The 143,622-nt window shown below is 40.9% G+C and overlaps 11 protein-coding genes and 1 long non-coding RNA gene across 13 annotated transcripts; 2 read left to right on the top strand and 10 right to left on the bottom strand.

Annotated features, from left to right (window-relative positions):
* Positions 1-40,393: 40,393 nt before the first annotated feature.
* On the bottom strand, positions 40,394-41,716 carry LOC6578906. The gene is made up of 3 exons (XM_002004769.4): positions 41,152-41,716; positions 40,949-41,098; positions 40,394-40,884 (listed from the first exon to the last, which is right to left on the bottom strand). The coding sequence occupies exons 1-3, from the start codon at positions 41,209-41,211 to the stop codon at positions 40,543-40,545; spliced, it is 552 nt and encodes a 183-aa protein (XP_002004805.3). The 5' UTR covers positions 41,212-41,716; the 3' UTR covers positions 40,394-40,542.
* Positions 41,717-41,864: 148 nt separating this feature from the next.
* LOC6578905 lies at positions 41,865-42,763 on the bottom strand. The gene is made up of 3 exons (XM_002004768.4): positions 42,601-42,763; positions 42,378-42,530; positions 41,865-42,325 (listed from the first exon to the last, which is right to left on the bottom strand). Exons 1-3 carry the CDS (start codon positions 42,667-42,669, stop codon positions 41,981-41,983), a joined length of 567 nt encoding a protein of 188 aa, XP_002004804.2. The 5' UTR covers positions 42,670-42,763; the 3' UTR covers positions 41,865-41,980.
* Positions 42,764-43,022: 259 nt separating this feature from the next.
* On the bottom strand, positions 43,023-44,017 carry LOC26527688. Its single transcript, XM_015163361.3, has 3 exons — positions 43,807-44,017; positions 43,591-43,743; positions 43,023-43,531 (listed from the first exon to the last, which is right to left on the bottom strand). Exons 1-3 carry the CDS (start codon positions 43,873-43,875, stop codon positions 43,184-43,186), a joined length of 570 nt encoding a protein of 189 aa, XP_015018847.2. The 5' UTR covers positions 43,876-44,017; the 3' UTR covers positions 43,023-43,183.
* A 395-nt stretch (positions 44,018-44,412) lies between these two features.
* LOC6578904 lies at positions 44,413-45,409 on the bottom strand. The gene is made up of 3 exons (XM_002004767.4): positions 45,113-45,409; positions 44,891-45,043; positions 44,413-44,831 (listed from the first exon to the last, which is right to left on the bottom strand). The coding sequence occupies exons 1-3, from the start codon at positions 45,191-45,193 to the stop codon at positions 44,499-44,501; spliced, it is 567 nt and encodes a 188-aa protein (XP_002004803.2). The 5' UTR covers positions 45,194-45,409; the 3' UTR covers positions 44,413-44,498.
* A 494-nt stretch (positions 45,410-45,903) lies between these two features.
* Positions 45,904-46,778, bottom strand: LOC6578903. The gene is made up of 3 exons (XM_002004766.4): positions 46,626-46,778; positions 46,405-46,557; positions 45,904-46,349 (listed from the first exon to the last, which is right to left on the bottom strand). The coding sequence occupies exons 1-3, from the start codon at positions 46,698-46,700 to the stop codon at positions 46,008-46,010; spliced, it is 570 nt and encodes a 189-aa protein (XP_002004802.2). The 5' UTR covers positions 46,701-46,778; the 3' UTR covers positions 45,904-46,007.
* A 3,976-nt stretch (positions 46,779-50,754) lies between these two features.
* Positions 50,755-61,558, top strand: LOC6578902 (mucin-19). 2 transcript variants are annotated; one of them, XM_032730600.2, is made up of 10 exons: positions 50,755-51,031; positions 52,206-52,464; positions 53,075-55,904; positions 56,655-56,772; positions 56,836-58,015; positions 58,092-59,142; positions 59,211-59,439; positions 59,500-59,780; positions 59,845-61,175; positions 61,260-61,558. In XM_032730600.2, exons 1-10 carry the CDS (start codon positions 50,981-50,983, stop codon positions 61,331-61,333), a joined length of 7,404 nt encoding a protein of 2,467 aa, XP_032586491.1. In that variant the 5' UTR covers positions 50,755-50,980; the 3' UTR covers positions 61,334-61,558. The 2 variants fall into 2 exon arrangements, with proteins under 2 accessions (XP_032586491.1, XP_032586492.1); XM_032730601.2 differs by lacking the exon at positions 50,755-51,031 and adding an exon at positions 51,769-51,972.
* Positions 61,559-63,597: 2,039 nt separating this feature from the next.
* Positions 63,598-64,288, bottom strand: LOC6578901 (gamma-secretase subunit pen-2). The gene is made up of 3 exons (XM_032730606.2): positions 64,065-64,288; positions 63,893-63,997; positions 63,598-63,832 (listed from the first exon to the last, which is right to left on the bottom strand). The coding sequence occupies exons 1-3, from the start codon at positions 64,123-64,125 to the stop codon at positions 63,693-63,695; spliced, it is 306 nt and encodes a 101-aa protein (XP_032586497.1). The 5' UTR covers positions 64,126-64,288; the 3' UTR covers positions 63,598-63,692.
* A 576-nt stretch (positions 64,289-64,864) lies between these two features.
* Positions 64,865-66,597, top strand: LOC6578900 (otefin). The gene has a single exon (XM_002004763.4). The coding sequence runs from the start codon at positions 65,093-65,095 to the stop codon at positions 66,383-66,385; it is 1,293 nt and encodes a 430-aa protein (XP_002004799.1). The 5' UTR covers positions 64,865-65,092; the 3' UTR covers positions 66,386-66,597.
* Positions 66,598-89,210: 22,613 nt separating this feature from the next.
* LOC122757734 lies at positions 89,211-116,753 on the bottom strand. Its single transcript, XR_006357861.1, has 3 exons — positions 116,700-116,753; positions 97,046-97,364; positions 89,211-89,756 (listed from the first exon to the last, which is right to left on the bottom strand). It is a non-coding gene; the product is annotated as an uncharacterized LOC122757734 (long non-coding RNA).
* A 4,668-nt stretch (positions 116,754-121,421) lies between these two features.
* Positions 121,422-125,611, bottom strand: LOC6578898 (extracellular serine/threonine protein kinase four-jointed). Its single transcript, XM_002004761.4, has one exon. The coding sequence runs from the start codon at positions 123,961-123,963 to the stop codon at positions 122,047-122,049; it is 1,917 nt and encodes a 638-aa protein (XP_002004797.1). The 5' UTR covers positions 123,964-125,611; the 3' UTR covers positions 121,422-122,046.
* A 2,817-nt stretch (positions 125,612-128,428) lies between these two features.
* Positions 128,429-129,094, bottom strand: LOC116804182. The gene is made up of 3 exons (XM_032730758.1): positions 129,026-129,094; positions 128,656-128,961; positions 128,429-128,596 (listed from the first exon to the last, which is right to left on the bottom strand). The coding sequence occupies exons 1-3, from the start codon at positions 129,092-129,094 to the stop codon at positions 128,429-128,431; spliced, it is 543 nt and encodes a 180-aa protein (XP_032586649.1).
* Positions 129,095-132,375: 3,281 nt separating this feature from the next.
* Positions 132,376-133,082, bottom strand: LOC122757720. The gene is made up of 3 exons (XM_044010864.1): positions 133,004-133,082; positions 132,634-132,939; positions 132,376-132,571 (listed from the first exon to the last, which is right to left on the bottom strand). The coding sequence occupies exons 1-3, from the start codon at positions 133,070-133,072 to the stop codon at positions 132,395-132,397; spliced, it is 552 nt and encodes a 183-aa protein (XP_043866799.1). The 5' UTR covers positions 133,073-133,082; the 3' UTR covers positions 132,376-132,394.
* Positions 133,083-143,622: the final 10,540 nt, after the last annotated feature.

Below are 143,622 nucleotides of genomic sequence, written 5' to 3'. Positions count from 1 at the left end.
ATTTATAGAGACCCACTGTGCGTGTGTTCAAATATATATATATATATATATATATTTATGTACATATATATTTGGGGTCTTTTGTTTTGTGTGGCTTGTGTTTAATTAGCTGCCAAAACACAGGCAGCAGCAACACACACACACACACACACACAGACATACACAGCTATAGCGGCAGTTCGTCTTCTAAGCGAGATAAATTAAAATCACATGAAAATTTGTTTTGTCTTCTTCCGCTGTCTCGTTTCGCTCTCCTCTCTCTCCCTGCTCAGCTCGCGCCTTCTGTTAAATTCCGCGCATTTTCCACTGTACCACATTTGCATACCGCATTTGACATGCTGACACTCTGCAGCCGCCCCTGCTCCTCTGTTCCTGGTGGTGGGCGTGGCTGGTTTTATTTTTCTTTTCCCTCGCCCAACAGCCGAAAATTGTTTGCTTTGCTTTCATTTCAGCAAAGCGAACAAACAAATGAAACAAGAAAGCCAGCTGGGCTGAAAAAGAAGAGAAGAACTTTGCTAACAACTAACTGGGTGGTTGGTCAGGGGCTGGCTGGCTGGCTGGCTAGGCTGGTTGTTTGTGGTGGTTGTTGAAGTGGTTGCCTGGCAGTCATCAACTGTGGCAACCACATGCGACGCACAGCTAAAGTTTTGACTGTCACCTCGCAAGCCAAACATTTATCACTGCCAACAAATTTGGCTTGGCTTTTATGTTTGTTGATTGAAGCTGCGTGTGGTTGGGGAAAGAGCAGGAGGAATCACATGCACACACACGCACACATAGAGTGAAAGTCATAGATAAAAGATAACGATATGTATGCTTGGCTAAGCTGACCTTTCGTTGACATTCGAGTCTTTTGTTTTCGCAACTCAAACGAGTTGCTTAAGATATCAAAGTTTTATTCATAAGCTTTGGCCAAACTAAAAAGTTTCGGCAGATATTGCTTAAAGCAGCCAATGTTAGCCAACTGTTGTTAGTTTTAGTAACTTGAGCTACACAGCTGGATGGACTTGAAGAGACTTGGAGTAAGTTTTGTTATGTATCTAATGTTAAATATATGCACTATCGATAGAATAATAAAAGTTAACAGAACAGAACAGAACAGAACAGAGGAGTTAAATATGTATAAAAAAAAATAGCTGCATAATGAATAATGTTAGCAATGTAAAAGAGTAAAATTTTATGCAGTCTAACATTTCCATAACATTAACATGTTATTTCAAGAAACTTACTGTAACAACTGTCCAAGCATTTCGTCCAACTGTTAAGCAGCTGTTACACATCTAGACATATACAACAGCTACATCATATAGATTCAAGCTCAAGCTCTGAAGACAATTTCAATCTCTTAAAAAAAGCCTTAAAAGTTTCAACCTTTATTTCTTAATTGCGCATACGCAACGTATGCAAGAAAAAAAGTCGAATTACTTAAGAAACTTAATTAAAAAGCTTTTAGTGCTGCCATTTGTTATGCTGCACAAAGTGTGGCAGCACTTTCAAAGCAAAATTATCAAAAGTTTTTCACCGGAACTTCTTGTTAAATAAGTTTTGAGCATTACAGTGTTAGAAAATGCACAAATGCGTGTTAAGAAATAAGCAGCTTAGCAATTTGGCATGCAAAAGTATTAAACAGAGGCAGCAGCAGCAGCAGAATAAGAAATGAAAATTGAGTGCTGTATAATGCACAGCAACTGTGTGTATAAGTGTTGTAAAATGCACAAAAAATAGTATGCGGTTAAACATATAAAAGCGTGTCTGCAATTGTGCTGCCCTTGGCTGCTATAATAGTGCTGCATATAATCTAAAGCAGTGTTGTAAAACTGCTGTGGAAAATTAACTGCTATTATATTGCTGCACATTAATTAAAACAGTGTTGTAAAAGAGCTTCAAATTAACATTCAATTATCAAGTAGAGGTAAAAATCTGCTCGTTTTTAGCTGTTTATGCTTATTATACCCTATATTTGTTAACTTTTGCCAGCAGGGCATACAAAGTTTTTAACGCAGGCAACGAATTTGCTTGCGCCCCAGTAAAAGTTTTCCCTTGAGTTCACTTAACTACTTCCTTCTGCCTGACAACACAAAACTGAAGCACACTTCAATTCAATTTCAAGCTCGCTTCTCTTGCTGCTGCTGCTGTTGCTGCTGTCGCTGCTGCTGCTGCTGTTGTGGCGCCAAATGCTTGCAGCTCCCTAAGCCTTTCGTTTCCTTTAGCCCGAAAAATCGTGGGGAACTACTTCAAAATGAAATAGTTGAAGAAAATTGCCAGCTAAAAATTGCCAAGTTTCATTCCCGCTGCATTTTCAGTGCTTTGCACAGTTGCCGTTTGCTTTTTTCCATCTTTTTCCTCTCTTTGCTTGCTGTGGTGTGGGTTGCTGCTGGCAACAGCAACGGCAGCAACAGCAACAGCAGCAGCAGCAGCAGCCGCCACTAAGTTTTTGCCACTTCAAAAATGTGTAGCTAAAGTTGCTGCTGGTTTGGGGACTCGAGAAGTTATACAAAATGTTGGCAGCAACATTGTTGACTGTCTGCATTTGTCGCTGCTGCAGCAACAGCAACTGCCAAATGTTTGGCTACGCCCACGCGCCGCCTGACATGCGACTGCAGCAGCAGCAGCAGCAGCAGCAGGAGGAGCAACAACAGCAACATCTTCTTGGCTGCTGCTGCTGCTTAATTTGATTTTCACAACTTGGCGACGGCAGCAACTGTTGTTGTTGTTGTTGCTGCTGCTGCTGCTGCTGCTGATTTGCATATATTTAAACGTGGCTGAAGCTCCAGCCAAAAAGTTTTACTGTGGGCGTCAACTGATTGGAAGACGCAGGGCTCAAGTAAAAGGCAAATGTTGCTGCTGCAGACGCAGACAAACAGACAGAGAGAGAGGCAGGGAGACTGTCAGGCAATAGCAGTAAACCTTCATTAGAGTGTATCTGCAGTGCTAGCTTTAGTTTGCCATATACATATACATACATACATATCTCTGCCAGCAGCTCGCAACAGTTTCGCAGTCACAAAGTATTTGCTTATGCAGCCTTGCCTATTGATGTTTTGCTTTTGTTCTTATTGCTGTTGTTGTTGCTGTGTGTGTGCTCTCAGGCGTGTTTTAGTAGATACGCAGACACCCACAAACACACACACACACACACATGCAAGCATCGACTCACACTCGAGCACCTCGAAGCATTAGGCTAAAGTCTTTGCATAAAACTTTGACTCTCATCAGCCACCCACACAAGCACCTGAAATAATCCCCAAATCCCTTTGACACATGTCTGCGCTGCCTTGCTCTATCTCAGTCTTTCTCTCTCTCTCTCTCTCTCTCTCTATCCATCTCTCTCTGTGTGTGTGTGTCTCCGTCTGCCTTAGCTCATTTAATTATTCAGCATAGTTTTGTGCTTTTAATTAACGAAATGCAGTGCAGCAATGCGTAAAAGTTTTCGACAGCCTGAGCCCAAAAAACGAACACGAGATGAAAAACATTTTCGAAAACCGTTAAGCAAGATTTAATGATAAATTATTTTCTGAATGAAAGCCAGAGACTAGAAATGTGGTTTAGTTTATTCTAATAGCATGAATATATGAGATTTGAGATTTATGTGTATATAATTGCTTTATATGAAATTGATGTTGTAGCTTCTTTAAATGTCATCTATGTTACATATATCAACTTATAGAAACATTTAAAATTGTATGTATATCAAGTTTAGAATGTTATGTGCATAACATATAATTTAACATTAAATATTTATGCTTGGCATTTATGTTAATCGTTAGAATATATTAAATTTTCTTATATGTATTCATTTTGTTTACTTTTCCCTGGGAATATTTGCCTTATAGGCTTTAGATTCCAGCCTCTGCGTTTACTTTACATTTTAGCATTAACTTAACAGCTGTTGTTGTGGTCTTTTTTTTATGTTAGTTATACTCTGTTCACTTTTAACAGACATAAATAAGCTAGAACACTTTATTTAATTTACTGTTGCGCTCCTTTAAGCTCTCTGGTTTGATACATGTTACTCTAAATGTTAACATAGCTTTCACGGGAATTGTTTATGCTAAACGTACTTTTACATTCTTCATTGCTGTTATGCTAATGTCACTTATTTCTCATATACTTAACTCTGACAGCATTTAACATGCTGTTAATATTACAATTGTTGTTCTTAACAGTCTAACTTAACAGTACTTAACATTCTGTTGATATGACAGCTCTCTTACATTCACTTTTAGCATTATCATGTGCTGTTATCCTTTCAGTTACTTAACATTTGCAATCACAATTTGAGCAAGCCTGAAGCCCTAAGCCAGACGCACTTCAAATTTGGCTACTAATTTGACAAATTATTTCAGCTTGATGTTTTGTGTTGCTGTTGTCTGGTGTCTGTTGTCTCATTTTGAAGCTGGCTTACATGACAGTCAGTCTGCATTATAAGAGAGCTCTAATTATGTTTGTGTGTGTGTGTGTGTGTGCACGTATTAGCCTCCCTTTCTCTGTGTGTGTCTGTGTTCAAAAATACTTTTCGTTAATTTGAGCTTGACATGCAATGTCATTTAGCTAGTGGTTGCTGTTGTTGTTGTTGTTGTTGTTGTTGTTGTTGTTGTTGCTGCTGTGGCTGTTGTACATAAATTATATAGAAACCTCAAAGGGAATTTGGAAAATATTTCACGCACAGGTTAATTAGTTTCGTATACCACAATGTGATTACTGGGGGAACTTTGGACATGTCAGCTAATTTGAACTTTAACTTGTGCTATTTGTAGCATAAGAAAATTGAAGAGGCGTTTTCTTCTTTAATAATTTATTGGTAATAAAATTTTGTTACAGTTTTTATAGTTATACTATATAATTTCTTGAATATATATTGAGCAAAGAATTGTGTCCAATTGTCAGTTGGTATTCAGGCTTATATATACATGATTTCATGAGCTCTATCTTTAAGTATATACTTTTTAAAATTCCCCTTCCTCAATAGATTTCTGACTTGAGCTCTAACTTTGAGACTTGCCAAGCTTAAGACAATTAGTTAATTAACCATTTTTATCTTAGATACCAAAAAATGTTCTAATATTTCTAAGCAAATGACTTAATATATTTCTACAGTTGATTGCAAGTTAAGCTCCTGCCTGAAGCCCCCTCGATATCTAAAGGTCTATATGGCATTAGGTTCGACTTTTTGTATAGATAGCTCTACTGTTATCAAATTTCAATTTCAGCCTTATCAGCTGGCAAGTCTCTAGAGAATTAGTTGTTAGATAACTAATTGCCTGCTTTATCTATATAATATATTTGTGATTCCCTTAGTTATTATCTGTCGGAATTAAGGATTTTACCTTAGCACTGTGTCTGCAAACATATATAGGATACATTATTGACTGCTTTAAGTATAGATAGCGCCGGTTTGTTGGGTTTTAAGTCCAGTTAAACAACTATCGAATGTTTGTGGAATTTTCATCTATCGGAATTTTAATGAATTTATGTCTATAAGGAATCTCCATATATATATGTAATATACAGTACAGTATATATACAGTATATACATACAGTACAGTACAGTATATATACAGACGCTATAAGCGGAGTCGTTATAACCGCATTCTACTATATTTATCTTAAGCTTCTGCTTCAAGTCTCTGCTCAGCTGTATTCCCTCAATTCAATAGATCGGCCGATTCTTATTTTCCACATCCACTTGAGGTTTGCCATTTGACGATTCTCTATAGAATAATCTAACCATTGTTTGTTTGCTTTGCTTTACAGTCTGATAATGTCTGGCCATTGGTTTGGTTTGTTTGCCTTTTTCATTTCGCTACGTTCGATATGATTAAAGTGCGTGGCACGCGTGTGGCTTTGCCGTACAAGATTGCCGGCCTTTCGACATTGTCTGCCCGGCTCTGCTCTGCTCGTCTCTGCTCTGCTTGCACATGCCGGGCACGATTGCAACATCACGCCTACCTCCACCAACTGCTCTGTGGCCTTTTTGCTACAATGGCGAGGGATGGTGCGAGGTGCGATTGTTATTGTTGTTGTTGCTATCGTCGTTGTCGTTGTCGTCGTCAGTGGCACTCGTCACGTTTCATTTGTGTCGCCACGCGTGCGTTTATTTAACCACTTTAACCTGGAACATGCACACAATGTGAAATTGTGGGGTTGTGCTAGAGCTGGCAAAGGGAGTCACAGCGTCTGGCCCTCGCCCATGCCCAATGCCCATTATATTACACTTAAACTTCATTATGTACCCCAGAGCAAAGCAGCACCCTCTTGTGTATGTGTATGTGTGTGTGTGTGTGTGTGTGTGTGGCGGACTCTGTTGATTCATAAAAATTTAATTTCTCTGGCAGTCTGTCGACCGCAGTACACGAGTACACACACACACACACACACACCCACACACCGTTTCCTGCTATGATTTGGCAAAACTCTCTTTTAGCCCCTCATGTCGAATGACTTTATTAAAATTGACATTTAATTTATGCGCTGTGCATAATTTAAGCACAAATTTCCTACACGAAAAATAAAAAACTTTATATATGTATATATGTGCATATATATATATTTAAGCCAAAAGAAATGGAGAGCAAATGTGGCAGTCGGCAGGAGGACAACGTCGTTGACAACGTCGCTGCAGAAATCCTGACAAAGTCGCGATGTAAAAACAAAAGCGTTTGGAATATGCCAGCTAAGGTTCCATTTTCCTGCGGCACAAACAATAAACACAGCTAAAGCAACAGCAGCAAAAGCAACAACAACAACAACAGCAATCAACTTCTGGAGTAAAGTGCGGGGTTACGCTTTGTTTGCTGCTGTCGCTGCGACACTGCGACAAAATCAACGTCAGTGGCCAAAGAGGGTGAGCCTGGTGGGTGTTTTGGGTGTATCTACACACACACAAACACATACATGCACACATATATCCATATCTATGTATGCGTGCCACCGCCACAGGAAGCGCCACACAAGCTGGCAGGATATTTTATATAAGGCACAGACAGCCAGAGCCGCAGCAGCAGCAGTAGCTGAAGCAGACGACAGGCTCGCTGGATGGGAGAGGGAGGGTAGGGGGGGATTGGTGGCTCGCTCGCTGCCATTGTAAATTCCAGCTGCCATGGCACGTTACGTTTCGCATACACATGCTGCACGTTCCTTCTCTCGTACCGGATGTGCCATGTATGTAGGAGCTGTGAACGCGAGCATAAAACAAAAGCAAAACAACAAAAAAACGCAAGCGAAATGAGAAAGAAGACAAAAAAGACTTGGCCCTGGGTCGAGCAAGCCAGTGCTGCCATGCTGTGAGCGCTGAGCAGTGGTTTGAGTTTTGGGTTTGGGTTTGTGTTTGGGTTTTTAGCAGTTAGTCTGGCGGATAGGCGGGCAGGAGGCGGACAGCCAGTCGAGCATTCAGCAGAACGCAGCAGGATGTGTGCCCTGTGCTGTGGTTGAACTGCCCTATCCTGTCCCGTCCTCGGCTGTCCTGTGCTGTCCTGTGCTGTCCTGGTGCTATCCGCACACGCAAAAAAATGTGCACAGTGCGACGAGAGCTTGAAACTCTGATAACAAATTGCATTTTTTTTTTTTTTTTTGTTGAGTTAGAGTTAATTAAGGTAAATTGTGAGGTGAGAAAAAAGTAGGTAGGAAATGTGAAAACAGATAGCAAAATACTTTCAAATAAATCTACATAATTTATGTTGTTTTAAAAGAATAATAATAAAAAAAATGTCAATAAAAATAGCTAAAAAATAAATAAATAAAAATATAATAAATTAAAAAAAAAAATAAATAAATAAAAATATAATAAATTAAAAAAAAAAATAAATAAAAAAATAAACAAAATAAATGTTAATATGTACAATATTATATATAAATATAAATATAGAATATTAAAAAAAATATTTCAAAATTATTACAAATAATAAATGATATAAAATATAAATAATAATATATATGTATATAATATAATGTATAATAAAATGTATGCATACATAGTAATATACTGTATATAAAAATTATCTTACAACAATATTTTTTATGATCTCATCTAAACAAAATATACGAAAATGCTTCTAAATACACCTTATATTTGTATACAAATATTGTTTTTATTTACATATAATGGCACCACTGTGCCGCTCCCTACGTTCCGCGTGTGTGTTTCTTTCCTTCCAGCTGCCTTCCGGCTTCCTGTGCTAAGCGCTTGCCACCTACACAGTAGCAAACGCACACAAACACACACACACACACAGGAGTAGCAGAAGAGCATACATGTCGTATACGTAATGCCTGATAAAATGCGCGAATAAAACCAGCTTCAGTTTGTACGTTTATTTGTTTGTTTGCATATTTGCTTATTTGCAGCCGTCTGCGTGTGTATGTGTGCGTGTGTGTATGTGTGTGTGTGTGTGTGTGTGCGTGTGTGTGTCTGGCTTTGGCTGACAAGTCAAGCGGCAAATCAGCTTTAATATGACGTTGTTAGCGAACTCCTGCTCCAGCTTCTACTCCTGCTACTGCTCCTGCTACTCCTGCTGTTGCTGTTTCTGCTTCAGCTGCTTCTTTATGTTGATCTCTCTTTAATTATGCGCATATTGCAAATTAACAATCACATTTTTAATTCAATTTGACTGACCAGGATGACAGACAGTGGGGCAAATTGTGTGTATTTAAAATTAAATGTTTGCTTTCCATTTGATGTGCTCCTGCTTTTGTCAGTTTGTCCTTTTTGCAGGCTCTTCTTCTTTTTATTCCAACTCAATTAGGTTGCCAGTTTACTGATGTTGTTGTCATGGTTGTTGCTCTTGATGTTGTTGTTGTTATTGTTTATCTATTATATACACACATTTTCCACCCTCGCTCGCTCTCTGACCTTTTTGTCCAGCTTTTGTTGTAATTTTAATTAGTGCGCCTTTTATGTTTGTTTTTTTTTTTTCGTTTTATTTTTTCCTGCTGCTGCTAATGACGACGACGACCCATTTCAATTTCTTTTAACAAAAAATACCTAATAATCATAATGATGATGATGATGATGATGATGGTGATGATGTTGCCAGTGCTGTTGCTGTTAATGATGTGGGCGTTCAAGCCTGCCCCGCCCACATTTTGCCGCCGTCCAGTTAATTATAGCGTCGTAGCTCAGTTAAAATTAATACAACATTTTCCCACTCCATTTTTTCCCATTCGCAGTTGAATTCTTCCATCGAGTTCCTTCAACTGTAACTGCCGCCGCAATTGGCAGCTTGTAGCTGCTCTTATTATTATTAAATTCTGTAATTTTGCATTGAGAATGAAGCGGCGGGTTGGATGGGTTTGGTGGGAAGGTATGTAACAGGCAGAGGCAGGAAATGATGAGATTAGCCGAGAGAATATTTTATAGATAAGAATAACTTGGAGAATATTATAGAGCTGAGATTATCTGGATGAATATTTTATGGGAAAGCAGTTAGGATATATCAAGCTGCAGCTTGTAGAGGAAAGTAGGGCACTTCCCTGTCGAACTCAACTCATTACAAAACCAAGCTGAAATGGTCTGTAGAGTATCTGGCATTCGTTCACAAGCCTCCACTGCATTCTTAATGAAAAGATGTACGAAAATATCTGAGATATTCTAGATCTTTAAATTATATTGAGCTGAACAGCTTTGAGCAACATCTTGTTGGGTGTTCCAGGTCATCTACCAGTGATTTATATAGGGTTCGTATATGAGATTATCAATTAATTAAACCAAAAATAAATAATTATCTACAGCTGCTCTATATAATAAACCTATATAACCTATATGAGCTATTCTATATATATTCTATGTCTTTAAAATTCACATCCATCTAAAACACTCTTAGGCAAAACTTTAACTAAAATTTGCTACCTTTAACATTTCATACTCTAGGATATCCGTCAGTCATGCACTCCACTTTATGGAATTCTCCCCTTTAAGCTCGTTTAACTGTCGTCCCATGGAATCGCTGCCGCTGCTGCTGCTGCTGCTGCTGTGCCACGCCCCATACAAACAACAACAGCAACTGCAGCCGCAGCAGCAACAGCAGCTCCCTCACGCGATTTTAATGACACGGCACTTAAAATTTAATCGAGTAAACTGCATTGGCAGCAGCCAGTGTAAACCCCCACAGCGCCCCCACAGCTGATACCCTCGCTTTCGCTTTGTTTTATCGGCTGCTCGTTGTGTTTGCATTGATTATTGTTTTCATGCATATTTCATTTATGCTGCTGTTGCGGGCTTGCCGCTTGCTGGTTGCTGTTGCTGGTTGCTGTACGTTAATTGCAAGCAATACAAACACGTTGACCATCACTTCACATATGCATATAGTTTATGATACCCTGTAAATCTTGTTGCAGTTTTAAGTGTCCGCTGTAGCTGGCAGCAGTTTTAACATTTCTTGTGATTAATATACTAATTGAGTGCATAATTTTTTATTAATGATTTATGTACTAGCTGCAGATACCCTAGCATGTTTTGGGCTAGGCTTAGAGGGTTTGCTTACGTAAATGTAGATATTACAGTTGCTGGAATCTGAATCTTGCATTGCTCTATTATTAACAGTTCTGCCTTAACAATTCTTCAGTTAGCTTAAGGATTATGAGTAACTCTGAGTCTATTTGTTTTGAGAGTATATATTTATATGTAGATTTATATTGTGCAGCTTTTAGAGTTTACATATATTGCTTAACAATGACTTGCTAGCGCTCTGTTATTAACATATCTTTACTATGTTAATGAACTCTACGCGTGAACTTCAATTGGTGCATTTTACTCTCATGTGTGACGCTTAACATTGACTTAACAGCACTCCAGTATTAACATTATGTTAATTAACATTACAGTTAATAGCTAAAGTTGAGTCTATGACTTTGACTCTTTCACTTCTCTCTTTGCTCTTCTCTCACGCCCACAACTTTACAGGGTATAGCCAACGTCTAGCATTCTCTCTTCAGCAATTTTTTTCTTATTAGCTTTTGTTGTGGGCTGGCTGGCTGGCTCTTTCAGGACATGCGGCCAGACAGAGGCGGCAACTTTGGCACGCAATGCAAAGCCGCAGGAGGCGGTCAGCGAAATGGATAAACACACACACGCACGCACACACACAAAAATGCATAAATTATGCATGCACACATATACACATTTATATATATATAGATATGTCTGTATCTGGCCTGTCTACGTGCGTGCAAAGGGGCGTGTCTGACTGCCCACAATTTGAGGTGAGGCAAAATTGAGCAGGCTTAAATGTTATTGCTATTGTTGTTGTTGTTGTAGCAAAGTTGAATGCATTTGGGCGCCCATTGTTTGACAACAACAGCAAAAGCAACAACAACTGCCATGAAAAAGTGAAAAAAAAAACTATTCATTATTCAGTTGATTTTTTTTTTCTTCTTTTTCCCCGATTGCATTTCATGCACCGCCAAGCATAAAACAGCTAGCAAAATGTGCAAAAGCAACAAAAACAGCAGCAGCAGCAACAACAAAATACAACAACAAAATACAACAACGAAAATTAATAAATGAAAGCAAAATTTTAATGACATTCATAAATTTCAATTGCTCGCCCGCTATTTGAGCTCTCCCCCTATCGCAACCCCTCTCGCACCCGGCCCCACACTTTAATTGTTTATTGAAATGCTTGACATTAATTAACAGCATATAAATAAAATTGCAGCTAGCCATTGGCTAGCATTCAAGCCTCGTCAAAGTATAATAACAATATTTAAAAAAAATAATAAAATTAATAAATAGCTAGCGAGAAAAGATTATAATGTGTTCATAAATTATGCGCATTGCATTAAAGGTGAAAAATGTGGGAGTGCATGCGACTGCAGCATACTCGCTCAAGTTGCAAAGAGAACTAAATTTGTAGAAGAAGAATTAGGAATAGTATTGCTGAATATGCCATGGTCTCAAAGTTCGATCTTAAACTTAATATGATATGGTTTTTGATAAGGATCTACACTAAGAATCTAAATAGGGATATATAATAATAGAGTATCCTCTTAGTATACTACAATATATATAAACAAAACCAATATACTCTTTTCACTTTATAAAGGAGCATAGCAGTGAAGCTGATAGTTCATTCCATAGAGTGTATAGCTTCCCTATAGCCATAGGTTATAAAACTGTGTAAGATTTAACTATTGATTGATATATTACGAGTCCCAAAAGTCCGATAAAGATCAATCTGTAGACATGATCGCCTGTAAAATTCTTCTTTTATAAAGTCTTTCCCGATTTGTCACGCCTCTAATAAGCATAGCCATTAAAGCAAGTCTAGACAAGTATTTACTACTAATTAGTGTTATTGTTGAAAAATGAATTATATACGCTAGGCGTATCAAAAAGTCTCTAATCAGCTTATAAGACAAAGACATGCAACAAATCAAACACACAGTCAATCAGAGACTGCATAAAAGCTAATACACCCTATTTTTCAACCTCATGAACGAGCAGACGTATCACAATGCTCATAAATAATGAGCAATGCAAAAAGAATGAAGAAGAAGCAGTAAGAAAAAAACATATGACAGGCACTTTGGTTAAACAAAATGCCAGAAAATTATTGGCACTTCATCATGCCAGCTCTCTATATATATGAAAATATAAGTACATATATAATATATATATATGTATATATATATATATAGCTATTTGTGTGTATTCATCATAATTGCAATCATTATGATTATAATGAGCTACTTTCGATCAGCCGCAAAATGTGTCGAATATACCTATGCATATATGCATATTCATACATACAAATGTGTATATACATACATATATATTTGGCAAGCACAATTTGTACGCTCAGATTTACGCCAATCTCTGGCATCCGTAAATAATCTGGCAATGAACCAACTGGCAGAAGCCAAACCTCACACACATTACTCAATCTATATATACCTAGTATACATATATATATATATATATATACATATCATCAATTTATACAAATATATCAACTTAGTTAGCCTAGACAGCAGGGCACTGCTGGCAGCAATTGGGCAGGTGGCAAAAACTATTTGAAATTAGCGCAAATTAAGTGTCTAAGGTTCGAATGGGCTACACTTGTTGAGAGCGCGATCGATGTGTTAGCGATATAATTTATTGTTGGTCTTGTCGAGTGTAAATCAAAGCTAAACGAATTTTGCTGGGTTTACGCAACAGCTCGACAGTTAATCAGTAGAACTATTATCTACTGTGAGATAATATATCAAGTAGGTTTCAGCAAAAGTCAATGAATTCGGCACTGCCTATCGATTCTATATTAACAGCTGTCAAGTTAACAAAATTATCGATAAACATGTATCGATTATGTCACTAATTTCGTGTAACAAATTTGTCTATGGATACCCCCCTTTATCTTCTTTATTATATTTATACTATATATAGTAATGTATCGATATTTATCGATAGCAAATGTGCTTTAATACAAAACATATTTAAAGCTTTGTTTTTATTGAGCAAAGTCAATTGGTCATAATTCATTTTGTGTCTATTGTTGGCTACATTTAATCGATATTTATCGCCTTGCTTTTTTTATTTTTGTATTTACATATAGTATTTGTTTTTCCACAAGAAATGTTTTATAATGGTTTTATGATGTGTTTACACATGCTCCACGCGATTTAACGTTGCGCGAATGCAGCAAAATTTATTTGCGTCCAATTAAAATCGCCACAGCTTTACGATTTTCATTCCTCCATAAATATATATTTCTATATATATACATATGCATATCTATAAATCTTTTTTGTAGTATTTTCTTTTTTGTGCTTGTGGCTTTTTTCGCTTGAGCGATTTTTCTTTATGCAAATGGAAAACTGCGAAAAACTCTTTTGATCTTTTTCTCATTTTCCCGCTCGCATTTTTTGCTGTTGATTGAAAACTTTTTACTCGAGCAGCATTTGTTTATACGAAATGTGTTTTGCGATTTTCATTTTCATTTTCGTTTTCATGTGGTGTGCGTTTCTGTTTTTGTTTCGGGGTTTTTCATTGCCTTAGACTAATTTAAACAAATAGATTGCAAAATAAATGTTGAACGGAAGAGCTCGTAAATTTATCGACCTGTCACAATTTTAAGGCGCACAAAAATTCGATTTATTACTTGGAAACAAATAAAAAGAGAAAATAAATTTATTTATTTTTGGAAATATTTTTAATTGTTTCTCTTAATATCAGCCAAATTTTAATAGCTATAGAATTGTTTTAATTGCTTTGAGTTGGCTGAATTTTTTTTTTTTTATGGGAGCACATAAATTGCTGAAATATGTTAAACAATTTGGTATAAATAGTGCTCAAAAAAAATTTATTTTGAGTTTCTTTTAAGTTTTCGCAATTGCACTTTTTACCTTCAAGTAAACTAGCTTAAGACTTAATTACTTATAAATCTTTTTTGGCAGTGTAGTGTTTTAAATGTTATACAAGCAAATAACTAAGGAGCTCCAGCTAAAGTCTTTTATGAAGTGCATAGGAATATGCGCTAAGTGTTTTATGGGGAGCACACACACGCACACAAACAGACACCCACACGCACGTTAACTCACTTAGACTTTCGCATACACGCTCATTGCTCTTACAATTAAATTAACTCGCGCTTAGTCAAACTGTCTGCTTTACTTTGTGTATCAGCTCGTCTATATGTATAAATATTCATATGCATATGCAAAGCTAATTTGCTTAATCGAGCTAATCAAATGTTGTCGCTGTGTATCAGCAGCAAGTGCGTGTGTGTGTGTGTGTGTGAGTATATATATATGTGTGTGTATGGGCGTTAGGGACAGCAGCCTTTACCTAAAGGTGCGAGCTGTCTGTCCACTCAGAGTTGTTGTTTCTGTTGTTGTTGTTGCTGTTGCTGTTGTTGTTGTTGTTGTTGCTTTAGCTTATTGAGCTACCCATTGAGCTGTGCCGTCGCTGCTGTGGGAGCCCAAGCAGCTGTCCAGCTCGCTAGCTCTGTTGCAGGCAGTTAACCCAGGCAGCCCCTAAAGCATAGCAGTTAAAGAGTTGCAAATAGACACACACACACACACACACACACACACGTATATACACACATTTACATATATATATATGTATATTTTGTATATACTTGTATTTAGTCAGCTTTAGACGGCGGCACTTGGGTTGCCGTTGCCGTTGTCGTTTTGTTGTTGCCCTCGTCGTCGCGTTAGTCGTAAAATGCAAATTGCATGCAATCAACGCGTTTTTTTTTTCGTTTCGTTTAATTATTATGAGAATTTTTTCGCTTGGCACGGAACGTGCCAAGTGCCCAGGCCATGCACAGCAACAACAACAACAACAGCTTGAGCCAGGGCATGTTGTTGTTGTTCTTGTTGTAGGCTGTCCCCTCGATGCGGCTTGCCCTGCGTGTGAGTGTGTGTGTGTGTGAGTGTTGGCCTTTGTGTCTGCGTTTGTTGTCCGCTGTCTGTACCCGCCCCTGCCGCTGTCGCTGCCCCTACCTCTGCCTCTACCTCCACCTCTGCCGCTGCCTCTGCCCCTGCTTTAGCCCCACCAATCCAAGCCGATTCGCAGCGCCTCGCCCTAGGCTGCCATTTTCAATTAAATTACCCAGCATTTTGGCGTAAATTGCCAGCCACACACACACACACGCACACTCGAGTCTGTCTGTGTGTGCGTGTGTGTGGGCGCACACTTTCAGTGGGCAGTGTGTGAAATAAATTCCATACCTAATTAATTTGCATTATTTATGATGTACAAATGCAAACAAGCAGAGCAACAACAACGAGTTGAGGGCGAGAAAGAGACAGAGACAGAGAGCGCGAGATAGGTAGAGGGAGAGGAAGACAACGAGATATTATAGCCACAATCAAAACGGAGGGAGGCCAGCCTATGGTTGTAGTAGGCTTAGCATTAAGTAGCACTTGCCCGAGTACAATTTGTTGGCTTTTTGGGTGGCCCAACAGCAAAATTAGCATACAAAGCACAACAACAACAGCAATAGCAGCAACAACAGCAACAGCAACAACAATTGCAACAACCATCAGGTCAGGTTTGCCACGTGCTTAGCATATATATTTCAAACAAAAACAATTTGTTTTTTATTTGTATTTTCGTTTTAAATTTATTTTCGCAATTAATTGAAATTTAGCAGCCATTCATTTGGTCAGTCATTCATTCATTCACTCATTCATTCACTTATTCATTCAGCTGACAGTGGCCACCGCAGGCATTTATTTGCTGACGTCTATTTTTGTCGAGCCAAAGACATTGAACTCAATGTGGGCGGCTGTTTAAAATGCATATCAAAATATAAATATTAAAAAAATAATATGCATATATATATATTTTCTTATATACATAATAATAACAATAATTATCAGCATCAATTTTGTGCTGAGCAACACATTTTATTTTATTTATTTTATTATTATTATGTTTTTTTTTTTTTTTTTTTTAGCGTTTTACTAGTGCTAAGCATTTTATTTTTAAACCCCTTAATAATTAAAAATTCAATAAAGCTGAAATAAGTCTAAGGCCCGAACTTAAATGATTTTGTAATTTTTTATTTCATATAAGAATGTGTGAATAATGTAGAAGTAATCAGAAATAATTGGAGATTATCGAGTTTTTTTTTTTTTTTTTTTTTTTTAGACTGCTTAAGCTCTGGGAGTTTATAAATATATTTGTTCTTTCCTCTATATAGTATTTATTTTATTTATTTATTTATTTTGTTTTATTTATTTTTATTTTTTTTTTTTTTATATATTTATTCTAATGATTTTGTCTATGGATTAGCTCGAAGTATATTTAATCTAAGTGTGATTTATCAAAATTTCCTCTAAATACACCTTTGAAGCATTTCTTCTAAGTATTCCCTCTTAAAATTGTTTCGGAGTGTTTTTTCAATAAAATTTACATTTTATCAATACTAAGATGGGATCCCTAATACATTACATTTTATCCACTCTACTAAACCAATCTGATGTTCTGCAAAATCGTAATCATAAAACATCTATCTCACATTCAGCTCTGTATTCAGCTCCACCCAGCTGCCATCTCTCTCTCTCTCTCTACTTCTCCCTCCCTATTTGAACTCTCTATATATCTATATATATTATACAAACAGCACAGGAGCAATCCTGATTATATTCTAACAAATCCTGTTGACCCATATAATACATCATATCATATAAGTCCAACTTTCTCTCTCGCTCTCTCTCTCTCTCTCTCTCTCTCTCACTCTCTTCGATAGCAATTGGGAATTGTTGAGGTAATCGGAGCTAATATGCACAAATTGTGCAAATTAAAAGCTAGCCGCCCCCCGAAAATTTAATTACAACAACAAAATGGGTCCCGGGGCAAAAATGTTTTGTCTGAGCGACGACAAAACGTTGGAAAATTGAAATTAGCAATTTACTTGGCACATTAAATGCGAGGCCATAATTGAATTATTGGTTGTGAGTGGGGGAGCGCACACAGCAGCACACGTATATAATGTCTGTGTGTGTGTGTGTGTGTGTGTGGGAGAACAAAAGGACTTAATGGAATTGTGTGCTCCATTTGGCAATGTGGGGGACAGCGGAAGGTAGATATGAACGAAGTGGCCCGAAGGTGTCTGCAGTTGTTGGCCAAATGGTTGAGCTGCAGCAAGCGCTGGCAATTGCATAATCCAATTTAACTGAGACTGCTCTGTCAGCTAGAGTGAGATGGACGAGCAGAAAGAGAGGGAGAGAGAAAGAGGGAGGATGATAGCTATAGCTGGCAAGGGAATCTGCGTTTATACACAATTTGCAAGCCACAACAGACATTTGGACAATGACTATGTGTGCGTGGGTGGGCATGGGCATGGGCGTGGCTGCGGCTAAAGGATTTACGAGCAATTCACAGCAGCCGGGCCCAGCTGCAGCCAACAATGAAAATTGCAAAATGCAAATGTTGCTGCTGCTGCTGCTGTTGCTGTTGCTACTGCTGCTGCTGCTGCTGCTGCTGCTGCTGCTGCTGCTGCTGCTGCTGCTGCTGGCAGTAAACCTGCTTATGTATGCATATCCATCGGGTCAAGTCAAATAAACGTAATATTAAAATTGTAGCCACAAGGACTGGAAGCAAAGTTTTGATGTGCCAAAGGACTCCCAGAGCCAGCATCAAATGCAAAATGTTCTAGATGCGCATGAATATAAAAGCGATGTGAGTGGGTATATGTGTGTGTGTGTGTGTGTGGTTGGGTGTGTGTTCATGATTTTCCATTACTTTGTTTGCATTTCAGCTGCAACAGCAAATGCTACGTTTTTCGGCAATTTCCATTTGAAATATTGTTTGGGTAATTGCAGCTAAACAATTCACAAACGAAACAAGCACAAGCAAATACAAACACAAACATACATACAGTACATACGTACATACATACACATATATGCATGTACATATACATCTCAGCTAAATTACAGTTAAATTTTCCGCAACTATATATAGCCCCCATGCATTTTCTTCTACAGTTAAGCCATAAAAAAGGCTAAAAAACTTGCTAAATTTATTTTTGGCGCAATAAAAATGTTATTTACTTAACAATTATTATAAAACTTGTTTAGATAACAAGCTAGAAATACATTTTTATACAGCTAGAAATGTTTGCAGCTAGATAACTTTATGAATTCTGTTTATAGAATACTTTTTTTTATACCCTGAACCCATTGAACATGCTTTTAGACTTGTTTAGTGAGTGAAAAGAGAGCGCTTTGCTGGCTGTTTCCACGTAAATAATTTTCTTGCTATTGTATTTTGTTGCATTGGGATTTGAAACGTATGCTCATTTGAGCGTTATCTTCTAAGGTTTTTAGGAATAACGTCTTAAAAAGGTCTTTTAATTGTGATATCAGAAAAGTTTTCATTAAGCTTGAGGAAGACTTGTAATGGGGATTAGATATACATATACTTGTTGGGTATGTTTGTGTATAAGGTTTAAAGAGTTTTCCGATATACCTACTATATCAAAATTAGAAATTTTAAATATTATTATTTTGCAATATTGTTGAGTCTAAGCTAGAGAATGGCCAAGTTTAATTACTGCTGAGCGCTTGCTGATGTCAAATATGATTTTTAGGTCACTCTAGACTTGCTCTTAAGAGATTTACCTAGAAGATTTAACTACTCTTCGAGTATTATGCAGTCTTTGCCATTCATTTTCAACATTCTGACTTGAATTTGTTTTCAAATTTAATAATCCAATTTGCAGCTAGATTTTTAGCTATGAGCTGGAGCTGGAGACTTGGCCAGTTCTAGCCTGCTGTGAAATACCCTTTAAAAAACAAAAGTATGGATTATATAAAGGCTATGCAGGGAAAAAAATGAAAAGTTAGCTGGATTTTAAAAGACTATTAAAAACATAAATATAAAGTATTTGCTGCTATAATAAGGGTATAAAAAATGAATTTTAATTGCTCTATAACACCCTTTCAAGAACACTCGTATAGGGCATATACTTAGCCACCTTTTATTAGCTCAACTCACATGCATTATGCAAAAAAGAAAATAGAAAAAAAAAACGGTTCATTGTTAACAGCAATTTAAACAGTTTGAACAAGCTGCCAAGCACACGTCAAAGCCTAATGCACAGCTGTCCACCTACACCAGTCTTACACACCTGTGCAGCGGCAACCCTTCACCTGCTGCTGCTGTTGTTGTTGTTGCTGGTTAAAGCGCGTTGTGTCTCGTTATTGTCATTAACATTGAATGGCTTGTATGCCATGCATGAACACAATGCTGTGTATAATTATCGCTAACCCACCCTGCGAGCCACGCCCACTGCGCCTCCATGCGCCAGCTCGTCATGCAACGGTGAATGTGTGGCGAATAAAGCGTGAGAGGGGCGCTCAAGCAGTTCGCGTGACTCGCACACATTTGTTTTGTTTGCGGAAAGTAATTGCAAAAGTTGTTTCAATTTTCCAAGAGTTTTTCTTGTTTTTTTTCCCCCCCCTGTGCAGCTGTGGGGCAAATCGTTTTCTATGCGTGCAGATTTGCATGATCGAAAGAAGAAGAAGAAGTAGAAAAGGAAGCAGAAGCAAAAGTTGAAGCCAAGGCAATGCCAGCAGCACATAATTGGCAGCAGCTTAATGCTGAAACTTTTTGGCCACAGTCAGAGCCACAGTGGCTAAGCCGAATGCAAGCAAACGCCAGCCGCCCACCCACTCAGTGAGTGAGCCAAGCTACCACCCACCCAGCTACCCACACAGCAAAGTCAGCTGCCAGATGTGTTAGGAGAGCAAGAGAGAAAGAGAGAGAGAGAGAGAGTGGACGTATGCATGGGGCAGAGCGTAAAGGGAGAAAACAGCATCAAAAACGCATTTTGCCTTTAGGCCAAAAGTTTTTGCCAAGTTGCTAACAAAAACATGAAAAGTAACAAAGTGAGGTGGAGGAATGGGAATGAGAATAGTGTGAAACGGGGGAAGAGAGAGCGAGAGGATGAAAGGATGAGAAAGGGAGCTAGAGGGAGGCAGATAATAGAGTAGAGGCAAAGGACGAAGTAGAGGCTAAGGTAGAGGCAAAGGCAGAGGATGAGGTATAAGTAGAGGCAGACAACGAGGTAGAGGCAGAGGCAGAGGGCACAATTGAAGATTGAAGGCGAAACAGAGGAGACGGGGTTAGGTGTAGATTGGAGGCGTGAGCCAAAAGAGGAGCACAGCGAAAAAAAAAGCAGAAGAAAAGAGAAAAACTCGCCGGTGTTTTTGTGCCAGTTTCTTTAGCTGCTTTTGTTGAAATTACAAAATATATATACAAATATTTTTTCTTTTTTTGCAACTTTTTCTCTTGAATTGCGACGAGAGTGTGTGTGTGTGTGTGTGTCTGTGTGTTTGCTGCGTTTTTATGCAGCACATCCGGCGCAAAAAGCGCATGAAATGCGAAAAAAAAAAATGGCACAACTGTTAAATATTTTTTGCTGCTGCTATTATTTTTTTGCTTGGGCGCTGAGACCAACTGCAGCAGCAGCAGCAGCGGCAGAAGAAGAGGGAAAGCAGAGAGGTAGAGGCCGAGGTAGAGGCAGAAGCAGCAGCAGCAGCAACAGCAGCAACAGCATGCGCTGCAACTCAGACAGTTCGTCAGGCCGTCTGCCCTGCACGTTCGTCCGTCTGTTGAGTAGTTGGGCCAACTGTGCCTGTTTTTTGGCCTGCATGTTGCTTAGGGTGCCTCAGGCTACGTTAGCTCTAAAAAAAAATAGGCGGTGCTCAAACATAACAAGTGCAAAAATATTAGCTATAAACTTGTTTAATGTGAGCAGCGATTTTATGGCAACTATGAACTATAACTCAGCTTAGCTTGATGTTAAGTGAGTTTCAGTTTAATGTTATGCTATAGTTAACAGTGTAGTTTTATGTGGAACTGCATAAATATTTTATATATTCTGTTAAAGATATGAAAATAAATTAAATATATGAAATATTAACATAAGCAGTTGCATATGCATTTACTGCTGTTAGAAAACTCTGTTATTTCTATCTACTGTCGTTAACAGTTTCCTCTAGTAACATTCATATATTAACAGTAAGGTGCATGTTCTAGCAATTCCTATATCTATATATTACGCCACATTTAACAGCGGCCATAATTAATATATCCCTGTCAACAGCTGACTAACTGAATGTTAATGCTATGTTATGTTCACTCGTATAACTGTTCGACTCTTATATATATTTGCCCATAATATGTGTAGAAATGTTAACGACCTTCAATCTTAACAGTCAGTTCGCGAAAAATCACTTTTAATTATACGCCATAAATAAATGTCAATGTTTATTGACTTTATCTCACTCTCCACTTCACACACACACACACATACACTAGCACTTCCAATCAATAGCGCTGTTTGCCAACACTGCTGCACATTTATTCATTATTCACACTGCCTCGATTGAGTCACCCCAATACAAAATTGCCCCAAAGGCTTTTTAGCTTATTTTCGCCAGTTTGTTTGGCATTTTATGTTTCTGCCTGCCCAAAATGAAAGCAATGCAGTCAAAATAATCAGTGTAAGGCAGTCTGAGCGACTGCTGAATACTCGTAAAATGAAGCATGAAGTAGATTACCACTAAATTCTATATAAAATTGAGAGATTTTAGCTGTAAAAATGTGAAATATGGAGAGTTTTCTATTTTTGCATGCATCACAGTGGATATATGTATACATAAGGCCATTGCGTACACTCGTATATTCCAAAAATTCCATTCTTTATTTAAGCATCCCCAAGCTAATATACCCACCTCATCCCTAGCCCAAGCGAGCATAATTACAAACAGCACAAAATGCTAAATGTTTTGATGTCAGCTCTTAAGTGTGGGCGTATGGGCGTGGGCGTGGGCGTGGGAGTGGCCTGCCCTGGGCAGCGGCATTCGGGCTTTTGGAAAATGTTGATGCACTCAAATTATGCAGTTGCTAAGTGAATTGAATGCCACATTTATTCGCCATCATTTGCATTGCTCGCCTGCGTCGTGGCATTGGCATTCCAATAAAATGCAAATAATTCATTTATAAATCAAATTTATACATTTATATATGTACAGCATCCATACTATAACATATATATGTATATATATCATTTGCCAATTGCAATTTATTAACAATTGTTTCTCTCTCTCTTTTTCAATTGCAGGTTCGTATTTAATTGGATCAAAACTGTGCATTCTCTGTGAACTACCCACGTTTCCCAGTAAATATGATTAATTTTGAAATGAATTATGCATCGCGGCACAAGCTTAATGACATGAAATTTGCGTGCAATCAAAAGCTGCTCGCATTTATAGTGCAATACGTAAATATCTCTAGAGAGAGCGAGTGAGAAATGCAACATTTTGTTGGCTTTTGGCTGATTTTGTGGCTTTATGGCTAATGAGGTAGAGCCAGCTCATAGCAGGCAGATTAAGCAATGCTGCATAGAAAAGCCAAATATAATTGATTGCAGCCTAATTCAATTGATTGGAATTGTTAATAGAATTGTTAGTGTGTGATTAGCCAGACAGAGAGTGCAGGGGAATTAGAAGTTCAAAGGGCTTAAATTGAATTTGCATAGGAATCAGGCAGTAGATATCAAAACTAGTTGAGTCGGAGTTGTGCAGGCAATCAAGAGACTTATTAAATATAAGCTGAGGCCGAGCAGTCAGCCTCTGCTCTATTTTCAAGAATGTGTGTGAGTATTAACAGCAATATGGAATGTTAAATGGATGTAAAGTTGATTAAATATGTATGTGTTATGTATTCAATCATGAGAATCCAGAAATGTGAGTTCTAAAAGAGCAGGGGCTGATCTTGCTGTATTATGCAACATTTATACTTCGGTTCATTGTAATTGAGAGATCATAGTAGAGAGAAAAATATAGCCAACTCTGTCGCTATCTCTCATTTTCCCTCTCTCTCGCTCTGTCTATTGGTCTCTCACTCTATCTATCTCTCTCGCTATATCTATCTCACTTTCGCTATATATATCTCTCTCGCTTCAACTATTTCTCACTCTGCACTCTCTCTACTTTTCTGTCTCTCTTCCTCTTTCTCTATCTATCTCTCTCTCCCTATCTTGCTTTTCCTGTCTCTTCTCCCTCTCTCTCTCTCTCCCTATCTCCCTGTCTTTCCCTTCCTCTCTCTCCTCCTCTCCATCTCCTTCTCTCGTTTCTATCTGTTTCACTAGATTTCTTTTTTACTACTAATCCCCCTTCAAATCCTCCTTCTCCGCCTCCTCCTTGGTTTCTAATTCACTTCGCCCTTAGGAAACTGCGGAAACTGTTAAATTGGCTGCATTTCACAATCCACAGCCAATTACTTTCCCATTCTCAATGCCATTTAAATTAACAAAGTAACAAAAAGCAATAAAAAAGCAAAAAACTGAATTGAAGAAGAAGAAAACGAACTTTCACCCAAGCAGCAGCAGCAGCAGCAACAGCAACAACAACAACAACAACAACAACAGCAATAGCAATAGCAAATGACAGCAAAGCATTTGGCAAATTGAAATCAAATCGATAACGAATCAAATTGAAATCTCACCACAGGCAACGACTGCGACGACCGCAAACAAATGCCAATAATAAAAGAAAATAAAAATAAAATAATAAAACAAGAAGAAAACGTGGTTCAAGATCTATTTTTTTTATTTTTTGTTGGCTCTTTTGGATGCCAATGCAAGCGAGTTGCGTCGAAACGTACAACTGGCGCTGCTCCAGAAATCTTTGCCGCCCCCTCAAGCCGTCTTCAAAGCAATCCGAAAGTGCGCCAAAGTATCTAAGCGATACATAATAACCAAGCAAGTCAAGTCGAGCCACACGAGCAACTACTGTGCTCAGATAAAATATGATTGAATGCATTTGGCTATGGCTATGGCTCCAGCTCCGACTCCTGCCTCCAACTGGCTGCTGCTGCTGTTGTCTGATTAACATAAATCGTGCTGCTGCTGCTGCTGCCGAGACTATATCTTATTTCGATTTTTGCACGGCATTTGTTGTTGTTTTTATGCAAAAAGCAACAGCGCAGAAAAAAAATTGAATTGAAATGAACAAAACAGCGCGCAGTAAAGTAAAGGAAGAAAAAAAACTGAAAGGCAGGCAGCAGCAGAAGAAAAAAATAACTAAAATAAAATGCAAACGAAGCAACAGCAGCAGCAGGCAGCAGCAGTTGCTGAGGGGGACAGCAGGCAGCAGCTTAGCAGTGGGAGAGGGAGAGGGAGAGGAAGAGGACGAGAGGCAGGAGGTGGCAGCAGGGTGTTGGGCACCGAGTCAGTGGCAGAGCCAGAGCCAGAGCCAGAGCCAGAGCCATAGCCAGAGCCAGGAGCAACACATCAGCACCGCCTGCTGACTTTTATGTGCAATCGCCTTATCTTTGGTTGCTGCCGTGGTTGCTGCTGCTGTTGCTGCTGCTGTTGATGCTGCTGCTTCTGCTGCTGTTGCTGATGAGCATGAGAATGATGTTGCTATCTGGACGAGTGTCTGTGGCTCAGTTGCCAGCACCTCAGCCTTTTTGGCTGACCATCAGCAGCTTCCATTGTTGTTGGCTCGCTTAAAATTCCAAACAGCAAATTGCAACTGCCAACAATTTCGAGGCTATCAGTGGCACAGCATCAGACGTCGGCGCTGCTGGTGGCTGTTGGTGGTTGCCCGACTGGCTGCCTCACTGCCTGCCTCACTGCCTTCTTGCTGTTGCTGCTGTCAGTAATTTTATGCAAGATGCTATCGCCCAAGCACACCTCAACACGCCTCAGCATAAAGCTCCAGCTATAGAAAGAGAGAGAGAGAGAGAGAGAGAGAGAGAGAGACTGAGAAGAGGCAAGAGAAATGCTTGTAAGCCATTTCACTTGGTATGACAAACAGTCTCAGCAGCAATAGCAACAACACAGCAGCAACATAGCAGCAGCAGCAACGTCGTCGTCTTTTGAATGGAATGAAATGGAATTCAATGCCCAAGTGCATAGAGACTGAGCTGAATTACAGATGTCTTTGGCGCTTCTGGGTATACATAGAGTTGACTCCATATATATGTACATATATATCTATATCTATTGTATATGTGTGTGTGTGTATCGTGCTTCTACTACGTGACTATAGAGCCTTTGCGCATTGTATTAAATTGAATTGAAATTTTATTTTAATATGTACGTGGCAAAAGTCTGCAAAAATTATGAAACACATTTTCTTGACTTTAACTAACACTAGATATGCATTATATATTCTATTATATATGCATAATAACAATGATAAAGCTGCTAAAAATTAAACTTATATATAAAATCCTATATGAAATTAGTTTCCACTTAAATTTCTTTTTTAAAATATAAACATTTAATATTTATGCTATAAAGCACTTCACACTTCATCATCTAAGTATAAACAAATTGAAAATCGTTTCAAAACACACACACACACACACACATACACTTCAAAGCTGTTTTAAGCTTTAAGCTAAGCCAATTATAAACACTTCAAACAATATAAAAAGCTTTCAACTTGAACCAAAAACAAAGTCAAATATTTTGATAACTTGAAACAAGATATTTTTATTGCTTGTGTTTTTTTTTTCTCCTTCATATTCAGGAATTCGTGTGCTAAAAGGTCTAAAGATAAATCATATTAAATTGCTGGAAAGTATTAAAAATATTTGCACATTTCAATGGATCGCTCTTTAAATTCCCATCAAACGAGCCGCGCGCGCGGCGCCCAAAACCGAATTTCAAAGAAAAAACCCTCAGAGGTTGTTGTTGTTGTTGTTGCTGCGGCTGTTGCTATTGTTTGCCTGCCAGTAATACTTGTTTAGCCTGTTGTTGTTGTTGTTGTTGCTGTTGCTGTATCAGCTGCTGCTGCTGCTGCTGCTGCTGCTGCTGCTGCATTTATTGCCATTGTATATAACTTTGATGCCTTTCAAGTGCCAATTGTAAACTGAGCTACCCGAGCAACCCGAGCTACCCTCTTCTATCTCAGGCAAACTGAATGCTTATTTCATTTAAGGTGGGAATTTTTAAGTGTGTGTGCGTGTGTTTGCATTTCATGCAAATTGAGTTGATAATAAAATAGTAGTTGCTGCTGCTGCTGCTGCCCTTTTGTGCGGCTATTAGTGCTACTGCTGTTGCTGCTGCTGTTGCTGTTGTTGCTGTTGCTGCTATTCAAGTGTTAATTATTGTCGGCAGCATCAAAAGGTGTTGCTGGCAAATTTGGTACGCCTTTGTGCTTGTCGCTTATGTATTTATTAAATATTTGCGTAATGCGCTGCTAACAAGCCACTGTGTCAAGTTTAATCAAAATAAGTCAAACAATAACAACAACAACAACAACAACAACAACATCAGCAACATCAGCAACAGCAGCAGCAGCAAATGCCACAATAATAGCCAACAAGTTAACAACTGAGGCGCAAAAATGCTGGCAGCTAGTATAATTCACGATTTCCTGCTATAATTGAAAATATATTTCAACGAGCCAACAAGCCAAAGCCAAAGCCAAAGAACAAGTTGCTGCCGTGCAGCAGCAGCAGCAGCAGCAACAACTACAGCAGCAGCAGCAGCATCAGCAGCACCGAGGCACTGCATTAATTATTCATGAGTTGTCGCGCATTGGCCAGCAGCAGTGACAGGCAGCAGCCACCACAAAAGCAGCAGCAGCAGCAGCAGCAACTACAACAACAGCAACAACTCGCCAACTGGCAACATAATTATTCATGCAAGCTTATCGCTAGTAAGGTAGGCAACACCATTTTAACCACAAGCGGATTATAATTATCAGCAGTTGCCATCAGGCGAGCCAAACGACCAGCTACAACAACAACAACACAAGCTGACAGCAGCAACATGTTGCTGGCAACTGTAAGAGCGGCTACAATTGCAATGCTTCAGTGCTTAGCTTGGCAGTACAGATAATTATGATGATAATGATAATGATAATGATGATGATGATGATGTTGATTATAATGGCCAAGGCGCAACAACAAAATATAATTACACACGGCAGCAACAACAACAACAACAGCAGCAGCAGCAGCAGCGAGACAGACAGCTGTTTTAATTGATGTTGATTGCTATCAGCAACATTTCGCTGCTGTTGCTGTTGGTGCTGCTGCTACTGCTGTGGTTGCTCTGGCTGCTGCTCTTGCTGTTGGTGTTGTTGCGGTTGCTGTGGCTGTTGGTGTTGCTGCTGTTGTTGTCTCGCACGTTGAGCTCCTCAATTAGAATTCTTTTATTCGTTTGCTTTCGATTGGTTTTTCCTTTCAATATATATTTCTTTCTTTTGTTGTTTGTGGCTTTTAACCCCAAGCATAACATAAAACGTTGCATGTCAAAATCGCGTTAAACTTTTTTCTTTTTTGCTGTTGCCTTTCAAATTATGCATTACACGAACCGAAAAAATAATAAAGAAAATGTTGCTTAAATAATAACTAAATCGAAAGCGTTGTCAAGTTGTTTGTTTGGCGTGTTGTTGGCTCAACGCGGCGCCAACAGGCGCACGGCCAAAACTTGACACGCCCAGCGCATTAGGCTGCCGAATGTTGCATGCCACGCTGCAATGCCGCAACGAAATTGAACGAAAGGAAACGAGCGAGAAAAGAAATGCAAGAAATGTGTGCGGAATTGACAACAAGTTTTTGTGGTTGTTTAACATGCACTTAAATGGTTGAAAGCAACAAATTAGTGATCTTTTGTACTGTGCCCAAGTTTACATTGTTGTCATATTTTCAGTAAATTAAATTTGGATTTGCTAAAATATAAATATAAATAAAATTTATATATACTTTGAAATATTTTTTGTTTGCCCCGAAAACTCAGTTATTCATGCTTTGCTGCTTCCAATTATGGCTGCCTTTTGCATTCATATTAAATGATAGTCGACTCTTTGATTCCATTCTATTTATGGAAATCTCTTGCCTGGAGCAAACACTAATGGCTGCCCTTCCAGGCGATTGCATTGATGGCTGCTGTTGCTACTGGAAATTCGCCGAATGAAAAGGAAGCAATTTGAGAGCGAAAAACTTTTGCGTCAAATTCACACTTGTTGGCAATTCGCCTAAACAGCGTAATGCGCCATAAATCTGTGTAACGGCACTTTTCATAGCTACTTTGCGCAAAATGTGTTCTATATTAGTATTATTATTATTATTTTTCTCATTATTTATGAGCAGCAGCAGCAGCAGTTTATTGAAATGGAAATGAGCTATTGTTGTTGTTGTTGTTGCTGTTGCTGTTGCCTTAATTGACCATAGACGTAGCCACATGCTCGTATTGTTAGCGCTTTTTATAGCAAATTGCATTTGCACGTTTTAAATAATTTGTACAGTGCATAATTGAATATTTGTAGCACGTGCACACAATAAAAGGTCGGATTGCAAGCAAAGCGTATATTGTTAGTTAAGCTGTCAGCGCACGAGTGGCAATTAATTCAAAAAGCCAGCCAGAAATGACAGCAAATAAATGCCATAATTTTCATTTTATTCAAATGACAAACGTCGACGCTGACAGTCGAGCCAAGATAAATCATTGGCGGCAGTGCGGCTCGACGGCAGCGCTGGGCTTCTGTGTGCTACAATTTGCACAGTTTAAGCTTTTAAATTTTAATTAACATTTGAATTGTGCGACCCTCGAGGCTAAATATTGCCAAGCAACAACAACAACAGCAACGGCAACGGCAAAGCCAAAGCGCAAAGTGAAAACACGCCACGCTCTCTTCCACTCGCCGCACTTGAAACTCCAAACTCGAAAAACTCCACTTCACTCCACTCCACTCCACACTCCACACACCACACGCTGCACTTAGCCCCAGCAAAGCAGAGCGAACGACAGCAGCAGGAGCAGCCATGTTTGTTTATGGCGCTCATGGCGCGCTCAAGCGAGACAGCAATATGTTGCTTATGCGGCTGCTGGCTTTGGGACTCTGCGACTGCGCTGCGCATGCAGAAAATGAAGAAGAAAATACAACAAAAAATTGTAAAAAGCAACAACAACGAACAGTGGATTAGTTGCTGTTGCTGTTGCTGCTATTGCCTTTTGCTTTTGGCTTTGCCTCGCCTCTTAAATGTTTAAACGATTAAGTCGAATTTTAATTTAGCCGCAAAACATAACACGATTTTATACCCAGACAAATATACACACGCACACACAAACATACAGAGGCATACACAGGCGTATGCCTAGGCACAGTTGCAAACAGCCGTTTGTTGCCGGCGGGCGCGGACTAAACTAACAGAAATGTAAAGCAGGCAATAAAGTGGCAACACGCTGACTTTTGCCATAACTAACCGAAACAGTTGGGGGCGTGCGTTTGGTGCCGTCACTCTCACAACTTCTCTCTCCCCCCGTCTGTCCGTCCATCCTTCCAGTCGTCCGCTTCCCGTCTCTGTCCAGCGCGTTGGATGAATGAATAAACGAGCTGTGAGCCTTAAGCCGAGGCCAACTGGGCTTGCGACTTGGTCTTTTGGCCTGGCTGGGGCTCATTAATGTTTAAAGTGTTTTATGATATGCATAATTGCTTGTACAGATAATAAAGTTTTGCCGCTCGAGTGAGCCAACAGCGCCTCCTGCTACACTTACTTCGCCTGCGCCTCCTACTGTTCCTCCTCGTTGTCTCACTCTCCTCATCCGCCTCATTCCAGACATCCATTCACTTAATTAAAATGCAAATGGAAATTCTTCAAATAGCTGGCATTCTCGACCAGCTGTGCGAGTGAGAGCGCAAGTACATGGTCAGTGGGCAGAGTAGGCGGACATGATGATGACATGTTGTTGTCTTGCTGCTTCCCCAATCTCAATCGCACACGCAAACACACACAGACACACACACACACACATACAATTGCAGGCGGCGCATGCGGAAATTTTGACTCACTGTTATTGTTCTTCCTCTTCTGCTTGCCCATTGTCTTTTGTTGCTGTTTGGAAGCGGCTACCGAGTTTACGACGCGTGAACGGCAACTCATCCGCACAAAAGAGGCGACAAAATACACAAAGGGAGAAGGAGAAAGGGGAAGAGCAGCAGTATTGAGCCTTAACTGGAGGGGAACACACACATACACACATACACACACATACACACATACACACATACTTACGCACTCTCACCCATACGTTCGCTTAGGTTGATCTTGCGCTCTCTTCCCTTCGCTCTTGCCGCTCTTCTATGTTCTACCTTTTATTATTGTCTTGTATTGTGTGTACCGAGGCACATTTCCAGTGAATTTTTCGATGATATCTTTGAATGTTAACATTCACAAAAGCGTAAAGATTGCTGCCCTTGTCCCTGTCTCTCTCGGCCTCTTCTCCTATCACAGCTTGCTGCTGTCTCTCTGTTGGTTTCATTTTCCCCCTCGTCGAATATCGGGCCTTTTTTATAGGCACTTTTAGTGTCGGGCTCGAGTTTGTGTTGCTGTTGTTGTTGTACGGGTCTTTGGACCCTTTTTTTCGGCATCCATGTGTCGTCGTGTCTGCCTGCGCCTCTATAAATATGTGTGTATCGTGTGTGGTGTGTGTGTATGTGTATGTGTGTGTATGTTAAGTGAAATTCTTTTGTGTCGACAAGCGAAAATAAAATTCACACAGTGCGAAACGTGTCCGATATAAAGAAACAAAAAGAAGAGCAGCAGCAAAAAAAAAAAACTCATTTCTACACAATGGATCTGACTGGAATCGAGCTGGAACCTCCGCATGTTTTGTGATAATGTCGCACTGCTCGCACTCACACACCTAGCCAGCTCTCTCGCTCTATACCTGAGCCAATCTGTGCTGTGAGCGGTCATTGAAAAAAAAAGGTGCAAAGACAGCAGCGGCGGCGGCGGCGACAACAACAGCAACGAGCATTAAGTGAGTGAGTGAGAACAGCAACAACAACAAAAACAACAACAACAACTGTCTACAGAATACACCCAATGACAAGCTGCTCGGCAATTTGACATAATTTATACGTCAAATTACTGCAAATTGATGCTAAATGGCTTCAAATTGAATTGACGGGCGAATAACAGAGCAAAGCAGAGGGAGTGGAAACGAAATACAAAAAAAAATTGAAACAAAATAAGAGAAAAATATCTATATATATACAAAATAAAACAACAACAACCACGAGAAAATCGCCAATGTAGCGCCCGCTGACGAGGCGACAACAACAGCAACAACAACAACAAGAACAGCAGCAGCAGCCGCTGCTCGTCGGCGTTTTGTGCACTCAAACGAAAACATTTTCTGTTTTCAGTGGGGCGTCATTGTGGTTGCTGTTGTTGCTGTTGCTGTCGCTGGAAAGGGGGCAGCTAACGTGGGGGCGAGCGGACGTGCTGCACTCGAGTGTTGCACACCTTTCGCCTGACTTGACGGAACTTGACTCAACTGAACTCTACTCTGAGCTGGTTAACTGCCTGCCCCAGTCGACTCTGCCTGGTTGCAGATTCCGTCGTCGAATATACATACATACTTATAGGCAACAGCCGAACAGCACAGCAAACTTATCTTGACAGCCAACGGAGCGCTGCACCTCAGCACTTTGTAATGATGATTGCGCCCAACGGCAACAACAATAACAACAGCAACAACAACAGTAACAACAACAATGGCTATTGCAACAATTGCCGCACATGAACTTCAATTGCCAAACTAAGGGAAACAAAGCGAACCTCATTTATTTCTATCTCAAAAGATCGAAATACGTGAAATTTCAAACAAAACGTTAATCAAGATGTGAAACGAGTTTTAGATGTAGTTCCTTGAAAACTCGGAACTAATATATAAATTGATGAATGTGCAATCAAATTCTTGATTTGTATTGTAACTCTGAGATTTTGTTTTACTTATATTCTTAATCTGTATAATTCATAAAATTATTATTTAGCTGAACTTTATATTATATATTGAGAGAGTACTAACTATTGATTGAATCAATATCTGGTATCTTTATATATACATATGTATGTAAGTTCTTATGAAATTCACAGAGTAAGTCTTAATAAATTAAATTGTTGGCTGTTTCATCAATATTATGGGCTGTATTCCCCAGAGAAAAATAACTATGCTGTCATAAATCTCTGCTTCAACAGAATTGAATTGCATTTTCTTTAAGCATTTCCTTTAAATTCCATTTAAATTTTCCAATTCCTTTTTAATACATAAGCTAAAAGTTTGTTTAATCTGTTAATACTTGATGCTAAATCTTTCTGTTTTCTCTACTATCTTTGCAGGTATGTCTCTTTTAATGACAGCGATAGTTGTGCAGGAAGTTGGAAAATAGAAAGACAGAGAGAGAGGGGAGTGAGAAAGAAATAGACATCTCAATTGTGGTGCTTGGCAAAGGCCAGCCAACTCGTCGCCGCCTTTCACACCTTTTTCTTGTGCACTCACACCCACGCGCACACCCACTGGCTGATTCAGCTGCAGCTGACAAAGAGGTAAAAGGAAAATCAATTTTCAGCATAAAGAAAACAGAAAAGAAAATAGAGAGAGCGAGAGAGGGAGTGGGAGAGTGAGAAAGGGAGAGGGAGCGAGTAGGAAAGCAATGAAATGTGCCGTGGCCATAAAATGCAACTGTCAACGAAAAAAAAAGCACAAACTTTGCTCGTTGTTGTTTAACAATTTGTTGTTGTTGTTGTTGTTGACGTTGCAACGCGCTGGCAAAATATTGAATTCAATTTAAAGCGCCAGCGGCGTTCATAAATCTTCAACAGCATGTGGCAGAGTAGAAAGGCCCAGCACAAGCAAAGTGAAAGAGCCAAGCGAGACAGAGAGAAAGAAAGGGGAAGAGAGAAGAATAGGAAGAGAGGGAGAGAGAGAGATGGCAAGAGTTGAAGATTATGGCCCTGGCTTTTATTTTGCAGGCTTGGCTCATTGGCTTGATTATGGTCAAGGGGCTGCGCGCGCGGCAAGTGGCCGCAAATTGTGGCCCTTGCCACAGACGCGGCGGCAACAATGCAGCCAAAGGAAAAAGTTGCAACACTTGAAGTGTTTTTCTTTTTCGTTTTTTTTTTGTTTTTTTTTTGTGAATGAAAATTAATTTCAATTAAGCGTAAGCTTAAGTGGGCAACAGGTATTAAAAGCATTTAAAGCACTTTAATCGCCTGGGAATTGTAAGCTGATGAAATTTTAGAGCTGCAACTAGGCGGAAGGCAGTTTGATTATATTTGACTGATAAAGTAGCGCCGTCTCTCTTTGCCTCTCCCCCTCTCGCTCTCTCTCTCTCTCTGTGAAAGCTTTCAGCCAAATTAATTGCCAATGGCAATTTGGCCAGACAGCGAGAGCTAAAAAGAAGTTGATTTCATGCAAAACCCATCATAAATTAACGCTGCAAAAAGAAGTAAAAAAAAACTTGTCGCACTTTGATTACTTGCCACCAAAAGTGCTACGTGTGCGTGTGTGTGTGTGTGTCATGCAAATCTTGACTAGTAGCTGCAACCAAATGAACATGGGGCCGGGCCAGGGCATGCAGACGTTGTGGCAACTCCTCCGTTCCGCTGCCTGCAAACTCGCAAATTGTTCAACTTCATCAGACAGAAGGCAGGAGAAGCCAAGCAAAAACTGTATACCTACATATATGTATGAGAATGTGTGTGTGTGTGTGTGTGTGTGTGTGTGTGCTGCCTTGCCTGCCTTGGCTTGCCTGGCAGTTACTTTACTTCTCTGGCTCATTCTTCTCTATCTTTTGTTGCCCTTTTGCGCTGCAACATAAAAACCAAAAGTATGCTGCAGCCAAAAGGCCCCGAGGACACACAGCAAAAAAAAAAAAAAAAAGCAGATAGAGTATAAAGCACTTGAATAACAGCAGCAGCAGGAACAGCATCAGAGCAGACTCTAGTGAATGGAACAGGCGAAGAAAAAAGTGCTCTAGCGGCTGTTTCCATTGAACGCAGCGAGAGATACATCGCTCCGGTTCGGTGTTTAAGATCTCGGATGAAAAATGTGCAAATCACAAAACTTTGAACTGCGAAATGTTAACTTGGCTCCACAATGTTAGGCAATTAACATTTCTTTCGGTCGACAGCTAAATTGTTGTGTGAAATGTTAACGATGAGCTGTTAAGGTGGAGCTGTTAATGGCTAACAAGTGATATGGAAGGGGCAGCTCTTAAGTTGCGTATGTAGCAGATGTAGGCTGTCTGTTAATATAACAGCTTAGTTGATGTTTGAGCTGATGTGATATATGAGATGAATATACAATATTATTTGATGTGGAATAAAAAGACTTACAAGGGATATATTTACATATAAAAATATAATAAATTTAATAATAAATATAATATATTTAAAATATATAAACAAATCAATGACTTAACATAGCTTATAAATACAGCTAAATTTGATGTAAATCAGCTAACAGTTTTAGTGTGATTCAATTGTCAATTGTGTTGTGTTTGCTTTTCTTGACGTTAATAATGTCATGTAACAATCATTTAACAGTGACTTCTTATATCTTAATAGTTGCCTTATACGGTATATAAATTTTAAATATAGACATATATTTCATTTAAGTCACTTAACAGCTTCATAACATAACATATATAACGAGCGTATAAATTGAATAGATAGCTGCGCTTACTAATTTAACAGCTGTTTAACATAATACGCTTATGTTTTTCATAAGAGAGATTATACATCTTGCATAAAGTCTTTATCTTAAAAGATCAAATTTCTGCTATTAATAGATTCTTGTTTTATGCCAAAAAGTTGCTTAACCTCGTCATATATTCTTGATTCATAGTGTTAATTAAGTATGAATATTAACATTAAAATAAGTTGATTGATTAATATGAATATTGAGATTGCTTGATTGATTGAGATGATTAAGGTTATTAACAGAATGACAAAATTATAAAATGGAAAAAAAAATAAAAATTAAACGAATCGAAAATCATACAATTTGGTATTTTAGCCATCAATTAATGATTTGCGTGTTTTGGCAAGTCAACACGGATTTATGTCGTTTGAAGTCACATTTGGGGCGTTGAGCCGAAAAAGTCGTGGAAATTTGTGTTAATTGCTGTCAAGTGACAATTAAACGTGCTCTCGACGTCTCTGAATGCAGGTAAAAATGACTTGATTGCAATGATTATGCCTGCTGCTGCAGCAGTGGCTGCAGTGGCTGCAGTGGCTGTGCCTGGGTCCGCACTTGATTAATTGTCGCCTTGGAATGGCGGAGAGTGCAACGGCATGAGGCATGCCGCATTCAGCATGCAGCACAAACGTCTGACGCTTGATTGACTTGAACGTGGCGCGGCTTTGGCCTCTGTTGTGGCCCATTCGTCGTCGTCGTCGTCGCCGTCGCTGTCGAACCTTTTGCTAGCTCTAGCTAGGAAAAGTTAACAAGTTTTTTCCTTTCTTATATTATTTGTTTTTTTTTTTTTTTCTTCTTCTTTTGCCGTTCCACTTGACGGCAAACGAACAGCGAATGAAGACGCAAACGCAAACGCGCAAAAGGCAATCGCAATCGCGCCATAGACTAGAGTCTGGAGACCAGCAAGATTGAAGACCCAAGACCCAAAGAGCATGACTCTTGGGCCCAGCTAAATTCAACTGCATACTGTTTTTCATTATACTCGCTAGCTGTCGTGGCAAGCGGGTATATTAGTTGCAAGTGAAATGTTTGAAAATAATGTTTCAATGTTGATTAACTGTCTAGTCTATGCTAGATTATATCATTGCCTTATTAGGGGCTCTCACTCGTTTAGGGCGTGAGAGGGCGGGGCTTATATAGCTTTGACAATAGACTTGACATATCTCATATAAAGATTATGTATGCTTATATGGCATATTCTACGTCCAATCTTTAGTTGTGGGCGTGGCAAAAGGGCTACAAAGAAAATGCCGAACGTTAGTCTCTAATTAAATTGATCAAATTGATATCATTCACAGTTTAATAATAATAAGATAATAATAAATTGACAATTGAATCACAATAGAGATGCTCTAGGGCTAGACAAAACATTCTATATATACGCCTATTGGGGGTGTGGCAAAGCTCTCCATGTAGAGAGCTGGCATAGCAAAAGTTTCGCATACGAATCAATCTTGAATAACTCCAAAAATGAAATATCAACTCTAAAGTGAATGATTTTCTATGGATAAGCAAGTATTAAGCAGTCGATCATGCTCGTTCTTAGTTGATTTTCTTATATATATATATATTTTCTTAGGTGCTGGCTGTTGATGGCAAGCAATGGCAAGCCGAGGCAAGGCAAGGCAAGGCCTTTATCTAGTTGAGTCCATCTAGGCGTAGCTGTCCATACGTCTGTCTCTCTGTCCGGCTGTCCGTCTGTCCGTCTGTCTGTCCCAACAGTCCGACATGGACAACGGCGTTGACGACGAAGCGTTTGGCTGCTCATATCAGCCATGTCTATCTGTGGCACTCGCTGGCTGTCTCTGTCTCTGTCTCTGTCTCTGTCTCTGTCTCTACCTCGCTAGCTCTCTCGTATATTTGTCCATTGAAGCATGCAATTGATTGCTGCAGCAGCAACAACAACAACAGCAGCAATAACAACAACTGCAACTAGTCAGTGCCTGGCTTCCATCTCTGGTCTCTGGTCTTTTTTTTTTTTTTTTTTTTTTTTAGTATTTTCAGTCAGAGTTTGAGTTTGTGCCCGCTGCGCTTTAATTGCCTTTTCATTGCAACCCGTCGACCGTTTGGACATTGGTTTTTGGCCAAATACCCTGCTCCCTGGTCTCTGGTCCCTGGTCTGTCTCTGGCCGAGTCTTCGACTGCAGCCAGACAGACTGATGGCCCGCCAGGCCAGTTGGACTGTGTAATTTGTGGTTGTTGTTCTCAGTTAATGCATTACATGAATTTTAACAAGCTTTGCAGTCGTACAATCTATACTTCTCTCTCTCCTCTCTGCCCTCTCGCTGTCCCGCTCTCTCCCTCTGTATTTGTGTTCTCTGCTCGATTGTTTATTTTAGCCGGCATCGTTCTTGTCTGATATGCAAAAGCTCTTTGCGTACGAAATTGAATTTATTTGCAAATACGCAACAGTGTTGCAAAGTGCCAGCTGCACGGCTGACTGCCTGACGAGCAGTGTTGTTAAAGTGAATATAAAGTTGAAGGCATTTCTGCTGAAATTTTTTTAGCTGTTTATGTAAAGCTCTATATATGTATATTTAGGGATCATTATATGAGGGCAGTCAGTTATATTATCGAGATAATAAAGATTCTATGCAGGTTCTTAAGAAATTTTAATTTTATTTTGATAACGCCTATTTGTTAAATAGATATTAGATTTTATATAAGACTAAAACTATACTAAATCGTAATTATAATAATTTATATAAACAAGGCAACTTAAATAATCCGCTACATACAAATTTTGTTTTTCTCGCCTTGTCATGCTCGAAATATCAGATCAAACTAACTCTATTTAACTAGCATTACAAGTCGGTCTGGCTGAAATTAAAGCTTGCTCTGCGAGCTGTATTAGATGGTATAATTATGTTTTTCTGCAATATCAGCTTAATGTATATTTGCTCTAGCTGCGTTTACATGCTAATAAAAGAGTAATAATAATAGCTCATCGTCTAACAGTTTCGCCTGGCTATTAAATATAGCTGGCTCTGCGTTGGCTAACCAATTATTAGATGGCACATACTAATAATTATCGGCACCTCTACAACACTGGCGCACATGCACACACAGAGGGAGAGAGAGAGAGAGAGAGATTGCCAACACTAATTCGTACTCGACTCGCATAACAAGTTTTGCATTCATATATTTGACACATGCCAACACGTTTGCATTCAGCGCACCTCGTGTTGCACCTTTAGCTACACCTTTAGCCAACTTGCTTTGCGGTGTTGGCCAAAAACTAATTGGCTGCGTTTTTGGTTAATTAGCGCAGTTTCAACTGCCACCAGGCAACATATCCGTTGCCGTTGTTGCTGTAGTAGTAGTTGTTGTTGTTGTTGTTGTGGTTGCTGCTTTTGCCTTTCCCGCTGCCTATCGAAGCGCTCAAATCTCGCGCACACGCGCTTTTATTGCCACTCGAAATTGGCAGGCGATACAAAAAAAAAAAAAAAAAGAAGAAAAATACGGTTTTTGGTTGGCAGCCGCTGCAGCGGCAACTATTTTGTCTGCATTAAAGCGCTGTAATTATTTTATGCCAGATAACAATTTGATATTGTCAGACGCTGTAAAATGTTCGTTCGTTCGTTCGCTCATGTTGGTAATTCGGGCTATGCAACAGCAACAGCCAAAGCAACAGCTACGGCAACAGCAACAGCAACTGCCATAGTCACAGCACATGCGTGTGCATGCAAATTGTCGAAATGGAAACGCTACACATTAGGCTGAACCAAAGTTTGATTACAGTGTTGAGTAAGACAACTAAATATATACAACTATTTAAAGCGGAAAATGTTAAAATAAATCAACAAAATGTACCAAATAGTTAAGCTTGACTTAGTCATTATATGATACCGATCAGCATGAGTGTTAATTGCGACCAGTGTTGGTTAAGCATACAAATTAACACACAGATGCAAACAGAATTTTTTGTTGTTAAAAATATATACAAATTATATTGTTAAATATAGCTTAAAAGTTCTTACAAAACAAAAGAACAGCCAATATACAAAGCCAGTGTTGGCAAAGGTCGGCTGAAAAGTCAATTTTCTTTGAGCAGAACTACAAAGAGAGCCTCATTTATCCATTCCATAATACACATCACCTTGCTATGACTAAATTATATTAAAATAGCTAGAAGCGAAAAAAAACAGTGTTGGTAACGAATGCTGGAAAAGATCGTATGTATAAACGAAAAATTTAAGCTGAACTAGCAATTTGCTACAATCAAACAAAAACTGATTATGTGAATAGCTATACACCAGTGTTGGTAAATGTTATGCAGCAAAAAAACTAAAGTTAATCTTAAGCGGAGCTAAGCTAGTTAAGCTAAACTTTTCAACTGCAGTTACTCTGCAAACTGCATTCATAAATGTCTTAAACTGTTAAGTTCGCTGCATTTTCAGCTCATTAAAACTAAACTAATTCAAATGCCAAACGTTGGCTTTTCGCTAGTTTTGTTGCTTATTCGTTTGGTTTTTGGGTCCACTCTAATGGCAGTGCAACGGCATTTTCCATGCACACTCATATGAATAACAGACGCGAAACGCTGTGCCGACTGCCAATGCGCCTGTCAGCAGCCTGACAAGCCCCAGCGGGCAGCAACACAGGCAACAGCAACAGCAACAGCAACAGCAATAGCAACAGCAACGTGCAACAACAACAACTTGCAACAATATCAACATAGTAGCTGCAACAGCAGCAACTTGGGTCCTCGTCAGCGCTTTAACAATTTGCAATAAATTAGTTAGCAACTGCGCCAAGTTTTCACTTGAAATGCGATTCGAATTGCATTTTGCACGGCGACATTTTTGTCAGACTTTTCTTTCGTTTTTCTCTAGCCAGTCAAACATATACGTGTACATATTATATAGCTTTACCGTTAGCTTGCTTTTGGCTCGCCTGACAGTTAACACTTTTTGCCACAAGTATTTCGAGCATGTCTTGACAATTTCACACTCCATCTAACGTTGAGTTGTTGTTGTTGTTGTTGTTGTTGTTGTTGTTGTTGCTGTTGCTGCCGCGGTTGCTGCTGCTGTTACAACTGGCAACTGGCAACAGCTGGCGCAAACTAATTTCTCTACCTGCCTGCCACATTCGGCCCTTCAACAGTAAAACTCACCTGGAATGCGGCACAGCAGGCGTTTGGTTACGCCCACAAAACATGCAGCTATTGTGCTGAGATCCAGTTAAACCTTTCACAGTTGAACAGAAAATATGCTTAATGAGTCGGGTCTTATATCAAGGCTGGGTTTTTTCCTTCCCACTGTTTAATCCATCCGAAAAGTGCACTCAATATTAGATTACATCTACCTGACTAGCCAATCTGATGAGATTTGCAGTTGAAACTGGGATTTAATACCCATGGTTTTTTATGTAAGACTCAAGATAAGTCTATTAAAAGTAGAGAAAATTCTAGGATAATATGGATAATGACTATTCTGCTGATTATTCATTACTGTAATTCTATACATCAATCAACATAATCAACTTTTGCGTTTATTCTAATATCTTAGTGGTTATATACATATACACACATAAGATAGTTCTCAATAATTCTCCCATCTCACACTTCTCAACCAATCAAATTTGTATTACTTGTCAACTTTGATATCATTACAAATTCCCAATCGACCTCACCGGATACCTGAAATATTATTTTATAATATCCTTCGGGTGCAATTTCGGGTAATCCATCGCCATTGGCCACACACTTCTCCAATTTGTATTGTCCCTTGGGCCAGGGGTAGGTGTTGTCAGGCTCGGGCAGATTTGAGCAGTTTGCTAAATTCTTGTAGACAATATTTTGATAATAGGTTTCGGTATACTGTTGATATGTCTGTTTGGGCATGGTCCATGGCATTAGGGTATAATCCTTCTCGTTGCCCGAAGCGCTGCGATAACTGAACGCTTCCACCTGATAGACAGATATAATAAAATATATGGCTATAGAAATTTCATATAATTAACGAAATATTCACCATTGTCGTTTCGTCTACGTCGTAGTTCCAATCCAAATTGATTGATATTGTAAAATCACGTCCAATACGATCCAATGATGGTTCAATATTTAATTTGGATGGATCCGAGGTTTTCGCTTCAACAGAGAGTGGTTCGTAAATCCAGTTGCGCTTTAACAGGACTACAATGTAATCTAATCTTCTTTTTATATATTTTCACTTACTTCACCCAAAGAACATTTGAGCAGGAACCAAAATACGACTAGCCTTGAATTCGCGAACATTTTTAATGTCGCGCTTAAAGGTCTAACTAACTATATATAGATTACAAAGTATCATCTGATTTCGTTAATTATTGTACTTTTTTTTTTTTGTAGATCATTAACATTACTCGCAATTTTGGCTGTTAACATGCCCATAACATTCATCTGATTGCGTTCATTGTCGGCAATATTTCGTGTCAGGAACTGTAGATAGTAATCTAAAACTATAACTAATTCGAATGTAAACCTACATTTATTTGTATAACTAACTAACTTTCCGCTCTTTATTTGACAATTCGTTAATTGACTTTAGGCATCCATATACGAATATACTTATAACATGCTCATTCAATGTAACGAATTAAATCTGATTCAAATTGGGAAGATTCCCATAAACTAACATAGTTTGTTATATTAACATGAATTAACAATTCGTTAAGTTGACAAAAGTATTGTATAATCATAAGTTTTTGAGTTTTTCCGGGTATATATTCCAGTATATATAAAACCCGGCATAAACACAACTTATATAGCTGTCAAATCTAACTAAATATGCTATCGAAAATTATCGATGTTTTTAGATCAATATATTAATTATTTTGGAATTATATATATTGAATAATCAAAGCGATGTACATAGTTAATATCTGCAACGGAATATTTATTTAATATAATTTTGGAAAAATAGATTACAAAGGAAAATCCCTGAGGATTTTAATCTACACCTACTCAATTTTTCACTGAATTCTCTTTATATAACGGTCTTTTAAACTTGTCAATTTTCCAATAGCTAATAGCCCATTGCATTGCTCTTAGACACAATCTTCATGGCATGAACGAAGCTCCAGTCGACTGGGCCCGTTGCGGCGAAGAATATCTTGTAGTATCCTTCGGGCGCTATTTCGGGCATGCCATCGCCCGTTATCTGGCATTTCTCAAACTTGTAGGTAATTTTAGGCCATGGAATCTCTTTGCCAGGCTCGGCCAAATTCGAACAGCTGCCCAAATTGGCATAGAGCAAATCCTTATAGTACTCGGCTATGAATTCCGAAAATGGCTTCTGCGGCACGTTCCACGGCATCAGCTTGTAATCATCTTCGCTGCCCGTTTGACTGTGATAGATTAACACCTCGACCTGTGAGCAAATATACTGAGATAAACGTTCTGTCATGCGTTCTATAACTAACCGTAGTCGTATCATCCAGTTGGTAATGAAAGTCTAACACTGCTGAGAACGTAGGCTTCTCACGACCCTGGCGCACAAGTTCCGCCGTAAACACCAATAGAGATTCATCCGAAGTGGAGCTATTCACAAAGAGGGTCTCAGCATCCCAATTACGCTGCATGATAAGGTTAATGGGTTTGATGTTATATAACAATTGGATTATATATTTGCTTATGTATTGTTACCTCGCCGCTGCAGCTCGTTGAGAGCCATAATATTACAAAGATCCATGAAAGAACTGATGGAATATCCATGTCCCCGTCTACTTAACTTTTCGTTCTGCTGTGAAGCACATTAAGCTGGAAGCTTTTATAGCAACTGATTAGGTTGATAGCTGTTAACTCGTTGACCGGGTCATAAATTGCATAACCGACAACCAGTTAACATGGCAGTTTATCTGATTCAGTTTAATGACATTAATTAGCATTTTTACAGTATGTACTAATGAATTATATCATGATATATATTATGTGTATATGTTATGGATTATCCAAGAGGAAATCGAAAAGGACACAGAATTAGGTAAATACTATATCTATCATGAGTTGCTCTATAGATTAATCCGATATGGTATATATGTTGATGTTTACTTTCCTTGAAATAATCAAGCATCAGCTGTGATCGACGTTTATCTAAATAAGCGACGTTTATCTACAGATCGTTCAAAAAGAGACAACTTCAATCTTCGATCATACATTTTTTATCAGAATATGCTTAATATAATAATTTTATTCTTCACACTGAAGCTGAATTTCGTCTTAACAATTTTCAATAATATCCCATTGCATTGCTCTTAGAGACAATCTTAACGCCGATCACAAGGCTCCAGTCAACCGGACCAGTAACATTAAAAAATATCTTGTAATAGCCTTCGGACAATATTTCGGGCAAGCCATCGCCGGAGAAAATGCAGTCGTCGAACTTGTACGTCATTATTGGCCAGGGAATTTGTTCGCCGGGCTTTGGCAGATTCGAACAGTGACCCAAATTGGTATAGACCACATTGTCGTAAAATTCCCTGATATACTCGGGAAATGGTTTTTTTTCTATGCCAAAAGGCATCAGCTTGTAGTCGTCGTCGTGACCCGTGTAACTTTGATAGACTGTCGCCTCGATCTGAGTGTAAATCGATCATGTTAAATACTGGCCTGTTGGGTAATACAACTTATACCAACCAAAGTCTCATCATCTACTTGATAGTTAACTTCTAAAACGATCGAGACGGTGGGACTGCCGCGTCCCTTGCGTTCGATTCCCGATTCGATGCTCACTAGTGATTCATCCGATGATCTGCTAGTAATGAACAGCGCCTCATAGTCCCAATTGCGCTGCATGAAGAGAATCTCTTGTAATCCTCATATATCTATATATTCACATTGCCATATACTCACCTCTGCCTTGCAACTCATTGAGAGCAAATATAATGCAAAAATCCAGCGAGGAATGAATTGAATATACATTCTCTTAGCTGTCCCAGTTCAACTTTTATATTGCACCATAGATTGTTGGTTTATATAGCAACTTAATGACATGATCTAAGATCATATGACATGTATCCTAAAGTATTAGCATGCTTTGAACATATGCAAAAATATTTCATTTAACCATTTCGGATTGAATAGCATGATAAACATGACAGTCAATCCGATAGGGTTAAATGCAATATTTTTTGCATGCTAAAAAGTCTGTTTTATATATTACAAGTATCTACATAATAACTGTTGTTTGTTTTTATCGAAAATCTATAATTCATATGTAGAACAATTTTTATTTAATTCGCATTTAATTAAGGTTTTAGTGAATTCAATTACTTTAAATCAAGTCGCCGGCGAAGTAATACACAGATCTAAGCTCTGTTAGGATATACCTTTCGAAGGATATAGAAAACTTTAAAAATATAAATATTTATTCACTTTTCCATATAGTTTCAGATATAAACTCAAAAAATAAAACCGATTTTATTTCAGATTATTTAAGATTAACAAAGCGACAACAAATATTAGGATTCTCCAATTTTATTCAGCTTCAATAAGGAGTCATGTGAAGATATAACTCATATTATTCTTACTCGCCTTTGAACCATTCAAAACAATTTGGTTGTCAACTTTACAATTCCAGTGTAAACAATTTCGACCCTTCCTCGGACATTGAAGATGATTTTATAGTAGCCTTCGGGTAGATATTCAGGCAAACCTTCGCCAGTTGCCGAACACATATCGAATGTCACGACACCCTTGGGCCACGGATAGGCCTGCTCGGGTGGCGGGGCATTCGAGCAGTGTTTCAAACTCTTATATATAATATCCTTGTAGTAGCTCTTAGCGAAATCTTCGAGAGGCTGATTTGGTATGGAGAAGGGCAGAATCGAATAGTCGTCCTCGGCACCTGATTTACTACGATAGCAAAGCGCCTCAACCTAAGCAAATACTAAATATATATCGAATATTGGGGAATCATGCAGTAATTAGCACTTGCCATCGCTGTCTCATCCATATCTTCAGTGACTGTTAAATTGCCTGATATGGCATATTCGTATCGATTAACACGCACGACTTCGGTAATCACATCTATTTTGCTGGCATCCGAAGTTACAAAGTGTACAGAAATGGGTTCATAGTCCCAGTTGCGCTGTTGTTTAGGGATATATAGAAATCTCCTCTGAATAGGTCATCTGATTTATACATATATATCACTTACCTTTCCTGCACAGCAATGCCACAGGCAAAGCACTACAAAAGTCGCAGCGAGCACGTCTCTCAGTCGAGTTGACATATTCATTTGTGTTTGGCACTATCCAAATCACATTATTTATACATTTTGACTATGTGATGGAATATAGCAATACATTATTTGTAATTAGAGTTGTTATGAAACGTGAATCAGCATGTCGTTGCCATTGCATGCTAGGCCACCAGTCGTAGATACAGAAACTTAACTAGCAGTGCAATTAATCTCAGAGCATCGATAATATCGATTGTATAATGCAGAATAATACTGCTCTAAATTCTTTAATGTGAGAATTCATTAAATGAATGAGAGGGGAAGAGACGTGACTAATAGTCACAGTCATATACATACTATAGATTAGAACGAAGAGCTTAGTCCATCTAGGCATATTCGTCTAACGTGTTTTTTTGGGATCATATTTTTGAGGGATAAGAGATCTTAATAAATCTGTATACAAAACTCCGGATATCTCCTAGTCAAACCCTCCCATTGCCCGTTTCTTATTTCTCATCCAAAAATTAAATATAGTGCAATTATATTTCCATCTTATTATTCATATAGATTTTCTAGTGGATTATAAATGAAGATAAGCATATTTTAGTAATTCATTTCATTGTCTTCCCACCAGTTGCTTCGCATTTTCTTCTAGGCGCTGTCCTTGTAGTAGCTTTTGGTAAAAAATTCATAGCGATTCAAACGCATCCCAAGCTGTGGATAATCCCAATTATCTACACCATTTTTAAAATAATTAAAAACTCTCGGAATTCTGTATATTATATATTATGCCTCATCCCATTTTAATAATATTTCTTATATATTCATACATTATTTATCCACAGCAACGATGCGTGCTCTATCCTATCGTTTAACCAATCATATCAGTTTTGGTCGTCACCTTCACGATGGCGGTGAAGCGCATGTCGCATTGCCCGGTAACTTCAAACATTACCTTGTAGTAGCCCTCGGGTGCTATTTCGGGCATACCCTCGCCAGAAACGATACACTTATCGAAGGTGTAGGTGCCCTTGGGCCAGGGATATGCATCCTTTGTCTCTGGTATATTCGAGCATTGGTGCAAATTCTTGAAGATGATCTTCTCGTAATACTCTTCGACAAACTTTTCAAATGTTTGCTTCGGTATGCTCCACGGCAATAGCTTGTAGTCCTCCTCGTTGCCCGATGAGCTGCGATATCCATACGATTCAACCTGCACAGGAACTATATAGAAACTGATTCACTTTGCCAATACCAATGGGACTCACCATTGTGGTCTCATCCATATCAAAATTGAAGAATAAATCAGCAGATATAGCGTATTCGCCACGTCCAACTCGCTCAACTTTGGCCTCCAACTTGATCATATCTTCATTGGATGATTCGGTTAAGGTGGACAGCGGCTCATAGTCCCAATTGCGCTGTAATATTTAATATGTATATATGTTCTATAATATGCATCGTTATCCTGTAATCTATGTCCTAGTACCTTGCCAGCAGAATCATCAGGCAGCCAGAGCAGCATCCATACTATAGAGAGCGACAGCAGCGAACGTTTTAACATTTTCAATTGATTCCGATTGTTGTTACCTTCCCATTTATATAGAAGAGATTAATCGCATGTAGATCCCTGTTGCAATTTACCTTGTTAACAACAATAAAAGTTGTGTTAGCGAAAATACAAAGTATTGTCGTATTTCAAATTCATTTGAATCGACGGCAACTGATAAAACGATAACGCAGAGCATGCAATAATAGACCGAAGCTAACAGTTTATATTTATAGAAATATATAGTATATATTCACAATATATTAGATGATAATTTAATGTTGCTAAGCGACTCTACATCAGCTTCTTTCTAGGCATAATTAGCAAGAATTTAAACTAATTCTAAACTAATTCTTCAATACTGAACTTTGTATACAATATGATCTTATACAACATGCTCTTATACCATATTCACTTTATGAATAACTAACTAATGCAGTTGAACTGCCTGGCAAAGTCTATATCCAACCCCTCTACCTCTCCCTCTCTACTTTGCTCTCTCACTCCACTCTTTCTCACTCTCCCTCTCCCTCTCTCTATCTCTCGAGGCCCCAAAGCAACGTCCACTTAAGTATGCCGCAGAGGCACTTCAATTGCCAGGCCATTCAGTGATCGATATTGAAAACAAAACATGTGTGTGTGTGTGTGAGCCAATTGAATGATGTGCCGCACTGTTGCAGTACCCCTTAATGCCAGCCTGCGCTTTAAGTGGCATGATCGACACTCGAGTGTGTTCATCCTTTTCTTTGTTGTTCCTCTCTTGAAGCATAGCTGCTCTTAAGACCTACTCTAATACAGAGGCGACTGCACTTAATTTAATTGAACCACAAATGGAGCCACCAACGCAACCAGAGAGAGAGAGAGAGAGAGATAGAGATAGTGAGAAAGCTGAAGCCTGTGTGTGTGTGTATTATGAATATAAAATCAAATTATCGCGCATCGAGGCGAATCAAAACAAAATAACAGCCAGCAAAATTATAAACGTAGCTCAATTTGTGCCGCACAACTTGAGGCAAAGCTGCAGCCGTCGCAGCAGAAGTAGCTGAAGCTGAAGCTGACGCAAACCTGAGGCTGGCCTGGCCTGGCCTGGCTGGGCCCGGTCTGAGTATCTCTGGCTGCCTCCTTTGGGTGCCTTTTTGCGGTTAGTTCGCTAATAAAAGCGCGCAACTGGCAACTCCCCAAAGGCGTTCATTTAGCGGCAGCTGCGGATCGATCTTATACAACCGCAAAACAACCGATGACGACGATGAGAGGATGAGACGATGAGGTTGGAGACTGGCGATGGGGCTGTGGCTGGCAATGGTTAGCGATAGGGGCAGGGGCAGCAGCGGTGGCTATGGGTATGAGCTTGCTGACGATGTGGTCGTAAATCTTGAACTTAGTTGCCGCACAGACGCCGCGCAGTGCCCCGCATCCTGCTCGACTGCTCTCGCTTGATGTTTAGTACGTGCGGACAGCCTTTTGGGTAGCTCCATAACAAGACCCCAATGCCAGCGTCTCTCTCCCTCTCTCTCTCTCTCTCCCTCTATGGGTCTCTCTTTGCTATCCTCTTCTGTCTTCTCCTTGCGCAGCCATAAAAATTGCTGAAGGGAAATATATTTTTTATTTCTTTTAAGCATTTTTTTCTTAGCTGCCTTTTTTTAGCCTTTTTTTTTTCTTGGCTTTTTTCAAGTCTTGCCGCAAACCCAATTTAAAACACGACTTGAACGATGACCGGCGCTGTCTTTTGTATTGCCAACTGCCCCGGCAGCTTCATCGGCTCTTCCTCTGGCACGCCCCCTGCGCCCCGGCTGCCACATTCGCCCCGTTGGCAATCTTTAGCCGAATTCGTTGTCGAACGGCGGCTATTAGTAATTTATTGATTTGTCTAAATTATGGAGTGTTTCAATCGGCTCTCGTTTGTTGTTTGTTGTTTGTTATGGCTGCTGCAATAGCACTTAACGCGTTTTGGCACGTCGCATGCCACATGCCACATGGCCACATGCCACATGCTGCATGCTGCATACCACACAGCCGACCACCCGCACTGCACGTGACGTTAATCACTGAGCATTGCAATCAGCTTCCCAATGGGCGCTTCAATATTAAAGTATTCAACGATTGCAGGACACTTTTATAAGAGTGATAAAGAAGGTGACGAAATTAACACGAAGACAAAATGACGATGAAGTACTACGTATAAACCTGACTGTTGCGTGCAATTAACATATCACCAAAATTATAACAGAATACCTATTTATAGTATTACCTCACAAAAAAAAAAAGTAACCCTAAAAAGTGAAGTGAGAAAGTGACTTAAACCGGTTCCGCTAATGCAGGATACATATACATAACTATATTATTATTTTATCTATCTACATTATTATATCTATTATTATATCTATTAAGTTCACATCAGGCGTAGGTCTATTAAATCTTGACAACCATCACGAAGCACTCATAACATAGACAACACACACACACACACACAGATGTCTATCCAATTATTGATATGCGTGGGCACTTTTTTAATAATGGCAATAAAAAGCAACAACTCAATTAATTAAATATCCATATTAAAAGGCAGAATTACAAAAGCCAACAACAGCAACGACAATAATAATAACAAATAAATGGCAAACAAAATAGCGGCCCACATTGGAAAAAAAATCACACACACACACACATACATTGTGTTTGCTTCACTTAATTATCGTAAAAAAATGCTAACCACATGCAAATTTAATTGCTTGCCTCGTTTTTTTTTTTTTTTTTTTTTTTTTTTTTTGACTGAGCTTAAATAAAAGAGAAGCAAAAAACAACAAAATAATCCGCAGACTTTCCCGTTCAAGCATGCACGTGTGTGTGTGTGTATATATGTATATATATTCCATTTGATGGAAGACAGCGTGGGAGTTATGACGATCATAAAGTGTTGGAAGTTGCGACCCAATTTGTGGCACTGTCATAGATAGTATAACCATAAAGCACAATGCGCTCTTATACACACAGCAGACAGAGGCTTATACTCACACACACACACAGCGATAATCCACGTGTGGTGTCTGCTTTTAGTGTGTGACAAAGCGGCTTATGTGGACGCGCAAAGAGGGAACTAAATAGCGATTAGCTGCTCACAACTTGTACAAGTGCACACAGTCACACTCGCACTCTCACAGACACACACACACACACACACACACACAAGAGCATGCAGACAGTCGCACCCACCTATACATGTGCTTAGTTGTCAATGTGTATATTTAAGTACGTCTTAATAAGCAGCCACTAAGAGAGTGAGCAGTTTTAAGTGACAAGTTGACAACACACAACGACTTAATTACTGAGCGCCGCCTCTCTCCGATGACGTCATGGCAACAACAACGAACGCACTCACTCTCTTCGCCTAGCTAACGTGCGTTCTCCCTCTTGCTGTCCCTCTCTGTCTTCTGTTGAATATTTCGATAAGCTTGAGCATAATTTGGTTTTCTTTTTTTTTTTTTTTTGTCTACATATTTCTGTTGTGTGACAAATAGTTATTTGGCTGGGCTCTGCTTGCTGTCTGCGCTATCACGTTATCTTATCAGAAATCAGCTACCGTGTGTGCTCGGGCAACGGCAACATGTTAACCCAAATCATATTTCAAGCACTTGAGTGGGTTATCAGTAAATTGCGAAAAGTGTTTTAATTGCCAAGTCGTTAAGGTGTCTGCCAAGTGCAGTTCCAACGGCAAATCACTGCCTCAGTGCAGCTATACCGAGCAAGACCACGACAGAGAATCAGAAAGAGAGAGACAGAGAGCGAGAAAGGGAGGGTGCCGGACGAAGAGAGGATGAGACAGAGAGATCGATAAGAGGGCGGGCAGCGTTAATCGCGAAACTCGAAAGGCCGCCAAACTTTAAAGGCAACAAAATTGTTATTTATGTATTTTTGTTTTATTTTCTTTATCACTTTACTCTGCATGTTTTATTTATAGCGATATATTAATTGTGTGTGTATATGCGTGTGTATGGGTGTATTTGTGTTTGTGCAGCTTCTTACTCACGCTCTTCAATACTAATTTTTCGCTTGTTTTTTTCTGTCATTGCAGTTTTGAAAATGAACAGTTTGGCCCGAGGGCCGAGGCCCTGCGTCTCCACCCTCTACGCGACAGTGCGGCAGCAGTGCAACATCAACAATAGCTACTACAAGAATAAAAGCATCAACACGCAGAAGATCAGCAACACTGGCTGCAACACACTAAAAAGTACGTTCCTAGGCACAATTGGCAGTACTTTGGGCCCGCACAGTGCGGCCGCCCGATCGTTTGCGTCTGCATGGAGTCAATGAGACGTAACGAGGCGAACACTAGCCACCACCCGAATAAGGTAAGTAAGTGGCATGTAGCAAACCCAACATCTCAACATCCCAACCACCCCGCCCAAATAACCCGACTACTACTAAATGCGATAAGAGCCGTAATTATTTTATTGTCATCTGTTTCGCTTGGCCTGGTCCTCAAGTGGTGCGGTTTCTCAAGTGGCCACTAGACTTTACAGTTAGCAGATAAAGTGAAAATATGACGATAGCGAAAAAAAAAAAAAAAATACAAATAAAAAAAATATAATACGAAATACTACAAAGTACTTTTTCTAACGTACAGACATTACTATGCGTGAGTGTGTGTGTGTGTTGGACAATCTGGTTTTTTTTTCGTTGCTTGTTTTTATGGCCGCAGCGGTAGCTTAAAATTGGTGATGTTTGATTTATTGGCTTGAGCAAAATATAATCGCAATTACTTAAAGCTGTCTTTCTTTATTATTGAACGAGCATGGAATGGGACTGGGGTAAATCATACAAAACCAACTACAACTACAACAACAACAGCAATCGCATAGGAACTATATATTTTGTATGTCGTTTACCAACACTTGCATTAAAGTGGCGTTTTTGTTTATGCGCTTGCCGCTCTCGCTCGTTCGCTCTCTCTCTCACGCTTACTCTCCCGTTTAATTTTGTGGCAATGTATGCGTGTGTTTTTCTTGTGTGTATTGTGTCAGTGTGCTTGCGTGCGTGCCGTTTTCGGTGGTTGCTCTTTGAGCTCTTTTTTTTTTTTTTTGTGTTCAGTCTCATCTGCGTCGCCGCGCTGCCATACGAAAAAGGACGCTGGAGAACGCTCGCGCAAAGCATTTTCGGCGTTTTCTTTATTATTATTATTATTTATTTAAAAATATTTAATTTGTTCAATTTAAATGTATAACAAATCGTTTGCAATTGGATTTGATCATATTTGGCCGCCTGTTATGGAATGGAAAAATCGCTTGAAACGGTAATAAAGAAAAAGAACATGAAGAAGCAGAAGAAGAAAACGACGGCATAGGCAGCAAGCAGCACAAAATATTCCCATTCCACATTAATTTGTGTTTTATATTTTTTTTTTGTGCATTGTATGTACTTTTTGAGATTCGAAAATCTACTCTGTCGTATACATACACACATACACATACATATATTTGGATTATATTAATTTTTATTATTTTCTTATGGTCTTGTCTCTTGCAGGTGGCCCTGAATAGCAGCAACGTAGCAACGGAAAGCAATATTAAGAGTAAATTGTTAGCTAATTTAAGTGCGGCAAACGCAACAACAACGATAGCAGCAGGAATAGCGGCTACAACAACAACAGCAGCAGCAACAACAACAGCGGCAGCAGCAACGACAACGGCAGCCACAAACCAAGCATTGAATTTCAATAACAAAGTGAAGGCAACAACAGCAACGAATAATTTGCAAGGCAACAGTGCGATTAAGAAGCATACGAGTAAGTAGAGCACACAATTACATATGTATGTATGTATATGCCCATACATGTATGCATATACATGTGTATGTGTGTATGCGTACATACATATATGTGTGTGTATGCATACCTAGTGCAAAATGCAACTGGAAATCAATTGTGTGTGCACGAAAAAAAGAGCGAAATTAAAGCGTGAGCTATGATGATAGATCACTGGGAATAACTTTTGATTGGAATTGCAAAAATGCTCAATTCAGCAGTTTTAGCTATGAGTGCAGTTTAGAGATTTGCTATGCAAACGTGTTAGAGTGCCTTTTGAATGACAATCGGCTAGAAACAGCTGGCGTTGCGCTCTCTACAATTTTCTTCCAGGCTCTATCACTTCCAATGCCGATCGAAAGCAGCTTAAAGAGAGAGAGAGAGAGCGCGAGTAGCATACATACATACATAGTGTTATTATTAGTCTTCCATACTCTTGAGCTCTTGTAGGCAGTAAAGAGAGTAGAATTTGACGCGGTAAGCATTTTTTTAGGAATTCAGTAGAGTTGCAACACATTTTGTTTGGAAAAATTCAATATTTTTAATATATTTCACTCTCTCTCGTTCGTCTTTGATTTTACTCCGTATCCAGAATTGATTGGCGCTAGCAAAGCAAACGCTGGAAATACAACGACAGCAAACAACTCAACAGCGTCGGCCAGTAGCAGCAGCAGCAGCGCATCAAATTCAAGTGAATCAAAGGACACAAACTTTGAGTACGAGGACGAGTGGAATATTGGCGGCATACCAGAACTGCTGGACGATCTAGACGCTGACATCGAAAAGTCGGCGGAGCATTCGGGTGGTGGCAACCAAACGACTGCAACACCAACAACTCCAGCAGCAGCAGCAGCAGTAACATCAACAACAACGACAACGCTAAATGCTAAACAAGCAAACAGCACAGCAGCAGCATCCTCATTATCAACAGCAGCGGCAGCAGCAGCAGCAGCGGCAGCTCACAAATCGCACAAGACCACATTGCATAGCAATTTGTCGGCCACATCGCCAACCACAATTAAGTTCACACGCCAGCCCATTGCCAGCAGCGGCAGCGCCAACGCAACGCCAGCAGCGGCAATAGCAGCTAGTAGCAACACTAGCAACAGCAACAACAACAGCAGTAGCACCAACAGCTCAGCTGTGCTATCTAGTAGCAAGGGATCGTCCTCTTCCACGGGCAAACATCATCATCACCACCATCACCATCATCATCATCATCATAGCACAGCTAGCAAGGGCTACAAATCAGCATTAGTGGCACAGCTAAACAGCCCTGGTCTCAATCACAACAACAACAACAATCATCAACAAACAAAAAACAACAACACCAGCAGCAGCAGCAGCAGCCACAACAACATCAACAACACAAACAGCAGCAGCAGCAGCAGCGCAGCCAACGCAGGCACCGGCAGCACATTGTCCTCCTCGACATTTGCCGGCTTCTCCAAAGGCGGCAATTTGGTCTCTTCCTGCGTCAGTCAGTCTTCCACTACAGCAGGCGGCAGCAGCAGCAGCAGCAGCGGCAGCAGTAGCGGCGGCGGCAGCGGCAGCGGTCAGCAGCAAGCTAAACTCTCCGCTGGCGGTATGTCCTCGCAGGCAGGCAGCAACACTAGCAACAACAACAGCGGCAGCGGCAACAGCAGCAGCAACAATAGCAGCAGCGGGAACAACAACAGCAGCAGCATAGGCAGCAACACAATTGGTGGCGCCACAGTCGGTGGCCAAGGTTCGCAAAGCGGCAGCGGTAAATCGAGCGCAAAAATGTCCATTGATCATCAGGCAACGCTCGATAAAGGACTCAAAATGAAGATCAAACGCACGAAGCCCGGCACCAAAAGTTCCGAGGCCAAACACGAAATAGTCAAGGCCACAGATCAACAGCAGCAGCAGAACGGTGCGCTGGGCAACAGCAGCTCGAACAGCAGCAGCCAGCAGGAGGATGGCGGCAGCAGCAGCACCAGCAGCAGCAGCAGTAGCGGCGGCGGTGGGGGCGGTGCTGGTGGCGGCAGCAGCAGTAGCAACAGCAGCAATGCCAATGCGTCTTCCCTCAGCAACAATTCAAGCAGCAGCAGCAGCGGCAACAACAACTCGGGCAACTCTTCCGGCTCGAACAGCAGCAGCAGCAGCGGCAGCAGCAGCAAAAAACATCTCAACAATTCCAGCAGCAGCAGCAGTAGCGGCAGCAACAACAACAGCAACAATAACAACAACAGTAGCAACAGCAATGCCAATCCAAATAATACGCACGGCAGCAACAGCAGTAGCAGCAGCAGCAGCAACAACAACGCACAGTCAACGCCGCAGGGCAACAAGCGAGGGAGCTCTGGGCATAGGCGCGAGAAGACAAAGGATAAGAACGCACATTCCAATCGCCTCAGCGTAGACAAGTCAGCTGCGTCGGCAGCTGGTGAAAAAGACACGCCCGAAAAGAACGCCAGCAACAGCAACAGCAATAGCAACAGCAGCAGCAGCAACAACAACAACAACAATAACAACAGCACCAGCAACAGCAACAATTGCCAGTGCAATGGAGATGTTGCTGCGGGCTCAGCGCCGCCGTGTTCACATCATGCCTGCATACGCCGCAGCATGGGCAACAACAACGGCAGCAACAATGCCACAGCCACGGCTGTGCCGCCCGGCGTATTTACGCCCTCTGCCGGCTCGCCGGCTGCTGTGGTCTCGGCGGCCGCCTCGCTGCTGGCTGCCACAACAGCGGCCAGCAATGCCTCGCAGTCAGCTGCGGGCAATGGCAGCGGCAGCGGCTTGAATGCTGGCGCTGCCAATGCGCCTGGGCCGCCGGGCAAGGATGCAAGCATTAAGATATCCTCACACATTGCCGCACAGCTGGCCGCAGCGGCTGCATCATCCAGCGGTGGCAGCAACAGCAATGCCAGCAACAGCAGCAGCGGCAACAACAACAACAACAGCAACAACTACACGGGCAGCCAGAGTGTTTCAGCTGCGGCGGGCGGTGCAAGTGCCGCAAATGCCGTCGCAGGCAGCAATGCTGACAGCAAGGCGGCCAGCCTGGCACAGGCCAAGCTAATGGCGCCCGGCATGATCTCAGCCACCATGCACCACACGATTTCGGTGCCCGCCAGCAGCAGCAACAGCGGCGGTGTCGGCGGTGGTGGTGGTGGTGCCGCCGATGAGGGGAGCTCATCGCCGCCTGCCAAACGTGCCAAGCATAGCGACAACAGCAAGGACATGGTCGACATCTGCATTGGCACCTCGGTGGGCACCATCACCGAGCCGGACTGCCTCGGCCCCTGCGAGCCCGGCACCTCGGTCACCCTCGAGGGCATCGTGTGGCACGAGACCGAGGGCGGCGTGCTCGTCGTGAATGTGACGTGGCGCGGCAAGACCTATGTGGGCACCCTGCTCGATTGCACCCGACACGATTGGGCTCCTCCAAGGTGAGTAGCTGCATTCGAGTAACCTCCTTTGCTACCGCTCCTAATCCTAATCCTTAGCAACTGCCACTCCCACTGCCACTCCCTGCTAGCTACATTCGCCCTCAAACTGTTAATGCAAAAATAAAGATGCCTTTTTGTAAAACCTACTTTTGGACATTTTTTTTTTGTTTCTAAAAATTTTTGATTTGGAGAGATTTTTGCATTTAGCAAACAGTTTGAAGAGGAATATAATAATAGAGATTTTTCTATAGGGCATTATTTTTCGTGTTTAAAGTGTTAAATATTATTTATTTACTCTATTAAAGAGCTAAATAATATTTGTATAGGGTTGGCAGTTTTATATATATATAATGTTGATATATATTTTATATATTTTACGTGTTTAGGATTACAAACACAATATTTTGATGGAATCATTTCATCAGTAAGAATTCTACCAAAGAACTTTTTAGTATGTAATAATCTATCATAATATTTTATTCGAATACTAAAGGTTGTTGAATAAATCTTGGGGGGTTTTCGATTTCAAGATTGTAATCTGTAATCATAGCTAGGCATGCCCCATAGAGATTTTTATATAAATCATAAATTTTGATTTGATTTGATTAAAATTCTATATATATGGAGGAATCAGATTACATGTTTACATAATTAAATTTGATTAAAAAGTCCCCACATTATCTCAACTTCTACTCAAGTAAAGTTTGTTGTGCTCTAACCTCACTTTATGCTCATTCTTACGCCTTGCAGATTCTGTGATTCACCAACTGAAGAATTAGATTCTCGTACTCCAAAGGGACGCGGCAAGCGCGGACGCAGCGCAGGTCTGACGCCCGATCTGAGCAACTTTACCGAAACCAGAAGCTCGGTGAGTACCATTAATCCAGATCAATTGGCTAACCTAATCCTCCCCTCTCCTCTGCTCTCTCAGATCTACTTCTCGCATGCCCAGGTGCACTCGAAGCTGCGCAATGGCGCCACCAAGGGACGCGGTGCGACGCGCAGCGCCACTGGCAATGCGACCAATAGCGGCAGCTCGTCGGGCAATGGAGGCGGTGGTGGTGCCACGCCCAGCACCTCACCTACAGCATTTCTGCCGCCGCGGCCCGAGAAACGCAAGTCGAAGGACGAGGCGCCATCACCGCTCAACGGCGAGGCCGGCGACGGTGCCGGAGGCATGGTGAGCATGGTGAATGCCAGCGGCATTCCCATCTCGGCCAGCGGCGGTGGCCTGGCCACCCAGCCGCAGAGCCTGCTCAATCCAGTGACCGGACTCAATGTGCAAATCAACACAAAGAAATGTAAGACTGCCTCGCCCTGCGCGATCTCACCGGTGCTGCTCGAGTGCCCCGAGCAGGACTGCAGCAAGAAGTACAAGCACGCCAACGGGCTGCGCTACCATCAGTCGCATGCGCACGGCGCCAGCGGCAGCAGCAGCGGCGGCGGCGGTGTCAGCTCCATGGACGAGGACTCCATGCAGGCGCCCGATGAGCCAGCAACGCCGCCATCGCCGCTGCCAGCAGTGGCAGCAGCAGCAGCAGCAGCAGCGGCGGCGGCGGCAGCGGCGACTCCAACAGTTGCCGCTAATGGAGCAGCCACACCAACAGCACCACCAGCCACAGCACCAACAGCAGTATCGCCTTCAGCCGCAGCCGCAGCAGTAGCAGCAACAGCAGCGGCAGTGCCTGTTGCTACTACGGCAGCAGCAGCGGTAGCGGCAGCAGCAGAGGCAAACGGCGCAACAGCAAATGGCACTGCATTGCCAGCTGCTGCAGGCGCAGCCACAGATCCAGTAGCTGCTGCTGCTGCTGCTGCAGCGGCTGTTGCTGCTGTTGCTGGTGTGGCGGCACCATTGCCAGTGTTGCCGCTGGTTGTCACAGCAGCAGCCGTGCCACAGCCACCGCCAGCAACGCCCACACAAGCGCAGCCAGCAGCAGTGTTGCCACCCGGTGGCATGCCTGGCAGCCAACCCATTGCAGGCGGCAGCATCACGGCCGGCATCTCCACACAGGCGCTGTCCCAGCATCAGCTGCTGGGCGGACTCGTCGGCGCCGGACTGCCGGCAATGCTATCCGAGCAGCAGCAGCAGGCGCTGCTACAGCAGGGAGCATGTAAGTTGAAGCTAGATTATATAAGGATGCGGTTTTCCATTTCGAAATTAAAATTCCTTTTTTTTCGCACTTGCAGTAAAAGCGGGCGTCTTACGCTTCGGTCCGCCTGATGCGGCAGCTTTGCAGCAACAACAACAGCAGCAGCAACAGCCGCCGCCTGGCGTGAACACGCAGCAGTCGCCGCCTGGACAGAGTCCACTGCGTCCGCCCAGTCTGTCGCAGGATCCACAACAGCCACCCGCCGGTGGCTATGTGCCACAACAGCAACAGCAGCCGCCGCCAGGGTTGAAGAGCTCGCCTGGCTTTGGGCCTGCTTCGGTGGGCGCCAGCAGCAAGCAGAAGAAGAACAGGAAATCGCCTGCTCCGGGCGATTTCGATGGCAGTGTTTCGCGCGAGGATGTGCAGAGTCCAGCGTACAGTGATATCTCGGATGACTCCACGCCCGTTGCGGAGCCAGAGCCGCTGGACAAATCGCAGCCGGTCAAGCATATTGAGCTGCTTGGCAAGAAACCCAGCGAGGTGGGCGTGCCACCAGCGCCAACGCCCAATATACCGCCCTCGTTGGCCGGCTATGGCATGTATCAGTTCTATCCGGCGGCACAGCAGCAGCAGCAGCAGCAGCAACAACAACAGCAGCAACAGCAACAACAGCAGCAGCAACAACAGCAATTGCAACCACCGCCGCTGCCACAGCAACCGCAGCCACAGTACATGGTGCAACCCGGTCCGGAGGCACTGCAACCAGGCAAGCAGCAACTGCAACAGCCGGGGGCACCGCCAGCTACCTCACAGACGCCACAGTCGCATCTGTTGGCGCCGCCCGCCCAGCAGGCTGTCGGCCATCTGACCGACTACAGCAACAAGAACAAGGAGCCGCCATTGGACCTGATGACAAAGCCACCATCACAGCCAAGTGGCCCACCTCAGCAGCAGCAACAGCAGCAGCCCGACAACAATGGCAAGGACAACGGTCCACCCCCATCGCAGCCGGCACCGGTGCAACCGCCGCCGGTTAATCTCAGCGCTGTGGCTGGACCACCTGGCGGTCTGCCGCCTGGTATCGCTGGGCTAGCTGGTCTAGGCGGACCATCGCCTGCCAAGGCTCTGGGACATTTCTATCCCTACAAGTAAGCTAAACATTAAGGCTTAACTAGAGAGCTTACCTTTAATATCAAAACTTCTTCTATCTTTGCAGCTTCATACCGCCGGGCTATCCTTACAGCGTAGATCCCAACTTTGGACCCGTTTCGATTGTGGCCTCCGAGGAGGCCGCCAAGCTGGGCGGTCATCCTGGCTTGCCACCCAGTTCGCAGGCACAACAACAGCATCAGCAGCAGCTCGCCGGCATTAGCATCAAGGAGGAGCGCACCAAGGAGAGTCCCAGCCCGCATGATAACCCCAAGCATATGCCGCCACAGCAGCAGGTAAATGCAGCTCAGGTGTTGCCGGTTACAGAAAATACTAAAGGCTATTCTCTCTTGCAGCTGCTGAGCAACAAGCTAATCAAACAGGAGCCAATGATCAAGCAAGAGATCAAACAGGAACCCAATCAGCAGCCACCGCCGCCAACGCATCAGCAGCAGCAGCAACAACAACAGCAGCAGCAACAGCAGCAGCAGCAACAACAGCAGCCACCGCCACAGCCACAGCAGCCACATGCACTGCATCCAAAGGATCTGCAGGCGCTGGGCGCTTATCATCCAAGCATCTATCAGCGTCATTCCATGAGCCTGGCGGCAGCAGCGCGCGAGGATGAGCTGCGACGGTAAATTCCAGATGAAACTTTTAGTTGGTGTATATATTTATAATCTTGTTCATCTCGTTGGCAGCTACTATATGTTCTCGGATCAGCAGCGGCGTCAGAATGCTGCAGCTGTTGCCGCGGCACAGAATGCTTCCGGCATGCAACCGCATCCTGGAATGCCGCCCCAGCATAAAGATGAGTCCAGCTTAAGCTCGCAACAGCAGCAGCAACAACAACAACAACAGCAGCAGCAGCAGCAACAGCAACAACAGCAACTATCGCTAGCACATCAGCAGCAAGCGTTGCAACAGCATCACCAGCATATGCAGCAGCAGGCGCAGCAGCAACACCAGCAGCAGCAGCAACAGCAGGCGCAACAGCAGCAGCAACAACAGCAGCAGCAGCAACAACAGCAACAGCAGCAACAACAGCAACAGCAGCAGCAACAACAACAGCAGCAACAGCAACAGCAACAACAGAAGCTTAAGCAATCGCAAGCCAATGCGGCAGCCAATAACAAGGCAACCAACCTGACCAAGGATTCGCCCAAACAGAAGGGCAACAGCGCCGCCGACGATGATCAGCAGCAGCAGCAGCTGAAGGTGAAGCAGGAGGGCCAGAAACCTACCATGGAAACGCAAGGTCCGCCGCCACCGCCTACATCGCAATACTTTCTGCATCCCTCGTACATTTCGCCTTCGCCATTTGGCTTCGATCCCAATCATCCGATGTACCGCAATGTGCTGATGTCCGCAGCTGGGCCATACAATACGCCGCCGTATCATTTGCCCATAACGCGCTATCATGCGCCCGAGGATCTGTCGCGAAATACGGGCACCAAGGCGCTGGACGCACTGCATCATGCGGCCAGCCAGTACTACACCACGCACAAGATCCATGAGCTGAGCGAACGTGCACTCAAATCTCCCACCAGCGCCAGCGGACCGGTCAAGGTCAGCGTCAGCAGCCCCAGCTTGGGTCTGCCGCAACCGGGCGGCGGACCCGGCAACGGTGGGCCCGGCTCTGGACCCAGCGTGCTGGGCGGCCCAGGTCCCAATCCGCCAGGCACGGCGCCAGGCAGTGCAGGCGGTGTTCCACTGAATCTGCAGCCACCGCCCGGCAGCCTAGGCGGCCCGCCGTCCAACAAACCCGACATGGCTGGCCAAAAATCGCATGGCGTGGCGCCCGGCGCAGCACTCGATGCCCACAAGCAGCCGCTACCTGGTGCACCGCCCATCGGTGCCGGCCCCGCTGGCAATGGAGCTGTAGGAGTGGCCGGCGGCGGTGCTGGCAATGGTGCTGCTGGTGGTGCTGGTGCCGCCGATTCGCGCAGTCCGCCGCCGCAGCGACATGTGCACACACACCATCATACGCACGTCGGCCTCGGCTATCCCATGTACACGGCGCCCTATGGAGGTGAGTAGTGGGTTAAGATGGGCTCAGCGGGGTTTCAATCTGTTCCAAAAGACACAGTTGCTCATGATTGTTGCTTGCTTTTAGCGGCCGTTTTGGCCAGCCAACAAGCGGCTGCAGTAGCTGTGATAAATCCATTTCCGCCGGGTCCGACAAAATGAGAACAACTGAACGGCAGCAACGAGAAGAAGGCCTACAATGTGAAGAACAACTAGCGGAATGCTGGAATGGGATCCGAATGCGGATCGAGTTGGAGATCGAGAACGAAACTGGAAGAGGCAGTGGTTGATAAATACCCAAATGCATTTGCTATTAGCCCTGGGCGTGCGCACATAAATCATATATAGCATATAAATAAAGAATATATATTTAATATTTTTACAAACGTTACAAAACAACAATAACAACAACAACAACAGTCCCAAGCACCCCAACTTAAACAACAAGAGCAACAAAAGCAACTACAACAGAAATCGACTATTTATATTTATAAGTATTTTTTGTATGTTTCGTTTAACGTGTTAACTATAAAGATTTAGTTTAAGCCCTAAGTTATCACTACTATTACCAGATACAAGAAAAAACGAAAAAACAAACAACATTATATATGCATATATCTATAGATATGTATGTATATGTATATGAATATATTTCTAGAGTACATACAAAATATGATATAATTATATAGCATAAACTACAAATTAACAATGTTTTTCCTAAGTGTATTTTGCATATATATATATACATATTAAACAAAACATAATATAATTATAGTATATATATATTATACGAGAGAGGCGTAAATCGAACATGAACAAAAGAAAACATAGCAAAACAAAAAGAGAAGTAAAAGCAAAATTCTGCTGTAGTGTTGATTTCTTGTAAAAAACAAAACAAAACAAAACAAAAAGAAACAAAAATTTATATAATTAATATTAATGCATATTGTTTAACGAATTATTATCGATTATCGATTACCAATTACCAATTACCGTTTACAGTTTACCAATTACAAAAAAAAAAAAAAAAAAAAAAGGAAAAATCAACAAAACCGTAGCACTTACAATTTAGCATTTAGCATCGTGTATTAATTAATCCTTATCTGTGTTGCGAATGGAGCCAGCGCGACATTTGCATCTAAAAGACAAAGGGCGCGCCCATTCTTCTATAACTTATATATATTGTATATGTATATGTATGTGTGTACTATTCGTATCCAGTAGTTTCTCCTCAGAGAAAACTAAACAAAAGCAGAAAAACCCTGAAAAAAAAAAACACAAACAAACAAAAGGTAAAAATTATTTTAGTTTTGTGAATCATTTAGATGTTTCTAAGCGTGTACTTTGAAATATTTATACTATATATATAAAAAAATATATATATAAATGTATGTGTATGATATGATGAAAATATAATTATTATTATTATTATTATGATTATGATTATTACTATATGATATATGTGTAATTTACATTTATATATAAATATAAATTAACTAGATTGTGAATGTAAAGTGTGGAGCAGAAGTTGAATGTTCTGTTTGTTGTAGAGCTCACTAGCCGCTTCATCATAGACTACACGCGTGATTAAATGGCACTTAATGTTTTATATTAAAGAAAACAAACTAAAAACTATGAAAGCAAAAAAAAAACGATTCTTTAGAATTTATCAATCAACAAGTGAAAAACAAATAAGTATTGCATGTAAATATAACTTAAATCGAGACTTTTTATAAATTGTAAATTAGTTGCGATTCCCTGATTGATGAAATTGATTGATTGATTAATTGATATGTGACATGTGTGTGACACTAGGGCCACATATACCATTGGGAACTCACAGGCAATTGAGGAAAAAACAAAATTAATTATGTATGTGTGTGCGTGTTAGATTTGTCTCCCCACATTGCATTTTCACTTCGTAATTTCGCAATCATCGCAACAATTCAATTCACTCGTTCGTAGTGCAATCAGCGTAGTGACGACATTAATTAACAAAGGATATAAAACGTAAACGTAAACGAAAACTGACATCAGATTAGTTGAATATTCAAAATGGTACAAGCGCAGACATTTTTAACAAACAAATATTTATGTATTTTTAAAAATCGAGCAAATAACAAGAGCAAACAACACTTTATGACATTCTAAAACAATGAAATTGTATGTTATATCAAGACAGCCGGAAGCCGTGAACGAAGCGGAAACGGAAGTGAAAACAAGATACAACAAGAAAATGAAACGAATTCGCGCATTCAAAACAAAATTATTACAAATTATGAAGAAGAATTAACACATAATTAGTGTGTAAGAGAATTTCAAGAGTATAGTACACATATATTGATATATATATATATATAAATATATATAACAAAAAATAAGCTTTAGATGTGAATAAAAAATGTATTTAAAAAGTGATTTGGGTGTTCTCTATAAACATATTTTGTATATTGTGTTTTCATTTATTTAGTTTAATATCAATTTGTTAGTTTTAATACCATTAATTAGACTCGACTCAAGATCATGGGACCCCTAATGGAATGATAAAGCTAATATAGTCGGCGGTGGCACCCCAAGCCGCACGATTCGCTTGGAATAGAATAACCCAGGTGATCAGTGCAATTGTCCAGATGAATGTCCCTATAGCTGAGTATATCACATCTGCAAAGGAGAAATAAGATAACTCAGGGTATATATAATGCATGCCATTCACTCATTTACAGCGCTTTATTTGAGTCTGTTCGGTGTATGGCGGCTTGCGAAACGCCTCTTCAAAGAACCAGCAAACATTTACGGCCCACACGAAGGGCAGAAAAGCGAAGCCAGCTAAAAGTAAAGTTTTTTTTTGAGAGTGAGTGGGCGAGAGATGGAGGGAGAGAGAATTTAGTCATACTCAGAAAGTAGATGCGGCAGAGCTGTAGTTTGCGTGGGTTTGGTGCCTTCGATATGTCCATTGTGTATGCTAAATAACGTCTACGTGGACTCTCCAAGCATAGGCAGCCAAGTTTGAATTATCTCCTGTTTTTTTAGCAGCGAGATTTAGTCTTATTTACGTTTGTTTTGCATTTACTTGTCCTAGCTCTCTTAGCGATGTAAAGCAACACAGAAAAACTGCCAGTGCTGCCAGATCACCAAATGCATTTTTTCTCAGTGACATTCTAGCAGCCCTGGTCGAAGTATAAGCCGTTTTCTTGAACTATTGTGCATCTCTGTGCAGTCTGACAGAGAAGTGATATAAATTAGAAGTAAATTTAGTAAACTATACAAATCGCTTGGCAAAAATCTAATTAAACAAGGGCTTTTGGTCAAGCTGGCAATGTAGCATAAATGTCTTTAAACTTATGCCTAAAAGTCTGCTACAAAATGTTTTTAAATTTTGCGAGTGCCAATCGTATTTTAGCTAAGCTGCGTCCAATTACTGAATATTTTGATTATCGCCGCCCATGATAGGATTATTTGGCTAAAGCAAATGTCCAATTGATTAATTGGACCAATTGAAGCTTTCGCAATGCAAGGCGCGAGAATTGAATTAAAATGTTTGTTATTTGACTTTCTATTGACACCATTGAAATAGTGTTGAAAAGTAACTAAAATTTGGAGCTACTCAGCACTCAAATCTAGCAGCGCTGCCACATCTGTATACAATATACAGACTTTGCTTTCAAATTTATAAAAACCAGTTTCTATACAGCTACAAAAAAAATTGTAAAAGCAAAAATTAAAAAAAATCTTACAGAATCTGTAGTGCTTCAAACAATCAATAAAAGGAAACGCGAGTTCATTGTGTGCAAATATTCATAAATTAATCGATTATTTACGCTTATCGCACATCGCTAACTAACATCGCACCGCGCAAAAAAGTGACGCGCAACTGCTTTCAATTTCAACGAATTGTGAAAAGCGTGTTTGGCAACAAAAATTATGGCTGAGACTGATAATTTGGACAATTTGTCTAACGCCGAACTGCGTGCACGGATGCTGGCCCAGGGATTGCCGAATATACCAGTCACAGATAGCAGCCGTAAGGTGTTGGTGAAACGTTTACGCGCCTCACTGGGCGGCAACGCCGCCTTGCCGGCAGGCAGTCCGAAGAAGAGCAACGCACGTCGCGAGACCTTGCAGCCAGCAGCTGTTGCTGCTGCTAGTACAACTGCTGGACAGGTGGATAAACCAGACGGGGCCCCAGTAGCAAGTAAGGCACGGCGCACCATTGCCGTCAATCCCAGCGACACCAAAGAGGACGAACGTCGTCGTCAGCAGCAGCAGCAGCCAGTGAGCAAGCCACAAGCCGTGCCGGAGGCCGTTACAGTCGTTAAACCAGTTCCGGTCAAGGCTGCGCCTATACAGTCACGTCGCATTTCCAATTCGGAGCGACGTGAACCGCCAAAAGAACGGATCGCTCGCAAACCGGAGCCAATTGCAGAGGAGCCCACAGTGCCAGCCAATCAGCGTGAAAGCGACGAACCTTTGCTGGTTAATTCATTGATCATTCTAGAGTCCGATGACGAGGAGGAGGAGCAACTGGCCCAGGCTGCCCAGGATGCTGAGGACCAGTACAGTGAACACAACAGACAGATTGGCAGCAAACCCAAGCCAAGGTCCAAGCTGATGGCCACCACCGTAAATACTCATGAATATGTGGCCAAGCCACTGTATCCCAGCCTGCAGCCCAACCCGTTGGAGCAACAGCGTCTCAAGCAGGTCTACGAGGATGCACCCAGTCCCACCCAGCCACGCGCCACACTAGGTGCTACAAGCAGCATCAACAGCTATGATTACCGCCCGGCAACTGGCCGTTACTCCAACTATGTGAGCTCGCCCGCCCAGAGCTACACAAGTGCATCATCCTCAGCCTTTGGCTACAGCAGCAGCAGCTTACGCCGCTCGCCGCCACGCACCTACAGCAACGAATTCAGCGATGATGCCGCTGAAGAGGATGGACAGGGCGTTAAATTTGAAAGCGACTTTGCTCGCAATTTGGCGCGCCTGCGCGCCGAGCGGATTGGGGAGCGTGGCTCCAGTTACAGGCGCAGCGTACCTGCCAGCAGCATCATTACCGGTGGACGCCGTTCTCTACGCCAGGGACAGGACTCATCCCTCAACGCACTGGCTCGCTTGTGGCAGACACTGGATAACAAATACAAACTTAAATCTAAGCTATTCATATTGATTGTGCTGCTGGTGCTCTTTGCCGTCTATCGCTTCTATTACTAGAGCAACCTAGATGCCTGGCTGTGCCATATATAGGAAATACTCGCATTTGTCAAACTTTTTATAATACTTTAGTTCTGTTCTTCAGTTCAGTTTTGCTTACATGTTTCAACTATTTCTGTGTGCAACATTTATGTTAATGAGGTCCATTGCAAAATTTATGTTCATACACTGTGTCTGTTTTACATGTAACAATAAATGAATATATAAACATACATACATACATAAATACATAAATACATACATATATATATATATATATATATTAGTTATTCTAAAGATTTATCTATGTTGCAACTAGGCAGAGGTATGCCATGCATTCGTGTCTTGGAGGACCAACCACATGGGGCAACAGCAGCCGCTAATGATAGAAAAGTATTTGGAATGCGTGTACAACACTTGTCGGCATCGCTGTGACCAAATGGAGGCGCACATACATACACACACTCACACTCGCACACACGCACACCTGATCAGGTGGTTGAGCAGATGCCGCGCTAAGAAATCTTTGTTGTTTTTGTTTCGTTTTTTGTTGTTGCGATAAGAATTAATAAGAATTCGCTGTGGCAGTGGGGTAGACGAGAGGAGGCGTGGCATGTTTGGGGATAATTTTATTAACTGGAAATCGCACTTGTGCGTAAATTTTCTTAAGGAAATTTTTACCTTATTTAGCAGCAACCGGATCTCCATGTACAATAAGTTATGAAAATTGCAAAACAACAAACGCGGCCAGACGGAGCTAAACAACTAGAGCTGTTGACGGAAACGGAGAAGACGAAGGTAGGTGCAGGTAGAGTGAGCGGGAGACGGGAGTGAAGATGGAGCGTCGAACCCGCCTGTCGCCGATGATGAATTCCACAAATACACGAGCGACATCAGTTGGCTGCCCGGCTGCGGCAGATTCCTTGAAAACAAAGCCGATGCCTATGCAACAGATATATATATATATATACATACTTATATATATATGTATATGTATCGTGCGGCTAATAAATACGACGCGCATTGCTAGTTGCTCTTAATGAAATTAACTTCCAGGAATTGCCAACATGGCCAAGCACCTCCCGCCAGCTAAACAATGCCCAGCAGCTGCAGCTGCACTCGCCGCTTAGTCAGAGCTGCTGAGTCGAACTTGGAGGGGGGAGAGAGAGAGAGAGAGAGTGGTGCACAGTTTATGCATTTGCCAGCCATTGGCCATGGAAATTAAATGGAAGCCTGCAAAAACGTTTCACGCGATGACTTCACACCAATAATAGAGACGTACTATGTAGCTGCCGCTGCTGCTGCCGCTGCCGCTGCTGTTGTTGCTGCTGCTGCCGCTGCTGCTGCACCCACCAAGCGGGCAACTCAAGTGTGACATTCATGGAAAACAGAGTGGAAATATGATTTTATGGGCCTGTCGTTTGCTTAGAATATGTCAACGGCTGGACCAACGCCTTTTGTTTGCGTCACGTACCATGCAAAATGTGCGAATGCATGCTGCAAAGAATTGAAACTGGGAAAGGAGTCGCTCGGTCGGTCGGCTGGTCGGCTGGTCGCCCGGCTGGGCATCTTCTGTATGCATTCTACTATAGCTGAGCTCAACTCGAGCAATGACTTCCTCGTTGGGCCAATTAAAGTTGTTGTCGCCGCGTACAAAAAATCATTTGTAAATGCAACGTTTGGAATAATTCACGCGCAAATTGCTCTACTCGCAAAAATATTGCAACATTCCACAGCAAATTTTACGATTATGCGTTTCGACAGCCACCAGCAACAACAACAACAACGCTGGCGACAACTGGCAACGGGCAACTTGGCAACTTGGTAACTGGGCAACTTGGCAACTGAGCAACATTCGTAGGCGCACATCAAATCAAATCAAATTGTAAGCAACGCGCCTCGGCCATTGCACCTAGGCTTCAGGCTGCTGCTGCTGCGGTTGCTGTTGTTGCCTTGGTCCATTGCTGCATTGCGCTCTGCGTCGTCGTTGCTCCACATCAATAAATCAGTCAGCTAATTGTTCAACTGACTCCTTGGCGAAATGTGAGAGAATCGAGCGTGCAACCGCTTTGAACTCTGTCTGCCCAAAAAATGTGAATTGTTTAGCAGCCAGCATATGCGAGACATACGATATGCGCTAGGCCTTAACTATTGGCCATAAATTACAAACTTACATGCGGCGTAGCTAATGCTAGAAATATGTAATTTTAATGTTAAAACTGAAGAGCTAACCAGGCCTAAGTCAGCAATAAGCCCAGCTAGATGCATGTATGTTTTTCATAAACATGTCAAACTGTTTGCTTAAGTAGATGAAACTTATGAGCAAAAGCTTATTATATACACTGTTTAGTGTGAGCGTGAGCGGGTATATGGGTGGTGTGGTGAATGCGAGAGAGAGAGTGAGAGGGAGTATATGGAATAATGTGTGAATGAGAGAAGCGCGACGTGAACTATTTAGAATTCCTTTTTAATAACTTTTGTCGATTGCTATGCTTTCCCACGGCATATAATTGGAGCATTGGCAACAAATGTATTTACTAAAGACATACATACTAGACATACAGACATTGGAAATGAATCAAATGAATAAATACCAATTTCATTCTTGAACAATAGTCATTCAGACTTTGCTCTATATAGATCTTACATATCAACTAAGTTTAATAAGGGTAAAATCTACTATTTTTATATTTATCTAAATTTTTATATGACCGATTTTTTCTGGTGTAAATCTAACTAAATCAACTTCATAAAACTAACTATAGAGCATCTGGCAGTCGCTAAGCTCACTCACATTAACTTTTTTTCAACAATAATTTCTAATTTAAATAAAATCTGTTAAAAACTAACATAAATAAACGCCTTTAAAATACAAATAAATATCAGATTCACATAAATACAGATTGTTGAAAAAAAAATTCAAGCAAAATAAAAAAGGGGTAAAATTAAAAAAAAAAAAAAAATTGCAGAGTTTTTCTATGCATAGAATACAATATAAATTAAAATAAATATAGTATTAAACATTTTTTTTTTTTTTTTTCTATTTTTTCGTATCCAATTCTTTATTTGTATTTTCGAGTTTAATCTCAATTTTTCAAAGAACTAAAGCCCCAGTCAAAGGCCAAAGAAGTGCAATCGATTTGTCTGAACAGCTGAGCCGCGACTTATAATGGAATTGGATATACTAAATAATCAGCATAATTAATCGCTGGAGATGCTCAGGTTTTGCAAAAAGCTCAAAGCCTAAGTGGACAGGCAGGCAGATAAAAAATCGAAGAGTTTCGATTTAAACAATTTAATTCTATAAATAATGATAGGCTGTCCATAAACAGACAACTTGACTGTTGCTCGCTATATAAATAGGCATATCTCTAAATACGTATATGTGTGTGTGTGAGTGTGTGTGTGAGTGTGTTTTTATGTATATTTGCGCTGACTACTCGTTGTCAAGTTGTGGTCCACAGCGACCAATCAGTGTCAGCCGAAAGTGTCTCTTTTAGTGGACTAAGTGATGAGCTAATCAAGTGGCCGCCGGCTGACCCGGCTGACTGTGCGGCGTTCGAGATATGTATGTGGAGATGCGAGATTCGATTCGAGTTTTTGGGCTTCGAGAGTCCCAAATCACAATCGTGTGTCTATTTTAATAACATTATTTATGTGCTTGTATTTCGATTTTTGTTGTTGCTGCTGCCTGGGCCTAAGCAGAGTGAGAGAGAGTGAGAGAGAGGGAGGGGTAGTGGATGGGGGAGCTGTACGGGGACGAGTTTGTATACTTATTGTAATTTGAAATTTTTGGTGTTTTAGGTGTCAATCGCATTAGACGGAAATCAGTTTTGTTTTATTGTACAAATTTATCGCGTTGCGCGTCTTATTGGCTTTTTTTTTTTTTTTTTTTGTTTCTGTTTTCTGTGTTATGTTTTCTGTTCGATTGTTATTGTTTTTTGTTAGTCTTTTATTCCATTGGCCTGTTGTTTTTCAGCTCTCAGTAATGTGCTTGTTTATGTGTTTCTGTTGCCGTAAATGTGACTCTCGGCTGTCGCCGTGCGTTGATTTTATGTTAAATTAAACATTTTAAGCGACGCTTTTAAATTGACTACGAGATAATTTGTGAGCCGTGTGTGGTCTGCGTGTTGTGTGTGTGTGTGTGTGTGAGGGTATCAAATAAATTATAAACTAATTTAAATTAAATCGAATGGCCTATCCAGTGTAACATGAGCTGGCTGCAGCACAAACGCGTTCGTTGTCTAAGTCTTTTGTTTGCTATTGCACCGAATACATACACACATGTGTATATGTACATGTATATGCGTGCATCTGTTAATTTTTCATAATTAATTTTTATGCCCCGCCCCATTGCAATTAGGCGGCCAGCTACGTGCAGCAAATTGCCGCATGCAAATGAAATCAAGTCATGCCTATAATCGGATTTGTTGCTCCTCGTATATTAACTTGTCACAGTTTCTATGTGTTGAACATAAACACAATTTGCGCTTAATCCGGCACAGAGCCTCTGCCGGCAACAGTTGCTGCTGCTGCTGCTATGGTTGCTGTTGCTGTTGGTGCTGCTCCTGCTGCATGCAGCATCAGCTCAGCTGCTGTCACTTGTCGCTATCAATTATGACATTTTGTTGCTGTTTTGTCACTTGTGCCACTTGGCTTTGCCACATCTACTGCTGCTGCTACTGCCGTTGCTGCTGCTGCTGCTGCTGCTGCTGTGGGGCCGTTTGATGTGGTTCGGGTGTTGGCGATTGAATTACTTTAACCGCAATTGCGGCTCATATCAGCTGGCAATCAATCAAAGCTAAGTGCGCTCTGTCAATTCTCGGTTTTCACAATTGAAATGAGACCTAAACTGACGCCGGCCTCCCCCCCCCACACACTCCCCCTTTTCCACTCTCCCCTTCCTGAGTTTGAACAGCTGTTGCGGCACACATGGCGTATGAGTAATTCGGCCCCGTTTTGCGGTTATCGCAATTATTTACGTTTGACGCCCGGCATCAGGAAACGGTGTGGCATATGCCTTTGCCTATATACGCCCCGATTAATAATAATAAAGTTGAGTGCGCTTAAACAAATTGCAGCTACTTTAGAATTATTTATGACAAAATTGACCAAAGCAATATCGATTTGCCGGCCGGCCGGCTGGCTAGCTGGCTTGCCCCACTGTGCTGCAGCTGCACCGTGCCGTGCTGTGCTGTGCTGTGCTGCACACTCCAAAATCTAGATTATAAACTTGGCTAATGCACATGCACATGCACATGCACCCACGAGCGGCTTTGGCTTATGCATGCGGACACAGATTTCGACAGTTGCGTTAGCTTTTTTTTTTTTTTTACCGATTTTCTGCTCATTTAACGCCCGACGGCGGGCGGGGCTGGGGGTGTGGCCGCAAATTAGGCGCGAAAATATGCAGCAAAGTGAGACAAACAAGCGAGCCGCTAAAATGCACAAAAAAGAAGAAATACATGAAAAAAAAAAAACATGCCGCTGGTCAGCTAATGGTGTTAAAATTTTGTGCCAGCGATTGCATCTATGGCTATACAAATTGCAGCGACTGCACAAAATCGACAACAGCAACAGCACTTGAGCAACATGGCAGTAGCAACAGCAACAACAACAACAACAGCAACAGCAGCAGCAGCAGCAGCAGCAACAGCAACATGAGCATCAGGGGCAGCAACACGGGGCAGCAGCTGTTGCTCAGCGTTGGCTCGTTTTGTCAACACGGCAAATGCTTAGCCGCGTTTTCCCAGGGGACACTTAACGCGGCTGCTTAACGTCTAAATCTGTCGTCAAGACGCGCTCAAAAGGCTAAAATGTTTGCGTTAACCAGCGACGCAAAGATGGAGCTGCTGGAGGTGACGCGCTTGCTCGCAGGCCAAAACCAAGCGGGCAGTGGGGTGCCGGGGTGCCGGGGGGGGGCCAAGGGGCCAAGTGGCCAAGAAGGCACCAACAGCAGCAGCAACAACAACAATTTGTATGCAACTTTATTTTTCGTTGTCGTCGTCGACGCTCAAGTTGACCAGTTGAGATTTCCTTTTACCCCAGCGCCTGGGTTGTTACTGTTGTTGGCCGTGTTAGCTGGCTGGCTGGGCCTGGGCTGCTTGCTGCCTTGTCTTTGGCTTGAAGTGCGTTGAACGAGTTAAAGTCAAAGCTGCAGCAAAATTTATGAACCGTCCCAGTTCGGCCATGGCCATGGACAAATAAGAAGCCCGACGACGGCCAACGAGAACGCGTGTAAACATTCTCCAAGTACACAAGGCGCAACGGCCAGCGACGGCAAACGAGGCATAGGGAAGGTGGCCGAGGCATCTATCGCTCCCTCGCTCCCTCGCTCCCTCTCTCTCTCTCGCTCGCTCACTCTAAATGTTGCCACGGAATTTATATGCAACATAATCAGCATAAATGCCGCCATGCGCCATCAAAATGTTGCGACTGCAACGCGCTCAGTTCGCAGCATTTGCCATCACTTGGGTGGGTGCCATTGGCAAACAAGTATCCGCTGTCGCTTCTTCTTCTGCTGCCTCTACCTCAGCTCCTTCCCCTTGCTCTTCTTCAGCCCTGGCCCTGGTCGCTGTGCCTTTTGGTCGCCTGGGCTAATTCAAGCAATTTGCAAATTGAGAAATTGCAAATAATTTACAATTTAGCCAAGTTATTCGAAATACTCGCGAGTGTTAAGTGCTACACATAAAATGTTGCCCTAATGATGAAAAGTGAATGTTGCCTGAATGCTCGATCTCCGACTGCAGCTAGCATGCAGCTGTTATCGCATGTCGTATGCATTGAGAACTTTCTTTCAATCTCGGCGGCAATTAAACCTGTTGACATGTTTTATATGACATTTGTTGGTCAGCCAAGGCGCGCTATGGGAAGCACCTTTCTATTCGATTCTCATGAGCTAAATAATTCAGCTCAATTCCAAAGTCTAGTTTGTGATCTATTTTACGCTTGATATTTGCTCTCAGCTTTCGTGTCCTTTATCATGTTCTTGCCGTTTTCTCTTTTAGTTTTATTATTATTCAATATATTTCCAGATGTGTTTTATTTAGTAGCTTTGATTTTGCTTGAGCTGTCTTTTACTCATATCATAAAATTAATATAATCAGTGATTGAGTGTTGAGACTGCAAGAAAGAGAGAAAGGGAGAGATCCCGAATGAAAGATAGAGGGAGAGAGAGAGAGAGTTCAATATATGTAGGGAGAGAGAGAGAGAGGAAGAGGGAGAGATGGACAATGGGAGGGATTGAGAAAGAGAGATCGAAAGCGAAAAGATAAATATAGATTTTAAGAGCGATAGATAAGGAGTTATAGAATGGAAGAGCGATAATGATTGAGGAAGAGAGAGAGAGACAGAGAAACAGATGACGACATACAAATATTGAAGGAAAAAGGAAAGGAAGCTAGTTAAAGTCGCAAAGGAGAAACACTGCACACTACTGACTAAATAATTCATTTAAATTGATATTTATATTTTATAATAAACAATTTTGGTTTCTATTTAACTCGAGCTCTCCAACAAGGTCGCGCTCGATAAACAAAATACAGCTCTCAAATACGACAATAAACGCGTCTAAACAATAAACCAGCCAAATGAAACAGTTAGCAACAAAGGTGACCTTAAAAAATATATATATGTATGTACATATACACATATGTATGTATGTATGTGTATCAAACAGTATTTAGATACTGCAAAGCAATGCTAGGCAAATTGAAACTCGATAGGGAAAAAGTTGCGGACAACAACAGCAACAAAAACAACAACAACAACAACGAGAAGAATAAAAGGCTACAAGAAAGCTCAGTGGATTGCTTTTGCGCTCCACTGCCGCCCACTTTCTTTTCGGTTTAATATAGCAGGAATTTGAATAGTAAAAGCCGCAATATGACAAACAACAACAACAACAGCAACAACAACAATAGCAATAACTATAAACAACAATGCAACTCTATGCAGCTAACTACGAAACGCATCTCGAATCACTGACTCTTTGCGGTTTTAGCCCCCGTGGGCAGTTAGGGTGAAAGGCAAAGCAACAGCAGCAACTGCAACAGCAACAACAACAGCAACAACAACAGCAACAGCAGCCGCAGCAGTCAGCCAAATGAGACAGCAACGAGTTAATTAAGTTTGCAGTGAAAACTGTCTTAAATTACACACACTGAGCAACAGCAGCAGCAGCAACCGGCGGCAGCGACAGGCAGCAGGCAGCCAAAAATCTCAGAGAGTCCAAAGAGTCCCCGAGTTCCTGACAAACTGAGCCGCAATTGTGCCAACTTCTGTGACAGTTGCCCAAAACAAATTGCTGCCATTTAATGCGTCCCAAAAAAAAAAAAAAACAACAGCAATATATATATGTATAAAATGCCAAAGCGCTGCAGAAGCTCCGAGCTCCCGGCTCTCAGTCCGCCTTCGTCTGCTGGCTATGACAAATTCCTTCAAGTTGTTACCATATAAATTTCTGCATTTTTCGCTTTGCTTTTATTTGAGCACAGCCACTGTAACTGAGTCATGCAGCCAAATATATATTGATCGCAGCACCATCATCATCATCATCATCATCATCGCCATCAGCTGCAAATTTTTGGCTGTCTGCATGGACTGGTAATTAGGCGCATTACATGTGCTTGAGCGCTTCGTTTTTCGAGTCTCGCTGAGGTAGCTTTTATGTAAATGAGTTTTGTTTTTGGTTCTGTTGTTGTTGTTGTTGTTTCTTATTTTTTTTATTTTTTTGCAACTGTGTTCTTTATTAAGACAAATGACAGTCACGCCCAGCTCTAAGCGCAAAGTAAACACTTGCCAAATGACCATAATTATGAGTCGAGCGGACAGACATGCAGACATGCGCGTACTCTCGCATGTACAATATATACACATATATACAAATATATATCTTTTTTTTTTTTTGGCTGGAACTTCAACACGCGGCTCGAGCTTAGAATAAATTATTAATAATCCACGATAATAACAGACAATTAATTTTTAACGCTGATTTGTGCGAGTTTTATGCCTCGCAAAATACGAAAGCTTAAAAAAAAAAATGAAAAAAAAAAAAATCAAATAAAATAAATAAAATCAAAACGAAAATGAAGCAAACCTGAATATCAATTTAGCGCATTTAAAGAGCTGGCCGAGATGGGCCCAGCTCTCTGGGGTCTTGGTCAACGGCGCTGGCTCTTAATGTATGCGCAGGCAATGGTATTGCAGCGCCAACACGTCGTATGTCATTTAGCATCGCGTCCAGTTTCTCAATGAGAGTCAAACGAGAAGAGGAAGACGACGAGCAAGAAGAAGCAGAGGCAAGTATGCAAAGAGCATTCTACATTTTACATTTTGCATTTTTTTCGGTGCTGGAGACTGAAGCTGAAGTTGAAGTTGAAGTTGATGCTGAAGCTGGAGTGCCAAGTGCAGCCTTATCGTACTTATTTATGCATATGCAGGCGACTTTGCTTCACACATGGCCAAAAAATAAAGTAAAAAAAAAACTTAAATGTAATAAAATAAAATCTGTGCGCCGAAAAAAGCCAAGATGCAGATGCATAAAACAAAAGACTTCGGACACGAACTTGTTTGCCCAGCATGGCTCTGCGTGTCGGTGTGTGTGTAGGGCATGGGTGCAGTCGGCTCGCTCGCAAAAGTAGCACACGCAAAATGCAAAACACACACACAGAGAGAGAGAGAGAGAGAGAGAGAGAGAGAGGGAGAGAGGGAGAGAGACGCCAAGGCAACGCTGGCGATGCATCACCCAGCGCCAAGGCAGGCAGGCACGCTTATCAGTAACCTACACTTAAAGTTAATGCATGCCCGGCAGGACCAACCAAGAGTTGCGCAGGCGCAGCCAGGCGATCGTCTTGGACGTGCGGGCTCCTCTTGCTTGCTGCTGCTGCTGTTGCTCTTGCTGTTGTTGTTGTTGTCGTTGTTGTTGTTGTTATCAATGCGGCCGAAGCCTTTTAGCAACGCCGACGCAGCAGCCGCAGCAACAAGAGTTGCCGCGTCTTCAGGTCTTTTGCCGTCAAAAGGCAGGCGAAATAAAATCGAAAATGAATGCGACTGCAGATAAGCAGCGAACGCATTTTGAAATGACACACGGATGGTTGACAAACGTGGAGGAAGGGAGACAGAGAGAAAGAGAGAGAGAGAGAGAGAGGGAGAGAGAGGGAGAGAGAGGTAGAGGAGAGAGTGAGAGGAGCAAGAGAAAGAGAGAAGGGAAAGAGGGAGAGAGAAAGGAAGAGAGATGGTGAGAGGAAGCTTTATAGAGAAAGAGAGAGCAGGGCGACAAAGAGAGAGAGAGAGAGATAGAGATAGAGAGAAAGAGTGAGAAAGACAAAGAGAGAAAGAGAGAGAGCGGAAGACAATACGTGAAAGAAAGAGAGGAAAAGAAAGAATTATTTATAGAGTAAGAGAGATAGTTAAGATAAAGCGAGAAACCCTGAAAGACGGAAGGAGGACAGCGTAAGAGTGAGAAGAACGATGGAGACAGAGATAGTGAAAGAGTGAGGGAACGATGGAGAGAAAAGAGAAAAAACGCTATGAAAGGCAGAGAGGAAGAGATATAGTGATATCGATTCATTCATATATTTATGAGGGCAGCTCAATCTACCGTATATCGAATACATGACATAAGCTAAGGAACTAGAAGAAAGATTTTATACTAATTCTATCAGAAAGTAATTCATTGCCATCAATTTTAGTCCATGCTGTAAATTCATATTCTTCTTCAATAAAAATCAAATGAGCCATGACAACACTCAATCGATATTCAATGATAAAGTTCCATTCAAACAAGATTTGTTGGCTTGGAAATTGGATTTAGAAATTCTTGCCAAATTTCTCTTTAATATATAAATCTTGACTGCAAGAAAAATAAAGTTAACATTTGGAGATTGATCAGAGCAATAAATATGCTTTGAATATATGTTTATCTCTATCTTAAATATTAAGCGAATACGGGAAAAAGTTTAACGGTTACCAAGCAATAGATTCTCCTCTAAAATTTACTTCCGTTCACTGAACTGAAAGTTCTTTGTTTCTGAATATGTGGAACGACATAACATCAGCCATTGGTTGTTAAAAGTGTAGCATCAACGCGCATTGCTCGGGTCAGCGACAGCATCGGCTGCAGCAACAGATCGTAGACATTCCAGCCGCATGAGGAGTTGCTCCAAACTTGAATGCAAATCGATGGGGCAATAAAACTATTAAGCCATTAGTAAGCCAAACACGAGTACAATGCCAAAAGTAAAAAAAAAAGAGCGGAAAAAAAACAAACACGTGCAGTGCTGGCAGCAACAGCTACGGCCCAGCCAAGCAGCTACAACAGCAACAAGCAATTAATGCAAATGTGCGGCCGGCAGTCAAATGGAGGCAAAGAGGCAGGGCAGAAGCCAGGCCAAGCCAAGCCATACCACATCGCTGATTGTGGCCAGACAGACGAAGACATTGCAATGCCAGGCAGTTCAAGCGTCTGCTAATGTTGCTCTGCCAGCCAGTTGCAGCCTGCTGCAACATTGTCTGCAGCAGCAACAGCAACAGCAGCAACTTCAGGCCTGACAATACATGTGCGAGGTGCAAACTAATTGAAATCATTACACTAGTAAAAATGTTAATTCAATTAAAATGCGCGCAACAGCAGCATCAGCATCAGCAGCAGCAGCAGCAGCAACAGCCAGAGCCACAGCAGCAGCAACTTCTTGCTGACCCACAAGTGCCAGCAACAACAACTGCAATATAGTCTAAGAAAGATATCATCGCAACATAGTGTAGCCGCCTCTTTCACAGCAACAGCAACAGCAACCGCAGCAGCAACATCAGCAACATGTTGTTAGGTCAGGCAACATGAGCAACTCTATGCCAAGGCAGCAACAAATGCAGTTTGTGCGCATGCAAATGTTGCTGCTGCTGTTGCTGATGCTGCATGCCTCAGTCTTACTTGCATGTGTATTGGTCTTATTTTGGGGGCTGCTGTTGCTGCTGTTGCTGTTGTTGTTGCTGCTGCCAAGGGCGCCAATATGTTTGAATAGTGCATTGCATTTCCGGTTCGACAAGTAGCACCATAATAAATGCATTCAAGCGACTTGGCCAAGTTGAGAAGTTGGTAAATGCTGCTGCTGTTGCTGTTGCTGTTGCTGCTGTTTGCTGCCAATAAAAGGCAATAAGTTAATTTCACAGCACCAACAACAACAACAACAACTCTCTACTAGCAACTGCAACTTGAACAGCGGCTTTCTAAGGCCAAACAGTTTTATGGCCCCACTCCCCTCCCCCCCGCACTCTTTCTCAGTGTGTTGCCATAAATGAAATGCGAGTCCATAAGCAGGCAACGCACTATCGCTGTTGAGGTGTGAAAATGTTTGACCATATTAGGGCACACGTTAACACATTCAATGTTATTATTATTATTATTATTATTATTGTTACTATTATTATTATTAGTATTATAGTAAATGCAGCATTTGCATTTTTATGAGCGACATTAAAACATTGAAGCCCAAAATGTCAATCCATGAGCAACGGAAGCTGCGCGGATAAGCGAACAGCGGCCAAAGTGCCACAGGAAGCAGCCACACGCACACACATACACACATACACACACACACATACACATATACATATTATTATACATCTACATATATTTATATATATATATTCCATCAAGAATCACATCGTAAATGCAGCCATTAACGATAAACAAATTCTACGACGAGCTGATCAAGCAGCCCAGACGGCCCAGACAGCCCAGACAGCGTATATAAGCTGGGCATATCCCAGCCCCATAAAATGACATATAAAAAAACACTTAAAATATTTTCAATGAGCGATTTTAATGGCTGCTCCAGTCGAACCTTTTTTGGTGGTCTTCAGCTGAGTCTATATACACACATATACATATGTATATATGTTTATATATCTATATATGTATGTATGTATATGTGTGTATGGCTAATGCAAATGACGCAAACTGCGCACAAACTGCTGGTGTCGATATAACAATAAAACGCCCCATGCAACGCCCTGAATGTTTTGGGGCTGCTGTAGATGCAACGTTTTGGTAGCCAGGCCGGATTAAATGAATGCCACAGCCAATGCAGCCAAAGCAGAGCCGCGAATGAGCAAAACAAAACAAAACTGCCAAAAAGACAAGCAAAAATAAAAACAACAACAACAACCGATGCCAAAGAGGAAACTGATCTGACAGATCTGATTGTAAGCATGCAACAAAAATGTGCAACAACAACAACAAGCAGCCGCAGCAGCCGCAGCAGCAGAGGTAGCCATACCCCAAACCCATGCGCCCCATCAAAGGCCGTGCCCAGGCACCGCAGTTGCCGCCTCTTGGCTCTTGCCTCAGTTCAGTTCGCTCTGTGCCCAGATTCCTGTGCTCATCCTCATCTTCGGGCGCGTCGTGGGCTTGCGCCGCTTAAGCTTGTGCAATTTAGTGATCAATCATAGCGGGAGCAGCGAGTGGCCCGCACAACGCAACGCACACACAACGCAGAATTCAATTTTAGTGCGAATGGCAGTTTGTTGCTGTTGCTGCAGTTGTTGTTGTTGTTGTACGAGTTGATGCCGCTGCTGCTGCTGCTGCTGCTGCTGCTGTACGGCAGCGCATCAGGCGTTTGCCAGGCGGCTGCTGCTGGCATTGGCTTCCACATGCGACGAGAAGGTGGAAGCCATAAATCTTGCCAACATGAGAAATGACTTTAGCAGTCGAAATGATGAGCTGCCCGCAAAACGCTAAGCAGCTACAAATCCAACAACTGTATAGGCTCACTATATAAATATATTGTATATTGAATATACATACGTATAAAGACGTGCTTGTGCATGTCTGTGTGTGTGTATGTATGTGTACTTTCTGCAGCAAATTGTCAATGGATCGGCTAACGGTTTTGATTTGAACTTCTGTTCGAGAGAACTTGTTTTTCGCACAATGCAAAATGTGGAAAGATTCATTTGAGAAAATTAATTTTTCATTGTTTTGTTATTTATATATTTTAGCAACAGCTGGAATAGTATAGTTTTGCCATAAAACATTACTATAAAAATTTTAAGGAATTATGTTTATAAATAACTGTAGATCATTAGCAACAGTCTTCGGACTCTCCTTGTATAAAATGTGGTTCATGTAACATATATTACGTAACGTATGCTATCATTTACGTAGTGGTCTTCTTGAGTTTACTCTAATACGTTCGTGTACGTAATGCTGTGTAATACGTAAGAGCCGTAAGCATTAATGAAGGTTTCGTAGGAAACAATTGGGTAATTTTCATATTCTGCTCTCCCTCTCTCTACTCACTGTCTCTCTCTCTCTCTCTCTCTCTCTCTCTCTCTCTCTCTATCTCTCTCTCTCTCTCTGAGTATTTCTATCATAGCGTGTCTTTGAAAGAGCATCTGATGTTTTTTCTATCTCTTCATTTTCACCTAGTCTACGTTACACACTCCTTGCAGTTAATGCGTCTTACGTCATACATAATAAATAAATTTACGTAGTGTTCTACGCTGTCTTGTATTTCTCTCAGCCTACACGATCGTAATACGTAATGTTAGTAATAATAATCTATGCTGTGTCTCTCTCATGCTCTCTATCCTAACTCTAAGTAATATCAGTAAGAATGCTTATGCACTCTGTCAATATTGGCAATTACGTTAACTTCTCCCTGTCTATCTCTCTCCCTCTATACGTAATGTCCTTTACGTAATACGTAATATTAGTAAGAATGCTTTTACACTCTGTCATGGGCAATTACACTAATTTGTCCCTCTCTCTCTCTCTCTCCCTCTGTACGTAATGTTTATTACGTAATACGTAATATAAGTAAGAATGCTTTTGCATTCTGTCATTATGGGAAATTACACTAACTTCTCTCTCCTTCTCTCTGTCCCCCTTAGGTTACATTCTTGTTATGCATGTCATACGTAACACGTAAGTTAGAAGTTACGTATGAGTTCCATCGGCACGGCCACGAGCAATGGCTTCGGCTTCGGCTTCGGCTCAGGCACAGGCCCTGGCACTGGCTCAGGCACAGTTCATTGTAGCTGCACGCCCCCCGCTGCGAATTAATCGTTTTTAGTGCCGGGGCTGGCCGCCGCTCACTTGCCGCCCCGGCCTCCCATGGCTGATTAATATTTTTATTTTCTTACTTTTTTTGTATTATTTTTATTTCGGTATTTTTTTCTGCATTTGCCAGTTGCAAGTTGTGCGCCTTGTCTTGTTAGCATATCTCGCCTTGCATGCGCTTTTTGCATATTTCGTTTGTTTGTTATCGCTAGCTGCTGCTGCTGCTGCTGCTGTTGTTGTTTTTGTTGTTGCTGGCAGTCTGTTTGGCTGACTGGCCTTAGCCCGGCCTGGCCTGGCCTGGCCTGCCTGCTGTGTGAGTGTATTATTGGCGCAAAAGTCCAAGTTCAAAGCCATATTTGACTTGGGAAAAATCAATAAAACGATCGCTCGCTGGGGCACATGCGTGTGAGCCGCACTCTATATAGATAGATATATGTATATACATATATATTTATATATAGATGTACCTATGCCTGTGCCTTTCTCATAATGAAATTATTGCCCAGTGATTGAAATCTATTTATGCTAATTTACGTGTGCATTGCGCATTTGCCCACAAGAGGCCGCCATCTGCCAAAGCCCAAGCCAAATAGAACTAAATTCAGAATTCTCTCTCCTCTTTTTTTCGCCGTGCAACATTTCCGCATTTTGAGCGCAGCTGCAAACGCAGCTTTGGTCAACGACGCCCACCCAAAAAAAAAAAAAAAAAAAAAAAAAAAAAATAGTATCAAACGTAAAAGAGCATAAAAAAATAGAAAAGAAAATAAAAATAACTTGGTACTTGATCTTGATTAGAAGTGTTTGGGTTGTTGCGGGGCACAAGCTGTTGACAATTTTCAATTAAAATGACTTGAGCTGCGACTGCGACTGTGTTTGTGTGTGTGTGTGCGTGTGTGCGTGTGTATGTTAATCCGCCCACGCCAGAGTGTGGCAACGCCTTAGCCCCCAACATGACTGACAATTCCAATTCGGCTTTAACTTCTTTAGCCCATTTGAACTGTGAATAGATTCAATATATATATAACACTTTTTTTTTTTAAGCTTTGATACTCTAGAAAAAAAATTGTCATGTGAGGCTTATGTAAAGTTTCGTTTGCTCTTGACATTTATTTGCGGTGCTTTCAGCATTTGACGTTTAATTATAAATGGGTCGCAAAGCCTGTCCGTCTGTCCGTCTGTCCGTCTGTCGCTCTTGCCCCATTGTGCCTTAATTTTTGATCTCCGACTCTGTGAAGTGCGTCATAAAATCTGCGCCCAGAGCTAAACCACAAGGCGCCCATATCGAACAGCGATTTCATATTTTGTTGTTGGGATTACCTTATCCAATTAGTGACGGCCAGAGCTAGCCAGCTAGCCAACCAACTAGCCAGCCAAATCCCCACAACAATCGACGACACATAAAATGCTAAAATAACTATACAAGAGTTCGCTTCATGGCGGATTAGAGGTGGCAGCCGGCAGACGGGGGAAATCGCTGTGTAGAACAAGCCAACGGGAATAGTTGACGTTATGCGTTACGGCTATAGGAAATCAGAATCTAGCCAGTGCTCGAGATGGTGCCCGAGACGGAGCCTGAGAAGGAGCGAGGGCCGTAGCCAAGTGCAGTTAAGTTTGTTTTTGTCGCATTGCGTATGTGAGGAGAACAGGTTCCCTAAAAAACATTTTGCGCCTCGTGTGTGCTCGTCGTATTTGTGATATATTTTATTGTCTTTTGATGTGTTTTAAAATCCCACAGCAAGGAATCGATAAAATTTATCGATGCTGTCTGCCCGTCGCCTAGAGACAAGGCAAACACACACACACACACACACAGCAATAAACTGGTTCTAGTCCCTGGAGTCTGCGTAGACGCGCAGATAGTGGATGGTTTAGTCGGTGCTGTTGCACGGAGCATGGCGACAATTTTAAGTGCGAAATTAAAAGTAAAACAAGCGATTAACATAAATTTTAAGCAAAGCGCAGTTAATGTTCGCCTCGCTGCACGCTTCTGTCTGTGACTCTAGCGCAGCCAATTCCCCACCCAATCCTCACTCTTCCCCTCTCTGTCTCCCTCTCTCTCTCTTTCTCTTTGGCCTGCTGCATGTTTCGTATAATTTGCATGAAGTCAAGGATGAGAAGAAGACTTGAAACTGTTGGCTGGAACTGGAACTGGCGGAAATTGTCGCCTTGTTGCCGGATTAAGACATTGTACGATTCAACGTTTTTAATGAAAACTAATGCAATTTATTGATTATTGTTATTTAATAATGTGCGTGTGTGACAGGGAGTGAGACAGAGTCTCTGATTGTCTGCCATTCCGTTCGCTGACAACACAATTAACGCACATCGGCATTGCGATCGCCAATTTGACAGCTAATTTGGCTACAGTTCATCTACAGGCAATGGCACTCCACTTGCTCCACCGGAAGATCCCACTGACCCAAATACGGCTTGAGTGTCAGTTCTCGTCTGTTTTTTTTTTTTTTTTTTGTTGTTGTTGTTGTACTGCCCAGCAGTGCGAACACACTATGTGGTCGCTGGCCGTGATCGCAAAATGCATTATTTATGTTGGATTTGACCAGCTTTCGTGTCCAACTGGTGCGCGCAGCTCTGACGCATGTTCGGGCGCTTCCACAGGCTTGGCCAAAAACTTAACAACAATTTGGCATCATGACAAGCGCGCTTTTGGACCGATGATGCACGCTTGTCAGCCGCCTGACAGAACTCCGGCCTCACAGTCCACGTCCCGGAGAGAAATGAGAAAGGGCTGCCAGCTGTAGCTGCGGCTGTAGCTGTGACTGTGGCTGTGGCTGTTCCTGGTTAGCATTTAACTGGCACTGTATCATGGCCTCCTTTAGCTGGTTAGCGTTCGTACAGTTTCTCGGGCTGTTTGTTTTAGCGCCTGTTGTGACAGGCGTCTGCCACGTTTTTGGCACTTGAAGCGGGCCCAGTGCCCGTTTCACAGTTTGCTGCAAGCCGCAACTGAGGTGCAGTGGAGAGGAGTGGGGGAGGGGGGGCCAGGTTGTAGCAGGTTGGGTTTGCCAACCCAACTCAATTGGCGCGTCCAACAAGTGCCTGAGATAAAGCGAACACTCATTACGCACTGATCATGATCACAAGTTGTCAATAAAACATAATACGAGAGCCTAGACATCTCTCAACCACTCAAGATGGTTTTGCAATACTCTTAGATGTTTCTATGAGCAAGAGTTCTAATAGGAAGTCGAGTTTGATTGGTGTAATCTAATCTAAAACTCTTTTCTTTTAGATCAATTTATCACACTGGCACATATAGATATATATTTTATGCCATTTATGTCATAGTTCTTCACTTAGTCCTTCAACTCTTTTAGGTGTAGAGTAGTTTTAAGCACTTGCAACTTTTAGCAGTTGTTGCTACAAACTAGCAGCTTGTTTAAGGCTCGCGCGCGTCAATAGTTGTTGCTGATGTTGCTGTTGTTGAAGTTGCTCGATATAGAGTTGGTTTGCCAGGCGTGACACGAAAAGACACGAGTTCAAGGGGGAGAGCGTGGCAAGCAACATATTTTATAAAATACATTCACTGATCAATAAGAAGTCCAAAGCGAAAAAAAGGTCATGATAATATGTCTATCGAAGTATAATAGTTCTTGAAAGACTCTGAACTTACAGAGTTTTTTCCAAAAAAAATTCATGACAATATTATTTTAAGTCTGTTTTAGATTGATTCTATATCTCTATTTGAATGGGCAAAATATTTTAAAAATTGTTTTCAGTTAATAATAGTTGCAACCTGGTAAAAACTCTTGCTGCCTCTAATTTGATATCCAACAATTCCGAATCGTGCCCCGTTTTTCAGCCTAAGGCAAGCACATCTCTAACTGCAAGTGCAATGCACTGTCTAAGGATGCTATATAATGGGGCCACCTCAATAACAGCAACAACAAACGCACAACAACAAAAGCAACAACTGTGAACTGCAAACAACAAACTGTCGACAGTTCCATTACACAGACCAAACTTGGCCCAGGCCAGAGGCAGCCAGAGTCCAACTCAGCTCAGCTCAGCTCAGCTCGATTGCCCACTTCCCAGTGCGTAGCGGTACGAACAGTAAATGTTGTAGTTAAGGCTGCAGTTAGCTGAGATGTTGTTGATGACAGCAACGACGAGTCGAATTGATGCGCTGATGGCCCGCAAAGTTTCTCACAAAGACAGAGAGAGAGAGAGGGAGGGAGAGGAAGAGATAGATAGAGAGTAGTCTGAAGTCTGAATTTATATTCTTTAGAGACTTGGCCCCCATCTAATTAGGTGCAAACGTTTGCGGTTTTGGGCGCGGGTGCAGCACACTTGAGAGTTTCTTTGTTGCTAGTTGCAATTGAAAGCATGAATTCATAAATGCCACAACAGCCGCAGCCGCAGCAGCAGCAGTCGCAGCCTTGCAGCCATTTGTGCAACAAACTGCTCGAAATTTATTGCTCGTTGTTTTTGTTTATCGATTTTCGGTTTTTGTTTTCAGTTTTGCTGCTTTGCTAATGAAGTCATTTGCAGCGAAGGCCGCAGGTTCAACGTGATTTGGCTTTGATTAAACATTATGGATTATAAATTGTCTGTCAATCCCTGCGCCGCAGTTGTTCTGACTCCAATTGGACTGCAGTCCAATTGGCAATTGTTCACGCCAAGGCGCATATCAGCCGGCTTAAATCAGCCAGCGGGCCAATTGGGCATTGTCTTGGCCGCCATCTCTATCTCTCTCTCTCCCTCTCTCTCCCTCGTCCTCTCTCTCTGGCTGATGACGCACTAGACTTTAGTCGATCCAAGTGGAGTGAGGGAGAGAGATATACTGAGCGTTCGCGTTGATATCGCTATTTGGTATCTGTAGGATTATGTAAAACTTGCTCTGCTTTGATGTATCTTACGGTTGTCTGTTAGCAAAAGCCCAGCCACATATTGTTTTGCGTTTGCTGCCCACGCAATTGATTTGATTTTTGTGACACAATTGAATTATTTATTGGATTAATGCCCAAATGGAAAACGCGACAGGGTCTGGCTGGCAGCAGCAACAACAACAACAACAACGGCAATGGCAGCAGCAGCAGCGGCAGCAGCGAGAGCTCAGCCCCAAAGCGGAAATGTTTTCATATTTCCATGTAGCTGCAGACAGCTCCAGCCTCCTCCAGTGTGATGGCAGCCAAAAGACTCTGTCCAAGCATCTATACAAAACAAAGGCCTAAGAATGTTATTCATGGCAATCCGGCCGACCGACTAGACAATGGCATATATACAATCATAAAAGCATATAGTTGAAAGTTATGGTCATGTGTGACCGTTAATGCCTGCTCCACTCACTCTCCCTCACTCTTTCTCTCTCTGTATCTCTCTGTTTCTCTTTCTGGCCTGGCCTGGCCTGTCAGTTGCTAAGCACTTGGCAATTTGTTAAGATAAGACAAAGCAGAGGAAAAACAAAGCCAAAAGTGTCAAAAGTTACGCGCCCGAACAAGATTGTCAATTAAGCCGAGTCGAAGACGTGGCACAAATTTGATTCCAAACATTTTCGGGCAAACACTTCTCAGATATTATACTATAACTCCCGCGCCCCCTCTCGCTCGCTAAGATCGACCAAAATTGATTATGCAAATCGAGCCGCCAGATGTCGCTGCTGAATCATGCCCAATGAATGGCAGAAATTATATGCATACATGTATATGTGTATGTATGTATATACGCCTAATAATGCGAAGTTCCATTGCAAAATTGCTTTATAATTTAATGTTTATTTTTATTACGAATTGATTTGATTTGATTTGTTTGATTTGTGCGTTTCACATTTTTCAAATTACTCGATTGCGGACACTCCCCAGTTGGTCTATTGTCTGGCCAAGAGCCGTAAGAAATAAGTAGGAATGTGGATTTATGCTATAGGATCAACTAGCAAATACCTCGCAAATTAATTGAAATGCAATAAAAGAGTTTTCTTAGAATATTCTAATAATACAAAGTCTTCCAGTCGTAAGGAATTTATATCTATCCGTATATGGCAGGCTATTTCGTAATAAAGGTTAGTTGTTATCGGATCAGTTTTATATATAAGACAGTAATAGTATATATCATCTATCTACAAAATTTTATATCGATAGCTTGTATGGTCTCTGAGTTCCTTGAGATCTGTGTATGCTTTGAAATCGATTCTAATTTACTACTTAACAATATTTGAGCTTGTTAGCAAGGCCCAGAGTCTTGACTACACCTGTTTCTATCTTTGACAGATATTTGTATACCCTTTATTATTAACTTCTTTACACTGTCTACAGGGTATACATATCCAGTAAGCGAAACAAAGAGACAGAGCGAGAGGGGGGTAGCTGTAGTGCCGTGGCTTGGCAGCCGGCTGTATCATGCCTGCAGATCTTGATTTGGCCACAATTGATTAAAAATGTAAATTGTTTATTTATTTTAAACGATTTTATTTCACGTTGATTTGGAGAGAGTCGTCGTCGTCGTTGTCGTTGTCGTTGTCGTTGTCGTTGTTGTTCTCCGTGTGCCCGTCTGTCCACCTGTCCGGTGTCTGTGTCCGAATTGCCATTGTTATGCTAACAGAAATATGAATGACTCTACGAAATGATTGTTTATGACGCTGAGGCACCCTAACAATGTTTCACATATAGACATAGTTTGTATTTGTTGTTGCTGTATTGATTGCTGCCTTTCGGTATGGATTAAGTCATAAAAAGGCCGTAAAACTTGTCGAAAAATGCGCACGCACTTGGATCTTTGGCTAGTTTCAAAGACGAAAGACATATATGTATGGGTGTATTCGTATATATAGTAATATGGATATAGATATAGCTATTAAAATATGGGCCCAGTCGTTCGTTGGCCGTCGGTTCACATAAAAGGCATAGCTTACGCCCTGCCACATTAAAAACTGGAAAAAAAAAATCAGAACGCGCGCTACCACCAAAAATGCCATAAAGTCTTCTCCAATCTCACAGTTATGTTACCATTTTACGACTCGACAGCTTTGCCAGGCCACGCAACAAGAAGCTCGATATAAATTTGATTACATATCTCAGACCCAGCACTGCCCATCGTCAGCTACTGTTGACAATACGAATCTATATGTATGCCATGTGGCATACCTTTTGCTCCAAGTGCTCTCGCACTGCTTCGACAATCTTCTAATGACTTCAAAAGACTTCCAAAATCAATTCAAATTTAACGCTTTTCAAGTAACAAAAAAAAATGTATATCAAGTACGGATCGTTGTCTGCCACAAGTGCAGCGCCCTAAAAAATAATAAGCAAGCATATGGGAAATGTGATCGATAGGTGAATACCCTATACAAACTTAGGAACTGGGAGCAAGCTTTTGTTGGAATCCATCAGAAAATGCAGAAGAGAAAAAAAAGTCTTGAGTTGGGATAATATTATGAAATACAAACTCCTGATCTTAAGGGGTTTACTAGTAAATACATAAATACCAAATATGATATTAAACTAAAAGAGATAATGAACTGCAAATTATATTGCATGCTATCCATTAATATCATTTGATCATCTTTAATTTCTTAGATCTATCATATACAACACTTAAAGGCAGTAAATACAGCTACAATTTCTACAGGGTATCCATAGATAAACAGATGACAGCTAAACAGCTGCACTGACATTTCGAGCCGCCCCGAAAACGAGGTGTGTGGCAAGTCAAGTGGCAGCCACAACAAAGGTCTATGTACATACATATATCTGAGGGAAAAATTGTAATTTCAACTGAAACATGATAAAGCGGATTTATTTGGAAAATTTTGGAAAATATATGAAAACATTAAGTAAACATGAGTTTCGTTTAATTAAAGTGATTGTGTATGGGTTGGAAATGAAATGGAGTGAAATGCATTTGAATACTTACCACAGTTGCCACACTGGCACCACTTGCCACACGTTGGTGCCGCGTGCGTCCAATTGTAAAGCGTCAGAAGCGTTTAAAATTCGCAACAGCAACGGGCTGATGCGTTGCGACAAATGCATTCGGTGGCGGCTCAGATTGTGGTTAGTTGCTTTCGTTCTTTAAGCCAACACCTTGCAACAGCAGCACCGGCAGCAACGGCAGCAGCGGCAGTCGCGCCACATGACGTGCCGCTCAGCCACATCCTTATGTGGCAACTGTTTTATAAATATAGTTTTTTTTTGGAGTCTCAACTCCTGTCGCTATGTTTGCCAACTGAAGGCAGCCAAGAGCTGCGCACTTCTCGGTATTTTTTGGTCTTTGTTCTTGAGTTTTGTGTCCGTTTTTGCGGTATTCGGTTACCAAAGAGCTCATCAAATTTCATTGAGAATGCAGCCATTGAAAGGGCGTCCGGCGCCCCGCTCGATCCAGCTAGAGACAGAGGGCGAGAGAAATTTACATATATACATATATATTGTATATATCTATATTTTAGTTGATCGAGAGACAACATCATCAGCATTAAAATCGAACAACGCGTTAATCAACTCTCGATATGGTCAATTCAATTGGCCCGAGCTATGTTTCAGCTTTGGTATTTGTTGTTGTTGTTCTTTTCGTGCTTATACAAAAATGCGCATAAATTAATACAGTTTATTTATCAGGCATATTAATGGCCGCAGATTAAGACATCATGAGAACTCTCATATTATTATTATTATATTTTTTTTTTTCATTTCATTTCGTAAATGAAACAAAATGCGGACAAGCCATATGAAACTTTTCCAAAAGCCATCACAACAAATGACTGAATCTTGAGACTTGAGAAGAGCATAGGGAAAACAGAGAGAATGAGAAAAAAAAAATCAACTCATATTCAATCGCATATGAGTTTGTGTGATGTGGAGTGTCGGTTGGGAGAAGGGCGAGGGGGAACACCCCCTGCTGTGAATTTATGCGAAAAGAACCGAACGCGCTGTCGCCTCGGCATGGGGCTGGGCCGGGCGTCGCTCTGGCAACTCTTTTTGGTAGCGATCGTCACACCGCCTGAGACTCAGCTGGCTCTACGCTCTGGCCAGCCGCCACATATCCATCTACGTCTGCGTCTCCGCCTCTGCATTCATATTCAAAAAGAGAGAAAGAAGACGACAAAATAATGTGGCCAAGTGTCATGTGTCATTATGGCACCACAACCACCTAGCCGCACCACCGCTGAGAACAGTTATGCCTTCAGCTGTGGCTTCTTCTTCAAAATGGTTGCTTTTTTGTCTCTCCACTTTTTTTGTTTTTGGCTCTGGCGCCATTTTGTGAACAAGTGCCAATTACTTTCTCCTGCTCTCCCAAAAAGAAACCCAAAAAATAAAGGAGAAAAAATTAATACAAATTGTGGCAATGGCTGGGGTTACGTGCAGCAGTGGCAGCAAAAGCAAAAAAGAAGAAGAAGAAGAGTTAATGATGTTGCCACATGCTTTTCATTGGCGGCCCCAATGATGATGGCCGACTGGCTGCCGTCTGCCGTCTGCGGTTCTGCGTTCCCATTGCCAATTTACCCCTCCTCGCATTGCGGCTACTGCAGCAGCGGCTGTTCCCATAAACGACTTCAATTACATGCGAAGTGTGCGAGTGTGTGTGTGTGTGTGTGTGTGTTAGTGATTATGAGTGTCTTGGTCTGCCACTGAGGCGGAGCACCAGCAAAATGGCGGCAGCTGCTGCTGCTTCTGCTGCTGCTAAGTTTTGCCGTCGGTAAAACGACATTGGCATTTAGCACGAAAAAGGGAAAAGCAAAAATCAACAGCCGCAGCAGCAGCAGCAGCAGCAGCAGCAGCAGCAGCAGCAACCGGCAGCACTTTCTACTTGACTACGCCGCATGACGGATGACGGGCCCGGCAGTAAGCTGTCCCGTGTGTCTCCCCCCTCAGCTGTAGGACTAACGAGCGATTGCGATGTCGCTGCTCTTATCGCACAGCTACTCCTCTTTTCTGGCCGTGTGTCCTCTCTATATAACTCATGTATCGCTGTGCTACGTCCAGCCTACTTTGTGTTTTTTCGGTGCTTGGCATTTGTTGTTTGCTTGCAGCAACAGCAACAGCAACAACAACAGCAGCAGCAACAGTTGCCTGCGCCCCGTTACCAATACCAATGCCAAAAAGCGCGGATTGAACGCTGATCGCAATCTCAAAATGCTGCCAAAACGCTTCTATGCAAAGTGCCGCGCTTCGATCATGGTGCCTCCTGCAACGGCAGCGGCTCCTGCTGCCCTCGCTCCCTCGATTCGCCTCCTGCTCCTGCTCCCTCGCGTAGCAGTTCTTGCTCCTTGTCGTTGTCTTTAGCTTGTTCTTGCTGCAGTTTAACAAACTGCGTTGCGTTTCGACAAGCGAAGAACCTGTTGTTGCCTCTCGGCTGTTGTTATTGCTGTAGTTGTTGTTGCTGTTGCAAGTTGAGTGAGTTGGTTTGGGTTGGTCCAAGTCCGAACGCTTGCGCGCCTATCAAGATGACCAAGGGGTGAACAAATTCATTCAGTCATTCATCGAAACAAATTGGTTGACTGATGACGACGATGACGACGATGAGGCAGAGAGCGAGACAGACACAAAGACGGACAGACAGATAGCAGCAACAGCAACAGCAGCAGGAGCAGGCGCAGCAGCAGCAGCAGCAGCAATAACTGCAACTACAACTACAGCTTGTCAATCGGGTTCCCGCGCCTCTGTGTGTGTCTCCATGCGCATCATTCAATTTTAGCCGCTCGTCGTTGGCTCGCTTTGCCATCTCTTCAAATCCTGCGTGTGGGCAGCATCACTGATCCATCCGGCGGCTGGCACTTGGCATTGCCATCCCCTCGCGCCCAACAGCTTTGCGTGTCAGCGTTTGAAACAATTTTATTTATTTGCCATTAGACATGGCGGACGTGAGCGCATTCCGAATGCAAATGCAAATGCCTGTTGCATATTGCCTGTGTGTGTGTGTGTGTGTGTGTGTGTTGTCGGTCCAACACTCGTCGTGTCATCTGATACGCGAGCCAAGTATAACAATTACGGGGCATAAATAAATGTTTAGAAACAGAAACGAAATCCAGCAAACCACAATCTACGATTGCCACACACGCTCGGGCGGCGACATTACAAACGAAATGAAATCAATTTGTATGCGGACATTTTGGATAACAGGCAGTTAACTAGAGCAGCGTGACCAAACAGATACCCAGTAAAAACGAAGCTCAGCTGAGTTGCCATTGAAAATGCAGCGCCTGATATGATAAGCAAATTACAGTAGAATATTTGATATGATTCGATATTGACTATTTTATTTATTTCTGCTATCTCTATTGTTCATTACCAAAGATTTCCATCTTCATGTGCCATAACAAATTCTAACAATGGAAGGCGTTGCCAAGAATCAAAACAAATAGTTTGAATCCATGGCTTAAATTGCTTGGGATATATAAGAAGAAGCCTTTGAAGTGCCTCGATTTCTGGCTTTCTCTTGAGTCTAAAATCTTTTAAAATTTTATCAATGGCATCTATAGTTCTTTTTATTTAGATTTTATTTTAATGCTAAGCTCTATTGAACTGCATAAAAGTCTGATCTAACTAGGAATACTATGGGAAAATTTTGTTAAACTCAAATTTTCCTACCATTTTTGCCTAATTTATGTGGCATTGCTTAATTATTAATTATTTATGAATTATGTAAAAATAAAATAGTTACGAATGACTACGAATAGAATCAGGGGTAGGTTTGGGGTATTAAAAGGGGTAACTTTCTAACTGTTGAGAAATAGAAAACAATTTTTTGTAGATATTATTAATTACGTCTGAGTACTTTATAAAATGCAACTAAAAAGGTTGAAAGAAAATTTAACTGCCTATATAATATTATTATTTTTTTTAAATTTAAATTTATTGTATAAATTATTTTATTTTATCTACTTTTGTAGAAAAAACGTAAGATAAACAATGTATTAAAACTGTAATACTCGAACAAATTATAAGCGCTCGAATATGAAATATACTTCGTGAATTGTTAGGCATCTTTTAAAAAAAACCTTAAGCTGGCAGTTTGAAACTCTTCATATTTTGTTCTGAATATAAAAGAAAGTGAATGATAAAATATTCTGTAATATTTAACAATCAAAAAAATTGCATAAACTGTTATACTCAATCGTGCTATATCACATATAAAAACAAATCAATTTCTTCATCCGACCAAAATTCCTTCATTTGCCAATTCAATCGACAGCAAATACTCTCGACCAAGCCACGCAGTGCGTGGTATATTGAATATGTATCGCTGGCGGACAGCTCTAGGCGGTAATCGAGTTGGCGGCGCTGACGCTGACGCTGACGCCGTTGCTGGAATCGGAGTTGCTGCAGACGGCTGACGTCTGAGTCCGAGAGTCGAGAGCTGAGAGCCGAGAGCTGAAAGCCGAGCAATTTACGCGCAAAACGCATGCGCGTCCCGTGCTCTGCCAGCGTCAATATTCCACAGCATTCCCTCCCTAGTGGGTGGCAACCAAGGGGTGTCAGGCGGAAGGGGGCTATCCTAGTATATTGTATAGCTGGCTAACTGACGCTGGCTAGGTGTGCATTGACGCGGTGGGTGTGCGCCAGTTTTCAGTTATATTTTTGCTGCACGCCATGCGGATCAGCAATCATTTCAGCTGCAGTCGCGGCAGCAACAGCAACAGCGGCAGCAATTGCATAAATTTCCCATTTTTATGACTGATAGTGTAAGAAATAGGCGTGGCACATGTGAGATGCCAACTATTTGAGCTGCTTAGCCCGCTCCACTCCACATGCCATGCAAACGCAATTGAATTTTCCAGCCAGCATCGGGTATAAATTGCCAGCAAGCGCTGCTGCTGCCGATGCAGTTGCAGATGCGGACAAAGTCGGCGTCGGCGTCGGCGTCGCAGCTGCAGCCGCTGCCTATCGCCACGCATTGATCAATTGGGCGTTGCCCAGGCGCTGCGACTGAGTAATGGCCAGCAAGTGCCCGCGGACATCATTTCCATAATGTCCTTCACAGGGCAAAGCAGACGACGATGACGACGACGACGACGACGACGACGACGATGATGGCAGCTCCAGTCTCAGGTGCAGAATGAAGTGGTGAACTATGCAGGGCTCACGGCTCACTGCTTGTAACCAGATTTGTATCGATCGCATTTTATGCCACAATTTTCGTTTGATATTTATGTCGATAATAAAATGAAGATGATGAGCGAAATTGCACTCAGAGCGGTGCATGAAAGGGGCGGCGGCGGCTCACTTCCGGCAGCCCGCAAATTGCAGCAACAATTTGAAGTGGCCAATCAGACCGAGCGCAGCTGTCCGACCAGATCAATCTTCCGTCATTAATATTTGCAGTTGCACCAGCAGCAGCAGCAGCAGCAGCTGTGAGTGTGTGTGAAAGCCTAACTGTTATCGCAGCCATTTTGGAAATCTACATATGTAAATTGGTCAACATTTCTTAATGGGTTTTATGACAGCCATTGGATTGTGCGCTTTTAGGTCTTTATGTGTGCCGCGCACACAAACATACATAGGTATATATGGGGAAACCAGTCTATACAGCAACTAAAAAGACAAAAGCTTCATCAAAATGTGATCACATGTGACTCTTTAAGTGTCTTCCACACACATAAGGGCAGTCAGTAAAAGCAGCAACAACAGCAGCAGCAGCAACAACAACAGCAGCAGCAGCAGCAACTACAGCAACAATCCGAACGCACCGATCGATTTTGATGGAAGATTAGCAAAACGCTTGCAGCCAAATAAGCAGGCACTGGATGAATATCTATACCGGCTAATAACAATAATCAGGCATGGCGAGTGCAGCAAGTACACGATGTTGGGCTGCATGCTGCATGCTGCACATACACACATGCACACATACAAGGGGCTGCATAACAAAGTTCTAAAATAATAAAAAACAAAAGACGACGACACATCCGGATGGGCAAAGGAGAAGCCAGCAAAACAGCTGTCAAAGCCAAAGATGAAGATGATGAACAACAGCAACGACGACAGAGACTGAGAGAGCTGAGAACTGAGACTGAAGGGAGCTTACAACAACCTACAACAACAACATGAGCAACAACATTGTGCAGTTGACGTTGCGCCTGTTTAGCTAGCGCTGGCAAAAGAATTTTAAACGCCTCGGGTGCAAATTACCACGAAAACAATTTCGAGTCTGTTGCCGCCGTGTTGCAAGTGCAGCAGCAGCAGCAGCAGCAGCAGCAGAGTCAAAATGGCAGCAGATTGCCAGGATAAAGTATGTTGAAAGCATGCGTCACAAAAGGACGCAGTCAGAGCAGTTGAGACAGAGAGCGAGAGAGAGAGAGAGAGAGCGAGAGAGGGGGGCATAGAGATAGAGTAAGACTTGCTGATTGCCACTGTTGCTTCTGTTGGCCTCTTGTCTAGCTACTCAGCAGACGACTCACACAGACATCAGGCGGCACATCTGCTGCTGTCATTGATGAAGCATAAAATTATGGGAGGCAACATGATGGCGCATATAAAAATGGCCGCTACTTGGATTAAAGCTGCTGCTGCTGCTGCTGCTGTTGCTGTTGCGAGCGTTGGTTGGCTGCCAACAGCTGGACGAACGGACGGGCGGACAGACGGACAGTTGGTTAAGTTCTTGGTCTGCTTCTAAGTATGGCGGCAACGGCTGGCGCAGCTGCAAGTGCTAGCTGCAAAAAAAGCGGCTAGCGCATAATTAAGCCGTGGCCAGCATGTTTTGCATGGCCGCGATTTAGCACACTTGCAAACGCGATTGGCTGCAGCGATTGGTGGCAGCAGCGGCAGCAACAGCAGCAACTGCCACTGGCTACTAAGCCTGGCTCATAGATCATTGCACTTGCTCTGCCGCATTCCAAGTTGCAACTTTAATTCCATCTTCGGTTAAAATTTTCTTTGCCATTTTATTTTGGATTGCAACGAAAGACTTGGGCAACAAACTTGGCGCAGTTAGTGTCACAGCGCATCAAATGTCAGGCCATTGCATTGTTCAATGAATTTTCGCAAACTTCACTCAAGCCCTCCAGCTGCAGCGCACACAATTTCGATAACTGTTGCAACACCTTGACACAAGCACGCAATACGCTTGGCTCTAAGCTGAACTGATCCTTGACGCTGTGTGTGGCTCGGCTGGGAGAGTGCCCGCAATGCAGGCCAACAGAACCTGACAGCCTGGCAAGCAAAGTGAGTGAAAATTGGTAGAAATCTAAAGGGAAGCACAGATAAACTGAGCAACGGAATACCCTTACTAGATGCAAATTCTGTAAAACAACTCATATCTGATCTCTCTCCATCATCTCATGCATCAGCTCTAAGATTTTATCAGATCGAACATTTTTCATATTATACAATGAGTTCAATGAGTATAAATTAAAGTATTCAATATTTTTTAAATAATGTATCATATCTAGTATTTATTTAATACTATATTTTCTTTAGCTTTTTTAGTTTATTTGCCCTTCCAATGCTTTAGATGTAAGATTTTATCATCTAAGATTTTTACAAATATTATTTAGGGAGTTGTGCCCATTCAAATAATAAAATTTTTAATAAAATATAGTTTTCAGTATTTTTAAAATAATTTATGGTTTCTATTATATATTTACTAATATGATAATAACAATAATTTTCTTTAGTTTATTTATGCTTACCACCCTTTATACCTCATTATATATAATCATTCTCTCCCCAACTCACCTCTCATATTTGTAGAGCATTTGTAGTTCGTTCTGCCTGCCTTGCAGTATGTAGTCAACCTGCACTTGGTTGATTGCAAATTGCTGTCGCATTGCGTGCACATTTTAGCCACAATCCGCTCTGTCGGCTTCGTATCCTGCGGACGTTCATAAACATGACAATTTGAGCAATTTCCATCAATCACTTTTTTCTCATTTCTTTTCGGATTTTTTTGGGCGCTTTTTTCCTTTTTTTTCCCCCGGTTTCTTGCACAGATTTCGTGACTTTTCGGGGCACGAATGCTGGATGCGGGATGCTGCTGCTGATGTTGTAGCCGGCGCTGCAATCAAAAAGTTTTTAGCTTCAGTGCGAGTCGAGCAAAGATTGCAAGTTAAATATTTTAACTTTATTATAGAAATGTTTTTCGGGCCTGTCCATGACGATGGCAAAGCAATAATAAGAGCTGCAGCAGCAGCAACAACAACAACAAGCAAACAAACTCTACCGCATGCTAATGAATGCGCAAATACAACAACATAATTTAAAGAACGGTCCTCAAATGCAATCAAGGCGTAGCCAAAAACTCTCTCACCTACCAACCAAATGTGTTCTGTTCCAATTTTTATACAACTTTGGCACCAATCAATTAGCACCATAAGCAAAAAGCCGAGCCGCCAAACATTGAACACGCACTGGTTAGAAGGAGAGAAGCAGAGCGTGTGTGAGAGAGAGAGAGCGAGAGAGGGTGTTCGCACCTCTACATGAACAGATTTGTTGAAGAACTGAGGCTGATCAACAGCAGAGAAGGAGGCTAGAGGCTGGAGGCAGGAGGCTGCAGCCTGACTGCATCGTTCGTTAAGTTTTCACACGCTGCCGCTAAGTGCAGCACAACAAATTGAATGTGTGCATGTGTGTGTGTGTGTGTGTGTGTGTACAACTATATTTTCGTAGAAAAGCGAACCGAAACATCAAATTGCAATTAGGAGAAGCCCAAAAATATTACAAGTGGCCGCTAAGCAGCGCAAAGCCCAAAGCCAAACTGAAAAGCCAGCCGCGCTGTGGCCCGAACTGGTTTTTTGGGCCTTAAGATTTGGTTATTTGGGCATTTCGATGTTTGGCGTCGGCCAGCGTCGGCTTTCGTCTAATCAACATTGCAATCGATGTTCATAAATTTTATTTCATTTGGACACAAATTACAAGAGTGTAGGGTGTTTAACATGGCGTTCAGCTTGTAAGATCAATTGCTGACCAAAAACCCGAAGCAGACACAGCAGCCGCAGCAGTAGCCAAATAAATTTGTACAAATTTCCGATAGAGTATATATACGTGGATATTTATAAATATATACGGAACCACTCCATTGTCAAGTAATAAATATAAATAATAAGCATATATAACTATATTTATGTGTAATTGAGCATATGCTTTGCCACAAGCCACGGCGAGTTTTATGTTCGATTGTCGAATGGAAATTTAGCAGCTGTGGCTTTATTTCCCATCGGGCCAGCAAAAAAACCGTCGAGTTCGTGGGCTAAAATATTCAAAAGTCAATTGCAATTGTTATGTTTTTTATTGTTTCGCTAATAAGAGCAAAATTTGCATAATAACTTTTCTATCACTTGATGTGGGCAGTTGTGTTAGCCATGTTATGTTGATGGACAATGAGCCAATGTTATTTGTCAGTTGCTCAGCCAAATGTTAACATTTGAAGGCAGAAATACTATATAGCTAACATGAATCTTTGAAAGGCTTACATGACTCTGTCTGTAAGGCGTTAATGATATGCTACAACTCTGTGTGAGATACAGATACAGCTACAGATACAGATACAGATACAGATACAGATACAGATACAGATACAGATACAGATACAGATACACATACAGATACAGATACAGATACAGATACAGATACAGATACAGATACAGATAAAGATACAGATACAGATACAGATACAGATACAGATACAGATACAGATACAGATACAGATACAGATACAGATACAGATACAGATACAGATACAGATACAGATACAGATACAGCTACAGCTACAGATACAGCTACAGCTACAGCTACAGCTACAGCTACAGATACAGATACAGATACAGATACAGATACAGATACAGATACAGATACAGATACAGATACAGATACAGATACAGATACAGATACAGATACAGATACAGATACAGATACAGATACAGATACAGATACAGATACAGATACAGATACAGATACAGATACAGATACAGATACAGATACAGATACAGATACAGATACAGATACAGATACAGATACAGATACAGATACAGATACAGATACAGATACAGATACAGATACAGATACAGATACAGATAGATACAATCTAGTCGATGCGATTTCTAGTCAATTCTGATGTCTAGTAAAATCAATAGTAAAACTCATAACAGACACAGTGAAAGTTTTCACTATTCAATTTTCTCTTGCTCTTCCTTTTCTTTACTCCACACTCAAATGACTTCTTAATGAGTTCTTAAATGCTTTTCGCTTTCTATGCTCAGTCTTAATATTCATATATCATGGGCACGCAAATCATTTAACTTCATGCACTTGCATACAGCTAACACCAAAGCTCGTGTCAGTTGCCAAATGAATTTCATGTTGTTTCCACTACCAAAAATGAGAAAAAAAGAAACATAATGTTTTCTCAGTAAATTATGCGGCGCCTGGCGTTGCAAATATCAAGCCATACCAATTTAGGAAATTAGCTAAATCTAAAATAACCGAGATAGCGAGAAAACTTGGCCAACAGCCAACAGCAAAATGTGAATGCTGCAAGTACCTGTTGGCCCGCTGCCCCGTTGCCAGCTGCGACTTGCACTTGCCACTTGCCCCAGAAACGTTGGCGGCGTCGGCAAATGTTGTACAATAATTATCAGCGTCTAATTAAATCGTTGCTTTATGCGATATCTAAGCCACTTGTCGCTGCGGCTGCTGCTGGCCAAGATTGAACGCAGGCTGACACAGTTAGCCGTGCCGCATTTTATTGCGTCAAATAATAATTTGCAATTCTCTTTTATTTTTTTTTTTATTTTTTTTTTTTTTTTTTGGTTTTGGTTTTTGATTTTTGTGGCTTATGTGATTTTCACACTTGGCAAATTTGTCGCCGCGGCTTAATTAGATAGATGCAAACGCTTGATTTGATAAATGTGCTGTTGGGTTATGAAATTGTCTGGATTTATGAGCAGGCGGCAACCGCATTGCACTGCGCCACAAATCAGTGGCTTTCATCGCCGCCTGCCACAAGGATCTAACTGGCTGGCTGTCTGCCCGGCTGGTTGTCTCGGCTGGCCAGCACATAATTTACGCTTAAGCATGGCTTTTGACCAAAATCAATAAATCCACACGGCATTCGCACAACAAAAGAAAATGTGCTCCATGCGCTGCTAGTCTCAAGCCTCAAGTCTCTAGCCGCAGCTACGCATTGGAAGGGGGGGGATTGCTTAAAGGGGGCAAACGGCAGCAGGGTAGAGGTTCTCACTGCCTGCTGCCTGTTGTTGCCCATATCATCAACACGCCGGCTGCTGTTGCTGCTGCTGCAGCTAACCTAATATCGTTTGAAATTTATGATTTTGAACTTTTTAGCCAGGTCTCCTTCTTTTTTTTTTTTTGTGTATGTTTTTTTTATTTTTTAGTTTGGCTTAAGTATTTCGTGTTTAAAATATTTGCGCGCCGCTCAAAATTCTTGCGCTTTGATGAACTGGTACTGGCAGCTAGCAGCCAAGCAGCCGAGCAACAGGCAACTTGCGGCGGGTGGGCGGTGCGGCTGTTCAGGTTGTTATACCCGATCAGCAAAGTGAAAAGGAGTATATGGGGTTTTATGAGTCAGCAGATTTTGTTTTTTGCATTCAAGCTTTTTTTTATTGATTCAAGATATCGATTTATATAGAAACATTATCTAGGGCCTTGTCTGCTCATTTATTTGCGAGAGACTGGAAATTTGCTTGTATTTATTGGTGGCTAATAATAATGTCAGAGAAAGGTATAACTTATGATAGACGAGAGGAGGATAGAGGAGAGAGGCAACTAAGCTAGATATTTAAAATTTTCTTCTGTTCGAAATATACTAAACAAAGTTATGCAGATTCTATTTCTACTCTTTCTATAAAGCTTGATGAGTCATTTAATATATTACTTATAGAACTGACAAGAAATATACATTAAATATAGACGACAGATAAAATTATGTTGGCGAATCACTGATGAAATGATTCCAGATCTGTCTCATATATAGATAGATATGAAGACATAGAAATAAATGGCTATGTATATACCTAGATACAGATATATAGATAGATAGATAGATATATAAGTATATGTATCCTATCTTAAAGATCTACACCAAATCTTAAGAGCTGCTTTCTTTCCCTTACGTCTTAGCACAAAAAATTGCCTTCCTTCTCCCCTCTTCTGCCTTATTATTTTCTTCGAGTCTTTAGCGCGTATTATCTAGTCGCCTACATCCAACTGCCACATTCTTATTTGTTCTTGTTGTTATTGTGGGCACTTGTATGTCTAGCAAAATATTGGCTTAACCTAATTTGCGAGCTAGTGCATGTTACTGTGTGTGTGCGTGTGTGTGTGTGTGTGTGTGTGTCTTGGCCAGGCATTGACGTTTTTGTGTTGCCCACTAATCACAAGCGCTGCTCAGATTTATAGTTTGTAGGAGTCGGCCGCAGTGCGTGTGAGCCAAGAGACCAGAGTCCACAAAAAAAAAAACAAAAAACAAGAAGAGCAAAAAAGCAATATAAACCGGCTGCTCGGCCTCTCCACTCTGCGGCTGTCCGCTTCGTGGTCTGTGTGTCTGTGCGGCTATCGCCTAGAGCGCAGCGAGCTCATCTTAGAATTGCAGCCGCTTATCTAATCGTCTGACATTTTAGGTTTAATTTGGCCAGACCAGACCGTGGCCGACGCCCCGCGGCAATGTGCGCCGCGTTGCAGTTGCAACTAAGTCAAGGCCTTTTGGCGATTCCCGCACATGCGTAGACGTTAGTCGCAATCGCAGTTGAAGTTAGCTGGCTGACTGGCTGGCTGGTTGGCCTGTCAGCCTGGGCAGTCGGCAGCCAAGTGACAGGTTAACCCACTTTCCCAATAAAATAAAGAGGGAAACAAAAACAAAAATCAAAGGAAATAAACTCAAATGGAAACCCATTTGAATTAGCTGCATTTCGTGGGCATTTGTTGGTCAAAACGATGCCAAAATATTTCCACTCGTAAACTCGCCACGCGGCAGGCATTAATAGCAGCAGATTTTTTAAGTCTCTTTATTTATTTATTTATTTTTTTTCATTTCAATTTCTTATTTCCATTGGTATTTGAAGTGCATATGCACGACCCACTTGCCGCAGCCAAAGTCGGAAATTGTCAGCGCTCTGGGGCCTTAATCTCAGCTAAATGCAAAGCGCACTCAAGCTCTGATGCATAGAAAACGATCTTTTAAAAGACTCTCCAGACTTGTGCCATGTGAAAGTTGAGCAAGAGCGAGACAGAGAGAGCGAGAGAGATGCAGACAGAGATAGTTATATATAGAGTTTGTCAGTTTTGAGCTGCTCTATCTGGTAAATCTTGTCAGTTGCACAAATCCTTATTGATTGGCTGCACAGTTGCTGCCTTGCACTTTGCTATTTGATGGATTGTTGTTGCCAGTCCGTTTACAAACTACAGCCAAAAGCGTCAAAATGCAAATGTTTTGACGGCCTTCGCTTGTTAACTGCGTTTGTTGCGTAGTTTGGCATGCAAATAATTGATTTGCCAGTTTGTTTAGACTTGGAGATACTCTGTAGATGCATAAAATGTGAAATATGAGCTGTACTAATTTTTTAGATTTTCAATTATGATCTATTGCTAATTTTTCCTGAGATTTTATGAATGGAGATAAAGAGTTTAAAAAGCAAAAAATATATTTATATTGAAAACAAAATGTATTATCGATATGGATTACAATTCCTGACTATAATAATTCACATAACTGCATACGGCTTGGATATATAAGAGAGTAAAAATATCAGGCATAGATTTATGATTTATGGAGCCTAAATATTTGTTAACATTATTATATCCTATTTGCAATGGCTTCAGAATAAAAAGTTTATATTAACATTTTTAAATTAACAAATAAAATCATTTTTCTTTTTTTTTCTTAAATCACTACAGTTGTATACCCTCTAGATACCTTCTCGCTTCTACAGGGTATTACAAAAAATAACGAAACCATAGAAAAACGTTTTGCAATTGGGTTTGCGCTTAGCCACAGAGCCAATTGCTTGGCAAATATTTGCTCTTTCAGCAATTAGATGCCGCTTGTCTTTCAAGATCAGTTGAAAAGCGGCTAAAGCCAAGATACGAACCGAATAAAATGCAGTTATTAATAAACTCGCATAATGCCGGGCATATTATCCCACACACCAGCAGCTGCCAACGTCATGACAAGCTGAAAAAAAAAAGACAGAGAACAACAACAACAGAAAAAAATGCTCAGCCCCAGGCAAAGTCGCATCCAACGAAGCTTCACAACGGCTCAGCTCTAATTATGCATCAAGTAATCACTTAAAGAAGCCGCAGCTCATTTTAGATTAAGATAAGTCTCGGCTCGAATGCGAAAAAAATAAATAAATAACTTAAAGCAAAAAATATTGTAAAAAGCTGCAACAAATTCGTAAAATGTTTGTTAAAATGCACATAAATCAATGCCATAAGTTGGCTAAAATAGCTAACAGAAAATAGATAGAAAAAAAAAAAAAACAATTACAAAAAAATGTTTCAACAGCCGCGAAACAAAAATAAAAAGTGAACTAAAAATGTTTATTGCCATGGCGGTGGAATTTTCAAATCAAATCAAATCGAAACGAAACGAATCGAAGTCGCCTTTTTGCGGTTTATTTGTTTTGCCTTTTTGCTAACCTGTCAGTAGGGGCACAGCCAACTATCAAGCAATAGCAAAAGCTACAGCTACAGCAATAGCAACAGCAGCAACAACAAAATGCCGGCGTTTGAAGTAGCAACGGCTTTCATTGTCAATATGAGCTGAAATCAACCAAGCAGCAGGCAGCAGGCGGCAGGCGAACTGCACGCAGTGTGGTCGGCAATGAGCAACAGCTACAAATGTTGTTAACAATTTCATGCTGGCAAGCAGCCAACAGCTACAACAACAACAACAACAACAACAACAACAGCAGCAGCACCAACAACAACAACAGTTGACAGTTGTGCATGAAATAGAAACATTGGCAAAATGCAGCTGGCGCTGAAGCAGCCAACGAAGCTGGGCGGCTGCCTGGTGAGGAAATGTACAATTGGCTCAAATAGAGTCCCAGAGACAGACAAGCTCTGGCTCTGGCACACACACAGACAGCCTGACAGACTGACAGCGGACAGCGGTCTGACGTCGCGCAGCGACAGTTGTCGAGCAGTTGGTCATTCGTTCGAAACGTGTGTCGGTCGGCCCCAAATGCAATTGAAAAATTGTGAGCCGAACAATAAATTCCTTCTGTGTGGGATTGCGAAATGTTTCAGTTTGATTGAATTATGAAGTGCGTACGTTTTGCCAAAAAGGGGCAAAGCCAAAGGCGAGCGGAGGGGGGGTACAAGCGGGGTGGTACAAGCACGACAAACAAAACAAGAGAAAAATGCCATGACTTGGGCTGTCTGTCACAGTGACAAGCGCATACAAAACAAAAGACTTAGGCAACGAACGCGCCGCGTGAGTCACTTTCCATGCAAACAGAGCGCCCCAGACTTGTGCGCATTTTCTTCCTCTTGCCCGCAAGTTTGCAACAAATGCAAATCATGGCGCGACGTACAAGCATTACGCATTTGTTAAAAGCTGCTGGCTGGCTGGCTGGCTGGCTGGCGGGATGTCTAGCAGGATATCTGGCTGGCTGGCTGGCTGGCTGGCTGGCTGGCTGGCTCAGCTGCCTGACAATCAAAGATTTTGGCTAGCTGTCGCAGCAGCTCATAATTTCAGCTTAAATGCATTAACCGTTAAGCGGTACTAGCGAGCGAGGCGGGTTATGACATTGTCAGTTAAGAGCTACCAGTACAACCTAAACCATAGATGGGGCTACCGTTGATGACGTGCTGCAGATACTGCAACATGCAGCAGGCATCAGCAGCAGCAGGCAGCCGCAACATTTGCATATTGCCAACTCAGCAGACATCTCTATATATACATATATATAGGAGCTGCAGCGCGTGTCAAATAAGTTACGAGCGTGCCTGTTAATGGAAAGCAGCAGCCGCAGCCCTCCATTTCCATTGCCATTTCCATTTTCTCTTTCAAAATTTATTTCGATTTGCGCCTCTTGCAACACAATCGACAAGCGGCGCGTCAATTACTGCGCCTGCCACAAATGTCAACTGCTGGGGCACTTTTTTTTTCCCCCCTGAATTTTCTCATTTGGTCTGCTCTGCTTACAAGTATATTTCCATTTTCCATTTTCCATTACCCAGGCATAACCTATATATCGCAATATCTTTTGCGTGGGCATCGTCAAAGCCGCCTTCAGACGTACTACGACAAAAAACAAGCAACAAGAGTGTTTTGCTCGGAAGTGATTGACTAGTAGATATCCTAAAGTCTGCTTGAAGTTGTTGTTTTACTCATTTCAAGTTTCTTGTTTATTGAAGAGCTTGGGTAGCTGAAGAGCTTGCTTGACGAAGTTTTTGTTAAGCTGAATTATGGCATTCAAATGTGTATAAATAACAGAACTAGGTCTTTGTTATTTGCGCTGAATGGATGTGGTACTCCAAGTGGTAATAACTCAGAATCAATGGCCTCTTCTGAGGAACAGACATACTAAAAAGAATATCTATAGACATTGAAGGCAAATTATCTACTATCTGGGGATACGAAAAGGTATCTAAAAGGCGAAAATATTCATGATTTGCATTATCAGAGATACCCAAATTACATTTAGCTTTTATGGCCCAACCCGGCTAAAATTTTTATTGATGATTTATTGATTTTTATTGAGTTCCTGGAAAGGATGAACCTTATGGTATTTGGTCTATCAATTCAGATTGACAAACATAACCAGATCAAGCATATATACTATATAGGATCATCTATATGGTCCTCTAACTGTCACATACAAATGCATAGAAACCATCATACCCACCCCGTCGCAATGGGCTGAGGGTATTAGGGAAAAAATGATTTCGGGAACCCAGCTGCCCCCTTCCATCAGTGCCCGGGCATCAGTTCAGTTGGCGGCGATGCATGTGATAAATCACAGTCGCGGGCATTATATAGCATTTCATTGCTTAATAAGCCCGGGTCGCTGAAATTGACGCCCGCTGCACTTTTTGGCCATTATTATTTTGGCAGCTACCGCTGGCCGGGCCAACAACAACAACAACAACAGCGACAGCTACAGCTACAGCAACTGGATTGTCTGGTCCTAATGCCAAGCGGGTCAACATTATGTTTTATTTTTATCTATTTCATTTGGCATCGAGTGCAAAAAATAAAAATAAAAATAAAATAGCAAAACTCGTGACTTTTCATAGCTTTGGCAGCATTTAAAAGGTTTTTCTTAAAGCCAGCTAAAAGCTGCTGCTGCGACGGTTGCAGCGGCTGCTGTTGCTGTTGCTGTTGGCAGGCAAGAAATTGTTCATTTCAATGATATTTAAGTTTTAGGGCAAGGTTCAATGCCGCTGCAAATTAAATAAGTTACCACAAAACACCTTTAACAAAGTTATTTCTAAATCAAATTAATAATTTAATTTAATTTAATTTCTGAGAGAGCTGTAAAGCGAAAGCAAATTGATGATGCTTTGCAATGATATTTTATATAATTAATTTAAATCAATTTACAATTCCTTGTAAGCATAAAATATAATAATGAAGATATTTTTGGGAGCTGTTAGCAACTTCAATTAATTTGTTAGTAATTTTAGAAGAGCTCGTTTATAATATCAATGATCAAAATATCCAGAAATTGCATAATATTAAAATACTAAAATTATCTTTATTCCCATTTGTTAGACAATATGCCCCAACAAAATTTTTGGAAAGCAGAGAGAGAAGAGTAAGCAATAATTAGTTGATTAACAATTATTTACACTTTTATAATGTTAAAGAGAGAAGCAGAAGAAAATCGAAATGCTTTGCGGGCTTGGAACCGTCTCTTCCCAATTTTTAATCCAAGATCCGCCAAAGCCAGACAGCAGCTAATCTTGTAAACCCTATCAGGTTTCGGCGACTTAATCTCAGCCATCAATTTGAACTGAAATGGGAAGACATAGCAGCTTTACAGAGTTTCGATAAAAAACTCGACTGCCTGACAACAAACTGACTTTGGAGCGCATCTTTCACTTGGGCATTATAAGCTAAATAGATCATCGGCTGCCACTTCAAGTACCGTACAACGTAGAATATGCTGTTATTTTTGCACTCAAATGTTAATCGCGCACTGTTAAGATCTACGAAAACCGTTAGCTGTTAAAAAAAAAAAAAAAAATTCATTCTAAATTCGTTTATATAATTGAATTAAAATTCCGTTTTACTTCTCGAGGCTCTCAAATTTGCATTTTGATATATATAAATATAAAATATATGCATACTCCAGATAAGCGCTAGAGTTAAGTGCCTTATTTGACTGCTCACCTTCACACATTCACTTTCGCAATCAATAATGATAAGTGCCAAAACTTGTATGCACATAAAAGTCACGCCTCGGACTGAAATCGTAAAGTCAGCCGATGGCAGATAGTTGCCATATATAGCTGCTATAATATCCACAAGCAAACATTTGTCCGTTGAGCATCGATAACATTTTACACACGTTTCAAATGCTAATCGAGCAGCCGAACATGTTGCAGCTACTGCGTTTACACGCGTAAACGTAAACGAAAACGAAGTCAAAAGTTGGCCAAAACACTGGGCGCTGGCAGAGTGGCAGGCTGGCAGGCAAGCAGGTGGCAGGTGGGAGGCGTCAGATGGTGGCGGGGCACATGGGTTCGTGTTTGGGGGCATGTTCACGCAAGTGTAAGACAAGTCGACGTGACCATAAGAATCGCCACAAGAGCCCGGGCAAAACAAAAAATTGTTGCTCAATTTTTGCTGTACACACACAAATATATCTATATATATATGTATACATATATAAACATATTTTTTTGCGATCAACGCGCGCAAATTGTAATCAAACACCAACAACAGCAACAACTGCGGCTACTGTTTGGCTAGACCTTGTCGATGCTGCAATTTGTTGTTTTTGTTGCTGCTGCTGTTGTTGTTGTTGTTGCTGTTCGCTCTTGTGCTGCTGTGGCAAGAGGCGTGCTGTTCGCTGTTAGTGCAGCCACGCCCTCGCGTACTAGGCAATAAGTCAAACCTTGGTCTCTAGTTGTTGTTGTTGTTGTTGTGGCTGTTAGCCAGTTGACCCGCATGTTAATTATAAACACATTAGGCTGCTAAAGGAATTAGAATTAGCTTATCGCACACACGCACACACACACAGCACGCGTGTTGCCATACAAACAAAATGCTAACAAGGTTAAAGAGAAATAAATATTGTAAATAGAACGCAGCGTTATCTATGCAGCTCTAACGCCTTTGCCAGAGCCAGAGCCAGAGCAACAACAACAATACAAAAACAACAACAACAACACACCAGAGATGCAACCTGCTGATGCAATTAATCACAGCAAACCCAAAAAGCAATACCCAATATACCCAATACTAAAAGACCAAAGCGAGCCAAGCCAAGCAACCCAAAGCTGATTAGCATAATTTGATGAAGCACCAAATGTCGGCTTTGACTTTTAATACACTATCGGAGAGTGTGCACGATCTGAAATTGATATGTGTGAACTCATTTTGTATTCTATGTGTGTATTTGTATAAATAAAAGATATTTATGTACATTATAGACTAACAAAATTTCTTTAATGCTTTATATAGCCAATATATAACATATAATATTTATCATATTAGGGCGGCATAGATTTAAAAAGAACTTTTGCTTTCTGAATATATTTAGGCAATATACATCTATGCATATCTTCGAGGGAATTCGTGACCAAAGGAAAATATCTATTTCTCCAGAAAAGTTCTTTTGAATGAGATATTTTATATATAGATATGTATATAAATCATGTCAGCGTCATATACCGTTTTAAAGAACTAGAATCTGCATATGATTTTACTGTATTACACCAAAAGGCATAAGACAAGTTTACTGACTATGAATAATTTGGATATAGAAATAATTTGGCTTTCGGCTAAGAAAATTGTGTATCTATAAAACAGAATAATAATTAAAGAAAATGTATTAAGAAGAGATAATAAGAGCTCGGATAGTTATTATAAAAGACGGTTGAAAACTTTGAGAATGTCTTTTAATGAAAAATAAATATATCCAAATATAAATATGAATATATTGATAAGACTTAATACATCATAGACTCTCTCAAAAATATATAAAATAGTATAAAAACTTTGTATTGTAGTAGGCCATAGTGGTGGTCCCTCAAATCTTATAGTGGTCTAATACAATATAGTATATATAGTCATTCATAACATTTTCATATACTTTCTTAATGCATGTGATTCTATCATGTATGTATGCATGTATTAATTTTAGATCAACATCAATATCAATATTACATCAATATCCTGCAATCAACATCAATCAATCAATATTCCTATCCTGCCTTGAGTTAATGAAGAGCATTCAAACTTCGTCATTTCCTCTAAGCACTCTTATTTTGTAGTTGTTCTTTTGTTGTCGTAACTGGGACAACGCCTGTCCAGATTTGGGCATGGACCCGCGTCTCAGCCAAAACAGAAAGCTATTTGAAGATTTTGATTTGGATGCGCAAGATTAGCCACGCGCTCTGCACTCTCTGTGTTGATCTGTTGCTCATGTTGTTGTTGTTGTTGTTGTTGTTGTTGCTCCCCTTTTACAATTCTAATGAACTGGCAGAGAGCGAAGTCAATGCATCAAGTGCCAAGCTGAGGCGACCAAGAACCAAACTGCGATGAACTGTCGTTAAAAGATTTATTGCAGTTCAGGCGCAGAGGAGCACTGAAATCTTTGACTTTGGAATATATTTTCTTGCTTGGTTTTTTCTGTTTTTTTATTTTATTTCGTTTTCTTGGGTGGGGGCGCTCAGTTCTTTTGGCTATAAAAATAAAATGCAGCTGTTGTAACTTTGAACTTTCGACACCTTTAGCGAGGGCAACCGAATGTGAGTGAGCAAACGCAAGCCACACACTGAGTAACTGCATGCGTTTGTGTGTGTGTGTTGGTGTGTGAGTTCTTTAATTGCTAACGCTGCACAACAGTTAGCAATTTTATGGCTTCACAACGCCTTTTTGGATTGCTTTTTTGGGTTTTCTCATTTGTCTGAGACGTCATAAATAGACTTCACTGCACTTTTTATTTAGTTTTTCTTCTTCATCTTCTGCTGAACTTCATGCCGATCTTATCTAGTGGGGGTGGGTGGTTGTTGTTGTTGTTGCTTTTTTTTTGACTCTATTGATTTTTTATCGCAAAAATTAATTAAGTAATTAAACGTGCTCATGTGCTGGCCGCGCCTACAATAGCTAGCTAATTGGCCATAGCAATTGGCAGCTAAACAACAGCCACAAAAATAAAACGAAAGACTTAAGGCACGAACTTGCGCTGACAGCAGCTGCTTAGCAAAGATTCGCTGCGCAGGCCCTCCCATTTTCGTTTGACAAAAGATGGCTACCCAAAAGGCCGCTCTTAGCACCCAGCCAAAAAGCCATTAACCAAAAACAAACCAAACAACATGAGAAGCAACAGCAGCAGCAGCAGCAGCAACAACAACAACAACAGCAATGATGATGACTTGCGCCAGACACGTTTCAGCACGTTTGTCAAATAGACCAATCAGAGTCGCGTAATTTTGGGCTTATTAACATTAAACGAGGCGGCGGTAGCAAAATAATTTGCTGTTTATTTGTTGGTAATTGGACGCGCCAAACGCCTGGCGCCTCTTCACCAACTAATGATGGCTGTTAGTGGACCCGAAAACCAAAAAAAATTGAGCCACGTTCAGCTCAGCCGTCGCAACATGAATAACATTTTAATTGAGTTACCAAACGAGCGAGATAGCTACATATTGAAAGAGAACGAGAGAGAGAGAGAGAGAGAGAGAGAGATAGGGAGAGAGAGAGAGCGCGCGCAAGAGAAAGAGAGAAAGAAATAAATTGGGCATTGGGCAAACATTTGGCTGCGGTTCGGCTGTAATTTGACAGCTCTGTGATATTAATGCGATTTGACAGCGACAATGACAGTTGTGTGTGCACTCAAATCAAACAAGACAAATAAACAGGCAGACGAGACGACGGACACGCGCGGACAGTTGGACAGACGGCGGAGCACACATTGCGTATGCTTGATCGAGTCGGCGCTGCTGCTCTGCCTTTGTCAGTCATCCATCAAAGTGAAACACCAAAAACAAGCTGAGACGAAGAAGAAGAAGAAGAAGAAGCAGCAGCAGCAGCAGCAGCAGACGTAGCAGACGCAGCAGCAGACGTTGCTGCAAAGTTTGATCAACGAGCGCGACACTGGCATAATGAGCGCCTATGGATGTTGAATGTGGCTGCAGCCAGATCTGCGACTCTGCCTGACTGTGTGCGAGAGTGTGTGTGTGTGTGTGTGTGCGAGTGTGTGTGTGTGTGTGTATAATTGTCAATGAAACTGGTTTTGGGTAACATCATTCCGTCACTCACGCGCCCAGTCAACTGGCCAAATACGCACAGGCGACAACGACGACGATGAAAACGGCAACAGCAACAACAACAACAACAAACAGTAAAGACAACAACAACAACAGCAACATCGAGGCATGAGCATGAACGCAGTAAAGCCGATGCGCTTCAAAGATAATAACCAATATATGCCAAAGCAAAGAAGAATCCCATAAGCAGGAACCCCAACAACAAGCAGAACAACCTGTGTAACGACCACGCCAACACCAAACACCAAACACTAAACAGCAACAACAGCAACAACAACAACAAATGAAAACACAGCAATCGGGGAATGTAACAAACGAGTGAAAACTAATGGAAAATAATGGAAAAATATTTACAATAGACGCTCGTTTTGTTATAAAGCAAACGACGACGACGACGGAGCGCGAAGTGAGTGAATGAGAAGAGAGAAAAACAACCGTAAGAAGCGACGGCCCAAGCGTCGCACAAAAATTAAAGAGAAAGAAAAACTTATAAAAGATTTGAGTGACAGTAAAATGAAATGACGATTGGCAGCAGGCAGCAGGCAGCAGGCGGCAGGCGGCAGGCGGCAAAACCGAAGCGCAGCAAACAGGCATTAGAAAGCTAATGAAAGTTAACACAATGACAACTATAGAATACTAGCTATGTATAGATGTAGATGTACACACACACACACATATATATACCTGTGTATGCCTTTAGGTAATACAGAGACAGAAACTCCAAGTCAGCTGCAGTTGTTATTGCGAGCATTTGATCGGACTGTTGATAATTATTAAACATCGTTTGAAGGTTGTTAATATTAAACGGCTACAGACATTTGCATGCAATATTACAACAACAACAACAACAACAATGGACAACAACAATTAGAATCTATATTGTATGCAACAGCAGCGACGGCAACAGCTTCGCCCACGCTAAAGACAAGAATGAGCACAGGCGACGTTTGATTTCTTGTAGAGAAATTGCAGCTGGAGGATGACCACTAGATGCCCTATATATATACATCTACATAGGGGTATATATTTACAAGAAAAGCATATCAAAGTTATGCATAGTTCAATTAGCTTGCAGCATATTTAGCAAATGTTTAAGTGCGTATAAAGAAGGTCTGCCATATATGTACTTAAAAAATATTAAAATAAAATAATTTGTATAGGGAAATTTTCTGTAATAGATTGATATAAATCAAATTCATTTAAAAAGGTCAAAATGTACTTTTATAATTTTTATGTAATATATATGAACGACTTCTTAAAGGCATTTGCTGCTCTGGGCGTAGACTAAACTGTTATTTAGAATTAATTCTTTAATAAATTAAATATATGAACATGAACAAAATCGATATGTTTCTAAATTAATTACTAACATTTTTAATTAATTTTTTATTAATGTTAAGAGCTTAGCATCGGCATATAAAAGTAATCATGTTTCCGTTACTTTGGTTTGGTAATATTATATAAACTCTACATATTTTATACTAATTAAATAAACTATATGCTATATATTGTTGTGATGAATTTGCCTTGGTTTCTGTACATAAAATGCATTGATACCATATCATAAAGATTAAACTAAGAATTAATTTTTGTTATATTGATAATCAATATATCTATATGCTCGCTAATAGTTTTCTTGTGTTATTTATTATTTTAAAATTAATCATTAGTCTAAGCTACCCACTCCAAGGGTATACATGGCTTGCAGCTGTTAACGGCGCCATGCAAAATGGCATTGAATAAAGTTCGCTACAGTTTGGAAACGCAGGCATTTAACTATAAATATACACATGAGCTACATATATATGAGCACATGCAAATAGATCTGTGAGAACGCGATTTTAAAGTGTTTTAAATATGTTGTTGAATAACAAGCGCTAACATGCATTAGAAAAGCTAACTTTGCCAATTGGCTAAGCAATTAAGTGGCATTTGTCGCACTGGCGCCGCACACACACACATACAACACACACTCTGTCAGTACTTATAAATACTAGAGCGCATAGGCAAAAGATCTATCATAGAGCAATCATAAATTTTCATTATGCAGATTATGGCAATTGAGCTGAGTGTTTGTAGAACGCGAACTCGCTTAAGAAGTGAAGGTCAACAACTTGTTGTGATTGGGGTGCGACCCCAAAAAAAAAAATAGCAGCTAATTAAACTGATGTTAATACTGATCCATGATCAACGATTAGAGCCAATAGCTGGCATTTACATTAGCCAGCCGCGGGAGGTCCACACAACTCAACTGAAGTTCACTCACTTTTGTTAAATATATATACAGCACATGTGTTCGGAATTGTTGTATTTACAACAAATAATGGAAGTGGAGATCATATGAGATGGGAATATGAATGAGCTATCTGCATACATACAAATAACTATATTGAGATTGTTAGCCATATATATCAAAACAAGTTAATCATGCGCAATAGACTGGCAAATGCAAAATTAGTTAAGTAGACTGAAACGTTGGTATTCTCGGTTTTCCTATGCTTCAATGAGTAGGTCTATATATATTATAATTATAATAGTTATAGATTTATCCATAGAGGAGCTCTTAATGTTTCCTCTCTATAAAAAATAAAGCTGAGTATTATCTTAAATAAGATAAAATCTTGTTGCTTTACAAACTAGAAATCATAAATAGAAATAAATAAAATAGTAACAATCCCAATTTTTATCATCCTAACCTTTATCAAATTATGACTAAAAAATCAAAACGTTTATCAATTATTTAAAATTTTTCTCGACTAAAATAAATAATAGCTATAATTCGAAATACACAAGAACTATTGGTAGAAATATGAAAATATATCTAAGAAAAAATAAAAATAATAAAATAAAATGAATAAATAAATATACAAAATTAATTCAAATATACTTCTTTAAAATGCATATCAATTTCCATTTAAATTTGACTCAGCCTATCATCCTCACTATATCAACACTTTATCTAAAATTCAAATTCATATTCATATTTTCTACATTTTCCAAGTATTTCTGTCTGGCTCTGACGAACTTCCGTTACAGTTCAATAAACTGAAGAAAAGAAAAAAAAAAAACAAACCATTTGTTAGCCCACTTGACAACGCTTGCAACATTTATTAACAAAAATATTCATCAAGAAAATACTTGAATTTCTCCCACCGTTCACGATGGGCTGTCTAAGCCACGCCTACAAACATCTAATTCGAGCTGAATTTCTGAAGTCAAACTGTTTGTTTTTCTTATTCTTCATCTTCTACTCTCTTATTCTTGTTGTTGTTGGAGTGAAGCTTTTAATTATTGGAAAATGGGCTCGACATGAACGAGCTGCGGCATCAGCCCGCATCAGAGTCGAGTCGAGCGACGAATGATTTCGTTGGTTTAGGTTCACTTTCAGGTGTTTGTTAATTTGTTGCTGTGCCTCGTTTATATATAAAGGTATAAACACACACATATATACATACATATATACGAAAAGTACCTAATGCCTGACTGAAACTCGTCTTAAGGTTTTCCCTTGGCCAGTCAAATGTTTGCCTTGGTGTGCCGAGGTGTTAAAGCTCGTCTCAGTGTTTGGTCACAGCCACAGCATCTCACTCTGTTTGCGTGTGTATGTGCGTGCGTGTGTGTGTGTGTTTCTGTTTGGGCTCTGTCTAAGCACATTGACTAGCTGAGCTTGTAGGCTTATAATTTATTAAATTTGTATCTTTGACGGCCTCTCACTCTCTCTCTCTCTCTCTCTCTCTCTCTCTCTTTCTCGACTGCCTGTTTTGTAGATTGTTTTCAGATTTGGGCCGAGCGACGCATGTATCTGATTTGGTAAGCCGGCAGCTGATTATGTGGCACATTAGTTCAGATGCTGGCCAGCTGTAGCTGGCTTTGCATGTATTTATAATTCAATCATGAGCAATTAACCAGACCATTGCTAGCTCTTAGGCTGCTGCTGGTGCTGCACAGACGCCCAAGGCGACTCTCACAAATGCACTGATCGAGCAAGGTCAACAAAAGCAAATGTTGTAAGGAACAAGAGTTAAAGAGTGGAGAGAGAAGAGCGAAAGAGAGAGTGCCAGATTGAGAGAGAGTTTGTGTATGTGTTTAAACCACAGAAACAAAAGACTTAAGCAACGAACATTAATTTCATTAGTTTTGCATAGGGTTTGATGCCCCTGCTGCCGTTGCCCTCACGCACTCGCTCTGCGCACTGCCCTCCGAGGCTTTTTGACAAATTCGTTTAAGAAAATTTCAAAATTGAAAAGATTCATTCATCAGCGCGCGCATCATCATCATCAGCAGCAGCAACAGCAACAGGCAGGCAGGCAGGCAGCAGCCAGAGCCAGAGCCAGAGCCACAGCCAGAGCCACAGTCACAGCAGAAGGCCGGGCAAAGGCGTTGTTTAATGGATTCCAACAGCCAGCTGCTATGACAGCAAGCGCGAGAGCGAGCGAGAGGGCGAGATAATGAGGAAGAGAGAGACAGTTAGGCAGCCCGCCCGTCAGTCAGTTAGTTGACTGCGCAGACAGTAACAACAGGCCAAGCTCAAAGGTCCATGTGCGATCTGACCCATTGTCGTTATAAATTAGCGCAATCAATCAACTCACTTCACCTGATTCGGCCAAAAAGATTTCGAACAATGTGAATAGACGGACGGACAGGCGGCCAGCCAGCCGGACAGCCGTGCTGAGCCGAACAGGTTCGACTTTGTGTGTTAGAGCGGAGCGAAACCAAAATTGGGAAGAATATTGGGGAAAGCCGCATGTTCAATAGCTCTGGAGAGAGAGAGAGGGACGACGAGAGAGATACTCTCTAAGACAGCAGACTTGAGGAGATAAGAACATATATCTATGCATAATATTGTATAGTATTATAATAGACTTAGTTCTCTTTGTATCTCTTATAGACCCTAATATATTTAGGGACTGCGACAGGTACTTACTTGTCATGCAGTTGTGGGTAATCATGAAGTTATATGTTCCCAGATTAAAATTCCTAGAAGAGACATAAAATACTTTATGATTAGTTAATTTGTTGATAATGATTGAGAAATTAAAAAACAATATCTATTTGCAATAAATTATAGAATACTTCTATTTAAGGGAGAGCAAAAGAGGCTTTAGATATATCCAGTGAAACTTAATAATTCTCAAAGAAAATAGACATAGCTTATAATCTTTATGTTGTACCACGATAGATATAAAATTCTTAACTTTACCACTTATTGCTGACAAATTAGATGATACCTTATAAAGCAACTCAGTAAATCAATCAAAGCTTTGGTCATTCTCAACTCTTACAGGCCATCCCTGTTAAATACCGCCAGTTGCCAAAGTATTCCTATGATACCCCATTTCAGCTCACTGTCAAGCCACAGGGTATTTACACAAACATATTTATTTACGCATATTAGAAACCATACGCAAACCAGACAAAGTTCTGCACTTCGTCAATGTCAATATGGACAGGGACAGAGCCATTGACCAGTTTGTTAAATTAATCAGTAAATCGTTAAATGAATTGACTTACGAATAAAAATAAAAAAAATAAAAAAGTTTAAATTATTGCCAGCAGCCTAGTATGAACAGTCGAGTCGCCTCAAAGTTTATACAAAATTTGCCTCTTTTCCCAGCATGCTTATCAAATCACATGCGAGCAAGTTCGTTGCCTAAGTCTTCTGTTTGTTGCTTTTGTTATTCTACGTTTTTTTTTTGTACTTCTTCAGTATCTGTAGCGTATCAGTATTTTATCTCTCTTTCTTCTTTTCCGAGCATATGTTAACAAGAAACACAGTCACCAAGCCAAGCGAGAGTCGATGCTCGGCCAGACTCCCAAGAAAAGCAGTTAAGCATCTCAAAAGATGTTCTTCTATGTCTATTTTCTGTTTCTGTTTTTTTTTTTCGGGTCTATTTTTTTTCAGGTGTAAAAAGAAAGAAGGTTTTTCATAAATTCAAATCCAAATGCCGATCGTAAATTTCTTTAGAGCCTGCTGCACATTTGCTGCTCTTCCACGTAATTTCGTTAGCGCCCAAAGGGACGCGCGCACTTAAAAAGAAAAGAAAAACCAAATTTGGGGAACAGAAAATAGGTGTGTTTGTGTTTATGTGTGTGTGAGTCTGTGTGTTATGGTCTCTTTCTTCGTGTTGGTCGCACTTACCCTTTCTTTTGTAAATATTAGTTGTGTTCTGTTCGCATTGTTATTGCTAAAGTTTAGTGGCCTATTGTCAGGATTACGATATGATATGATATGAGAGTCAGAGCCCCGGCATTTTCTTTCGGCCTGGGAAATGTTTTATTTTGATTGGAATTCTCATTTTGAATTCAGTTTTGAAGTGCGGCTAGCTGGCCATACAAAGAGATCAACTATATATGCATACACATATACATATATATTTATAGTTCTCTGATCCCTAGTCTGTGTGTACGCTGCATTGTGGATTTTTGTTTTCTGCATTGATTTTCTTAGCTGCAGGTGCGGAAGCAATTTGTTTAGAATTTTGCTGTAAACGCAACAAGCAAAGCAGCTACAAAAACAACAATAAAAGCAGCGAAACAGCAACAACAACAACAACAAGTGCCACAAGAGCCAGGTCCCGACCAACATGGACATTAAATAAAAGCGAAAAGAGTAAACATACAACACGAGAAAATATTGCATGCTCAGTTTGCCAAGAGGCAAATGCTGCACGAGTGTTGGTGTGTATCTGTGTGTATGCAAATTATTGTGCACACAGAGACGACGCAACAACAACAGGAACAACAACAACAGCAGCAGCACAGCTAGCCAAACACTCGAGTCGCGTTGTCAGCCAAAGGAATCGTTTCAACTGCCTTGCAACTTCATTGGCCTAACTTTAAAGACTCGCCAAATCAATGTAAACTAACCGAAAATAACTCACGGCACTGAATCGTCGAGGGCAGTTCAAGAGAAATATGAGAAAAAGGAAATATATATTTATTTATATAGTTAATATAATGTTGAATACGACGTGCTATATGGGTATTACAAGGCGAGAGCTGGCTGGAGACAACTTCTTTGAACTCTGGGAATGTTTGTAAATGGTAATAAATGTAGCTTCATCTGAAAAAATAAATATAAAATAAGATAATAATGCATATCAATTGAATATGAACCTTTATATAATAACAAATTGCTTAAATGAAATGACAATAAAGATTTAATCTTTACTCATTACAAATATATATATTTTTTATTATTCAGACAAAATCAGTTTATACATAATTTATTTCAGATATTTTTAATTGTAATTCAACTCTTCACAACGGAAGTAGTATAGCTACTGTTTGAAGCAGAGTTGATCGCATATTAAAGCAAACATTATTTTTTACCCAAGTTCTTCAATTCTACACTACTCACCTTTTTTATGACAATTTCACACACCTGAATGTCAAGAAAGTGTTTAAAATGCGTTTGTGAATGAGCACACTAAGTTTTATATTTCTAGTCATTCAAAACTCTTCCAATAAATATCTATATACATCTCGACTATTTCAACTTTAACATTCCCATCACACACCTGAGTTTTAATATCAATTTCTCCTTAGATTTTGATATCTTAGTTCTGTCAATTGATATTATTCATTGAGCTCCCCTTGATACGTATACTAACTGTAGGCGCATTATGTTTTATTGTTGCCTGACCCGTATGGCACATGTCCATAAACTTTTATTAATAACCCCATAAAAAATGATCATAAAAATTGTATACTCTTGTTCTTGCTGCTGCTGCTGCTGCTAATGTTGTTGCTGGTGTTGTATTTGTTGTTTGTTACGGTAAGTTTTACAGCATACATGCAAAGTGTTTGCAGTTTGACTTCATAAACGTGTGATTGTCTGTGTGTGTGTGCGTGCGTGTGTGTGTGAGCTTAGACAATGGCACAGCTGGTGGGCTGCAGGTCGTCTGCCCTCTTGACACCCACCTCAACAATTTCTCCACATTTCTTGTTTCTATATTTTATGTTTGAACTGCAAAGAGCTCTATTATATTGTTTAATGGTCTACCTCGCTTAGATGAAGGAAATCTCTTTGATTTTAGCTACAGAAGATTTCTGTATTCTGATTTTGTGTATCCGAAATGTAAAACGATATGCTTAAAGAGTTTGTAGCAAGTTCTGAACGTGTTAAAGTCACAAGTTCCCTAACACGTCCTAAAGGTTATTTGATATATTTATTAAACTAGCATAACGATTTTTATTAAGCTCCAACAGACACACACACACACACGCACACACCCATACACACATACGCGCGCTTAGCAGGAGTATTGTGAGCGAGAAACGGGTTATCTAAACATTTGGTGCTCTTTATATTTTGGAGCCTTTCGAATATCTTATGGGATTTGTGACGCGCAACTAAGTGGAATGTAATCAAAGTGCTTCAGCTATTTCCATAGAGCAATACTGCCGACCATATACAAATAAATAAATATATATATATATAAAATTCAGTCTCGTTCCAGTTGCAGACGCCTGCCTGCCTGGCTGCCTGGCTGCTTGCCTTATTTCATTTCATTTTATTTACGTGAACTACTCTGGTGTCCAATAAAATATACGCAACGAAATCAGATGCAAAACTCCAGGCAACGAGACGAGTTGCTGGAAAAGCCAGCCCAAAAGCCTGAGATACGCATGCCAAGGCTGCGCCAGAGTGGGAGAGCTATAGACAGAGAGAATGAGAGACAGCAAGAGAGAGAGAGAGAGAGAGGGCGAGAGTGAGCGCGCAAAAGATTCTCATTCTCAGCATCTTGTCGTTGAGACACGCGGACGCACTTAATGAGCAGCGATCTTAAATCTTAAAGCAGACGCCGAGACAGCCGCCAGAGATGGCCTGGACCTGAGGCCCGGCACCAGGGTCTGCTGGCTGCTATCTGTGCAGAGGCAGGGCTCACACACATGTGTGTCTCAGTCTGTGTGTGTGTGTGTTTGTGTGCGACGAAAGTATCTTGAACTGCGCTTTGCCTCATTCCGGCTCAGCTTCATCTTTCTTCTGGCTTCGTCGCTGCACTTGAATTTCAAACTCACACAGAGACAGAGATAGCAAGAGCAACAGAGAGAGGTAGAGAGGGAGAGAGAGCGAGAGAGGGGGACACTTCAAATGCTTATGAAGATATTATGAAAAGCAAGCCGAGGCCGAACTGAAGCTGGAGTTGGAGGCAGTGTCTGCGGCCTGCGTGACAACCATGCCACTCGAGTGCCTGTAAGCAAAGAGAAAGAGAGACAGGGAGAGAGAGAGAGCGAGAGAGAGAGAAAGACCGGGAGAGAGAGAGACGTGGAGAGGCTGCAGCATTTTGTGGCAAGTTACTCTGCGCTCCGCTGGCAAGTTGACAAATGCAGCGCACAGACGAGACAGCCATGGGAGTAGTTAACCGTGGAGCACTAGAAGCAATCGCAGCTGCTGCCGCTGCCGCTGCCGTTGCTCATCTCTTGGCATCTGCTTCACCTGCAAAAAAGATCAATGACAATTTATTGTCATGACTATGTAAGTTCTCGCTGGCGCAGGCGTGCTCATATACGTATATGCAACGTGCAACAAATATCAGCAGCATGCATCTCCATCTCCATCTCCAACTCCAACTCCATCTGCATCTGCATCTGCATCTGTAACCTCAACAAAGCAAGGCAATTCAATTCGATTTGATTTCTTCTGTGTTTGTGTGTTTTTATTTGTTTCGCTTACGGAAAATGGCAAATAAATTATACAAAAAATGATCTCTACCTATAGATTACAATTAGTTTTCACTAATGCTTAAACAAAATATCACAAAAAACGTATCTTAAGACTATAACTAAACCGTAGAGAGCAGTTGATAAGGATAATAAAAACGGGGAATGCTTAAAGACAAGATATTTTCTCTCATGATGCTTAATACTCGCTTTAGATGTTTGATCGGCTATTGATCTGATGTCCTGCTAATACTCGTACTTGGCCACGCCCCTCACTCTAATTAATTATAACTGTGAATGAATGGAACTGTTAAGCTCGATCGTTCCATCATTCTCTCATTCAGGCATTCTCTTGACTAAATCGTGCGGGCCAGTTGTGAACATTTGGCATTTGATTAACTTAACGCAAAACTAAGATTAATCATCTATGTTTAACAAGTCGAACATTTTTTATGCTCTCATCTCTTTTTGTGTTTCATTCATTTAACGATATTTACAGCTTATCAGTCAGAGATGCATATACACACACATGTATATATATATAGTATATCTCTATATATCTTTTTTATGTGTATATGCAGTGCAGTTGTTATCGTTTCGTTTCATTAGCTGCTCTTGTTGCTGTCGCCGCACTTGTGAACCTGGGCCAGCACGCGATCGATGCGCTCTGCCAGAATCTTGATTGATTTATCCGGCAAAGAGGGCAGCACATCACGCACATTCGGGCTGGTCGTCCGCTCGAACAGTTCGCGCAGTTGGCGACCCGCGCCCTCGGCACGCAACCGGCGCAGCGCCTCGATGGTGGGACGACGAAAGATGCACAGATTGTCCAATAGCAGACTGTGATAGGCCTCATACTTTTTGAGCAAACGATAGCCATGCAGCAGGCCCGATTCGTTGTCCAAGAATACGAGCAGCTGCGTCTCGCTCTGTCGCGCCAGATTGTGAGCTGGCGCAGCCATAATGTCGGCATTCCATTGAAAGTTGTACAAGTTATTAACGACACGATCGAGGTTCGCGATCAGGTAATCGAAGACGATTAAATCGGACCATTGTGCCAATTCAATTAGTCGCTGCAGCAGCGCCGACGACGGCGACGACGACGTTGCTGACGATGGCGACGGCGATGCAGTCGAGGATGCTGTTGCGGATGACTCCCCAAGCATGCTTGATTGATGATCAACCGTTTGGCCGCTGGCAGCAGCCACCTCCAGCCGTTTGAGTAATCCCCGCGACATGTCCGCACCAGCATCCCGCTGCATTTGCATCTGCTGCTGTGTTATATTCCAGACATCGTACTTGTTCAGATGCCGTTCCAGTGGCTGGAACGGTTGCGGTATACCAGCCGGCTCCAGGTCGGGCAGCCAACGCGTCAATACCACGGGCCGATGCTCCTTCCACTGCGCCTGCGTTATGTCGCCCAATGCCGTCGACCAGCTCGCTGTCGTCGTGTCAATGACTGTCGCTGCACTTGGCGCCAGATTCGTGATGTTCAGCAATTGTCCCAAATAGTAGCTGAAGATTTCGCCCTGTATCTGATCCGTGTTCTGGCGATAGCGGGCACAGGCGCGTGTGCCATCGGCAAAGACCACCAGACGGTTCTGCATGCGTCCGCAGCCGTGCTCCAGCCGCACCACCTGCCCCTCCTTGGTCACGTAACGCTCCCAGCTGTGCTGATCCTCGGCGGCAAAGCCCTGCGGCAACGCCTGCTCCACCAGCTCACCCCAATAGATGTCCGCATCGATGATGCCCGCCGTTTGCAGCTCGTTCTCGTGCGACTGCCGCAGCGCCTGCTGCTGTGGCTTGGCCAGCGTTCGACTGTGATCCGGCTGCACAGTTTTGGTCAGACGTCGCTCTGGTCCCTTGCGATAGCGACCGTTCGCTGTGCGCTGCACGTGGAACTCCTTGATGCTGCCATCGTTTGTGTCCAGTTTCTTGACTATCATCGAATCGGGCGCATTCTTATCCTGCTCCAGGTGGAAGGCATTGCGGAAGACCTGCTCGGCGCTGAGCTCCAGCTGCTCGGCCTCTTCTTTGACAAAGGAGACGCTGTAGGGCAACGGCGGTCGATCGTAGCTGCTGCTCAGCTGCGGCTGTTCGCTGGGCGGCAGCAGTGCAGCGGGCGCCAACTGAACGCCACCAGTGCTGCTGCTGCTGCTGCTGCTGCCGGTGCTGGCAAAGTAGTCGGGCAGTCCGAGCATGGGCACAATGACGCCCAATGCCATGCCAAAGACAAAGGCGGCCAATATGCTGAGCAGGCAGGCGCGACGCTGGAACGCCCGACGACGGCGCAGCGTCAACAAAGTCATGTGTGTGGCTTCGATGGGGCTGCTGGAGCAGCTCTTCGCTGAGAGGGCTGGCGGCGTGGGCGTGATAACGCTGCAGGTTAGCTGTAGCGGCGCCGAGCCGCTCAACCTTTCGTTAAGTGTATGTCCAATAGGCTGTTGTTGTTGTATTTGCTGTTGTTGTTGTTGTTGTTGTAGCTGCTGTTGTCCGGCTTCCAGGCGCTTGATGTCGTACATTTTGCTCTCTCTCTCTCTCTCACTCACTCTGTCTCTGGCTCAAGCTGAGTGCCAGTTCAAGCTGCGCATAAAGAAGCCGGTGCTGGTCGTAGTTCTTCTTCCTCTTCTTCTCCTTCTGCTTCTGCTTGTTGTTGTTGTTGTTTTTGAGGGCGTGCAACGCACGCTTGGCGGAGTCAGCTCAAATGCAGGCACAGAAAAGTCGTGAAATTAATTTCTGGCTTTGTTTAATAAATATTGCCCGGCCTAAGCTAGTCCTGTTGCCCAGTCCAGCTATGTTCTATCGCTCCGTTTGTCTCGACCGGTTCGCTTAATACGTTTTGGCGATTTTTCTGCGATTTCCACAATTGAAATCGAAACAGCAAATGCAACAACAACAACACAAAAAGTAGTTGTGGAAAAAGCACAGAATGAACGTAGGAAAAACGTGCCCAACGCCGCTTTTATTTATTTTATGCTGCTTCAATTCTGTTGGCGTTTTTTTTTTTATATATATTTTTTTATTATTACTTTTTTTTCGTATTTTTTTGGGTCGGTTTATCGATCTATTTTCTGCACGATCACTTGTTGTAATTTTTTATTATACATTTTGCAGTGCAGTCGCTGTTAGTTGTTGTTGTTGTTGTATCTGTGGACTGTTGTTGCACATGTATGCACATAGCGAATATGCCTTTCGGGTAATATTTTAGCAATTTCCTCGCTCTTTTTGGAGTTTATCGCTGGCTCCACGCGATGCGCTCCTGCTGCTGTTGTTGTTGTTGTTGTTGTTATTGTTGTTGTTTTAGGTTGACTAAGGGCCCAAATGCTGTTGGCTGGTCAGCTAGTTTAACAGTTTTTTTGTTTTTGCCTTTGTTTGTTTTATTATATATATATATATTTATTTTTTTCTTTCAATTTTTGCGCAATTGGTGATTTTGGCGCGGCGATAAAAGCAATTTCGTGGCTTTGAGCTATTTACCACACACACACACACGAACGCGCGCGCGTAACACACATACAATCACACACACACAGCAAAGTGGACTTGTCTACAGTCGTTTTGGCATTCCCAGCCTGATGCACTGCGCTTGATAATTGCCAACAGCAGCGCGACAAGTCCAAGTCCAGGTCCAAGTCCCAGTCGCTGGGCAACACCAAGTCCTGCCAAGGCTCGGCGACTAGGCACGGTCAAGGCTTTTCGTTGCTGTTGTTGTTATTGTTGTTCGTCGTTTGCTTTAAGGTTTATCAATTTAATTTCTTGTCTCGCACCTTTGCTTGATTTTATTTTTTATTTTTTTTATATTTTTTGCCTTCTTATTTTTTTTAAAGGGTTTTTGTTCGCTTGACTGTCCGCAACATTCACGTTGTATGCCGCACACCGAACGATCTCTGGAATTTTTATGCTTTTTTATTATTTTTTTCTCTCTCTTATTTCTGCTTTGCCGTATTCACATTTGCGTTGCTGTCTTTCCTCTATGTATACATATATATAGCTAAAACACCTATATGGATATTGTATATATTTATATAGCTTGTGATTTCTGAACTGATTCACAACACTTTTGGTTTAAATAGTTCTTGATATATATTTTCTTCTTCATATATATCGAATAGTTGCGTTCTGTGCGCGCATGCGTACCGCTTCGGTCGAGTTTGGATGGCAGACTGTCGATTGGAGAGCTGTCGCTGGGCTTAGTTAAAGACCGGACCAGCAGCTCAAACCCGGCTTCGAGCGACTCACTCTCTCACGCACACACACACGCACACACACAGTCTCTCTCTCTCGCGCTCTTTCGCTCGAGTTTTCTCCCGTGCAGGCTCTGCCTTGAGTGAAACTCATGTGCTCTCTTCGACAAAGTAACTCAGCCACAGCTCTTCCAACTATTTGCTCTCCCAGTTTTGATATATGCACAATTATGTACTTGGGCCCATGCTTGCCGTACAATTATTACCGGCATTAAAAAATCCGTACTCAGCTCAAAGAACTTGATAGCATATATGAAATAGTATTTATTGACCTAGGAGGGATATATGTAGGTATAGATTGAATTCTAGTTAATGTAAATTTAAAAAATGACGTTTTGGCACCTGTTCACGCAGATGAGTTAATACCATTTGACTCGTCTCTAGATAGGAACATTGGACAAAATTGGCCCTAAAGTTCTTTATGCCGGAGTAAAGGAAATTAATCAGAGTCCGTCGATTCACATTGATGGTAAGGAAAAATATGTTTTTTTTTTTTCGATTTATCGATAACATTATATTGACTAACATTTTTGATACATCCCTCCATTATCAGACTGTTGCTATCTTTAGAGTTGAGCTACTTAGGCAAATGTTTGGAATATTTTATTAATTATATATTTGTCTATATATATATATATGTATATAATCCATTTAACTATATACATTTTCAGCAAGCGACTAGCATCCAGTGGAGTATAAAGTTCAAAATAATTTTGTCCATTAATATGTGTTAGCTCATGCATAATCCATAATATTGTATATATGTATACTAACATTAGAAATAACTGTATCAATTTTATATACTTCACGTTCCATCAAGATAAATTCCAAAAAATATTTTAATGACATTTTTAAAGCAGCGTTCATTTGCTTTATTCATGCATAAAATTCATCAAACAAAGAGAAAATAATATGATTTGTTTTAATTCGTATTTTTGCCTAGACAAACCTGATTACCAATTTCGCAAAACGAGCCCCAGGCAAAGAAATCAAATAGATTACCATTATTTCCAAAGTATTTAACCGAAATCGTAAAATTATATTCGGGCAGGAATATGGGCATATTAGTTGCATCGTACTGCATGTGTCGCAATATATATTTAACATTCTGTAAGCAATCAATGATCTCTTTCAAGTCAAGGTCAACTGTGTGTTTCTGACTCACCCTCTTAATGGGACATTTGTATGGCAAATTGTGCTCAGCCTTCTGTATGCCATCATATACAAAGCTCAGCACCGAGGGTCGTATGAGACCCGTTAGCATCTTGCATATATCCAAACGGCCTACGTTCACTTTATTTCCCTTTGGCTGATACTGAGAGAGAGTCATTTCCACTAAGCCATTGAAATTGTTGACATCCTTGTTGCCCACCGTGAATTCCACCGTAAATGCAGTAGAATTTTCCAAAAAACAGGAAACTCTTGATAATTTGTTGGATTTGTTTTCACATTTCAAGCCGAGAAATGTGATACGCTTAAGAAAGTTTTATGGTAATGGATGGAAGATTAGTTATATTTTGTTTATCCTGGTCGAGCCTAAAATACCTTTTGGGCTACACCCAAGGTCAACAGTCCAGCGATACAGAATCCAAATAGATAGAGTTTTTGAGGCATTATGAAATGGATTAGCGAACAACAAAATTTTGAATAAAGTACTGCAGTCTGGCGATCATTATATTTATATGAAACTCTACTCTTATTATTTAGTTATTTAGTTATTTATTTATGTATTTTTTATACAATTGCGATTCGACAGTAATTGGGCAACATTTAAATTTCAATTTATCTTTTATTTTATTTATTTTTTTATATATTTTTTTATACATTTAAAAAAATTATTTTTGGATCAGATTTTTGTATAATTAGCATCGTTTTTGTCATAAAGCAGCGAACCTGTTATATGCATATCATAGGTTTTCACATAATTCACATGAAATTTTCCAATGTATGTGAAATTATATTCCGGCATAAATAATGGCAAATAATTGGTATCGAACTTGACGTTACGCACATAGTATGTGGTATTCTGTAAGCATTTCAATAAATTTCATCTCAGGTCATCTCAGAATCTATCATGCTTGACTCACCCGCTGAAAGTTACAGTTCTTGGGTAAATTGTTTTCCGAATTCGATAGGCCGTGTTGCATAATACTCAATATGGATGGCTGTTTGCTTGCATTCAGTTTGCATAAATCCAAGCGTATGCCCTTAAAGCGCATTCCATCCCGTTTGCCATATATATTCAATGTTAAGTCCGAAATGCCCACCAAATTGTTTATCTTAATGTCATTGGTCCTCAGCCGTATGGTAAATGAGTTTGACTGCTCCATAAAACATTCAATTTTTTGCACCTTATTGCCTTTCAGCTGACATTGAACTTCTCTAAAAATGATTGTCTTTACACGGAAATTCGTTAAAATTGCCAGTGATATAAAGTGAAGAACTCACCTTAGTGGAGCAGCTAGCACTCAGCACATAGATAAGAATAAGAAAATATGAGAAATGTTTTTGTTTCATTTTTATAGTTTTTATTGAAATGCCAAACTAACACAGTACAGAATTCGATTGCGACTAATTGCTGAGAGACAAACGTAATATTATAAACAATAATTTTTTCAGAAATCTAATTGATTTTTGACGAGACGAGTTGAACAATATAATCATTCAATCCATTAATAGAGATAGAAAATCACACAGATATATATATATAATAATGTAATACATATGAATATGTATCTATAGCTCATCTGCAGTCATTTCCGATATTACAACAGGATCCAATGACTTCCACCACCATCGTCAGCACATTGTTCATATAGATTCTGCCATTGAATGTAAAATTGTATTCCGCTAAATAGTTGGGCAAAAACTTCGCATCGAACTTCATATTGTTCATATAATACGTGGTATTCTATAATCATTCATCATTCATATAATTATTCCAGAATATATTCCCGAAGCATAACTCACCGTAAGGAAAGGACAACGTTTAGGAAAGTTGTTGATCGAACCATATATGCCCTGATTTACCAACGACATCAAAGTGCGCGGCTTATACACAGTCAAAGCATCGCAGAACTCTGTACGTAATTTTCTCAGTTGTATTGTGTGCTTGTTGCCAAATACATAGAAATTAATATTAGATAAGCCGTAACATTTTTCAATCTCTTTGACCGTATCTATCTTAAACGACAGGGTGGTATTATCATTAGAGCACTCCAGATTGGTTATTAGTTTGCTCTTTAGAAAACAGCGCGATGTCGTGAAAAGAATGTGCTTTTTGAAGAACATAGATTATTATAATGAATATTCGTGCACTATTCAATTGTGATGAACGAACCTTATCGCAACCGATTTTATCCATAACGTAGGTGGATATAAAAAGGTAAATGAACCATTTGATGTGCATCTTTACAGATTTAAGCAATTGAACTACGTTCGAATGACACAGTCCCCAGCATTTTATACAGATTTAAACGCATATTTAAATACTATCATTATGCAATATTATTATAAATATTTTTTTAAACTTAAATAATAATAATTCATTTAAATGCTATAAAAAACCATGAAGCATATTTTTTGCTTTATTATTAAATTTATATAGATTTTTATCAACATTTATTAAAGTGGAATTATTATTATTTAACGCAATTGAAGCTCTGTGAATTCATGTCAAAAATCAATAAGTTCATATTTTAATTCAAAGACTACGATCTCATCGTTTATCGATATTGCAAACAGAATCTTTGCTTTATTTGTGTCCGCTCGCTCTACTTCCGACAATGAGGGCTAATAACTGTTTTTTCAGCGTTTATTTCATTTAAAATTTCTATATTTTTGAATTCATATACATTTGCTTTCAACATTACAAATTGCTCCAGTGATATGCATCTCAAACGTCAGCACCTTGTCCATATAGAATTTGCCGGCGTATGTAAAATTGTATTCCGGCCAATAGCTAGGCAGATACTTGAAATCGAACTGCACATGCCTCATGTAGTACGTGGTATTCTGTAAACATTCAGCAATATATACTGCATATACTCTAGAATATATTCCCAAGCTCTAACTCACCCTAAGAAGGGGACATCGCTGAGGGTAGTTGTTGATGGAGGTGTATATGCCCATATTTATTATCGAAATTAAATTGGGTCGCTTATGCTCCGTCCGGACTTTGCAAAGATCTGTGCGTATTCTTTTCAGTTGCATCACATTCTTTTTACCATAAATATATAAATTCACATTAGATAAGCCGTAATATTCGTCGATCTCTTTGGCTAAGTCCATGCTAAACGAAAGCGAAGTATTATCATGCAAGCACTGCAGACTTCTTAAAGCTTTGCCCTTTACAATGCATTGCGTCGTGTTGTAAAGTATACGCTATATAGGGAAATTAGTAGATTACATGAATTTCGCTGCACAATTGAGTGATCAGAGCGTACCTTTTCGCAAAAGATTTTGCTTATAACGTAGGTGTATATAAAGGCGTAAGTGAACCATTTGATGTGCATCTCTTGAGGTTTAAACAACTGAACTACGATCGAATGAAACAATTCAAAGCATTTTATATTGATTTCTGAACCAATTATAATTCATTTAAATGCCACACTAATGTTTTGCATTTTTTTTCTAGATTTTTATCAAAACTTATTGAAATAAAATTATTTTCATGTGTCCAGAAATTTTATTTTTTTAATTTTTACCTTTTTAACGTGAAAAAACCGCGTTTAAATAATATATATTTGCATTTCATTTTTTTTTTTTTGTCAATTTAAAAAGTATAAAAACAATTTGCATATATTTTCGATGATATCAAAGGATGGAAAGCAAATTCGCTTCTCAATATACTGAACGTTTTTATTTTGCATCAGCAATTCGCATCGAATTCGTTAGGAAAGGTCGACTTCTAGTTTCGAAAGTAAGTGAAAACTTATTCATGCTTGAATTTAAGAAAAGAAATCTCACCAGCCTTCCTTTAATTTAGGAACAATGTTTCTTTGCTTAGCTTATTCATTTTTAATAAACTAAATTTAGATTATTACTTGTTTTTTGGACACATATAGGGTTAAGATATGCTTTGCTCGCTCTATCTCAACCAATGATGGGCATTTTCAAGAAGACTAAAAACAGTCCTACAGCTTTTTTAGAGTTTATTTTGTTTCCAGTTTAAATATTATTTATCATCTACAATTATTTCCGTTATTACATATGGATCCAGTGACTCGCACCTCTATCGTCAGCACCCTGTTTATATAGAATTTACCAGTGTATGTGAAATTGTATTCCGGCAAATATCTGGGCACATACTTGGTATCAAACTGCATTCGTTTCAAGTAGTACGTGGTATTCTATAATCATTTTGAAATACACACAATATATACTCTACTTGGTACTTGATACTTGGTATCAAACTGCATTCGTTTCAAGTAGTACGTGGTATTCTATAATCATTTTGAAATACACACAATATATACTCTAGAAGATATACCGAAGCACTAACTCACCCTATGAAATGGGCATCGCTGAGGGAAGTTGTTGATCGAGCTATATATGCCCACATTTACCAACGACATCAAATTGGGTTGCTTACGGTCTGACCGGGCCTCACAAAACTCCGTCCGTAATCCTTTCATTTGCATCACATTCTTGTTACCAGAAACATATAAATTTACATTAGATAAGCCGTAATAGTTGGCAATATCTTTGACTGTGTCTAAGCGAAAGGACAAGGAAGTTTCATCATTCAAGCACTTCACATTGGTTACTATTTTGCTCTTTAGAGTACATTGAAAATTTTCGAAAATAATATACTATAAAGTATATATTTATGAATCCTATGCATTTTGTTGTAAAATTTAATTGTAATGAACGTACCTTTCCGCAAAAGATCCTCTCTATAACGTAGGTGTATATAAAGACGTAAGTAAACCATTTGATGTGCATCTTTAGAGATGTAAGCAACTAAACTACGATCGAACGACAAAATTCAAATCATTTTATATCGGTTTCTGAGCCAATTATTATTCGTTTAAATGTTTCACGAATTCATGCAGCAATTTTTTTTTCTTCTTTTTTCTAGATTTTTATCATAACCTATTGAGGTGAAATTATTTGCATGTGGCGAGAATTTTTTTTTTTTTACCTTTTTAACATGAATAAACCCGTGTTTAAAAATATAAATATAAATAAATAAATAAATAAATAAATAAATATATATATATATATATATATATATATATATATATATAATATATAAAATTTGCATATATTTATTTCTACAGACGCGTTCGATGATATCAAAGGATAGAAAGTAAATTTCCTTTCAATAGCCTGAATGTTATGATGTTGTATCAGTAATTCAAACGAATTAAAGCATTGCGAATAGTTAAAAAATCGTTTGGAAAGGTCGATTTCGAGTTTTGAAAGTAATTGAAAACTTATTCATGCTTGAATTTAAACAAAGAAATCTCACCAGCCTTCCTTTAATTTAGGAACATTTCTAAGAACGATCTTAATATTCCTTTCTTTAGTTTCTGATTTTTATCAGATAAACTCATATAGAGTTGGCAGCCAAGTCTGAATTCAGATTTTTACTTGTTTTTTTAGACACTTTAGGGTTAATTAGATGTGCTCTGCTCGCTCTGTCTGTCTGTCTAAAAACAATCTTTCAGCTCTTTCAGTGTTTATTTTGTTTCCAGTTTAAATATTATTTAATTCCTCTACAATCATTTCCGATATTACATATTGATCCAGTGACTTGCACCTCAGCCGTCAGCATACTGTTCATATAGAATTTGCCAGCGTATGTAAAATTGTATTCCGGCAAATATCTGGGCACATGCTTTGCATCAAATTGCATTCGTTTCAAGTAGTACGTAGTATTCTAAAATCATTTGGAATATATACAATATATACGTTAGAAGATGTACCCAAGCACTTGCTCACCCTAAGAAGGGGACATCGTTGAGGGTAGTTGTTGATCGAGTTATATATGCCCACATTTACCAACGACATCAAATTGGGTCGCTTACGCTCCGACCGGGTCTCGCAAAACTCCGTCCGTAATCCTTTCAGTTGCATCACATTTTTATTTCCAGATATATATAAATTTATATTAGATAAGCCGAAATACTTGGCGATCTCTTTGACTGTGTCCGCACTAAACGACAGGGAAGTATCATCATTCGAGCACTCTAGATTTCTTATTAATTGGCTCTTTGGAGAACATTGCAAAGTTTTGAAAATAATATACTAAAAAATGTATATTTATTAATCCTATGAATTTTGTTGCACAGTTTTATTGTTATGAACGAACCTTTTCGCAAAAGATCTTGTCTATAACGTAGATGTATATAAAAAGGTAAGTAAACCATTTGATGTGCATCTTTACAGATTTAAACAACTGAACTACGATCGAATGACACAATTCAAAGCATTTTATATCGATTTCAGCACCAATTATAATTCGTTTAAATGCTACACTAATTCATGCATCACATTTTTATTTTCCAGATTTTTCCAGATTTTTATCATATGAAGCGAAATTATTTTCATGGGGCTAGAAATTCTCTCTTTTTTTTTTGTGTTTAAATTCTAAAATATGGAAGAAAAAACCCTGTTTCAAAATGTATAGATATTCCTATATAAATTTAGATACATCTCACAACTTATTCTGTTATTCAAGATCCACGTTTTGTTCAGATCTAAGTTTTTTTACTGTTTACTTTTTCATTAAACTGTATTTAACTCATCTACAATCATGTCCGATATTACAAACAGATCCAGTAATTTTTAACTCAACCGTCAGCTCATTGTTCATATAGCATTTACCAGTATATGTTAAATTGTATTCCGGCAAATAACTGGGCACAAACTTGGCATCGAACTGCATATGTTTTATGAAATATGGGGAATTCTGGAATCATTAAGCAGTATACGTTATCTCTATGCTTGAATTGAATCACAGGCTGCAAAACTTCCTGGGGTAATTCGTAGTCGCAGTAAGTCTGGCCGTGTCGATCATTGACTGAAAATTATGCCGCTTACGCATTATTGAGGGGTCGCACAAATTTGTGCGAAGTCCTTTAAATTGTATCGCATTCTTGACAGAATTTACTTTAATAGCGAAGCTCGATTTGCAATAGTAGCTCACGAGGTCTTCGGTTGCTATGAACTGAAATGATATGGAGGTATCATTGTCTTTTACGCAGTCCAAACGGGCCAGCAACTTGCTCTTTACAACGCATTGCATATCCGCTACCAGAATGAGCTTTCAAAAACAGATATAGATCTTAGGAATCTTGTGGCACAATTTGATCGACACGAACATACCTTTTCACAGAAGCTTTTGCTTAGCAGGCTAGCGTATAAAAAGCAGTAGATAAAGCATTTGATGTTCATCTTTAGAGAGCTAAGCGACTGTGCTACGATACAAATGATGAACATTTTATATTAACTTCTGGAACAGTTTACGGAACAGGTAGAGGTACAATTAAAGCATCAATGGTTTATCTATTATCATTATTATATATTATAGTATTATTATTGTATTTTTACTTCAGACCGAATAAAAAATGTATTTCATTTTTTTTTTTAAATATATTTTGAGCTTATAAAATAGCTTATTTTATTGGTTGGCTGACGGCAAAACATGACATAAATTATTTAGATTATTGCAAAAAAATGAATAAAATATATTTCTATATCAGTGATATATGTATATTTATATCATCTACAATCATTGCCGACATTACAAACTCCTCCAGTCACTTTCACTTCAGCCGTGAACACATTGTTCATAAAGAATTTGCCAATATACGTAAAATTGTACTCCGGTATATAGTTGGGCAAATATTTGGAATCGAACTGAAGATGTTCCAATATATATCTGGTATTCTATAATCAGTACAGGAAGGAACAGTATACGTTATCTTAACACTAATATACACATTTCCAAGCGACTAACTCACGCTATGAAAGGGACATTTTTGAGGAAAATTCGTGTGCGCTTTTCGCAGGCCCGCATTGATCAATCCCAGCAAATTGGGACGCTTGCGTTCCGTCAAAGATTGGCAGAACTCAGTGCGTAGTCCTTTAAGTTGTATCACATTCTTTCTACCAGTGATGTAGATGTATAAGCTCGATAAGCCGTAAAGCCTCACAATGTCATGGATTGTTTTCATGTAAAACGAAAGGGAAGTATCATTGTCTTTCGAGCAGTCCACACTGGCTATTACCTTGCTCTTTAGCACACACTGTGTTCTCTTGACGAGAACTTGCTTAATAAATTAAGTGGGAAATCATGAATTTTTTGTGCACTACTCGATTGATGTGAACGTACCTTCTCACCGAAGCTATTGTTCATGACGCAAGCGAATATTAAGCAATTGATATACCAATTGATATGCATTCTTTTTTTTTTTTTTAGCGCCCAGCAACTGAACAACAACGCAAATGACAAATTTTCAAATATTTTATATCAAATTTTAGTTTTGCTTTTTGGTAATAATAATGCATGATACACAATATATTTTATATAGTTCAGTATACCTTAAAATTAAACAATAATTGTTCACTGTGTTCATTTTTCAAAGATATTTATCAGCATGATATCATTTGGGGTATAGAATTTTTTCATTATATTTATATTCATATATGTATGTATGTGTAAAGTAGCTTGCCGACGGCAAAGCATTTGGTAAAAAAAAAAAATATTTATTTATATATCTATATATAAATGTCGGTATGTAAAATTTAAATAATATTTATTTACGTTTTATATTTAAGAATATTTTATTTTAAAAATTTTAGAATGAAACTTATATTTATTTAAAAACTTTTTGAGCTTTTTAAGATTTTAAGAGCAGCTCTTAAGAGCGCACATGGCTCAAACTAAAAACTCACTCAATGAGTAAATCTGAATTTCCGAGAGAGAGAGAGAGAGAGTGAGAGAGAGAGAGAATTCGAGAGTTGAGAATTCCTCAGCTGAGCATTGATGCAGGCACAGACCATGAACATTTTAATGTCCATTTGCAGCTCTTGAAGCGTTCGTGTTGTTGATTTTTATGCTCAGCGCGGCACATTTGCTGCGGCACATTAAGAAACTAGTATTTGGTGCTCTTTGCGCAGCAAGAGCGCGCTGCAATGGCAGCTCACGAACACGCACACAACACACAAACACATCGAGTCCACGTTAGTGTGGGGGAAAAAAGGTTGGAAAAAATATGATCAAGGAATGTAGACATAACTTGACAGCATGTTTAGAGAATTTTTACTCGAGGACAGAGCGCGAATGTGCGTTGGAAACGGAATGAGTCGCCTGCCTGCTCGAGTGTAGCTCAGAGACGCAGAGCTGACTATGGCAGACTCCGAGGAGAGGAGGGCGGGCGAAGACGACAACAACGAAGCTGGCGCATTCTTGGGACCAGGCTGTTGCTGCTGCTGTATGAGAGAGAACTTTAGCATGTGCGTGTGTGTGTGTGTGTGTGAGTGGAGCTAGACTCACGATTTGTCTAATTGAATTTGCACAAACAATTAAAAGTTGCTCAGTATCGAATGACAAGCATAAACATAATTTATGAGCAGCAACCAGAGCAACAGCAACATTTTATTTTTACAGTTATTGTAAAGTTAACACAGTTGATTTCTAATAGGAAGCTCGCATTTAATATGTAAATAATACAATATATAAAATATATAAAAAGGGTCTTTCAAAGTGAATGCACATCAAATGAAATCAAATGGCCATGCATAGTTAACTAGCACAAGAGATCAAAGGGAATATATGGCAATCACATTTGCAATAAATAAGCATAAAATTAAATAAAAAATAAATAAATATAGAGCATATAGTGTATATAGTGTCAGCTGTCTGTTGAGGCACCTCAAAAGAGAGGCTGCCATTGTTGTTGTCTGTTCATTATCTATCGATCTAAATTTCAAATGGAATCTAAATCTAATTCGAGCGACATTTGGTTTTTTTTTTCAATTTTTTTTCTTTTTTTGTGGCCACACATAAGCTCGTGAACATTTTATCTTATTTATTGTTCTTCTTTGATCTGATTTTGTTTTTGGTTTACTTTTTTTCAATATTTGTAACACACGTATTTTAGCTATCTTTATTTTTAGCTATTTTCGTTGTTGTCGTTTTTTTTTTTCTTTTTCGAATTTTGCTATTTGCCCCGCAGTAATGCGTCTGTTGAAATTGTCAGTTTAAGTCAAATTAATTAACATTAATTTTTGTAGCTCGTTGCGAGGCATCAATTCAACCGGGTTGCCTTTTTTTGGCTACAGATTTTTGTTGTTGTTGCTGTTTTTTTTTTGTTTTTTCGAGCTTAGCTTTGATGATAAATCGTAGCTCGGTTGGCGACTTTCCAGTTGGCACAGTGTCTTCATAGCCTGGCACGGTCTTATCGCTGCCAGCCTTTTATAGCCAGCTGTTTGTTATTGCTGTAACTGTTGCCAATATGGTGGGAAAGAAGCTGGCGCTCGAAAACTTGTTATACTTTGTTAGCCAGCAGCAAGGTCCAGGCCCCACAAAACTTAATCGAATTAAACAAATACATGTGTTTTCATTTTTGACTCGGGCTCCGGGATTTGACAAATGATGTTATGGTCTGTCTCTGTTAGCTATAACGATAACTAGCCTAACTGTTTCAGTGTTTTTCTGTATTTCTGTGTTCGTTTGTTAGGGGCTTCGTCAAGTTCGTTGTCTAAGTCTTTTGTTTTGTGGGAACAGCTTGGCGGCGCTGCGTTTCGTTTTAATTATTTTGCCAAAGTCTTTGCCCGCGTATAAATTTCAGTGCAGTCAGCAAACAAAGAAATAAAAACTTAACAAACACACACACACACTCACATCCACTTACATATATTGGAGCCGAGGGGGAAAAAACGTTTTTTCGAAGTTTGTTAAGCGCAAATTCTTGAAATGTTTGCAGTGCGCAACAATTTGGAACATTTTGTTGAACACAAGAGGAGCAAACAGTGGAAAAAAGCAAATGAAAAAAAAAAAAAAAAAAAAGAAAAAACAGAGACGAAAAAGAAATACAAGAAAATGTATCGTCGCCTCGTGGTCAACGAAAGTGAACGGCGAAGGACACACAAAGTGACGGCAATGACTGCTCCTCAAAATGAAACTGGAACTGGAGCTGTTAGCTCTTCGATGCAGTTGGCAGTTGGCTGTTGGCTGTTGGCTGGACGTGAGTGTGGCTGAAGTGAAACTGCCATTGTTTGCATTGCTAGATACCAGACCACTCATGCTAGACGCTGGCGTCGCTGATGATGACGACTTGGACGTAACTGCAACAGCGCCTGAAGAGGCAGCAGGAACTGCTCAAAAAAACGAAAAGAAAACTGAGAGGAAAGAAGAAAAATCAACTCCTTGCACACACAGAGCAGAGCAGAGGAGAGCACAGCTCAGCTCAGCTCAGGCGTCGTCGTAGTCGTCACGGCCCGTCAGCGCTAGCATCCACAAATCTACACAACACATCCTAGCTGGGCTAGCACTTCAAATATGAACGATGCACGGGCATGGCACCAGGCACCAGGCACCAGGCAACCGGCATCAGGCATCAGGCATGGGGCACTTGCTATTGCTTCTGCTTGGCTCTTGAAGACTCCAAAGTCTTTGGGGCTCCAGACTTTGGCTGTCTCTCTGGCCTGCCAGGCCTGCCTGACCTGAGTTAAACAAATTCATTAAAAACTCGTCACTTTGCGCGCATCACGCTGACTTGGCATAACTGCCGCAGTGCCAGCTTCAACCGCTGTCCCCGCTGCCAGCCGCCGTCGTCGCCCTCGTCGTCGTCGTCATCATCATCGTCGTTGGCGTCGTCGAGCATTGCCACTTGCCACAATACTCGTACTCGCATTCGCAGTCATATTCGCAGTCTCGCACTCTAGCACTCTTGCACTCCTTTAGCCCTGCAGCCAATGAAGTGTCTGGGCTCACAGTCTTAAGGCCCATTGCCAGGATACCATTTGTAACCATTTTTGTCTCTCAACCAACCTCTGCATTATAACAATATTTTCATAGCATGTCCCTTCACATTGTTTGCTCTGTGCTGTAGTTTATATTTCCTACAAACCAAAAAGAGTGTGAGAGAGAGAGAGAGAGAGAGGGAGCCAAAGAGATATAGATAGAGAGAGGCAGAGCGAGCCTTCAGTATATTTGTATTCTATTTTGAAAGGCCCTTCAATCAACTTGATCTTGGCAGCTGCCTGAAAACCGCAGCCAGATGCTGCCACCAGCATCGCTGGCTCCCCTGGCATTTCTCCTGAGAAAGCTTCAGCCGATAAGCAGCCCGGCTCGCCCAGACGCTGCGAATGATGCCTCATTGATGCAGCCATTCGCTTCTAACGTCTGCACTCACTCTATGCGACCGTACGTTTTGTCTCTGCACTGGCCTGCGCGCGATAAGTTTCCAGGAAGCGCATTTTGCCGTCGGCCTCTGGCCAAAAAACTGATGCCGCCCGTTGATGTCGCTGCAGACATCGCATTGCTACTGCCAAGCGCAACGCGTGTAATATGCACTAACTAACACGCACAGTCAGGAAGTATTTTATGTCCAATTATGGTTAGCTTTTTCTCTCTCTCTCTCTCTCTCGCTCTCTCTCCCTCTGTCTCTCTCAACTGTAAAAGCAGGAAAACCTATAAAAAATATTCAAAGTGCACTTCATAATTTGCCCAACAATTATACAACTTTTATGTTCGTCATTTTAGATATATATAGGTAATAAGTGAGTGCTAAAGGTTTTTTATGTTCATATTCTTTTTAGCTTTCAATATGATTTTTTGTTTCTTTTTTATGATCACACTATAGGCAGAGCTATAAGTATTGTTTAATGATATTTTTCAGTTTTCACTTAATGGCTGGAAACTTGCTTTAGGGCTTATGTAGTTAATATTAATATTTAGAGAAGATCTACCAGTCTTTCATTTTCGTCGTAATGCAAGAATCGCTATACCCAAGATAACACTTTTTCTTTCCTTAATAGAAATAGTAACTCAACTTCCCAGAGTTAAGTAATATATTTTTGTTTCCATTTTCCCAAACCCAAAATTTATCAATAACATCAAATTATTGACATTTTTCTCGAATAGAACAAGAAATATAGGATATTTTTGTGGTTCTGTAAAGAAGTTTAGAGTATACTGCAAGATCTTAACTTTTAGATATAGATACATAGATATATTATTACATAGATAGACATAATAAATGTATAAAAATAAAATATCTTAAGATCCAGCCAAGATTTCATTTCGCTGCTATTCCGTTCTTTACAAGTCTTTCCCGTCTTCTAGCTGTTCTTTACCTTAGCGGTCACAACAACGCTGTCTCCGTCTTCGTCTCAGTGTTCTGACACTTTCGCTTTCATTGCGTTATGAATATGCTTGTGCAGAAGTCCAGCTATGCAGACATACACATGTGCACAAAAACACATATATGTACATACCTATATGCCAACCCTGTTTAATACTTGCGCTGCAGATGCCTTATAAAAGGGATCGTTGCGTTTGCTTGCACACCTTTTATGGGCGATGGTAAGGCAACCTGCATATGATGCGTTAAAAACTTTGAAACAGCCCTGACAAAAGACCACTAGCAACAACAACAACAGCAACAACAATAGCTACTATATAGTATACAGAACAGAGCATACTAAAATCGAAGATGAAAGGAATACAAAAAAAAAAAAAAAAAGAGTCAGATCGCTGCCGCCATACAAACGCGCCTGTAATTTTAAGACGCAGCCCCAAGTATGACGATGATGACAAACAAGGATACCAAACACAGAATACCACTGAATTCTTTTGGATAATTAAAAGCACTTAAGTCGGAATTTTTTGGAGCGCGTTTCTGTTGTTTTTTCATTTTATATATGTCTTATATATATTTGTATGTATATATGTGTATTTTTTACTTCTGTTATATCATATATATGCTGGTTGTTGTGCGCAAAACTTTGCCTTGAAGCTAACTAATTAGTGAATAGCTAAGGATGCTGTAAGTTTTGTTGTCGCATGAATGGAAAATGCTGTCTGAGGGCATCGAGAAATCGATCAGCAACCCGGATTGGATCAACATATCATGCATATGTAATGGCAAAATAAAAGAAGGATAATTAAAGTTAACAGCAATGTTATTAACATGGGAGACATACATTAAGTAATGGCTAAATGTTAACATCATTAACATAGATATTGTCTTGAAGAAATCATATTGTTGATAACAGCGAAATGACATTAATAACTAATAAGAGAAAAGGTAATGAATCCAATTCTACTGAATAAATGTTAATAACAGCTGTTAATATAAGAAATCAAGAATAGTTGTTTAATTTAAAGGATCAACTAGAGATATTTACATTCCATATTATAGAATCCCATATATATATATAACTATGTACATCCTATATCCTAACTGTATATGGCGAAATTTCATTGAAAATACATTAATTTTAATAACAAAAGTTGTAAATGTGAATTGAAGGTTAAATGCTTAATGCTAAGACATATGTAAAGCCATCTAAAACTATCATAAAAAAGACCTATTTATAGAGAACACTAAGCATCTCAGTTAACCTGAATATATGCTTAAGTGAAAAAAAATTAAATTATAACGATTTCAATGCTTATTAACAGCTGTTAAGAATATGAATTTACGAATGTATGCCTGCAAAAAATTAATAACTGTTCGCGTGATAAAGAATTGATATAGACACCTAAAAAAACGCTATTTAAGCTCGAGATAAGCACTTGATTGCATTTCGTAATATCGCTGGATATTGCGAATTGTTTTAACCAATTTAGCACTCCGAATGCATGTTTTCTCGCTTATTGTGAAATGCTTTTAGCTGATATTCAATATTTTTGCAGGGCGAGGCGAACTTGAACTTCACAGCCAGCAACAACAACAACAACAATAATAACAGTGAGAAGAAGAAGCAGATGAGGAACAGTATGTTACCTGGTGTTGGTGCTGGCCTACCTTTGATTTGTGGCTATTTCGCGCGGAGACACTTCATTTATCACGTTCGTTTGGCGTCGGCGTCGGCGTCGGCGACACAAGCAACTGACCTTGAAAACGTTTTAGCCGAACCCAAAACCCAGTCACAGTCTTTGCTCCCAGCTCGCTGTCGCCTGCCTTTTTGCAGTCGATTTTTGCCTGCATATAAACATTTTGTAAAAGGAGCCATACATATTTTTGTCGGTTTCGTTTTGAGCGCGTTGCGTTTTCATTGCCAACTTTGGTGTTTTACTTTTATTTGTATGGCTTTATTAATGATGCGCGATGCGCGATAATGACGCATGCATACCAGATACCAACTTGGCCATATGAAAGCAGCCAGCAGCCAACAGCCAACCGCCAGTAGCAGCTGCCTAAGCCTCTAAGGCTCTGAGGCTTAGGCTAAGTGCTTCCGCTCTAAATTTGCACTTGAAACTCTATTGCAGCCATTGCCAGAATATGCCAAGAATGGTGTTAAGCACGATTAATTCACAGAGCCCTCGCATCCCCGCCTCGCCTCGGTGCCAGCTCAGCGCTCTGAAGGCAATGTCGAGCGCTAAATAAATAAATGAATTAATGGCCAATGCGAGTGCGGTGCAAAAAAATCAATTAAATAAAATGCGAAACGTAAAACATGCATACAAAAAAGAAGAAGAAGTAAATGGTGATGGCGAGGGGAGTAGATGAGAGGAAAATAAAAACAGAGGCAGCCAGAGTCGGCAGGCACATGTTGCCACCGTTGGCAGACGCGACTGCACTTGGGAGCTGGAGCTGAAGCTGGAGCAGCAGCAGCGGTGGCGGCATCGGCTATGCAGATGCTGTCCCAGCACGATCTGGCCTGGCCCGGTCCGGGCGCTCGCATCTTGGTTTGGCTTGAGTTGGCTTGGCTGCCAGTCGCATCGATATTAAATTGTTACGCTTTGGACAATTTGAACACGCGCAGGCGCAAAAACAAGACTCAACAGCGAAAGCCAAACGCAATCGCAGATCGTTTGCTCGATCAATGCAGCAGATTGGACCCACTTGCACAGTCTCCAACTGCCAGCAGTTGGACAGCCAGGCAGGCAGCCAAGCAGGCAGCCGGGCAGCCGGGTAGGCAGAGGCCAGCAGACCGTTGCAGTTGCAGTTGCCTCTATAAGGTCGAGGCATGTGTTGAGCCGACGTCGTGGTAATTAACTCGTTTGCTATTGTAAATGCCTCATTGCAACACTTTTGATGCCGATTGCTGCTGCTGCTGCTGTTGCTGCCGCTGCTGCAACACTCACTGATGCTGTTACTGGTGCGCCGGCTGTTGCTGCTGCTGCTGCTGCTGTTGATCTGGTCAGTGGGTGGTCTTGGGCTGGCGGCTTGTTTGATACCCATTGCTGTCATTGCCGCCATAAATGTGAGCCGTTTGCAAACATTTCGCCAGCTTTGGCAATTATGAATGGAGATGCTTGAAACTGGTTTTAATTTTATGTTTTTATTTTGCATTTAATTCCAAGAATCCTCAGCACCCACACACACTCATACACACACACACACACGCACACATACATCTGCCCAGCCCAAAAAGCTTATTGTGGGTGCCAAAACATGAGCCTTGCGCCAATCTGATGGCCGCTTCGTTTGAATAACCGCGCGCATACGAGAAATTAAGAACCCGTCTAACAATGACAAATCTTCTCGCCAAAACACCAAACGAGCCACAACAGATTCCCAGACCATGATGGGGCCTAGCCAGCCAGCCAGCCAACCAGCCATCCAGTCAGCCCGCCAGTCCGTTCGGACAGTCTCAAGCTCTCTCACGACATCGCAGTTGTCGTTCGAGTTCAAGTTGTTGTAGACTCTCCCCCCTGACTGTCCCCCTCTCTCTCTCACTCTCTTTGCTGGCTGTCGCGCTGTTCGTGGTACCTACACCTAATGGATTTTATTTGTGCTGTTTTGCTGA

Source organism: Drosophila mojavensis, unplaced genomic scaffold (assembly GCF_018153725.1).
Source record: "Drosophila mojavensis isolate 15081-1352.22 unplaced genomic scaffold, ASM1815372v1 contig_80, whole genome shotgun sequence".
Classification (NCBI taxonomy): domain Eukaryota; kingdom Metazoa; phylum Arthropoda; class Insecta; order Diptera; family Drosophilidae; genus Drosophila; species Drosophila mojavensis.
Note: the sequence above shows the minus strand (reverse complement) of the source record. Positions and strands in the feature narration are given on the sequence as shown.

Coding starts and splice junctions, on each gene's coding strand:
- LOC6578906 (XM_002004769.4), bottom strand. CDS start 41,211: ATGTTCGCGAATTCAAGGCTAGTCGTATTTTGGTTCCTGCTCAAATGT. Junction 41,099..41,151: donor TCAAATGTTCTTTGGGTGAA/GTAAGTGAAAAT, acceptor GTCCTGTTAAAG/CGCAACTGGATTTACGAACC. Junction 40,885..40,948: donor ACGTAGACGAAACGACAATG/GTGAATATTTCG, acceptor TCTGTCTATCAG/GTGGAAGCGTTCAGTTATCG.
- LOC6578905 (XM_002004768.4), bottom strand. CDS start 42,669: ATGGATATTCCATCAGTTCTTTCATGGATCTTTGTAATATTATGGCTC. Junction 42,531..42,600: donor CAACGAGCTGCAGCGGCGAG/GTAACAATACAT, acceptor CTTATCATGCAG/CGTAATTGGGATGCTGAGAC. Junction 42,326..42,377: donor AACTGGATGATACGACTACG/GTTAGTTATAGA, acceptor ATTTGCTCACAG/GTCGAGGTGTTAATCTATCA.
- LOC26527688 (XM_015163361.3), bottom strand. CDS start 43,875: ATGTATATTCAATTCATTCCTCGCTGGATTTTTGCATTATATTTGCTC. Junction 43,744..43,806: donor CAATGAGTTGCAAGGCAGAG/GTGAGTATATGG, acceptor CTCTTCATGCAG/CGCAATTGGGACTATGAGGC. Junction 43,532..43,590: donor AAGTAGATGATGAGACTTTG/GTTGGTATAAGT, acceptor ATTTACACTCAG/ATCGAGGCGACAGTCTATCA.
- LOC6578904 (XM_002004767.4), bottom strand. CDS start 45,193: ATGAATATGTCAACTCGACTGAGAGACGTGCTCGCTGCGACTTTTGTA. Junction 45,044..45,112: donor GGCATTGCTGTGCAGGAAAG/GTAAGTGATATA, acceptor CCTAAACAACAG/CGCAACTGGGACTATGAACC. Junction 44,832..44,890: donor ATATGGATGAGACAGCGATG/GCAAGTGCTAAT, acceptor GTATTTGCTTAG/GTTGAGGCGCTTTGCTATCG.
- LOC6578903 (XM_002004766.4), bottom strand. CDS start 46,700: ATGTTAAAACGTTCGCTGCTGTCGCTCTCTATAGTATGGATGCTGCTC. Junction 46,558..46,625: donor CTGATGATTCTGCTGGCAAG/GTACTAGGACAT, acceptor TAAATATTACAG/CGCAATTGGGACTATGAGCC. Junction 46,350..46,404: donor ATATGGATGAGACCACAATG/GTGAGTCCCATT, acceptor GTTCCTGTGCAG/GTTGAATCGTATGGATATCG.
- LOC6578902 (XM_032730600.2), top strand. CDS start 50,981: ATGGAGTCAATGAGACGTAACGAGGCGAACACTAGCCACCACCCGAAT. Junction 51,032..52,205: donor CTAGCCACCACCCGAATAAG/GTAAGTAAGTGG, acceptor TGTCTCTTGCAG/GTGGCCCTGAATAGCAGCAA. Junction 56,773..56,835: donor TTACCGAAACCAGAAGCTCG/GTGAGTACCATT, acceptor CTGCTCTCTCAG/ATCTACTTCTCGCATGCCCA.
- LOC6578901 (XM_032730606.2), bottom strand. CDS start 64,125: ATGGACATATCGAAGGCACCAAACCCACGCAAACTACAGCTCTGCCGC. Junction 63,998..64,064: donor CTGCCGCATCTACTTTCTGA/GTATGACTAAAT, acceptor CTTTACTTTTAG/CTGGCTTCGCTTTTCTGCCC. Junction 63,833..63,892: donor ACAGACTCAAATAAAGCGCT/GTAAATGAGTGA, acceptor TCTCCTTTGCAG/ATGTGATATACTCAGCTATA.
- LOC6578900 (XM_002004763.4), top strand. CDS start 65,093: ATGGCTGAGACTGATAATTTGGACAATTTGTCTAACGCCGAACTGCGT.
- LOC6578898 (XM_002004761.4), bottom strand. CDS start 123,963: ATGTACGACATCAAGCGCCTGGAAGCCGGACAACAGCAGCTACAACAA.
- LOC116804182 (XM_032730758.1), bottom strand. CDS start 129,094: ATGCACATCAAATGGTTCATTTACCTTTTTATATCCACCTACGTTATG. Junction 128,962..129,025: donor ATAAAATCGGTTGCGATAAG/GTTCGTTCATCA, acceptor TTCTTCAAAAAG/CACATTCTTTTCACGACATC. Junction 128,597..128,655: donor AACGTTGTCCTTTCCTTACG/GTGAGTTATGCT, acceptor GAATGATTATAG/AATACCACGTATTATATGAA.
- LOC122757720 (XM_044010864.1), bottom strand. CDS start 133,072: ATGCACATCAAATGGTTTACTTACCTTTTTATATACATCTACGTTATA. Junction 132,940..133,003: donor ACAAGATCTTTTGCGAAAAG/GTTCGTTCATAA, acceptor TACATTTTTTAG/TATATTATTTTCAAAACTTT. Junction 132,572..132,633: donor AACGATGTCCCCTTCTTAGG/GTGAGCAAGTGC, acceptor AAATGATTTTAG/AATACTACGTACTACTTGAA.